At 40.4% G+C, this 121,896-nt stretch overlaps 1 protein-coding gene across 2 annotated transcripts; it reads right to left on the bottom strand.

Annotated features, from left to right (window-relative positions):
- Nucleotides 1–1,518: 1,518 nt before the first annotated feature.
- Nucleotides 1,519–115,622, bottom strand: LOC140736225 (casein kinase II subunit alpha). Of its 2 annotated transcripts, XM_073062142.1 has the most exons (14): nucleotides 115,325–115,622; nucleotides 113,782–113,899; nucleotides 74,892–75,120; nucleotides 35,204–35,315; nucleotides 32,782–32,883; nucleotides 24,678–24,728; nucleotides 20,249–20,308; nucleotides 18,233–18,316; nucleotides 15,203–15,313; nucleotides 9,999–10,100; nucleotides 7,564–7,664; nucleotides 7,264–7,412; nucleotides 6,562–6,651; nucleotides 1,519–6,450 (listed from the first exon to the last, which is right to left on the bottom strand). In XM_073062142.1, exons 3-14 carry the CDS (start codon nucleotides 74,990–74,992, stop codon nucleotides 6,335–6,337), a joined length of 1,179 nt encoding a protein of 392 aa, XP_072918243.1. In that variant the 5' UTR covers nucleotides 74,993–75,120; nucleotides 113,782–113,899; nucleotides 115,325–115,622; the 3' UTR covers nucleotides 1,519–6,334. The 2 variants fall into 2 exon arrangements, with proteins under 2 accessions (XP_072918243.1, XP_072918242.1); XM_073062141.1 differs by lacking the exon at nucleotides 113,782–113,899.
- Nucleotides 115,623–121,896: the final 6,274 nt, after the last annotated feature.

Raw genomic sequence — 121,896 nt, 5'->3', positions numbered from 1 at the left:
TTAAAACACACAATACTGTATCATAAATCCAATACAAACTGGATTAATCTCTTGAGCCAACTCTGATGAAAAACATCTCAACCAAAAACTTATCCGAAAATACTTCAAACATATGGCAGCAGGTCAATGTCCATTCTGAGATGTATATTAAAATCATTGGCACAAAAATATTTTAGTAGCTGGAAATGCTATGATGATTAACTAGTTACCCAAGATTCAATTGGCAATTGTTAATCACTCATTTGTATGACTGCAGGTTGGGGTACTTCTGAAGCTTGTTCCACAGGGGAATCGAATAGCTACAGCTACATTGTGACAATTGACATAATAATAGCCACTTTATAAAACATGATTGAAATAATCAATTATTAATAGTTCTTATTGCTTCTAAGTTTTATTATCTGGCATGTTCCTAATTTAACATTTAGAAATGTGATAACCATCTCTAGGTACAAGATTAGCCATGAAGGACATTAATGTTTTTAAGAATTTGGAAATAGGCTATTTTATCTAGGAATGTGATCAGAACCCTTGCAGGTGGTGAACAGGTGAAATGTCCACCCATAAAACCCAAATCACAAAGTGCATCAATAATGACATACACATCCTGAGAAAAATACCCCACTCAGTGCTTGGTGCTGGTGTTCTATGCCAGGCAATGGATGAACTTGCAAAGATTTATGGGGGAAACCTTCATGAAAGGAGCTGTCCTGCCAAGATCAGTAGAGACTATAAATAGTTGAGAACAAAAAAAAATGAAAATCATATGTTAAAATCCTTCTCTGAGCAAGACTTTGAATAGAAGGGCCCTAGAGAATGATAGGGCAGCATTCTCGGACAAATGTCCTAATATTAAAATATGGGAACCCTGAAAATGTTTAAGTTTCACCTTCAAGGAAAGCCAACTCCTTTTAATTCCTGTAATATCAATTAGACACTGCTGCAAAGGCATAGTGACGTGGTAGAATATTTATTTGGTACAGTAGCACCACTGCACAGCGAACACGCACCTGTATATTTATAATGGCATTGTACCATATTTTGACCCATTAACTAAATTGGAATAAGTGTGACTGACACAAGGTCAAGTAAAAATGAGCACTGGAACACTATGTGAACCACAATCATCTTATATACACACGCACACATACACACACACACACAATCCAGTCTATTTTAAAGTGTAATGTGAATGCAGTATTGAAGAGGTGCACTTTCCACATAGAACATCCTAAGCTTTGTTGAAGAGGACATTCTGATTTAAAATGCACTATTTTCCCCAAAGCGTTACAGTTGTAAATGTTAATTAAAATTAATCTAGACACCATCAAAATCTCTTCTCCCCTCTATTCAACTTTAGAAAAATACTGAAGGAAAGGGAAAGAGGTTTTGATGGATGAAGGTATTTCTGTCCCAGGCACCCATATGGCAGGCTAACTGTCAAGATTCTTGTATTCGCATTCATTCAACATTTGCAACGAAAGCAGAACAAAAAAAAACCCACGCTGTATGGCACAATTTTCATGTTTTCCCTCTAGCACATATTTATCAATTTCAGTTTAACAAGAATAAAACTACAACCTGTTTTCTTTAGATTCCCAACATTTAAAAACAGGTTACTTCTACGAGTGAATTTTCTTGCATTTTTAAACAGATTAGAATTCAGCAGCATTGTAAAATATTGGCTTTTAACCTTCAAAATCTAATTATGATGCAAGAAGTGCTGAAGCACAATTTTTTTCTGAACACAAAGGCAATTTACAGATGCAGTTAACATTGCAATCCTGCAACGAGTGGCAGAAGTCCAATCAAGATACACTGTTGCTGCAAACCAGTTTCCATCCGCTCAGTTGCTTGTTATGGGAAAGCGCACGTCAATCAGAAAGTACATCTTTAAGCAATATTTCTTTTGCTATCTACAGTGCTCAAACTATGTGTGTAAAAATAAATCTACAAAATAAAGTTAAACGTTATATCCAGGAACCAGATAAAACAACATTCAGTTAATTACAGATGTTTCTTTCCTCTCAAATACTGTAGCAAAGTTCCGATGACTTGATCTCCTCATGCAGCTTCTGTGGGCTTTACTCAAATGCGTTGATGGTTTATTCCAATAATCATGATTACATTCTATGTCCTTTTGTCAACCTGCAGATGCCCGATAGCCCAGGCACGTGGGAAACAATGCAGTGATGAAAAATCTGAAGTTTGTGATCCACTGAAAGTGCTTGCACACACCCCAGAGGGGAAAATACAAATCACAACTACTTGTATATAAACGCAACAGAGATTCAGAATTTTCAAAATAATTTCTGCTTTTTTTATCCAGTTACTTCTACTTGGAATTAATTGGTTACAAATCCTGACACAGTAATTTAACAACAAACAGTCCACCCGAACCCCAGGGCTGATATAGCACTTGCAAGACTGAGTTACAAGAGCCACAGCACTATATTGGCATTCATTGTCACAGTAAAGTGACACATTATTGCATTGTAAGATTTTGTGTGGTCAGTTTGTCATGAATGCTCAGTACACTGCAATCATTCAGAAATATTACAACAGATCCCACTCTGGTCAAGTTAAGAGCATGGAGAGTGAGGATGAGACGAGTGATAAAGGGAGGGACTTCGATCAGGCCATTGTGATATCTTCTCAAAAGGGTAACACTGATTAGGGCAAGATTATAGAGCTTCAATAGTGGTCATAATTGTAAAATGCTAATACCAAGCTCATTACCTTCCTTACCACCCCCAACTGCACTGAGAAACTCTGGAATACAACATATGATGCATCTGGAGTCAGAGGAGGGGCTGAAGAACTGTAATAATAATTATTACAGGTGATAAGCACCAGAGCAGATATCTCCAACCTGCAAAAGGTGCCTTATCACTCTGCTCAAAAAGTTAGAAGAAAAACACATCAACTCTGAACCTTATCAAATGACTGCAACAATTTTACTTAAAAATTCAATAATTTCATTGATTAAATTTTCAAAAACGTGTAGGTCACAAGTAATTTGGGATAGAAGATATCCAACAAAAAGTGGACAATTTTCTTTCACGCCTCCAAGGTTAAGTTTTCTATGTGCATTGATCTTGCCAAAAGATTTGATGATTCAATTCGATCACAATGAAACCAAGAGTTTAAGAGTTCAGGTGAAATTTTGTTAAACTGAGATTGTGTTTTACTCATTAATTTTTAAACAAAACAGAGACTTGCAACTTTAGCAATTTATTTTTTTTAACAGATTACCTATCAAGTCTAAATGCATTTCACAACTAAATTAGTTATTCCTAAGACTGCAAGATAACAATTAGCTCCATTTAATTATGTAAATATACATGGGCATAGGTTTGTTTTCAAAAAGAGAGGCATTGCCAGATTTGTATTGACATCTACAACCTTCTAACACATTTGGTTTTGGTCGGAAATTCAATAGATATGTTTTTTTATGATTTCTATTTTAATCATCAGGGCTGAAGTTATAGGACCAGTATTTCATACACACAAAGGTCTAGGTGGATCCATGAGCTTTAAGAGACACACGCCTCTGATTCTCTATGATCGGACATTGCCAGGAGGCTCAGCAATATCCAACAGAATCAGCAAAGTGCAGTACTGAATGGACTGGATATCCAAGTGTATTAAGGAGGCAGTAAATCAAACAGTAAAAAAACGTTTAAGACTGGATTGCAACTGGTGTAAATTTTAACCCTTTGAGCAAATTTTTTTGTTAGTTCCATCTTCAACCAATCAATGGTGTTGATATTTTGCTGCAAACATGTTGATAAAAGTCGACTTCTTACAGATGAATGTATATAAGAATGAGGTTGCTAAATGCAAACCAAGACAGACCAATGAAACTACAAGTCATATGACATGCAGTGTACCACAAAATATCCTTGGGGCATTTTACCACTTTTATTAAAAAGTCTTAAGTTTTGCACAGGTCCGAAATTCAGACAAGTTACTGCAGTTTGAAAAGCAGATCGTGGACCCAGTTAGTGGAGTTCTGATACTCCATGCCCAGAAATGCTATAAAATTATAAAGGGGTAGGAGAGGGGTTTCAAATATTTACTGCAAAACAGTAACATATACAATGCATTGCAGTATCATTGTGCTAATGAACCATCTGCAGCAATGGAATGTGAGTTTAGAAAGGAAAGCACGAGTGTTAACATCACACACACTTGTGGCACTCATTATGGGGGCAGGGGATTTCATTATAATTTGTTCAGAACAAACTAAATGAGCAATACTAAGAATATACCAAAATTAGGGCCAAATATCCAAAATGGCTGCTAACTTGCATTGCTAAAACATTTTAGTAATAATTTCAGTATATTAAGCCAAAATACTACTCAAATGATTACGTTAGATCATTCACACCCCACAAAAGTAAATTAAGATAACACAGTGCTTCCTATAACTTTCATTTTAGTTTTCTTTGAAATTGAAGTCCCGTAAGAAGAATTGGTGATGATCTTCGCTGCTTATTTACATGAGGTGTGTTTTAGAAGAGACAAGTATCTCAACAAAATTTGGTATATTGAGAGGAAGCTGTTTCTTGTTCCCATATTGAAACCAAATTGGATTATCCACAAATGCACACTGACCACCCCCAACCCATTCCCCAAACAAGGGATACACAAGAGCCACACAAAAAAAAACAAGTGACTGGAAATATCTTTTGTCTATTTTCACATATGTACCAATGATCACTGCTTTTAGAGTCTGACACCACTCCAAATTTGCATTTCCAAGCAGCTCACGAACAACCAGTTTAATGGGTGAATAAAACAAAATAATGCATACATACCTCCTAAAATGTTATTTCCTTGACTGGAATTGGTTTGGGGGTCACTGATGTTCACAAAGCAAACAGCACTGCTCTGCTTTTTACTAATATGTATATGGGTACCACCACTGTAATAGCATTGTAATGTATGGCCACTGCATTAAACACAAGTTTCTGCATATAAACATGCACAATGCAAATAAGCCCCAGAACTCACTGAGGTACAGAAAGTGCCTCATCACTCTAGCCTCCAGGTACATGAGTGAGCTTGCCCAATCATTCAGTCTGACCCAATGGATCTGAGAAGGCAGATGAAAACACCATGTGGTAAAATGCACAGTGGAAAGAACAAATAATGCACCTAATTGGATGATGAATGTGTAACCAGGGCCTGTTTAATAAAATGTAGTCAAACACAGTATTTACTCAACTGCCATCTCACTAATCACCAGCAGCAGCCTCGCTTCTAAACAATTTCCTTAAAACAAAAAAACACCCACAAATTTTCCTTCCCCACCCTACCAAAAAAGGCTGAACCCATTTGCTGATTCAATGGGTCCCCACTTCCCTTTAACTGCTTTAAATAAAAGGCAACTGGAAAAAAACAGTAGAATCAATGGGAAATGAGCATATAAAGTGGTCGATACGTGGCATTAATGATATTCGTGCTGCCTGTTGTTTTTGTGGAAGCATTCTCAAAGCTGTTAAAAACTTTTCAGTCCAAGAGTCTGAAACCGATTCAAACTCCAAAAACAGTTGCATTATCCAAAGTAACTTTATGGTGTGCTGTGCTTGGGACAAAGACAGGAGAGGAAAGCCCATGGTTCACTTGGTTTGTCCAAGCAAGAAATGTGTTTTAAAAAAAGTAAAGAGGAACAAATTAGCTTTCAAGATACTCTTAAATAACAGCAGTTTAACCAGAGTACTTTGAAAAGCACAGTATAAATTTAATGTTGTGCTTCCAGTATTTAATGTTTCCAATGAGTTTCAGGTCAGAGATGATCTCTCTTAGCATAGCCAATTCTGGCCACTTGGATTTTAGATGGCAAAGTTTCAAATCGCATTGCTGGTAAAAAGACTTGAATGGAAAAAAAACCTGATTATTTCAAAATAAATTATTTCCGAGTTACTAAGTTATGGCAGCAGACAATGCTTCGAGAATTTGACATCGTCTGCTCAAACTCCACTCAAAAACCTTTGGGGGAAGAAATGTGGTGACACTGAACAAGTGCTCTCGTGTAGGCAACAATTTTTGACAGAGGCATTACATATGGCCTAGGTAGGACTAAAAGAGGTATACTGTCTCTAAGTTTGTAACATACAAAACACAAAAGAAAAATTTCTCAAGTAAAAATCAGCCATTTTTTTTCCTTTTCAAAATGATTGAACTGAAGAGAATCCATAAGCAACTGCTCAGACGTGACAAGCTCAGCTGGTTCCCCGTGCTTCCAAGGAGGAGTGAGGTGGAAGGGAGGGGCAGAAAAGGGGTGACCAGGCTGTTGCCAGGGTTACAAGTAGTCAGGAGGGCGACATCAAGGCTGGGCCCCAGCAGTGGCAGGAACCGGCGTCCCGAGGGTATTGGTAGCAGAGATGACTGGCGAGCCAGCTAGGGGTCCCAGTGGTGAAGAGGTTGGCATTGCAGATATCCCTGTACAAGAAGCATATTGAATAAAATTAATCTCACAAAGGAACAGAAGCTTTTTGTGCAGATTTAAACTGAATGGATGTCACTCAAGTTGCTAATGGCACTGGAACTGACCTGACATCATACTGGCTGAGCTGATTGGAGTGCTGCCTGTTGGCATGTTACCACAGGAGCCCATTCGGGATTGGTCTTTCACAATTGGGTCTGTAGGATAGAGCAGAATCAAAACTTGGTATAAGCATTCAGAATTTTACTGAAAAGACATGATCAGCTTTGAAGATATGTCTAATTCAAAACTATTATAAAAGTCTTTTAAAAAAAAATCTATTCCTCGTTTCCAGTACAGAGGCAAAGAGAAAACTCGTATTCACTTATTTATCATAGTACATCGAAACATACAGTGAGATGCGCTGTTTGTGTTAACAGCCAACACAACCTAAGGATGTGCTAGGGGCAGCCCGTAAGTGTCACCACACATGGAATGTCCACAATGTTCACGGAACAACACAAGCAACAACAACAGAATAACAGCAACAAAACAATCTCCTTTCCCCCCCTCTCTCTCACCAACAACCCCCCCACCACACACACACACAACAGTCCTACTACCTCAGGACGGGCCACATCCGGGCCTCCAACCTCCACTGCTTTTACAAAACATGCATTAAGATCACTCCTATGTTCTCACTCATCCTCAGCAACAGAACTCACTTTCATCCTATGCCTCAGTGGCTTAAAGTCCAACAGAATAGTGGAAAGGTGTCCTTCCCACTAGAATTTGGAACAATCCCAGTAAGCAGAGTGAACAGGACTTACAAAAATATGGATGTTCCATAGCTTCCCTTGCTGTTAGGCGTGTTTGATGATCATATCGTAGCAGCTTATCCAAGAAATCCAGTGCTTCTGAACTGACAAGATGCTGATTCTCACTGTGGACAAAGCGTTCCCATCTTTTACGGGAATGTCTGAAACAAAAAGAATGGTGTATTCAATTTTTGTCTTACAATTCTGAAACAAATTTTGTCTGGATGTTCTTGTGAGGCACTACATAAATTTCTTTTTAGTGAATAATTAATTGTTTCATTTTAAACACAAACAAAAGGGATGTTTACTAACCTGCCCAGGATGTCATTAAACCGAGGGTCCAGCTCAATGTTGTACTTGTCAATGTAGTCATATAGGTCTTCTGTGCCTAGCACTTTAGCTATTCTGACCAACTTCAGCGACAGAGGAAAACAAATAGAAATAATTTGGAGGAAAGAAGATTATACAGTGAGTCAGATCACAAGTTTTAACTCTAATGGAATTATTTTCTTTATAAAAACAATGTTATCATTAAGAAACACACTGAAGGGATGCAATGATTTTGATATCAAATTAATATCTTTTCTGACCATGCAATCAGAGACATAAACCTATTTTCCATAATATATTACCAGTTGTGCTTTGTAACTTCAGTCATTGCTTCACTAGTTCTAACAGTGCACTCTTGCATACTCAGTGTAACACCATCCACTCATTGGTGTTAAAGCTGCAATCTTTTGAACGTGTTGCAATTTCTAAGGTGTGCCTGTATTCCAAGTATTAAGTCTTGAGGCAGTCCCAATGTGGGTTGAAATGTTGAACAGATTAAGCAAATCCACCATAACTATAGTTAATCATGGGTTTGTCAGTGAAGTCACATCCTGATTTAGTTTAATTGATTTTTCGATATAATATTAAACCAACGAGGACGATTTGAATTATAATGATTCATGAAATAGCAATTTTATGTATACAGGTTTCCCCCACTATCCGAAGGTAGAGCGTTCCTATGAAACTGTTTGGAAGCCGTATTGTCGTAAGGCAAAGAAGCAATTAATATTAACTTATATGGGAAAAATTTTTGAGCATTCCCAGACCCAAAAAAATAACCTACCAAATCATACCAAATAGCACATAAAACCAAAAATAACAAGAACATATAGTAAAAGCAGGAATGATATAAGTATACAGCCTATATAAGGTAGAAATATTGTATGTACGGTATAGTTTCACTTATCAGAATTGGGAAGACAGCGAGCCAAAATCGATTTGGAGAAAAAAAATCAACACATACATGCATGCGCACACAACTGCCCGCACAAGGCTTCACAGTCATGGTAGTCTTTCTCGGGGGTAAACACACATATAAAATGGGCGTCTTTTTATCATAAAAGCCACAATCCTCTTCGGTAAATGAAAACAGGTACTAATGTAGGTCTTTCGTGACAGCGAGCTGCCGTAAAGCGAACGTTCGAAAAACAGGGGCCACCTGTATATATAAACCCTTCCTACAGAATGGGAACATGTAAAATGGAGGATGCCCTGAAGTGACAATTTAGACAAGGGTAACCCCTCCCCCCATAATTTAAGAACCAACTAGATACTGCTGTTTATTTGGGAGGAAGAAGATGGAATTGGGGGTGAGGGGGAGAAGAGAGATAGTTACACTTCCTTTTAAACAGGTCAGCTACAATTGACAGATTGTCTTGTTCATCCATATCTATTTTCCAGCCCTTCCTCAGTAAAGGACTTTATGGACATCAGTCCAAAACACTTTTTCTCCACCTGCAGGTTAAGATGTTTTCTACACCCAACTTGGATTTTAAAATCTTCAATGTGTCGCATTCTTTTAGCGATGTTTTAGGGAGGTTAGACTAAAGTATCAAGGTAAAGGAAGATTTGGTTTCCAGTGATAGACAGAAGAGGCAGAGCTTGTGTCAGTGAACAAATGAACAATAGTTAAGAATGCCAGTGGGTATAAAAGGCAGCAAAAAATACTGTCTGTATTCTTTATGAACACTTGTAACTTACAAGACCCTAGTGACATATTTCATGGAACTATTTATATAATTTTTATATACAATGTATAACTAAACTCCAGAGTATATAATTTATGTTCACAACCTAATAACACACTATAATTATGTCAGATGTTACAATATCAGAATTCTGTACCTTATTAATCATAATGTCACACTAATCATTCCTCTGCACAGGAGTTTTAATTTTTAGTCTGAATATAACACCATGTACCGTAGAACAATCAAATTATCTCAAATTGAAAGCAAGGAAATTCCATTAAAGGAAATAGGCCCCTGATGTGGCCTCATGAACCACAGAGTGGGTAAATAAATATTAGGATATTGATCAACTAGTATTTTATTAAATTGTCTGTTGAGACCAAGATTAACCAATTTCAACACTACTTTCCTGGTTGGGGTAGGCTGCAGTGAATGAAATGATCTTTTGCAAAAGAGAAATAGATCACTCTGTGAACTTATATTAATACAAAGTGCACTGTCTTCTAACTAGGAGCTTGTGGTTAATTACCCCAACCTGACGGAGATCAACACTACAAGTTCTACCAACACTAATTTGGTAATCTTGATTATTTAACAAAGATGAATGCACATGAGCTGAATGTAAAGCCATTAATGGTCAGGTGTTAGACCCAATCAACAGCATATGGTAGTAGTCAGAAGACACATTTTTCAAAATAGGACCTTGTAAAAAGTGGATGTTCTTACCTGATCATAATTGTCATGGCCATGGAAAAATGGCTCTTTTCTGAATATCATGCTAGCAAGCATACAACCTAAACTCCACATGTCTAGACTGTAATCATACATCTGCAATAAACCAAGCAAAATAATTTTTACCGCAATGATAATTATAGAGTACTATTTGAAAAATTGAAACAAAAAACTTATTAACCCACTTCCAAAAGAATTTCAGGGTATGATCATTGTGCAAAATATATTGTCTTGAATTGAAAAGCGAACAATATTGTTCAGGATTTTTTCCTGAACAATAATTTGATTCATGCATTACGACAATTAGCCTGGGGTCAAGTGCTAAAATGCATCCTGGAGGAAAATGATTGCCAAAGTTCTGATGCACAGAGAATTCCAACTTAACAAATTTTCCATCCATCATTCAGCTACTATCTTTTAACATCTCCTTTTGGAGTCACTGCATTTTATTAGAGGCTGGTAGCATTGGATTTATTCTGGTATAACATTTAATTAAAGATCACTCTGAGTTACGAACACTCAACTTCTAGACACCCATATGAACTAACTTTTCACTGTTCCAGTCAGTCAGAATCAGGTTTAATATTGCTGATATGTTGTTCCTCTGCAGCAGCAGTAAAAAACACCGTACATTACAATAAGTATCATACAGTGGTGCTAGAAAGTTTGTGAACACTGTAGTATTTTCACTATTTCTGCTTAAATATGACCTAAAACATGATCAGATATTCACGTCAGTACTAAAAATAGACAAAGAGAACTTAACTAAATAAATGACAAAAAACAATGTTCATTTACTTATTGAGAAAAATGATCTAATATTACATGTACTTGTTGGAAAAAAATGTGTGAACCTTTGGTTTCAGTAATTGGTGTGACCACCTTGTACAGCAACAACTTTAATCAAACATTTCCTGTAACTGATCAGTCCTGTACATCAGCTTGGAGGAATTTTAGGCTATTCCTCCTTACAAAACTGCTTCAACTCTGGGATGTTGGTGGGCTTCGTTGCGTGAATTGCTTGCTTCAGGTCCTTCCACAACATTTCTATTGGATTAAGGTCAGGACTTTGACTCAGCCATTCCAAAACATACATTTTCTCCTTTTTAAACCATTCTGTTGTTAATTTACTTATATCTTTCAGATCATTGTCTTGTTGTATTATCCAACTTCTATTAAGCTTCAGGTGATGGACTGCTACCCTGACATTCTCCTGCAAAGTGTTTTGATACAGTTTTGAATTCTTTGCTCCCTCAATGATTGCAGCAAAGCAGTCCCAGACCATGATGCTCATTCCACCATGCCCCTTTTTCCTCCAAACATAGCATTGTGTGTTTCTGCCAAAAAGTTAATCTTTTCCTGAACAACAATTTGATTCAAGCATTACAATAATTAGCCTGGGTACAGAGATGTCAGGGGTAAGTACTTTTTTTTTTAAAACGCAGAGTGGTGAGTGTGTGGAATGGGCTGCCGGCAATGGTGGTGGAGGTGGATATGATAGGGTCTTTTAAAAGACTCCTGGTCAAGGTACATGGAGCTCAGAAAAATAGAGGGCTATGGGTAACCCCAGGTAATTTCTAAGATAAGGACATGTTTGGCGCAGCTTTGTGGGCCGAAGGACCTGAATCGTGCTGTAAGTTTTCTTTGTTTCTAATTCTATGTTTTGTCTTATCTGTTCACAGAACATGGTCGAAGAAGCGTTGTAGAACATCTAGGTGATTTGCAAAGTTGAGACATGCAGCAATTTTTTTTTGAGAGAGCAGTGGTTTCCTTGCATGACAACCATTCTTGTTCAATGTTTTTCTTAAAGTGGACACATGAACAAGTTCCAGAGATTTCTGCAGATCTTTTGCTGTTACCTTTGGGTTCTTTTTCACCTCCTTCAGCATTGCATGTTCTGCTCTTGCTGTGATCTTTGCAGGATGCCCACTCTTAGGGAGAGTAGCAATAGTACTGAGTTTCCTCCAGTTGGAGACAATTTCTCTTAGTGTGGACTGGTGAACACTTAGGTCTTTAGAAATGCTTTTGTAGCCTTTTCCAGCTTCATGCATTGCTACAATTCTTCTTCTAAGGTCCTCTAAAAGTTGTTTTGATTGAAGCATGGTGCACATAAACGGATCTTATTTGAGAAGAGCAGGCTCTGTCAGTAACCTGACTTTGTATGTCTTTTTAATACACCGTAAATTCTGTTGTATAAGCCGACCTGGAGTACTAGCCAACCCCCCATTTTCAAGGTTGAAAAAGTGACTTTTTCATGTTACCTTTGTATAAGCCGACCCCTTTTGTAGAGGTTTTTGATTTAGCCAGAAAAGATCACAAGATCTCAGTACTCAGCTTTGCCAGATCCTGGACCTGGAAATTTTGTAAACCAGTACCTGCTAATAGGTATACACATTGTAGGGCATTATAAGCGAATTCTTAATAAATAAATCAGGGAGTGAAGTTTTGGATTAGGTGCCCAATGGTAAAGAATCCTCTGAAATGTAACCCCCATGAAACCATTTAGCGCCCATCGTAATCTTGTTAAAGCATAACATAGGGTGGCAGGATCAGTACGTGTATGTACTCAGTATTGAGTTTGCGACCACCATGTACAGAAGATTAAAACGAATGAGATATGATGCTGGCTTCAAGCTGAATGTTGTAGATCTTGCTAAAGAAACAAATAATTCTGCAACTGCTAAGAAGTTTAGTGTAAATGAGAAACAAGTGAGAGAATGGAGAAAAGCGGAGGACACGCTGACGGAAATGCCAAAGATGAAATGTGCAAACCGCGGGAAAACATGCCAGTGTCCAGAACGCGAAGAAAAAGTTTTAGAGTGGGTGAAGCACCAGCGATCATCTGGATACACTGTTACCAGAGAAATGATTCGAGTTTAAGTGTTGGAATGGGCCGAGAAACACTGTGGGGTCAGCTTCACGAAGTTGGTGCACCCGATTTATGAATAGACACGATCTTGTGTTGAGACGAAAAAACAAAGATTGCTTAGAAAATTCCCGAAGGGTGTTGTTTACGTTCAAGAACGCGACTGGATGGACAAAGCGGGTTGCTTGAAGTGTGGCGTCGACGTCCAGAAGGTTTCAGGAAGGAAAAGTCACTACTTGTCTGGGACATATTCAAAGTGCACTTGTCAGGTGAGACAAAAGCAACATTGAAAGCTGAAAATACGGACACTGCAGTCATCCCCGGTGGTTTGATGTCCATGCTCCAGCCACTAGATGTGAGTTTAAACAAACCATTCAAAGAATTCATGCGTCGACAGTGGAATTAATTTGACTCAAAAACAGCCAATAAATATGACCTGTCTTCTGTGTATTCATTTTTCCAAAGATGACACCCTCTGTATAAGCCGACCCCCTAATTTTAGGACCAAAATCTCGGCTTATACACTGGAATTTACAGTATGGACAGGGCATCTCTACAATCCACACCTCCAATCTCACCTCATTGACTGGAACACTTGACCCCAAATAGCTTTTGTAGAAGGTATTACCGCAGAGGCTCACATACTTTTTCCAACAAATACATGTAATATTGGATCATTTTTCTCAATAAATGAATGAATATAATTTTTGTGTTATTTATTTAAATGAGTTCTCTTTATCTAGCTTTAGGACTTGCATTAAGATCTGATCACATTTTAGGTTATATTTAAGCAGAAATAGAGAGAATTCTACAGGGTTCACAAACTTTCTAATGCCACTGTATATACATACATACACACAAAAATTAAATAAGTAGTGCAAAAAGAGTATAAATAGTGGCATAGTATTCATGGGTTGATTCATTGCAGGCTCAGGTGGAGGGGAAGAAGCTGTTGCTAAACTGTTAAGTGTGCGTTTTCAGGCTTCTGTACCTTCTCTTTGATGGTAGTAATAAAAAGGGGGTATGTCCAAGGTGATGAGGGACCTGAAGGGATTTCTTGAGGCACCGTCTTTTAAAGGTGTCGTCAATGGTGGACAGGCTAGTGCCCACGATGAAGTTAGCAGACTTCGCAGCCCTCTGCAGCTTTTAAATGATCCTGTGTAGTGGCCCCTCCATACCAATGTTAAGATAATCATTATTATTCATTGTAAAATGCAGAAGCACATAAACCTCGTAGAATACTTAAAACTCTCAGAATACAGTCGGCCCTCCTTATCTGCGGGTTCCACATGCACGGATTCAACCAACCGCGGATCGGGAAAACCCAGAACTTCTCTCTCCAGCACTTGTTTGAGCATGTACAGACTTTTTTTCTTGTCATTATTCCTTAAACAATACAGTATAACAACTATTTAAATAGCAGTTACATTGTATTGAGTATTATAAGTAATCTAGAGATGATTTAAAGTATACTGGAGGACATGCATAGGTTACCACAGATCGGGAATAAAAAAAAAACCTGGAAGTTCTCTAAGTCAAAACAGGTACATCTGGTATTAATTAGCGTCAGTCAAATGTTTGTCTTAGCATACAGCATATATTTAACCTTTCTATGCATATAAAACACTTAAGAAACCTAAAGTCCACCGCACTGAGACAGGTTAAATAAGCTCCAGTGCTCCGCCAAGTCCTAAAGTCCACCGACTTGAGCACCCGGAACCAATCCCCCGCGGATAAGGAGGGCAGACTGTACTTTAAGTTTTAACTAGATAAATCAACTGTACAATCAGACTGTTTTAATCATCTATTTTAATCATCCCATGATCTTTATTTTCTACCACTGATGAAATCAGTGGCATGTGATATATCTAGTATGCGGAGATTACAGTGTTAAGTTTTCTGTTACAATCACACTAGCTCACATGATACTTGTGGAATAGAATGCAAGTTCACTCACAAGGTGGCCCAAGTTGAACTAAAACTTGAAGAATCTGACGATTTCTGCACTACATTTCACACCTACAGTTTACATATCAAAATTGTCATTTTAAACAAAAGCAAAATAAAGAAGCTACAAATATGACAAATAAAAGAAAATTGCTCTAAGAACTATGAAGGTCAGCAGCTGCAGTGTTTTGATGTCAGGTCATTGACCTGAATCTTAATTTTTGTTTCTCTTTTTGGATTGTCTGACAATTTTTATTTATTTCATACCAAAGTCATTTACTTATATACTAAAGAGTAAAATGGTTACAATCCAACAAAAATTATGGTCAGTGTAAATTAATTCAGGAGAGCAGTATTGACGTTTCAAAATGTTGTTTGTTCACACCTGATAATCTACAAGTAGTTCGGGTCCCTTGAAGTACCTGGAGGCCACTCGAACATTGTACTCCTGGCCAGGGTGGTAGAATTCTGCCAGACCCCAATCTATCAGCCGCAACTGGTCAAAGAAAAAACAAATCACAGATTGTTGCAGAAGGCATTTTCATCAGATTAGATGAGAGCAAATCATTGAAATAATTAGAATCAAGGGATTAACATACTCCACTAGACTCTATCGAACCTCAAAACCTTTGTTTAAACCTCATCTTTTGCACAGGCATTGCAGGAACAGAGTACTCTACCCTATCAGTTTTCAAATCCAAGCTTTTAAGTGCTTTCAATGCCAGCTTACATGCACAGCATTTGTAAACTGCTGGACCACAGGAGATAACATGGACTATTCAATCCTTTGCTCAAGTGACACCCACACAAATGCATCTGCCAGCAGGGATCAGTAGATGACAATCAAAAGCAAAACAAAACCTCCCACTTTTCTCTCCTGGCATTCCAAAGATCAACTACGGCATCCTTATTGATTCTCTCACCTGCAGTAACAGAGGTCTTACCTACAAAAATATACTGAAATAGAACATTACATCTATCAGAATTTAGTAAGCTCCAGCATTACCCGTGATCAGTGAGCTGTCTGACTATATTTATTAAATCTACAGCATGTTCACATCAATTATAACAATTCATCCAGAAGAATGGCTATAGTAGCACATCCACCCACTCTTAGATAGTTGAATTGGTCCTACTTCTCACTTCAACACAGGTACAGGCAACCAGCATAGAATTCAATGCCAAATTTCACAAGGACAGATGCATCCAACCAGTCACCTCTGCACATTCCTCATTTATTTCTGGAAACATGCCCAAATTGTGACATTTCAATACATCAATGAACATTCCAAACTCAGAATTCCCAGGTATATCTTCACATACAGAACAGTCCACCAGGAACAGAGTATTGGCAGCTGAACCAACTCTAGACTCATTACATCAGGTCACACAGATAAGGAAAACTCATGTTCATTCTCCATCCTCCTTCAACTGATGAACAACCTGGAAAAAACACTAAGTATAGCAGAGACTGAGCTAGGGATAACAGTGTGTTTTAGCATAAAGTTAACAAACCAAATCTGAATTGGAATGACAGAACTTGACATATAATTTGACCACAGCCTGTACATGCATCTGTTCCAAAGAGGGAAAGTCCTTGCCAGAGTTCTTACGTTGAGTCTTTTCATGAAAAGGACACCAGCTGTCATATATAGTACTCCTAAATCAAAATTCAGAGCAGACCTAGCCTCTAAAATCTAACCTACCTTGAAGTTAAAAGTACAAGGATCAGCAGCAGAACCATTTTCCACCATATCACTCAATTTTACCATTCACCCACACTTTAGGGATAATTTAAGGTGATCTGTTGATCTACCAATAGACTGGAGTGTGGGAGGAAACTGGAACCCTCCAAGCAAATCCACATGGTCACAGGGAAACGCACACAAACTGCACACAGTTGTGGAAGCTAATATTGAACCTGGGTCACCTGAGCTGAGAAAATAGCCATGCTGCCCTTATTTTTACTATCAAGCCAAAAGAACGACCATGATGAGTGTACAAAAACATGCCAGATACAATACCAGGCACTGCTTCAAAAAAAAAACTGTGCCAACCTTGTGAAACTGCAACGCAGAGGAGAAAGATGGGTGGGTGGGGTAGTGGGGAATGAAGTAAGCTAGGAGGGTGCAAGTGAAAGAGGTAAAGATCCGAAGAAGGAAGTCAACAGAAGACAGTGGGTATTTGGAAGGGGGAAGGAATAGGGAGGTGATGGGCAAGTGGAGAAGGCGTGAGAGGGGAAACAGAATGGAGAATATCAAAGAGGAGGAAGCGATGAGAAACTTTGCGGTCAGAGATGAGTCTTCAATTAATGGACTCCACAACAAGTGATTAATATTCTGATTAGATAAGCAGATTAGCATGTCACTATCTCTTGATTTCTCAAGCAAAGCTTTTCCAGAATCCACAAGCCAAAATAAAATCAGAAACACACTCTTCTTGATGAATGCAACTCTCATCAATACTCAAGAAGCTTGGCACCATGCAGGACTAAACAGCTCATTTGATCAGCAGCCCAACTCTAGCTTAATCAGTCATTTCCTCAGTCACATCACAGAATGCTGACTGGCAGCAACTCATTAAGGTTTCCAAAGTACTTTGTAAAACAATAAACTCCAGCCTTGCAGATAAGTGCAAGGGAACACTGCTTCCTTCAAGCCATACATCATCCCTAATTGATTAGCACCACCAAACACTTCCATGCCAAAACCCTGCAACTTCCCTAACCAACAATGTCATAACACCTTCATCTGCAATGCAGCTGTGCGAAGTGGAAGTGGCAGCTGACCATCATCAGCTTCTCAAGATGTCCAATCAATACTCCCGCCAGCAACAGGAACATTTTTGCATGAGAAAAATACAGCTCTGACAGAAATTTTGTATAACTACGTTTTATAGGTAATAGCAATTTTTGTTAGACTAAATGTAGATGAATAAATCTAGTTTAAAGTTGATTTAATGGGCACTAATAAGCCTTCCAATGAATTTTACACCAAAGAAACCATTAAAATTTATTCCTCATAGTCCATAATTCACTGTTTTCACAAAATTATTCCTGATCCCAATAAAGAGGCATCTCCAAAGCTATTTCATAACAAATTAAAGACAACAGGTTGTCCTTCCATGCATATTACTTAAAATGTTTCCTTGGCTGGTATATCAGTAAGAATTTTGATTTGTCCTAATTCCCAAACCTTTCACTCTGCCTAAAAACTCAATTCCTTCCCTAATGAAATTCCTTTACTAATCAATTAAAGTTTGAACTTGTACAAAAATTGGGACAGGAAGACACAGAATAAACATTTTGCCAATTTTCCCCATACAGATATATATACTCTTAATTACATCAACCATAGTTGGAACCTCATGATGTGCAAAATCAAACAAAGAAATAACACAGCAGCCTTTCTGTTACCTTTCTGTGCTCATGGTCGATCATAACGTTGTGTGGTTTCACATCTCTGTGCATGATTCCCATACTGTGACAATAATCCAGGGCCTGCAAACAGAGGTTGATTTTTAGATGAAAACAGGAGTCCCATTAAGATTTCAACCTATCAGTAACTAAATTTAGTGAATTCTTCTGGCACATCAAGTATCTTGAACCACCAATTTGGATGCGTTTCCCCATACAATTGAACCAAAAAGTCCTACCCTATGTCTGGAATTTAGAAAATTAAGACCAAACAGTCACCAAGAGATCATCGAAGATCATACCCACTTTATCATAGGCCAAGTGAGCACATCTCCAAAGAGAGCTAACACAGGAAAGCATCCATCATCCAGACCATGCTCTTTTATCACTGCTGCCATCAGGAAGTTACAGTTACAGGAACCACACCACCAGGTTCAGAAACAGTTATTACCCCTCAAACATCAGGCTCTTGAACCAGAAGGTTGTCGTGACTAATGAATACCCTGCCACAACTGAGGTCTGATCACTAGGGCAGCAAGCTGTTTGCTGCACTGTTGAGTGTTTACTGTTTATTTGTGCTGTGCAATACCTGCATTTTGAATTATACTTATTAACTTATTTGCAGTAATATTTTGTTTTATGTGCTGTGCGTGATGTATGTTTTGTGGGTGCACTGCGGTCCAAAGGAACATTGTTTTTTTTAAATTGCACATGTACAGTTAGATGACAATAAACTTGGAACTTGATTAAAGCAAAGAGGCATCAGAAGATGATTTCATTGAAGGCATTACCTTAAACGAAGGTTTGAATGTCTGCATGTAGATTAAAAAGAAAATGCAACTCATTCCCCAGAAAACTCTAGTGAACTTGCTATTTACTTGTAGAGCTGCATACTTCTGGTAATGAGTAAAGAATTTCAAATGAATATGGTAAAAACCATTTCTAGGAGACAATTATTCCTGAACATTACAATGTTGCAACAGAGAATGTATTTAGAGATGTGCCCTTAGAGATACTGCCCATCTGCAATTCACAATTTAAATGTTATTTCTAGAATGTCACCGATAAAGTAATTCAGCTTACAGCTGTGAAGTGCAGCAGAAGTGTGAGCCAAGACTGCAGATAGTTGGCTTCTTGTAATGTAGTTTGACAGGGGGAGAATTGCTCCAGAGATCATGCTCTTTTATCATATTTAAACAGCCTCACTTTTCAAGTGGTAGTTGAGCATTGGTATGCAATCTTTCAACTAGCAAGGAAGAACTTTGGCCTACTTCTTGAAAACTGTGACATCAAACTAATGTTTGTGCATGAAAATCAACTAAAATTCCCCATATTTCTGATCAAGAGTCTTCAACCTGAAAAATTCACCCAGATCCTCTTTCCACCTATGCTACCTGACATGTTGAGTGCTTAGCATTTTAAAAAAAATTGTCTTAGTGCACAACTTTGACACCCCTTGCCCTTCATCAAACCAATTCATTGCTGCATGTGCTTCATTCAGCATGTCAAGATCGTGAAAGCCTTTTTGTACTGAATGCTCAGGAAGGAATCTGAGTGGTTGACATCCATCATCTGAATCTGCAAATTACAATTTTGAAGAACTAGCTTGTTTAAAAGAAAGGCTGCAGTTCAGCTGATTAATTCAATGGTAAATCAATGTAATCATTCCTACTTAATATGTCCCTAAACTTTGCAGTGACATTATCTTTAGATCTTCAAAATCGGCTGTAGATCTGTCTTGGTAATCATTTATTGATTTCTTATCAGGCCAGCAGTGATGATATCTGAATCAAAAATTCTGGTACGGAAGGAACTCTAGTTTGAATCCATAACTGAGGCAAATACCTCAAATAATCCCCTTAATACTGTAGTCAGCTGAGCGTATGCCTTCAAGGAAATAATTTATTCCAGGAGATTGACCATCAGGAGTTACTAGTTTCTGTGGTGCAAGCACTCTAGTTTTCACCCTGCTTCAAATACCTTATCTTTAAAACAAAATAATATTTTCCAACATACCTTCAAAATCTCATACATGTAGAACCTTATATCATAATCTGTTAAGGTCTGGTACAGCTGCTGTAGGGAATACATCAAAAAAATTAACATTGTCAGTTCAGCTGGTAGTATTTGACTGCAAGATGCAACACAACTTGAGCACAGATCAATGATAAAACGAACAAGAGAAAATCTGCAGATGCTGGAAATCCAAAACAACACACACAAAATGCTGGAGAAACTCAGCAGGCCAGAAGCTATGGAAAAGAGAAAACTGTTGACATTTCGAGCTGAGACCCTTAATCAGGACTCGGGAAAGGATGGGACTACTCAAGGATAAAGGGAGGGAGCATTTGCTTGGATGTAAAGAATGTGAATGAAGTTCTTAATGATAACTTGGCTTCTGTATTTACTAAGGAAAAAGGATATGGAGGATCAGGAGGTTAGTGCTGAGTGTATACATACGTTAGGGCATTTAGAGGTCAAGTAGGAGAAAGTGTTGGGCCTCCTAATGAGTATAAAGGTGGTTAAGTCCCCAGGTCCTGATTGGATTTACCTCAGGTTATTAGAAGAGGCAAGAAATGAGATTGCTGGGCCCTTGACCAGCATCTTTGTGTCCTCTCTAGCTACAGGTGAGGTCCCAGAGGACTGGCGAGTGGCTAATGTTATACTTCTATTTAAAAAGGGAACAAGGGAAAATCCTGTGAATTACAGACTAGTGAGTCTCATGTTAGTTTTAAGGAAATTGCTGGAAAAAATCTTAGGACTATGACATATGAGCATTTGGAAACTCCTGGCTTAATTACGGAAAGCCAGCATGGCTTTGTGCACGGCAGGTCATGCCTCACCAACTTGTTTGAGATTTTGACAAGGTGGCAAGAGAGATTGATGAGCGTAGGACAGTGTTGAATAGTGTTGCTCAGCAGAAAGATCTTGGGATCCAAATTCATCTCTCCTTGAAATTGGCTACACAGGTCAGTAAGGTGGTTCAGAGATCCTCTGCTTCCACCTTATGTTTTCAGGGCCAATAGATCCTTCCCTTAGTCATCCTCAAGCAGGATCGTATTTGCCAGTATTTTTTCAATCCCTCTCATTGCTCGGCTAATTTCCCTTTTAATTTAAATCTTGCATACTCTTCCAGACTTTCTCCAGTGTTAATATTTTAACACACAAATGGAAAGGGGGGGGGGGGGTGTTGGGAAGAGAACATCCTGCAGCTCAAACTTTTCTTTGTGGGCCTATGTCCTAAAACTACTTAAATCTTTTTAATGTCCGCAATTGCTCTTAGATTGATCTACCTTCAAGTGGCATTTTGTAACTCAACTTTGATGTGTAGCTTTTTAGTCTAGCAATATTAGACTACAATCCTAGCTTCAGAAATATTCTCTAATTTATATACATTAAATTTTATTGAATAATCTAAATGCAGAATTTGTCCCTCCCCATTCATTACCAGCCTGTTTTGATGGACATGATACTAGTGGCTGACGAAAAAAGACCTTCCAGATGCAAGGCATCTGTCATTTGTGGCCCCAGCTAAAATCAGACCCTTTGAAATGTCAACCCTAGCTTCTCATAATGTTTGTGCACATCAGAAATTTGCACTGCTGTCTCTTTCAGAATAATGAGAGGTCTAAAGTGTCAATGTGCATTTTAAATTCCACCCAGATGGCTTAATTTGATGATCCATCTGACATATCACCTTTGTTAACAGAAATATTGACATTCCTCTTTTTATAAAAATTCTCTTGATTATAGCACAATTCTTAAACTTAAGGAGGAGGAAACCAAAGGTCCACGAACCAATCAGAGGATCAGAGTGGAGAGGGTCAACAACTTTAAATTCCTCTGTGTCATAATTTCAGGGGACCTGTCCTGGACTCAACACTCAAAATTGCGATAAAAGCTACTTCCCTGGGAGATTGCGAAGATTCGGCATGACATCTAAAACTTTGACAAAACTTTACAGATGTATGGTAGAGAGTATATTGACTGGCTGAATCACAAACTCGTATGGAAACACCAATGCCTTCAAATGGAAAATCCTACAAAAAGTAGTGAATACAGCTTAGCTCTTCACGGATAAAGCACTCCACTCCATTGAACATCTAAGTGGAGAATGCAGGAAAGCTACATCCATCTCGGGGTCCCCACCACCCAGGTCATGCTCTCCTCTCAGTGCTGCCATCAGGAAGGTGGTACAGGGGCTTCTAGATCCACATTACTAGGTTCAGGAACAATTATTATTTCTCAATCATGAGGTTCTTGAACAAAAAGGGATAACTTTGTTCAATTTCACTTGCCCCATCAATGAAATGCTCCTAAAATCTATGGACTCACTTTCAAGGACTCATCATCTCATCTTCTCAATACTTAATGCTTTTTTATTATCATTTCTTTCTTTCTGTACTTTCACACCCTAGTTGAATGCCCAAATTGGCTTGGTCTTTTTTTCCATTCTATTACCGTTATTATTCTATTGTGGACTTACTGACTATGCCCACAAGAAAATGAATCTCAGGGTGTATATGGTGACATATGTGTACTTTGATAATAAACTTTTACTTTGAACTTTTTTCTAATTTTCCACCTTTAGTCTGCTCTGATGGCCAAACATAAATCTTCTGTTTGTTTCCAGTTCAGAACTTTACCCTTCTGAATCTGTACACACCCTAGTACGTCCTTGACTAGTTATTTTAATACCTCCTCCACAGCACCAGCAAATCAGCTCTAAGGATATTGGTCCCAGCGCTCCATCACCGACAGGCTTAAGTCAGGATATCCCCAGAATCTAATGCTCTCCCTCCTGCACAATCTCACCATAAAACTTCTCTCTAGAAGTGCGCAGATGATACAAAAGATGGCCATACAGATGACACTGAGAACTTAAAAAATACAGGTTACACCATTGTGGGAAATCTTTTCCCTTAGTCGAAGCTACACAGAGCAATTTTTGCATTTTGTGGATTAATCCAAGATGAATTATCTTTCAAGAGTAGACAAGAAGGTGGAGTCAAATGTAAGATTCATTCGTTCATCATGTGCCATGTTGTATGACGCGGGCAATTATGGTCTTTGTATTACCGTGATAGTTCTTGGCAATTTTCTCCTGCAGAAATCGTTTGCCACTGCCTTCTGCTGGGCAGTGTCTCTACAACACAAGTGACTCCAGCTATTACTAATACTCTTCAGAGACTGTCTGCCTGGCGTCAGTGGTCACATAACCAGGACTTGTGATCTGCACCAGCTGCTCATATGACCATCTACCACCTGCTCCCGTGGCTTCACATGACCCTGATCAAGGCGGGGTGGTGGGAAGCAGCTAACTAGGTGCTACACTTTGCCCAAGGGCGACCTGAAGGCTAGAGGAGGGAAGGAATAACATACACCTCTTTGATAGAGTTGCATCTCCACCCCACCACTCAAATCAAAGACTAGTGCTACTGAATAGTAAGACAGGCTTGAGAAGGTCACATGGCCTTTTGCCACTCCTAATGCCAGGATTCTTTGGCAGATGAGAACTATTAACAGGCAGATCTTTCTACTAACACAATATTAAAAGCACGATCTACACAGGAAGAGAATAATAAACAGGAGAAAATCTCCATCTGCTGGAAATCTAACAATGCTGGGGGGAGCTCAGCAGGTCAGGCAGCAGCTCTGGAAAAGAGTACAGTTGACGTTTCATGTCAAGACCTTTCACTAGCCCTGATGAAGGGTCTTGGCCCAAAACATCAACTGTACTCTTTTTCATAGATGCTGCCTGTCTTGCTGAGCTCCTCTAGCATTGCATGTATTGACAGGAAGAGAATATTTGTGGTTAATGGGAAGATCTTTGCATACTAAAAATATAAGCTCCATCTATAAACATCCTTTTTATAATACATGCACAGAAAATTTATTGTGACACTTGAAACATCAAAGACTTTTGATTCAAACAGTCAGCAGACTTTTGACATATGAAATTCAGAATTATAGGGCATCATCAGATGAATTAAAATTCATTGATCTCTTACAGGCAAGTGTGGATGCAAAAACCATAAAGGCTGTGTTTATGAAATCTGTTTAAGATTCTGAGTTACAAGTGGTGAAAGAAATGAAAACCAGTGGACTAAGCAGAATGCTGCATGGATCAAACAATAGGCACAAAAGTAAGATTGTCAGAAAACAAGTACATATGGCAGTGTGGAAACATTTGCTACCACACACAAGGAAATGGAACTGGAGAGGCGACCGACGTCTGTGTACAGTACCAACAAATAAGAGGAAAACACTGCCACAAATCCCTCAGCCACAGTACAATAGTGAAAGATGAACATCATTGGATTTAATACTGCTGAATGTTTGGCCCCACTGCATCTAACCAAGCAAGAATTCTACTTTGGTGCAGCAGAAATAGTGACGAATACCATGATTATGCAGATAGTGTTTAAAAAAGCTCCAATCTTACCTTGAAATCTGTGTTGTTTACATGTTCAAAAACCAAAGCAGGTGTCCGTGACTAAAAGGGAAGAAAAAAAAAATATATATTTAAAAAAAACACACATTGCAACAGCACATACTTAGGATGTGACACTGATGCTGGCTCAAGTAACCAGAGAAAATAAAGACTATCAAAATGCGGGAGAAACTCAGCAGGTCAGGCAGTGTCTATGGAAAGGAAAAAACAGTTCTGATGAAGGGTCTCAGCCTGAAATGTTGATTGTTTATCCCTTTCCATAGATCTGCCTGACCTGCTGAGTTCCTCCAGCACTTTTTGTGTGCTGCTCTGGATTTCCAGCATCTTCACAATCTCTTGTGTTTAAGAATAAACCATGTTGTTTGACTTGTAATTTTTACAACAGGTAGCGAAACAGCTTTGGGTAGTCAAGTCTATTGACAAGAGACTGCACCTACTGTGGTCTCTTAGTAAGATTTTTTTTAAAAAAACACTGACCCACATACACCTTTCACATTTACTCCTAGTGTGCACTAAAAGAGGCAAGCCACTAGATTAAAGCAATGTCCAATCATGAGCTTTTGTAATTTAAACTACACCTTAAATAAGACATTGAAAAAAATCAAATGTACATCTAAACATCAGAATACATGAGATTAAATCAGAAAGCTTCTCACATACAACTACAAACTGCTAATGGAAATAATCACCCTGACCACCTTTATTTCACTAAAATTATTAATACAGCAAGTCACTTACATAAAATTCAATGCAAGCTGTCCATCAGATCATTAACACAAGAGATTCTAAAGATGCTAAAAACCCAGAGGAACACACACACAAAATGCTCAGCAAGTTTATTTCTATAGATGCTGCCTGATCTGCTGATACCTCCACCACATTGTGTGTGTAGTTCTTAAAACACAAGATGCAAGTGAAGCAGTTTAAATTTCAGAAAATGTCAGTACCAGGCAGAGGGGAAACTTCCCTGTGCAGAACACTGATAAAGACATGCACTGCTAAATGTGTCTGTGCAAAAAAAATAATCAATCAGATAGATTTTGACTCTACTAGTGATCTTCTACATAGGCCACCTGCCACCAACAGTCAGATGTTTGGAAAATGAGAGGTCAAATGAAGATCAAGATTGGTGGGGAGGGGAGAAATAAATAATCCAAAAATTCTGCATTTCATATAAATGATGATAATTTAGGTCTCAAACTCTAAGATCTAGGTAGTTCACTGTTCCAAGATACCGGCCTTTTCACCCCTGAGCCTTGGGTTTAACTCATTTAGATTGAACATATAGAACATAGAATAGTACAGCACATTACAGGCCCTTCAGCCCACAATGTTGTGCCAACCCTCAAACCCTGCCTCCCATATAACCCCCCACCTTAAATTCCTCCATATACTTGTCTAGTAGTCTCTTAAACTTCACTAGTGCATCTGCCTCCACCACTGACTCAGGCAGTGCATTCCACACACCAACCACTCTCTGAGTGAAAAACCTTCCTCCAATATCCCCATTGAACTTCCCTCCCCTTACCTTAAAGCCATGTCCTCTTGTACTGAGCAGTGGTGCCCTGGGAAAGAACGCTGGCTGTCCACTCTGTCTATTCCTCTTAATATCTTGTACACCTCTATCATGTCTCCTCTCATCCTCCTTCTCTTCAAAGAGTAAAGCCCTAGCTCCCTTAATCTCTGATCATAATCCATACTCTCTAAACCAGGCAGCATCCTGGTAAATCTCCTCTGTACCCTTTCCAATACTTCCACATCCTTCCTATAGTGAGACAACCAGAACTGGACACAGTACTCCACCTAACTAGAGTTTTATAGAGCTGCATCATTACATCGCGTCTCTTAATCTCTATCCCTCGACTTATGAAAGCTAACACCCCATAAGCTTTCTTAACTACCCTATCTACCTGTGAGGCAACTTTCAGGGATCTGTGGACATGTACCCCCAGATCCTTCTGCTCCTCCACACTACCAAGTATCCTGCCATTTACTTTGTACTCTGCCTTGGAGTTTGTCCTTCTAAAGTGTACCACCTCACACTTCTCCAGGTTGAACTCCATCTGCCACTTCTCAGCCCACTTCTGTATCCTATCAATGTCTCTCTGCAATCTTCGACAATCTTCTACACTATCTACAACACCACCAACCTTTGTGTCGTCTGCAAACTTGCCAACCCACCATTCTACCCCCACATCCAGGTTGTTAATAAAAATCACAAAAAGTAGAGGTCACAGAACAGATCCTTGTGAGACACCACTAGTCACAACCCTCTAATCTGAATGTACTTCCTCCACCACGACCCTCTGCTTTCTGCAGACAAGCCAATTCTGAATCCACCTGGCCAAACTTCCCTGGATCCTATGCCTTCTGACTTTCTGAATAAACCTACCGTGTGGAACCTTGTCAAATGCCTTACTAAAATCCATGTAGATCACATCCACTGCACTACCCTCATCTATATGCCTGGTCACCTCCTCAAAGAACTCTATCAGGCTTGTTAGGCACGATCTGCCCTTCACAAAGCCATGCTAACTGTCCCTGATCAGACCATGATTCTCTAAATGCCCATAGATCCTATCTCTAAGAATCTTTTCCAACAGCTTTCCCACCACAGACGTAAGGCTCACTGGTCTATAGTTACCTGGACTATCCCTACTACCTTTTTTGAACAAGGGGACAACATTCGTCTCCCTCCAATACCATTCCCGTGGACAATAAGGACATGAAGATCCTAGCCAGAGGTTCAGCAATCTCTTTCCTTGCCTCGTGGAGCAGCCTGGGGAATATTCCATCAGGCCCCGGGGACTTATCCATCCTAATGTATTTTAACACCTCCAACACCTCCTCTCCCTTAGTATCAACATGCTCCAGAACATCAACCTCACTCATATTGTCCTCACCGTCATCAAGTTCCCTCTCATTGGTGAATACCGAAGAGAAGTATTCATTGAGGACCTCGCTCACTTCCACAGCCTCCAAGCACACCTTCCCACTTTTATCTCTAATCGGTCCTACCTTCACTTCTGTCATCCTTTTGTTCTTCACATAACTGAAGAATGCCTAGGGGTATTCCTTTACTCTACTCGCCAAGGCCTTCTCATGCCCCCTTCTTGCTCTTCTCAGCCCCTTCTTAAGCTCCTTTCTTGCTACCCTATATTCCTCAATAGACCCATCTGATCCTTGCTTCCTAAATCTCATGTATGCTGCCTTCTTCCACCTGACTAGATTTTCCACTTCACTTGTCACCCATGGTTCCTTCACCCTACCATTCTTTATCTTCCTCATCGGGACAAATTTATCCCTAACATCCTGCAAGAGATCCTTAAAAATCGACCACATGTCCATAGTACATTTCCTTACAAAACCATCATCCCAATTCACACCCGCAAGTTCTAGCCTTATCGCCTCATAATTTGCCCTTCCCCAATTAAAAATTTTCCTGTCCTCTCTAATTCTATCCTTTTCCATGATAATGCTAAAGGTCAGGGAGCAGTGGTCACTGTCCCCCAGATGCTCACCCACTGACAGATCTGTGACCTGACCAGGTTCGTTACCTAATACTAGATCTAGTATGGCATTCCCCCTTGTCGGCCTGTCAACATACTGTGACAGGAATCCATCCTGGACACACTTAACAAACTCTGCCCCATCTAAACCCTTGGAACTAATCAAGTGCCAATCAATATTAGGGAAGTCAAAGTCACTCATGATAACAACCCTGTTATTTTTGCACTTTTCCAAAATCTGTCTCCCAATCTGCTCCTCGGTATCTCTGCTGCTACCAGGGGGCCTACAGAATACCCCCAGTAGAGTAACTGCTCTCTTCCTGTTCCTGACTTCTACCCATACTGACTCAAAAGAGGATCTTGCTACATTACCCACCCTTTCTGCAGCTGTAATAGTATCCCTGACCAGTAATGCCACCCCTCCTCCCCTCATCCCTTTTAAAGCACTGAAATCCAGGAATATTGAGAATCCATTCCTACCCTGGTGCCAGCCAAGTCTCCGTAATGGCCACTACATCATAATTCCATGTATGTATCCAAGCTCTCAATGATTGCAATTGGTGCAATGATTGCTATAAAATTGAATTCAAGCAATCTAAAGTGGCATTAAATATAAATTGTCCACATCACAAAGTTTACATTAAGATATATTATATATATATATATATATCTGAGATGGATATGCTCTATACTGGATGCAAAAAATAATGTTGGAATCAAGTTGACTAAGAGTGCTTAGTGATTTAAAAAAGTACGCAAAACAGAAAAAAACCAAAAAGACAAAACCTGTCAATGACATAATGATAAAAATAATCTATCATAAAATAATCAAAGCTTCATTCAAATAAACAAAAATCTCCACACTCAGACCAAAAATCATTCTCTTAATCCTTTAAAATGGGACTATATGCATTTCATCAGCCTGCTACATGAAAAAATAAAATCACCTCAGCTGGCATTGTGAACATGACGATGATTACCCTTGATGAGTTCAAAACAAACATGTTAGTTGAATAAATATGGGCTCAGTGTAAATCTCAGAAGACAAAGTACAAACTGCCTCCAACTTGAGCTCAATAGTCTGTTTACAGAACAGAAAACATCAAAAAAAAAATCAGAAGCAGGAGTAGGCCATCTGATCCCACTTGCCTGTTGACCATTCAATAAAAACACAAGTGATCTTCTACCTCAGCATCCTTCATATTCCATCATGTGCTTTATTCTTAACATTTCCCAACTCTCTCCTGAATACACTCAGCCAGAGTCTTCACAGACCTTTTGGGGACAGAATTCCAAAGATTTGCTATTCTCCAGCATAAATTGCTTCTTATCTCCGACTCCTTGATGTCTGATGACCCCCCCCCCACCAAATGAGGGAGAAACACTAAATCAGCAACAATCCTCCACGCTTAAGAATTCTGTGTACTTCACAAAATTTGAAGAATTTTTCAGGAACCAGAGGATGCCCCAACTATGTCATCTGCTCAACAGACAAGCTTCTGGTGCATCCAGCTAATCCAGAAATGTTTGAAAGACTATAGTCAGTCTCTTCTTTCTCACTTCTCTTACCATTTTAGAGACTAAGGCACTGCTTTCCCATTCTTCAGTTCAACTAAATTTCAGCCCTCTTTCTTCATCTCATCTAATCAATCCTCTCCTTGAAATTTTGGCAAAAAAATACACTGTTGGTCAACATGCATAAACTTGTCAAAAATAGACAGAAGTTTATATTTATGTACAGGCATAAATTGTCTGACTATGTAGGGGGTGGAAACAAAATAGATTAGATTTAAAATATAAATATTTAAAGAAGATTTTTTCCAAAGACTATACAAAGAGGGAGAATGAAATCAGTTGGTCTTTGAAAGCTGTTATATATGCACTGAGCTAAACTATTCCATGACACTCAATAAATACACACCCTCAAATTGCAGGGAACTTAACTCAGTCTGCTGCCAGCTTGCCGATTGCTATAAGCATTTTACTTTAATTTCACATTTTCGACATTTGCATGGCTTCCTTTTCATTCAGTTTGCTTTGCAAAGGTGATTACTATTATAAAAGTATTACATGCTTATTAGAACAAATTGTTGACCCCGAATAAGTGCCAAGTTATCCAGGTTCTTGGAAGTCAAATTGTTCCCAGTATTGTCTTATCCAGAAGGCCAGGGAAAGGGGCCGAGTAGGAGGGAAAAAAAGAGGATCAGTCATAATTCAATGGCAGAACAGTCTTGATGGGCCAAATGACCTGATTCTGCTCCTATGTTTTATGCCACCTTGCAACTTGGTGGTCAGCTAAATTCTTGGTGTTCCATTAATTTGGTAGAAGCCCAAAGACAGCGCATCTCTAGGTACGGGCCTGAAAGTCGAAGCCCCTAGGGTCAATTTATCCGCAGGTCAAAAGCCCATTGTTTGCAAGTCTGGGCCAGGGACTGGAGGGTAGAGATGCCCAATCCTGGGGTCGGAGGCCTGTCTGGGTGTATGAGTGGATGGGAAAGCGGCTTGCTTTGTTGACAAAATTCAATGAATGTGTGGTAACATTTGCAGGCTGTACCCAGCACATCCCTGTGTGCGCTGGTTGTTATGATGCGCTTTACTGTATGTTTCCATGTCCATATGATATTAGAAAATTTGAATCTAAATTTAAGGTCTTTGTGAAGCTATTGTAGTTCTGTCATAACTCTTTCTGAATTAAATGTTAAAACTAAATCTGCAGAAATTCAAGCATTTATTCAGCACGAGAAAGGTTCCTAATATATATTGTTCTCTCCAAATGTCAGCCAGTCACCATACACTACTAGATCAGCAATATATTCAACCCAATCAACATTTATGCATTCAGATTAAATGATACAGCACCTAAATCAGCCAATCAATTCATCATGTCTGTATTCTGTAACTTAATGGAAACAAATAATTCTATATTTAAAGGCAGAAAGAAAAATGTTTCACTAAATGCATTACAAGAAAAAACAGATTAACTGGGTGGAACACAGCACACCATGTTTTTAAAAAAATGTGCATTTATGCCCAAACTTCATGATCAAAACCTTATCACAACTGTATCTAGTTGAAGGAGACACCAAATATTGGATAACTTGCACATCATGTTATCTCACAGATCTTTTTTTTTGGAACAAACACTATCAAACACTTCAGTTAACTCCATAGGGACTTAAGGGAACATCTGATAAATATACAAACACGAGAAAGTCTGCAGATGCCAGAAATCCAAAACAACACACACAAAATGCTGAAGGAACTCAACAGCATCTATGGAAATGAATAGGTGGGGGAGAGGGTTAAGAGGATAGCTGGAAGGGAAGAAGAAAGGAACGCATGGGAAGTAATAGGCAGGTTAGAAGCAAAAGTTCTGAGTTGATGGGGGGGGGGGGGGTGGGATTTGTTATTTGGAAAGAGAGATTGATACTCTTGCCATCAGGTTGGAGGGTACCCAGACAGGATATAAGGTGTTGCACAAGAAGCAGCCACGGACCAACACGTGGGAATAAGAATCAGAATTAAAAGGTTTGACTATCCGAAAATCCTGCTTGCGGTGGATTGCGTGAGATGCTTGATGAAGCGGTTCCCCCAAATTATGAAGGATAGCACAGATGTGGAGGCCGCACATCAGGAGCACCAGACACAATAGATAAGCCCAGCAGATTCACAGGTGAAAAGTTGCCTCACTTGGAAGGTTGGAAGGACTGTTTAGGGCCCTAAACAGAAATGAGGGATGTGGTGTATGAGCAGGTGTAGCTTTTAGACCACTGCAGGGATAAGTGCTGGGAAGGAGATTAGTGGGGAGGGACAAATGGACAAGGGAATCGCCAAGAGAGCAATCCCTGCGGAAACTGGGTAGAGATGTTTAGTGGTAGAATCCCTTTGGAGATGGCGGAAGTTGCAGAGGATGTGTTAGATGCGGAGACTGATGGGGTGGTAGGTAAGGACAAGAGGAACTATCACCATAGAGGCATGGAAAGATGGGGAGTCAGCATGGATGCAGGAAATGGAGATGTGGGTGAGGGCAGCATCAATAGTAGAGGGAGGGAAACCTTGTTGCTTAAAGGAGGACATCTCTGATAAATATAGCCCAGTATGAGATACTATCCTTCGAACATCTTTCTTGATAGCCATCTGTTTATGATATAATCACTGAATAGGTTTGCAAAGAATTTATCTGCATTCAATTTATTACTGGGAACACTATAATGAGTAGAATAATAGTAAGTGCATCTGTATAACAATTCTTAACTAGAATAAAAATGGAATAAAATCAATTTGCTGTTCAAAAATCCAGAGGACAGAAATGGAGGAGGAGGTACAAGAGAGTCACAATTGGTGAACCCATAAGAAAATATGACATTAAGAAATACGGAATGTTAAGTATTTTTCTCATTTGTATTCTTATGATTCAGGACAGGTTCAATGGAGGTTCAATGACAGGACAATGAATATGTACAAAATGTCCAAAATTAGTTCCCCCAATATAATCTGCAATTTACAAATAAACTTTCACCAAGGTAATTGTCATCCATTAAGAAAGAGTGAAAGGAAGATAGGGAGCTACAGAAATCTTCACATACCACTGGATCCTTGACGATATCTATGAGAGTGATAATATTTGGACCGCCACGTAGATTCTCCAATATTTTAATTTCACGCTTTATTTTCTTCTTCTTTACAGGCTGCAGTAAAAATAAAGTTGTTTACAATTAAAAGACTTTAAAGTTAATTGGATTGATTTAGTTATCCTTTCGGTGGCCAAATTTCAGTGAGCATATATATATTACCTCATACAGCGCTTGCAAAAGTTGTGTATTCTCTAAATTTTACTTTGGGTGGAAAAGATGAGGAGATGGAGGACCTAAAATTAAGAAACAACCCAAACTTTTAGATGTATTGCAACACTAACAGAAGCTTGATAGTGAAGGTATTCCCTTTGTTAAATTCACAGACATGACAGAAAGGAATATGGCAAAAAGTAAAATTTAAAGGGATGCATGGATTTGCCAGTGATGCAGGTTCAATTCTGCTGCTGTCTGACCATGACCGTGTGGGTTTCCTATGTACTCGTTTCCTCCCACATTCCAAAGACTTATGTGTTAGAAGGTTAATTGGTCACATGGTTGTAATTGGTCAGTAAGGGCTCACTGGGCTGCAAGGGCTTGTTTATCCTGCTGTACTTATAAAATTATAACCATCTCATGACCCCTTGTAGTCTGCCTAATTGTCTTATTTTTATTGATTCTATACCATAGTGTGTCTCTCAATAAATAAATATTTTGCCCACTGTTGCTTGAAAACAGAATCAAGTCTCTGGCCACTGATAGTTTTGCAGCCTTCGAATGTAGAAAGGCAGCATCACAAGGGTTTATAAACGAAATTAAAGAATTACATTTGCTTCCCTGGTAGCTCAGCAAATTTGCACCTCAAGCTGATATGTTAACAAATCCAAATGCTGATGCAAATTTAATTAACAAATGTTAATCGAGCAAAGGAAGGATGCTGCCATGATCCTCAATGCCCATATTACACAAGAATCTGAGACATTAGGTAACACTTGAAGTCTGCAACGCCATTAAAACCAGAGCTGACCTGACCTTTGTCTTCTGTTCATTTTTCCAATTGGATATACACAGCCCTCGATTTCCCTTCAATCTAATAATCTGTCTTGACTTGATTATACTTAAAGAATGAGCATCCACAGCTCTCAGAAGCATTCCAAAGGTTTGTCATCTTCAGAAGAAATTGCTGTTTATTGCAGTTTTAAGACTATTCAGAGATCTATGCCCCTTGTTTTAGAACCTCTCCATTAAGGGAAACACCCTCAAAATATTGTCCTGTTAAGCCCCGGTCTCATATATTTCAATGAAGTCATCATTCTAGAGATGTTAGACATTTTGGGGTAATTTTCCCTCAAAACAACGCACATATCCCAGGAATCAATCCAGTGAACCTTTGTGCACCGTCTTGAAAGCCAGTTCTTGGATCAGGAGACCAAAACTATCGACAGTATTTCAACAATGCAAATAAAAATTAAAATTCTGCTACAGGTGATCAAAACAGGCATTTGTGGATAATCTTAATGATTATCAGACCCCCTGGATGACCAAATATGACGTGTTATTTTCTGTCAACACTTACAAGGAGAAGAAAATACACTTGGGGCAAAGTTCATAGGGCTATCGAATATACATAGTGCAGACTTTGGACAAAGAATCTGCAGAGTGGGGATAAATTTAATTCAGAAAGGGAAAAAAACAAATGCGTATCTCAATTAGCTTTTATATTGGAGCTAATGAATGTATTATTATGTGCCAGGGTGGAGATGTGTCTCTACCAAAGGAGGTATAAAGTGTCCCTTTTCCTGCACTAACCCGCGGATCACTAGCCCCTCGATCAGGGTCACGTGAAGCCGTGGGAGCATGTGGTAGATGATCATATCTCAAGTCCTGGTTATGCAAACACTGAACCCAGGCAGACAATCTCAAGAGAACTGATGACGGCTTGGGTCACTGTCTTGTAAAGACACTTCCCAGAAAGCAACAACGGCACACCACTTCTGTAGAAGAATCTCCCAGGAACAATCGCCTTCTCACAACAATACACATAATGATAATGCCGATGATGAATGAATCCATTGGGATCAAATATCACAAATAGAATCAAATTTTTATTCGCACCTCTTCATAATTTTCCTTTTTCTATCCAAGTCCAAATTAGTGCATGGAAAATAGTCCAAGAGTGTCTGTCAACAGGACAAGCATTGCTAGATGAGGTTTACCACTGCAAACTCAGTGATAAATCAAAATAAATGGCCTTCTGTTGCTCTGAAATTGATACAAATGCCATGTCCCAGTTACCAACTGAAAGGCTTTAATATTTTTATATTGTTATTCACATCTCTTGAGATGAAACTGGAAGGGGCCTTTTCTTATTTAGACAACATATGCAACAGACATGGGTTTTGAGAAAGTGCTATATTAATACTAAAGCATGGCTTACCTTAAGTATTTTAACAACTACTTTTTCATTGTTTGTGATGTTAATAGCTTCAAACACTTCACTGTATTTCCCCCGACCTAATTTACGAACTAACTGGTAGTCATCTTGATTTCTGCATGAAAAGAGAATATGAATAAGCAAGGTTTAAAGAAACCAATTCACTTCAAAGGACAAAACAAAATTCTCCCAAAAGCAGCCTTACTTGTTCAAAATTGAAGACAAAATGGATTCCAACTAAGACTCAATTTTAATTAAGCATAATAGTAAAATCTTGCATTTCAGCATCTGTTAATAATATTGTTTGCATGCTCTTAGCAGCAAAATAACATTTTAATGAGATGTATATTTTTAGCTTAAGTTGCACTTCAGTAACTAAAGATTCGTCAGGTAAGAAAGAACAGAATATGTACAAAATACTGATTTTGTGTAAAAGATGTGCATGATAATCAAGAGACACAAACGATAAATATCTTGCACAAATTGAAGATACAAGAATACTTGATTAATAAGATAACTAAATATTCTGATGCAAACATATAGTGCAAATTCATCCAATTCACTCACAAATACGATACTTAAAAAATGATTTAGTATCATGTGGTAAAATTCCTACACATTCATCAAATATTGAAATTGAAAGGTTAGCTAAAGATAATTTCTTGCCGTTCAATCTGCTGCCTGTTTCCTGCTCACAAATTTCACTACCACCTCCTTAGACCCAATTTTCCCAGCTGAATGAACTCTGCAGAGGAACAGCGGAATATTTCCAAAGAAAATCTAAAACATATCTGTGAAATGGAGATCTATACTCAACACTACTGTAGATCCACATTACCTTGTGCATTCATTAAAAATACACTCTGGCCACATTAGGTACAATAGAACCCAGTGCGATCTTCTACTGCTGTAGCCTGCCCACTTCAAGATTCAACATATTGTGCATTCAGAGATGCTCTGCTGCACACCACTGTTTTAACACATGGTTATTTGAGTTACTGCCATCATGAACCAGTCTGGCCATTCTCCACTGACCTCTCTCATTAACAATTCAATTTTGCCTATGGAAATGCCACTCACTAGATTTTTTTCTTTTGCACCATTCGCTGTAAACTCTAGAGATTATTGTGCATGAAAGTCCCAGGTGATCAGCAGTTTCTGATATACTCAAATCACCCCATCTGGCACCAACAATCATTCCATAGTCAAAGTCACTTAGATCACATTTCTTCCCAATTCTGATGTTTGGTGTGAACAACAAGTGAACCTCTTGACCAGGTCTGCATGCTTTAATGCCCTGAGTTGCTGCCACGTGATTGGCTGAATAGATACTTACATAAATGAGATGTACAGGTGTACCGAATAAAGTGACCATTGAGTACAGGAGTCGCCCGTTTTTCGAACGTTTGCTTTACGACACCTCGCTGTTACGAAAGACCTACATTAGTTACCCGTTTTTGCTAACAGAAGGTGTGTTCGCTGTTATGAAAAAAGGCAGCGCTAGCCTGCATTACTTAAACATGTGCCTGTGAGCATCTGTGCTTTATGTTGATTTATTTTGTGTATCCGTTAGCAAGATGAGTTCTACGGTAGGTAAGTCTTGTCTTGTTTTGTTTGTTTAGAGTAGAGAGAAAGCCAGGCAGGATGTTGGAATGCTCCTCTTGCAGGATGTGGGAAGTCTGGGAAATCTCCGGTGTCGCTAACAACGACACCTGCAAAAAGTACATCCAGCTGCGAACAAACTGCGTTAGGGAACTGGAGCAGGAGTTGGATGACCTTCGGATCATTCGGGAGAATGAGGTGTTTATAGAAAGTAGTTTCAGGGAGGCAGTTACGCCAAAGGAGCAGCACACAGGTAATTGGGTTACCATCAGGCGAGGGAAGGGGAAAGGGCAGGTAGAGCAGGGCTCCCCCATGGCCATTCCCCTTAACAAGTATACAGATTTGGATACTGTTGGGGGACAAGCTGCGGAAGCCGGTTCTCCAGCACTGAGTCTGGTTCTGCAGTGCAGAAGGGAGGGGGGGAAGAAGAGGACAGCAGTAGTGATAGGGGACTCAACAGTTAGAGGGACAGACAGAAGGTTCTGTGGTCGCAACAGAGACTCCCGGCTGGTTTGTTGCCTCCCAAGTGCCAGGAACATGGATGTCTCTGATCACGTGCTCAGCATTCTGAAATGGGAGGGTGAGCAGCCAGATGTCATGGTACACATCGGTACCAATGACGTAGGAAGAAAAAGTGAGGAGTTCCTGAAGAGTGAGTATAGACAGCTTGGTAGGAAGTTAAAAAAACAGGACCTCAAGGGTGGTAATCTCAGGATTGTTATCTGTGCCATGTGCCAGTGTGGATTAGAATAGGATGCTCTGGAGGATGAACACATGGCTGAGGAACTGGTGTAGGGGACAGGGTTTCAAATTTCAGGATCACTGGGACCTCTTCTGAGGCAGCTGGGACCTGTACAAGAGAGATGGGTTACACCTTAACTACAGGAGAACCAATATCCTTGCAAGGAGTTTTGTTAGTGCTATTGGGGGGGGGGTTTAAAACTAGATTTGCATGGGGATGGGAACCAGAGTGCCAGAGTAGATAGTGGAGCGGGGGTGCAAATAAATGATGTTAAAGTTTCATCCAAAGTCACAAATAGAAAGAAGGGTTGTGTGTGGTGGTAATAATTTTCCGCGGTGTGTCTATTTCAATGCGAAGAGTATTATGGGGAAGGCTGACGAGCTGAGGGTGTGGATTGACATGTGGAATTATGACATTGTAGCCATTAGTGAAACCTGGCTACAGGAGGGGCAGGACTGGCTGCTTAATGTTCTAGGGTTCCGATGTTTCAGACATGATAGAGGCAGAGGGATGAAGGGTGGAGGGGGGGTAGCATTGCTAGTCAGGGAAAATGTTACAGCAGTGCTCAGGCAGGACAGATTAGAGGGCTCGTCTCGTCCACTGAGGCCAAATGGGTGGAGCTGAGAAACAGGAAAGGTATGACCACATTAATGGGCTTGTATTGTAGACCACCCAATAGTCAGCATGCATTGGAGGGGCAAATCTGCAGAGAGATAGCAGACAACTGCAGGAAACATAAAGTTGTGATAGTAGGGGATTTTAATTTTCCACGTATTGATTGGGACTCCCATACTGTTAAAGGTCTAGACAGGTTAGTTTGTAAAATGCGTCCAGGAAAGTTTTCTAAATCAATATATAGAGGTACTGACGAGACAGGATGCAATATTAGATCTCTTATTAGGAAACGAATTAGGACAGATGATGGAAGTGTGTGTAGGGGAACACTTTGGTTCCAGTGAGCATAACACCATTAGTTTCAACTTGATCATGGATAAAGATAGATCTGGTCCTTGGGTTGAGGTTCTAAAACTGGAAAAAGGCCAAATTTGAAGAAATGAGAAAGGATCTAAAAAGCATGGATTGGGACAGGTTGTTCTCTAGCAAGGATGTCGTAGGTAAGTGGGAGGTCTTCAAAGGAGAAATTTTGAGAGTGCAGAGTTTGTATGTTCCTGTCAGGATTAAAGGCAAAGTGAATAAGAATAAGGAACCTTGGTTCTCTAGGGATATTGGAACTCTGATAAAGAAGAGAGAGATGTATGACATATATAGGAAACAGGGAGCAAATAAGGTGTTTGAGGAGTATAAAAAGTGCAAAAAAAACTTAAAGAAATCAGGAGGGTGAAAAGAAGACATGAGGTAGCTTTGGCAGTCATGGTGAAGGATAATCCAAAGAGCTTCTACAGGTATATTAAGAGCAAAAGGATAGTAAGGGATAAAATTGGTCCACTTGAAGATCAGAGTGGTCGGCTATGTATGGAACCAAAAGAAATAGGGGAGATCTTAAATGGGTTTTTTGCGTCTGTATTTACTAAGGAAACTGGCATGGAGTCAATGGAAATAAGGCAAACAAATACTGAGGTCATGGAGCCTGTACAGATTGAAGAGGAAGAGATACTTGCTATCTTGAGGCAAAACAGAGTAGATAAATCCCCAGGACCTAACAGGGTATTCCCTCAGACCTTGAAGGAGACTAGTTTTGAAATTGCAGGGGCCCTGGCAGATATATTTAAAATATTGTTATCTATGGGTGAGGTGCCGGAGGATTGGAGGACAGCTCATGTTGTTCCATTGTTTAAAAAAAAGGCTCTAAAAGTAATCTGGGAAATTGTAGGCCGTTAAGTTTGACGTCGGTAGTAGGTAAATTATTGGAAGGAGTACAAAAGAGATAGGATCTACAAGTATTTAGATAAACAGGGACATATTAGGGAGAATCAACACAGCTTTGTGTGTGGTAGGTCATGTTTAACAAATCTATTAGATTTTTTCAAGGAGGTTACAAGGAAAGTGGATGAAGGGAAGGCAGTGGATGTTGTCTACATGGACTTCAGTAAGGCATTTGACAAGGTCCCGCATGGGAGGTTAGTTAGGAAGATTCAGTCGCTAGGTATACATGGTAAAGTAGTAAATTGGATTAGACATTGGCTCAATGGGAGAAGTCAGAGAGTGGTAGTGGAGGATTGCTTCTCTAAGTGGAGGCCTGTGACTAGTGATGTGCCACAGGGATCAGTGCTGGGTCCATTGTTATTTGTCATCTATATCAATGATCTGGATGATTATGTGGTAAATTGAATCAGCAAATTTGCTAATGATACAAAGATTGGAGGTGTAGTGGACTGAGGAAGGTTTTCAAAGCTTGCAGAGGGATCTGGACCAGCTGAAAAAATGGGCTGAAAAATGGCAGATGGAGTTTAATACAGACAAGTGTGAGGTATTGCACTTTGGAAGGAAAAACCAAGGTAGAACATGCAAGGTAAATGGTAGGGCACTGAGGAGTGCAGTAGAACAGAGGGATCCAGGAATACAGATGGATGTTGCTGGGACTTGAGAAACTGAGTTACCGGGAAAGGTTGAATAGGTTAGGACTTCATTCCCTGGAGAGTAGAAGAATGAGGGGAGACTTGATAGAGGTATATAAAATTATGATGGGTATAGACAGAGTGAACGCAAGCAGGCTTTTTCCATTGAGGCTAGGGGAGAAAAAAAAAACAGAGAACATGGGTTAAGGATGAAGGGGGAAATGTTTAAAGGGAACATAATGGGGGGCTTGTTCACACAGAGAGTGGTGGGAGTGTGGAATGAGCTGTCAGATGAAGTGGTAGATGCGGGCTCACTTTTAACATTTAAGAAAAACTTGGGACAGGTACATGGATGAGAGGTGTATGGAGAGAAATGGGTCAGGTGCAGGTCAATGGGACTAGGCAGAAAAATGGATCAGCACAGCCAAGAAGGGCCAGAAGGCCTGTTTCATTGCTGTAATGTTCTATGGTTCTAAAAGCCTAAAAGTGCGCGTAAGGGTTTTACACTCAGCGTAAAACTAGACATAATACAGCGTTTCAATTGTGGTGAACGAAGGACATAGTGAGTTTGGCTGAGGGTTTGTGGAAGTTGACGAAGATGATGTTGAAGAGGTTTTGGCATCCCATGACCAAGAACTGACAGATGAAGAGCAGCTGAAGAGGAAAGGATAACAACTGAAGCCAAATGCAGTAGCGAACAGCCTGAAAGTGAAGTCGTCCAGGAACTGAACGTGAAGAAATTGCATGAGATTTTCGCTGCGATTGACAACGCTGCAATGATTGCAGAAAAGTATGACTTTAATTTAGAAAGGGTACGTAGGTTTTGGGCATATTTGCAGGATGGTTTGAGTGCTTATAAAGAACTGTATGATAGAAAAATGCGCGAGTCTAAGCAGTCAAGCATACTGTCGTTTTTCAAGCCTTCCACATCAGCCACAGCAGACAACGAAACTCGACCTTCGACACTGAGGCAGGGAGACATAGATGACCTGCCTGCCCTGATGTAAAGAGATGACAATGAGATGACACCCCAGTGTCCCACCACCCCAATCTCCGACGACTCACCATCATCAGTGTGCTTACTGTCTTCCCAATTTCAGTAAGTGAAACTACACTGTATATACATTATTTCTACTTTATATAGGCTGTGTATTTTTATGTGTTACATCGTATGATTTGGCAGCTTCATAGCTTAAAGGTTACTGGAAAGAGTGCTCCTGTCGAGAGCGCTTGTGCCGTGTGTTTCTGCCGAGAGCGCTTGCGCCGAGTGCTTTTGCCGCGAGCACTTCTGCCAAGTCTTTCTGCCGAGAGCACTTGCGTGAGATTTTCGCTACGATGGACAGTGCTGCAATAATTTCAGGAAAGTATTCCTACTTTATTTAGGCTGTGTATTTATCAGATCATTCCTGCTTTTACTATATGTTACTGTTATTTTAGGTTTTATGTGTTATTTGGCATGATTTGGTAGACTATTTTTTGGGTCTGCAAACACTCACAAATTTTTCCCATATAAATAAATTGTAATTGCTTCTTCACTTTACGACATTCCAGCTTATGAACCATTTTATATGAACGTTCTACCTTTGAATAGCGGGGGAACCCTGTATATACCTTCAGACAAATAAAAAGCACGTGACAGAAAGAAAATTTGTAACTTTTTGGGAAGAACTTAGGGACCACTAATTTACATTGATCGAAGCCAGCTGCAAAATGGTGGCGGAAACTTAAAGACATGAGATTCTGCAGTCAAAATTCAGAGCAACACACAAAATGCTGGAGGAACTCAGCAGGTCAGGCAGTATCTACGAAGAGGAATAAACTGTTGTGTTCCAGGTCAAGAACGTGGGAATAAAAAGGTGGGGTAAGGGGAAGGAGGATAGTTAGACGGTGATAGGTGAAGCCAAATGGGTGGGACAGATAAAGGCATAGAGAAAAAGGAATCTGATAGGAGGGGAGAAACTTACAACCTTTTCTGAAAAAATCTCAGTTACAAATTCTTATTCAACCACAATGAAACAAATTGCAAGAAATGGACTCATGGATTTACTGAGAGCACAAGGGTAAAACAATTTCATTAGAGGAATTAATCACTTCATGGTACAGAAACTGCACTGCTGCAGACAGGAAGGCTCGACAATGGGTAGTCAAAACTGCCCAACACTGGCATGGCTTTACCTAACTTTCGTTTATATTATCGGGCAGCTAATATACATTGTGCTACCTTTTGGTCTTTCTTCCACAGCCAACCCGAGTGCCCTAATTGGGTGGCAATGGAGCTGAGCTCCACTAAAGAATTATCTATCTCTGCACTTCTTGGCTCTGCACTCCCTAGTAGTCTGTCCAGATCAATAGCTAATCCTCTTGTTAGACACACTTTGCGTATATGGGCTCAGTTTAGGAAATGCTATGGTTTCCATGGGTTTTCCGTTTCCAGCCCTGTCACACATAATCACCTTTTTTTTTACCTACTACGTACGATTCAGCATTCCATGTTTGGTATAGGAAGGGCATTAGACATTTTGAAGATCTTTTCATTGATAATCACTTCGCTTCTTTTCAGCAGCTCTCTGTTAAGTTCAATCTGCCCAACGCTCATTTTTTTAGGTATCTCCAAATCAGACACTTTATTGCTCCTTTAATTCCTAACTTTCCTGAAATGCCTGCAAAAAATGCTATGGACCTATTTCTTTCCATTAATCCACTAGGTAAAGGTTTAATATCAATTATTTGAGATAAATTAGCAGCCTTACGACGGGCCCCTGTGGATAAAATTAAAATGGCCTGGGAGCAGGATTTAAATACCTCCTTATCCGATGAGAGCTGGGACTCAATTCTCAAATCAGTTAACTCAACCTCTCTTTGTGCTCGCCATTGCCTTTTACAGTTTAAGATTGTTCATAGAGCCCATATGTCTAAATCTAAACTATCTCGATTCTACCCTAACATTAGTCCGCTCTGTGATAAATGCAAGAGGGGCGTGGCCTCTCTCATCCATATGTACTGGTTCTGTCCTAGCTTGGAGAAATTTTGGAAAGATGTCTTCACTACGTTATCGTGTATTCTGAATCAGCACCTAGAACCAAACCCCTTAATTGCTCTGTTCGGTTTTTGGGGCGAGACAGATTTACGTCTGGGTCCGACCAAATGCCGAATATTATCCTTTGCCTCTCTCCTGGCTAGACGCTTGATCCTCCTTAGATGGAGAGATGTTGCCCCGCCCACTCATGCATAATGGCTTAACGACATTATGGCCTGCTTGGACCTCGAAAAAATTCATTACTCAGTTCTTAATTCGGATCTAAAGTTCCATAAGGTCTGGGGACCTTTTATCGAGTACTTTCATAACCTTCCTCTTGACTAGGGTTTTTTTTTCCCTGTCCCTTGCTTTCAGCTCCCTTTTTTCTGGTAGTAGGCATTATTATCCTCTGTTGCTAAGTGTATTCACAGTCTGGGAGTTTGACTGTCCTGATTTATACTCTCTATATTGTGTTGTGGTTGGTCTGGAGTTGTTGTTTTTTTATTGTGTTGTGGGGCTTGGGGAGGATACTAAGTTTACTTGTCTTCAATTTAGGTGCTTTTTTGTCAAATTCTCTTCCTTTGTAGCATATTGTCATTGTATGCTTAATTTTGCACTGTATTAATGTTCCTCATTGGGATTTGGGGTTTTTAATTTGTAAAATGTATAGAAAAACTAATAAAAAAAGAAAGAAAGAAAAAAAAGAAAACTGCCCAACACATCATCACACCAGCCTACCTGCCATCAAGGACACATATACAGAAAGATGAGGCAAACAGGGTCAGTAACATCATTAAGAATCCCACACACCCAGCTCATGAACTATTTGTCCCACTCACATCAGGAAGGAGGCTATGTAGCACCCACACTTGGACCATCATGCAGAAAAACAGTTGCTTTCCCCAACACCTCCACCCATTAATCTACAACTCCCACTACCACTACTTTATCATTTCCAGACACTCCTGTCCCTCGCGTCACTTTACAGACATACAAGAAATGTATATAAGCCACCTTCATATTTATATTTATTGTATTATTGTGTTCTGTATCATATTGTTTTTGGGCTGCATCAGATCCAGAGTAACAATTATTTCATTTTCCTTTACAGCTGTGTACTGAAAGTGACACTAAACAATCCTGAATCTTAACATTCCAAGAGCGGATGGCAACTTTCACGTCAGCAAACTTAGTATGTAAAAACATATTCAGGTATTGAATAAAGCATGACCCATAACTCCAAGCTATTCTATCAATATTTATAATGGAAGTATTTATAAACAAGCAGACTTCAGAATGATGTGGGAGATCTAATACATATGCACAATGCATCTTAGTCATACTCTGTACATATTCTGTTCCATCTTCCCCTACAAATTTTGAAGTTAACTTAAGTGCAACTTAAGCTAAAAAATGTACTATTAAAATGGCTTTATTCAAATCACTCAACAGTGCTATTATTTTCCTTGCCAAAAATATGTTAATGCAAGGTGAATACTCTGAGTATATCATTGAGTTCATGGCATAATCAGGGGCTCAATTGGAAGTGAAGGATTATCAATCCTCAGACAAGGATATAAATGGTTTTATCACTAACTTCACAAGGTTATTTTCAAAAACTGAAAAAAATGTAGAACGAAATAAAAGCATAGACTATTTTCTAAATGGAAAGAAAACTCAAAAATCTGGAAAATAAATCAAAAAAATTGGGGTCCTTGTGTAGGATTCCCTTATGGTTGAGTCTGTGGTGAGGAAAGGAAATGCAATGTTAGCACTCATTTCGAGAGGAGTAGAATATAAAAGCAAGGATGTAATGCTGAGGCTTAATAAAGCACTGGTGAGGCCTCACTTGGAGAATTGTGAGCACTATTGGGTCCATTATCTAAGAAAGGAAATACTGACATTGGAGAGTTCAAAGGAGCTTCACAAAAATAATTCCGGGATTGAAAGGCTGGTCATATGAAGAGCACTTGATGGCTCTGGGCTCTTTGCACTGGAATTCAGAAGAATGAGGGTGACCTCATTGAAACCATTCGAAAGTTGAAAGGCCACAATATGAGTGGACGTGGAGGGGATGTTTCCTATGGTGGAGGAGTCTAAGACCAGAGGACACAGCCTCAGAATAGATGGGCATCTTTTACAACAGAGATGAAGAAGAATTTCTTTAGCCAGAGAATGGTGAATCTGTGGAATTCATTGCCACAGCAGCTGTGGAGGCCAAGTCATTAGGTATATTTAAAGCAGAGTTTGATAGATATTTGATTAATCAGGGTATGAAGGGACATGCGGAAAAGGGAGGAGATTGGGGCTGAAGGGGGAAATGGATGACCCATTATGATATAGTGGAGCACACTTCATGGGCCAAAGGCCTAACTTTGCTCCAATATCTTGTTGTAATGTCTCTGATATGATAATAAAAAGCACCTTACAATTAGCAGTAAAATGGTAACCTAAGTGAAATGGTAGAAACTGAGTTGTGGAATATTTTAGAGCACTAATGACCCTGATCCCAGTGAGTGTACTGGCTTGAAACAGCTACACCCAGTATTATTGGAACACAGCTTTAAACAAGTTAATTATAATGAATGCATTAATGAAGAAACTACTTGGCGCACTTGGTAATTTTTTAAAAATCTAATTTGCAACTGATATTCTGAAAATTCTGCAGTCAGAGCCTATTATAGATCTATTTACACACACAAAACAGCTTTGAAGCTTTGACACCTTCCCATTTGCAATTGGTCAGACTAAAAATGTATTTTGAGGAAGCCTGTACAAAGAAAACACTTATGACTCATTAACAGGTACATTCAAATTGTACAAGGTAATGAAACTGTTTCAGTTTTTTCAATAAAATCTGTGGAAAAGTTAAATGAGCCAAATGTAAATGTATATAGAACTAATCAAAGCTAATTCTCCACACACAGGTCAGCAGCATCTCATTTCTGCAGCTAGAATGAAGAATAATCAATAGTAAGCTGGATATTTTGGCGTTGATTTTCACACAAAGGGTGAAAGATGTAAACACTTGATATATTAAAAAAAAATCACAGCCCAGCCCTCCTTATAACACTGAGTACATCTGATAGTTACTATATGTCGCTAATAAACACCTGCACTGAATATAATAAATTGACATTGGTTTTCCCAGTTTCTTCAATTAAGTCTTATTGTATAGCTTCTGATGATCACCTAGGCTTTGAAAAGAGCCATTCAATAAGAACTTCTGTAAAATCCCAAAAGTAACCACCCACACTAAAAGCCGAATCAAAGAAGACTCCAGTATTTTTGTCAGCCCATCTTGCATAGTATTGCACACAGTCAGCAACAACAAGCCAATCAGTGCATCTTCTGATTCATGCAAAATAATGGATTTTGTTAAAAGAAGCAAGCCAAGAAAATGGTGCAGTTAGCAGCAATCAACATGGAAACTGAAAGATAAAAATGCTCAATCCAAGTGAACTGGTATGAGCCTATTAGAACACCATTTAAAATGTAAATAACCTGAATTCAAAAACTGCTAAGTGTGTAAAATGGAAGAGACTGAACTTAAATCAACACAATCTGTTAATTTCAAATATACATGAAAGGTACTGGAATAAACCAGTAAGTGATTAAAACCTGCTAGAGCTTCTTTGGGAAGCAACTTGCAAGATCAGATGACCTTGAGATAATAAACATTGTATCTATTTTACAAACTGCTAATGCAAAGGTAAATTCTTGGCTTTTCTATTCTATCTACTAATCAGTAGAACAATAAATGCTGGAAGTGCAGAATGTGAGCCTCAGGCTTATCTTAGGCTACATCCACACTACACCGGATAAATCCATCAACGAAGCTTTTCAGAAATGCTTTCCAGGGTGGGTATTTTTGAAAACGCTGTTTGGGCAGTTCATTGTGGGTGGAATAACAGGAGACTTACGAAAACGCTGTCAGACGGCAGCGCACCATTTCATTGTTTTCTTGAACGCAACCTAACAATTTCAGAACAGACGGCAACGAGACTGAAGCCAGAAGAGTTAGAAATATACTCACCAAATACTTTGACCCATAACTTACTGAATAAATAAGTATACTGTACTCACTTTGCCCTGTTTTCTGTCCTTGCTCTTATGAAGGTGGTTTACCTATTTATGCAAGTACCTCTCTGACAATAGATGTGTAACAGCCTAATGTAACATTGTATAGAAATACAAGATAATACTGATGCAGGCTTGTTTTACACATTTAACAAGGTGCTTTATTAGTCAGTTTTTCAATGTTCGTCGTCAGCTGGGTCATACGGTCTGTGAACTCCCCGTCAGTTGCCTCCATACACTTCAGTATTTGTTTTTTTTTAAACTTTTAAATCTTCCTGCGTGAGAGCCAACAGCTGCCCGTCATTTAAGTTTTTCTAGTCTGTAATCTGTTGTCTTTTCTTTGGTATTCACTAAGGAGAAGGATATTGAATTGTGTAAGGTAAGGGAAACAAGTTATGGAAACTATGACGATTAAAGAGGAGGAAGTACTGGCGCTTTTAAGGAATGTAAAAGTGGATAAATCTCTGGGTCCTGACAGGATATTCCCTAGGACCTTGAGGGAAGTTAGTGTAGAAATAGCAGGGGTGCTGACAGAAATATTTCAAATGTCTTCAGAAATGGGGATAGTGCCAGAGGATTGGCGTATTGCTCATGTGGTTCCACTGTTTAAAAAGGGTTCTAAGCGTAAACCTAGCAATTATAGGCCTGTCAGTTTGACGTCAGTGGTGGGTAAATTAATGGAAAGTATTCTTAGAGATGGTATATATAATTATCTGGATAGACAGGGTCTGATTAGGAACAGTCAGCATGGATTTGTGCATGGAAGGTCATGTTTGACAAATCTTATTGAATTTTTTGAAGAGGTTACGAGGAAAGTTGGCAGGGTAAAGCAGTGGATGTTGTCTATATGGACTTCAGTAAGGCCTTTGACAAGGTTCCGCACAGAAGGTTAAATTGTTAGGTGTTAATATTGAAGTAGTAAAATGGATTCAACAGTGGCTGGATGGGAGATGCCAGAGAGTAGTGGTGGATAACTGTTTGTCAGGTTGGAGGCCGGTGACTAGTGGTGTGCCTCAGGGATCTGTACTGGGTCCAATGTTGTTTGTCTTATACATTAATGATCTGGATGATGGGGTGGTAAACTGGATTAGTAAGTATGCAGATGATACTAAGGTAGGTGGCATTGTGGATAATGAAGTATGTTTTCAAAGCTTGCAGAGAGATTTAGGCCAGTTAGAAGAGTGGGCTGAACGACGGCAGATGGAGTTTAATGCTGATAAGTGTGAGGTGCTACATTTTGGTAGGAATAATCCAAATAGGACATACATGGTAAATGGTAGGGCATTGAAGAATGCAGTAGAACAGAGTGATCTAGGAATAATGGTGCATAGTTCCCCGAAGGTGGAATCTCATGTGGATAGGGTGGTGAAGAAAGCTTTTGGTATGCTGGCCTTTATAAATCAGAGCATTGAGTACAGGTAGTCCCCGAGTTATGAACGTCCGACTTACGGACAACTTGTACATACGAACCGAAGAAGGAGAACGCCGTCTGCCATTTTAAGTCATATCGCGACGTCAAACGCCATTTTAAGTTGTTGCCATTGACACTGTGTTGAGTGTTTAACTTTGTATTTGGCTTAAATTTTTCTTAGTAAGATTCACCCTGAACCACCCCACCCCCCCCCCCCCCCCCCCGTTCCGGTCGGCTGGTGGCGCAGTGAGATTAGCGAGTTCGATCCAGTGACAGACCGCTCCCGTGCCAGGTTGATGTTGATCCAGTGACACCTGTACCATCTGTGCCAGGTTGATGTCGAGCTCGCAACTCGACCTTGTAAAAAAAAAACACTGCCACCTCCAGCACAGCCCCCATTTGTCCTATTTAACCTGTATCAATGCGGTGGTCCTTAGGACCCACCGCCAACAGTGTTTCTGTTCCATTGACAGGAAGCGAACGCGATTGAAAATAAAGTGGAAATAATAAAGCGTTTGGAAAGAGGTGAAATGCCATCGGTCATTGGAAAAGCATTAGGCTATAGTCGGTCAATGATCAGAACAATTTTAAGGGATAACGGATAAAGTGAGAGTAATGGAGCATGTGAAACGCCCTGCCCCAATGAAAGCTACAATTATTACTAAGCAACACAGTGGTTTAATTATTGGAATACATACGTCTCTTAAGTGTTTTATATGCATAGAAAGGTAAACTATATACTATATACTAAGACAAACGTTTGACGAACTGACGCTAAATAATACCGGATGTACTTGTTCCGACTTACGTACAAATCCGACTTAAAGACGGATTCAGGAATGGAACTCGTACATAACCTGGGGGCTGCCTGTATAGGAGTTGGGATGTAATGTTAAAATTGTACAAGTCATTGGTAAGGTCGAATTTGGAGTATTGCGTACAGTTCTGGTCACCGAATTATAGGAAAGATGTCAACAAAATAGAGAGAGTACAGAGGAGATTTACTGGAATGTTACCAGGGTTTCAGCACCTAAGTTACAGGGAGAGGTTGAACAAGTTAGGTCTTTATTCTTTGGAGCGTAGAAGATTTGAGGGGGGACTTGATAGAGGGATTTAAAATTATGAGGGGGATAGATGAGAGTTGACGTGGATATCCTTTTTCTATTGAGAGTAGGGGAGATTCAAACAAGAGGACATGAGTTGAGAGTTAGGGGGCAAAAGTTTAAAGGTAACACAAGGGGGAATTTCTTTACTCAGAGAGTGGTAGCTGTGTGGAACGAGCTTCCAGTAGAAGTGGTAGAGGCAGGTTCGGTATTGTCATTTAAAGTAAAATTGGATAGGTATATGGACAGGAAAGGAATAGAGGGTTATGGGCTGAGTGCGGGCCAGTGGGACTAGGTGAGAGTAAGCTTTCGGCACAGACTAGAAGGGCCGAGATGGCCTGCTTCTGTGCTGTAATTGTTATTTGGTTATATGGTAACTGAACAAACACACACTGTCTTTCACAGCAAGATTCAACACTAAACATGTCACTTGTCTTTGGTAGATGTGTCCTGCGCATGTGCAGTCGGAGCAGATTCGACAAAATCTCCATTTCAATATTTTTAAAAACACAGTGCGGGCGCCTATCGTTTTTACATGAAACCGGTGTTTTCAAAATTATCCGGTCTAGTGTGGATGTAGCCTAAGACAAGGAAGAGAGAGAGAGAGAGAGAGACTGTCTCTCACTTAATTTAATGGTGTGATTAGTGCAGGGGGGGAAATGTCATGAACTTCAGGGTCATTTAGATAGAGCCTGAAAGCTGATGAAGATCTGTGCCACCACCATTCTGTAGCTAGCAGTGCAGCATCTTATGCTTACAAATGGATACCTGCCGGCTCCATTGGTTACACAGCCCAGAGGAGGAGTCTGTATGGCTGGGGGTGGGGGAAGAAATCACTCCAAACTAAGAAAACAAATCAACAGAATAGAGAAACAGAAATTATGTAGAGAAAATTCTAAACCACGTTACTGTATTCAACTTAAATATATTCACTTGAAGCTTCCAACCCCGTTGCTGCTGCTACAAAGACATTCATTTACTTTATTAATCGAGAAACCGTTGCAGCAGGAAGAGGAGCAAAGGGCTCGTGAGAGCGCTGAATGCTGGGAAGCAGCTGAGGTGAGCAATGCTTTAAAAAGGCAGCGAAGTGGGTACTCGGGACAATGTGATCGAGAAACTGTTGCAGCAGGAAGAGGAGCGAAGGGCTCATGAGGTAATTGGCAGGGACAAATAAAAGGGCAGGTAACTGAAGAGGAGCGGCCAGTATGTGAGTGGCTTGGGGTAGGAGTGGAGTTTTGAGGCTTTGGCGAGCAGAGGCTGAGGATGAGCTTGCTCCAAGTGAGGTAAGGCCGGGTAAGTTCCTTTAATTAATTTAATTAACTTAGGAGTAGGTAATGGAGGCAGCAGTTAGGGCAGTCGAGTGCTCTATATGCAGGATGTGGCAAGTCAGGGACAGCACAATTGTCCCTGATGACTACACCTGTAAAAAGGTGCATCCAGCTGCAGCTCCTGACAAACCGAGTTAGGGAACTGGAGCTGGATGAACTTAGGATCATTCATGAGGTAGAGGCAGAAATAGACAGGAGTTTCAGGGAGACAGTCACCCCTAAAAGTCAGGAGGCATGTAGCTGGGTGACTGTTAGGAGAGGGAAGGGGAATAGACAGGAACAGCAGAGCACCCCTGTGGTCATTCCCATCAACAATAAGTATACCATTTTGGATACTGTTGGTGGGGACGACCTACCAGGGACAAGTTGTAGTGGTTGCGTCTCTGGCACTGAGTCTGGACCCTCAGCTCAGAAGGGAAGGAAGGAAAAGAGGAGAACAGTAGTGATAGGGGATTCGATAGTTAAGGGGACAGATAAGAGGTTCTGTGGGAGAGATTGAGAATCCGGATGGTCTGTTGCCTCCTTGGTGCCAGGGTCCACGATATCTCGGATCAAGTTCTCCGTATTCTCAGGACGGAGGGTGAGCAGCCAGATGTCATGGTCCATGTAGGGACCAATGACATGGATAGGAAGAAGGAAGAGGTCCTGCAAAGAGTTTAGGGAGTTAGGAGCAAAGTTGAAGGACAGGACCTCCAGGGTTGCAATCTCAGGATTGTTCCCCATGCTACATGCTAGTGAGGCTAGAAATAGGAAGATAATGCAGCTAAATACATGGTAGAGGAGATGGTGCAGGAGGGAGGGCTTCATGTTTCTGGACAATTGGGCTTTGTTCCAGGGGAGGTGGGACCTGTTCTGACCGGACAGTTTGCACCTGAACTGGAAGGGGACTAACATCCTTGCGCGTAGGTTAGTTAGTGCTGCTCCGGGGAGTTTAAACTAGATTTGCAGGGGGAGGGACACCAGAGTGTTAGAGCAGATGGTAAAGTGGAGGAGGATAAAGGTCATGCGAGGTGGTGATAGGCAGGTGATAGAGAAGGGATGCGATCAGACTGAAGGTTTGAGATGTATCTATTTTAACACAAGGAGTGTTGTGAACAAAGTGGATGAACTTAAGAGTGTGGATCAATACTTGGAGATATGATGTGGTGGCCATTACAGAGACTTGGATGGCTCAGGGACAGGAATGGTTACTTCAAGTGCCGGGTTTTAGATGTTTCAGAGTGGACAGGGAGGGAGGCGAAAAAGGTGGGGGCGTGGCATTGTTGATCAGAGGTAGTGTCACGGCTGCAGAAAAGGTGGACATCATGGACGGATTGTCTATGGAGTCTCTGTGGGTAGAGATTAAGAACAGGAAGGCGTCGATAACTTTACTAGGTGTTTTTTATAAGCCACCTAATAGTAACAGGGATATCGAGGAGCAGATAGGGAAACAGATCCTAGAAAGGTGTAATAATAAGAGTTGTCATGATGGGAGATTTTAATTTCCCAAATATCGACTGGCATCTCCCTAGAGCAAGGTGTTTAGATGGGGTGGAGTTTGTTAAGTGTGTTTAGGAAGGTTCCTTGACACAATATGCAGATAAGCCTACAAGAGGAGAGGCTGTATTTGATTTGGTATTGGGAAATAAACTGGTCAGGTGTCAGATCTCTCAGTGGGAGAGCATTCTGGAGATAGTGATCATAATTATATCTCCTTTACCATAGCATTGAAGAGAGATAGGAACAGACAAGTTAGAAAAGCGTTTAATTGGAATTATGAGGCTATCTGACAGGAAATTGGAAGCTTAAATTGGAAACAGATGTGCTCAAAGAGAAGTACAGAAGAAATGTGGCAAATGTTCAGGGAATATTTGTGTAAAGTTCTGCATAGGTACATTCTAATGAGACAGGGAAGTTATGGTAGGGTGCAGGAACCATGGTGTACCAAGGCTGTAATAAATCTGGTCAAGAAGAAAAGAAAAGCTTACAAAAGGTTCAGAGAGCTAAGTAATGTTAGAGATCTAGAAGATTATAAGGCTAACGGAAAGGAGTTTAAAAAGGAAATTAGGAAAGCCAGAAGGAGCCATGAGAATGCCTTGGTGGGCAGGATTAAGGAAACCCCAAGGCATTCTACAAGTATGTGAAGAGCAGGAGGAAAAGACGTGAAAGAATAGGACCTATCAAGTGTGACAGTGGGAAAGTGTGTATGGAACCGGAGGAAATAGCAGAGGTACTTAATGAATACCGTACTTTACTTCTATATTCACTATGGAAAAGGCTCTTGGAGATAATAGTGACGACTTGCAGCAGATTGAAAAGCATGTAGATATTAAGAAACAGGATGTGCTGGAGCTTTTGGAAAGCATCAAGTTGGATAAGTCACCAGGCCTGGATGAGATGTACCCCAGGCTACTGTGGGAGGCGAGGGAGGAGATTGCTGAGCCTCTGGCGATGATCTTTGCACCATCAATGGGGACGGGAGAGGTTCCAGAGGATTGGAGGGTTGCGAATGCTGTTCCTTTATTCAAGATAGGGAGTAGAAATAGACCAGGAAATTATAGACCAATGAGTCTTACCTCAGTGGTTGGTAAGTTGATGGAGAAGATCCTGAGAGGCAGGATTTATGAACACTTGGAAAGGTATAATATGATTAGGAATAGTCAGCACGGCTTTGTCAAGGGCAGGTCGTGCCTTACGAGCCTGATTGAATTTTTTGAGGATGTGACTAAACATATTGATGAAGGAAGAGCAGTAGATGCAGTGTATATGGATTTCAGCAAGGCATTTGATAAGGTACCCCATGCAAGGCTTAGTGAGAAAGTAAGGAGGCATGGGATCCAAGGGCACATTGATTTGTGGATCCAGAACTAGCCCACAGAAGGCAAAGAGTGGTTGTAGACGGGTCACATTCTGCATGGAGATCGGTCACCAATGGAGTGCCTCAGAGATCTGTTCAGGGACCCTTACTCTTTGTGATTTTTATAAATGACCTGGATGAGGAAGTAGAGGGATGGGTTAGCAAGTTTGCTGATGACACTAAGGTTGGAGGTGTTGTGGATAGTGTGGAGGGCTGTCAGAGGTCACAGTGGGACATCAGTAGGATGCAAAACTGGGCAGATGAACTTCAACCCAGATAAGAGTGAAGTGGTTCATTTTGATAGGTCAAATATGATGACAGAATATAGTATTAATGGTAAGACTCTTGGCAGTGTGGAGGATCAGAGGGATCTTGGGGTTCGAGTCCATAGGATGCTCAAAGCACAAGGATTGGTCCTGGGACCTCTACTTTTCATGATTTTTATTAATGACCTTGATATTGGGTTTAGTCAGAATCATGTGAAAAGGGGCTGAAATTTTAGTTTTTGGGCCAGTTTGGGTCCAATGGTTTATTTGTAACTTCAACCTCAATATATAAAGTTGCAGAAAGCCTCGAACTGACATCATACAATAACTAGAACATCACAGTTCAGAGGCAAGAGGTACAATTATCCCACAATTGTGCAGCTACTAAGTAAGGAAATCTTCAATTCATATGGACGGTGGTACGACCATAGCAGGAGTGTTGAGTACAGTTTTGTTCTCCTTATCTGGAAGAGTGTTCAGAGGAAGTGCAAAATTAAAGTGCTGCAGCCTGACTCTTGGACTGGGAGCTGCCCTGTGAACGGATTGATTAACACTGCATCCAGTGGAGGGCAGCCGTTGCAGAAGCCACCACTGAATGTAAAGAAGCCATTCTCTTCTCTCAAATGGATGCAAACTAATAGAATTCTCCTCTGCATTTTGCTCTAACATACTCATCAAATATATATCCAAGATGCAGCTCAACATACTTTTTGACCACTAAGTGAAATATGATAAATTGACAAGACCAGACAGTGAAATCAACAAGCTGTAGGCAAAACTGTAGGTGAAAAAGCACTAAATCACCCCACTGATTGGTGGCATCCAGAAGACTTATATAAAGAATCCAAAAGAGGATTTATGCCTACATATTTTATCACATTTTTGGTATAGTCAAAACCATCCTGATGGCGTGGTTTGAGTATCTCAGAAAGTGCTGATCTCCTGGGATTTCCATGCACAACAGTCTCTAGAATTTACAGAGACTGGTACAATAAACAAAACACAAAACATTCAGGAGTAGAAGTTCACTGGGCGGAAACACCCCGTTAATGAGAGAGGTCAGAGCAGAATGACCAGACTGGTTCAAAGTGACAGTTACTCAAATAACCATGTGTTACAACAGTGCTGTGCAGAACAGCATCTCTGAACAGATAACACATCTAGTCAAGTCAAGTCACTTTTATTATCATTTCGACCATAACTGCTGGTACAGTACATAGTAAAAATGAGACAATGCTTTTCAGGACCATGGTGTTACATGACACAGTACAAAAACTAGACTGAACTACGTAAAAAACAACACAGAGAAAGCTACACTAGACTACAGACCTACACAGGACTGCGTAAAGTGCACAAAAACAGTGCAGGAATTACAATAAATAATAAACAGGACAGTAGGGCAAGGTGTCAGTCCAGGCTTCGGGTATTGAGGAGTCTGATAGCTTGGGGGAAGAAACTGTTACATAGTCTGGTCGTGAGAGCCCGAATGCTTCGGAGCCTTTTCCCAGACGGCAGGAGGGAGATGAGATTGTATGAGGGATGCGTGGGGTCCTTCATAATGCTGTTTCCTTTGCTGATGCAGCGTGTAGTGTAAATGTCCGTGATGGCGGGAAGAGAGACCCCTATTATCTTCTCAGCTGACCTCACTATCCGCTGCAGGGGAAGTATAACCTTGAAGTGAATGAACTAGGGCAGCAGACGACCACACTGGGTTTCACTTCTGTACCAAATAAGGTGACCAGTAAGTGTACGTGAAACAGCTCTGATCATAAAATGCTGAAAAATCTCCAAGTGACTAAATGGACTATTCTTAGCTTTCTTAGCAAACACTCCAATGCAGCACAGAATGAGCACAATTTTATAAGAAATTCAACTTCAAATTTGCCTATAAGAAATGCACAAGAAATGTAAAAATAATGACAAACTTAAAGATGCTGGTAACAAATGAGATGAAATCTGCAAGCCATGCCGCATCTATGGAAAAGAGTAAACAGTCGACCTTTCAGGTCAGGACCCTTTCTCAAAACAGTAAATCTTTTGGAATTCCTCAACTTGACAAGTTCAGCATATTTAAGATAGATGGATAGATTTTTGACATATGAATGGAAAATGGTAGTGGGCCATTTCAGGAATGTGATGCTGAGGTAAAATAGTAGACGTGTCATTTGTGAATGAAGGGACAGGCACAAGGAATCAAGTCAAAGTCAGCCAGAATCATACATCACAGAAATAAGCCCTTCTGTCCACTATGTCCATGCTGATTAAGTACCCATCTACACTAATCTGAATTAACAGCATTTGGTACACATAGCCTGTTTTGCCAGAAATTCAATTCCTCATCCAAATACCTCTTATTAAAATGTTATGAGTGCATCTGCTTCTAGCATCTTTTTAAGCTGTGCATTCTATACTGTAACCATCCTCTGAATGAAAACAATATTTTTTCTCTCTATCCACCCTATGTCATCATCTTATAATTTTATACATCAGCACTATGTCTCCTCTCTGCCTTCTTTGCTCTGAGCAGAATTAACCCAGCATATGCAATCTCCTCATGACTGAGAAGTTCTATTTGAGGCAACATCCTGGTAAATCTCTCTGTACCTTCACATCCCTCCAATGGCATAGAGACCAAAATGGTACACAGTAACCCAGTGTGGCCTAATCAAAGTTCTATAAAGTTACACCATGACCTCTATGCCTGACTGAAGAACTAGAATCCTCTGGCTGAGCTAGACAGCATTTATCATTTATTCCAAGCATCATATCTCTGTAGCACCTTTAACTTGCAAACTAGCTGCCGTGTTTCAAAGTATTACAACATCATAACAATTAAATACATGTCAGATGTTATGCCTTTCATAAGAGTTATTTAACATATTGATGGCTAATAGCAAATTTCTATACCTTACAATACAGATCACTTGCACCTTTTTAATAATTTTATAGCTTACAATTTATGTAACAGTAAATTTACAAATAACATTAACTCTCCATTTTCTCCCCAAAACAAGATTTCATCATGGCAGACTCCCATTTGTCAATACGGAGTGCCAGGGAAAGCAGGTTTTTTTGTTGGGGGACTTATCACCAAAGACTCCAGCAAATGTCTACAGATGTATCGTTGAGAGTATTCTAACTGGTTGCCTCACTGCCTGGATCTGATGAGATTTTATAGCTGCCCATTTTGTACTTGAGGAAATAGTGGATTTAAAATTGATTTAATTTGGAGCAGGCTATTTCATGAAAAATGGCAGTGCGCACAATGAAAGTAACACTATTGAGTCTAAATTATAACAGGTACAGGTTTCCTCGGCTATCCGAAAGTTGAGCATTTCTATGAAACCTTTTGTAAGCTGAAATGGCGTAAAGCGAAGAAGCAATTACCACTAATTTATATAGGAAAAAATTTTGAGCGTTCCCACACCCAAAAACTAAGCTACCAAATCATACCAAACACACAAAACCTAAAATAACACTAACATATAGTAAAAGCAGGACTGATGCTGACTGAAAGAGACCACTTTGCTACTAGCAGAAGCAATAATATCGGCAGCTTTCAAGATTCTTTCTCTCTGCATGTAAACAGTACGAATAGTGGGCGCAGGCAAGTTCAATGCACGCACGATGTCTTTACTTCGTTCACCACGATCAAAACACTTAATTACGTCCAGTTTTATGCTAAGCGTAACATCCTTACAAGCTCTCTTAGGCTTTTCTGATACCTTAGGACATATCTTGCTAACGGATGCACAAAATAAATCGAGATAAAGCATAGATGCTCACAGACACAGTTCAAAGCTATGGCGGCTTGATGCTGAGTGTAGATCCCGGGGAAGGAGCTTGGCAGCACAACTCTCGCGGCTCGGGGTGTGCGCTGCCTCTATACAGTAACGGTTCACTGCAAAACAAATGCTGAACGCTATTTTCACTTTTCGCCTTTTTTCATAAAAGCGAAAATCCTCTTTGGATTTCTTTCAGTTAGTGAAAACCAGTACTAATGTAGGCCTTTCGTAAAAGCAAAGTGACTTAAAGTGAACTTTCAAAAAGTGGGGGATACCTGTAATGTGTGCAGATACAAGACATAACAATGGAAAAGAAGAATCTCAGAAAATTAAGAAATCAATCTGTTTGGGTGGCTCTAAGTAAAAGCAAAGATAGAATATATTTTTATTAGTTATAAACTAGTCAGCACACATTAATAGTATTGTTGAGCATAGTATAAATCAGAATAATGGAGGTCCATATATCAATACACTGCAATAATTATCAGAGAATTTAAGCTTTATAAGAACATAAGAAATAGAAGCAGGAGTAGGCCAACCGGCCCATCGAGCCTGCCCCGCCATTCAATAAGATCATGACTGATCTGCCCGTAAACTCAGCTCCATCTACCTGCCTTTACCTCATAACCCTTAATTCCCCTACTATGTAAAAAGTGGATGATCTTGTATTTACCAACATTGCATTCCATCTGCCAGACCTTGGCCCACTCACTTAACCTATCTATATCCCTCTGCAGACTCTCCACATCCTCTGCACAATTTGTTTTTCCACTCAAGTTTAGTGTCATCAGCAAATTTTGCTACACTACACTCAGTCCCCTCTTCCAAATCATCAATTTAAACGGTAAACAGCTGCGGGCTCAGCACCAACCCCTGCGGCACCCCACTCACCACTGACTGCCAACTGGAGAAACGCCCATTTATACCAACTCTCTGCCTTAACCAATCCACTATCCATGCCAATACACTTCCTCCAACTCCATGCATTCATATCTTTCTTATACACTTCAATTCCACAGACCACTCACACTCCGATATGTCTGTCCATGGCCTCCTCTACCGTCAAGATGAGGCCACACGCAGGTTGATGGAGCCTTATCTCCCGCCTAGATAGCCTCCTACTTGCTGGCATGAACATTCAACTCACAGACCTCCGTTGATACCCCTGCCCACCCCTTATGTCATCCCTATCTATAATTTTAGTCTGGTTCTCTTTCTCTCTCTTTTTCCCCCCTCACTATAATCTCCCCCCAGCCCTACCTTTCTTTCTCTTTTATTTCCCATAATTCTCCACCTTCCCCCTAGCCCATTTCCCTTCAGCCTATCACTTCCCAGCTCTCTACTTCATCCTTCCCCCCACTTCTTATCCCCCCTCGACCATCTCATGTTACTTCACTCCTGATGAAGGGTTTCGGCCCGAAATGTTGTCACTACCTCCTCCCATAGATACTATCTGGTCTGCTGAGTTCTGCCAGCATTTTGTGTTTTTATTTATTTCCAGCATCTGCAGATTCACTCGTGTTGCCTTTCTTATAAGTCTCTTGTGCGGCACCTTACCAAACGCCTTCTGATAATCCAAGTACAGTTGGCCCTCCTTATCCGCGGGTTCCACGTGTGCAGATTCAACCAACCGTGGATCAGGAAAACCCAGAAGTTCTCTCTCCAGCACTTGTTGTTTCAGCATGTACAGACTATTTTTGCTTGTCATTATTCCCTAAACAATACAGTATAACAACTATTTACATAGCATTTACATTGTATTGGGTATTATGAGTAATCTAGAGATGATTTTAAAGTACAAGCAGTCCCCGGGTTATGAACAAGTACTGTTCCTGAGTCCATCTTTAAGTTGGATTTGAAGTCGGAAGAGATACATCCAGTATTATTTAGTGTCAGTTAGTCAAATGTCTGTCTTAGTATATAGCATATATTTTACCTTTCTATGCATATAAAACACTTAAGAAACGTATGTATTTCAATAATTAAACCACTGTGTTGCTTAGTAATAATTGTAGCTTTCATTGGGGCAGGGCCTTTCACATGCTCCATTAAAATTGTTCCGATTGTTGACTAACTGTAGCCTAACGCTTTTTCAATGACTGATGGCGTTTCACCTCTTTCTGATCAATTGAAGAGCCTGTTAGGGAGGAGTGACCATGATTATGATGAATTTTACATAAGCATTTAAAATGATTTAACTTAAAACTGAAAGCAAGGTCTGATATCTAAATAAAACAAATGACAAAGGCACGATGATTTGCTTACAACAGGTTGGGAAACATGGTTATATAAAGCAGAAACTTAATTAATATGTAGATTACAAGTAATACATGCCCCTTCAAAGCAAACAAAACTATAAACTGGAAGTCTGGACAAAGATAAAAATAACTTTTGATTTAAGGAATAAAGGGGTTAGTGTAGGAGAATGGCAGAGTTTAAAGATCACATTTAATGGCAGAGCAGACATGAAGGGCCAAATGGTGGATTTTAGCTTTGTTCCTATAATGACTAGCTATTCTCATTGATATTCCAATTTTATTGATAGAGGTACTAACTTTTAGATAACATCAAAACCTATGAATTGATCGGCTGTCTCGGGCGAACTGAAAAACCCATTCAAGGATCATTTCAAAGATGGGTTCAGGAGCTCATCTGTTTTTTTTCAGTTCAGCCAAAACAAGAATATTCTAGCTATTCTAGCCGAGGAGTAGATTTAAAAGGTTTAAAAGTTGAGGGGAGGGGAGGGAAGAAAAAAAAGGTGATAGGCGAAACCTGAAGGGGAAGGATGAAGTAAAGAGCTGGGAAGTTGATTGGTGAAAGAGACAGAAGACCATGGAAGAAAGAAAAGGGGGGAGGAGCACCAGAGGGAGGCAATGGGTGGGCAAAGAGATAAGGTAAGAGAGGGGGCTGGAGGGCATTACCAGAAGTTTGAGAAATTAATGTTCATGCCATCAGGCTGGAGGCTACCCAATTGGAACATTCCTCCAACCTAAGTGTGGCCTCATCACAACAGCATGGATGGACATATCAGAATAGGAATACGAAGTAGAATTAAAATGTGTGGCTACTGGGAGGTCTCACTTTTCTGGCAGACAGGGTGTATAGATGCTCGGTAAATGGCCTTTTTCAAAGCAAGGGTCTTCCCTTCCTCCCCCATCAATGCTGCCCTCAACCTTATCTCTTCCATTTCACGCACATCTGCTCTTACTCCATCCTCCCATCACTTTAACAGAGAAGGATTCCTCTCCTCCTCACCTACCACCGCACCAGCCTCCGTGTTCAGCACTTAATTCTAAGAGACTTCCGCCATCTCCAATGGGATCCCACTACCAAGCACATACACCCCCAATCTCTGCTTTCTGCAGGGATCGCTCCCTACGTGACTCTCTTGTCCATTCGTCTCTCTCCACTAATCTCCCTCCTAGCACTTATCCTTGCAAGTGGAACAAGTGCTACACCTGCCCCTACACTTCCTCCCTTAATACCATTCAGGGCCCTAAACAGTCCTTCCAGGTGAGGTGACACTTCACCTGTGAGTCTGTTGGGGTCAGATACTATGTCTGGTGCTCCCAGTGTGGTCTCCTGTCCAGTCGGCCCTCCTCATTTGCGAGTTCCATATGCTCGAATTCAACCAACCGCAAATCGAGAAAACCCGGAAGTGCTCTTCGAGCATGTAGACTTTTTTTTCTTGTCATTATTCCCTAAACATTGCATTATAACAACTATAGCATTTACATTGTACTAGGTATTATAAGTAATCTAGAGATGATTTAAAGTATACGGGAGGATGTGCGTAGTTTATCGTGGATCGGGATCGAAAAAATCCAGAAGTTCTCTTACTAAGTAAGTCGGAACAGGTACATCAGTATTATTTAGCGTCAGTTAGTCAAATGTTTGTCTCAGTACATAGTATATATTTTACCTTTCTATGCATATAAAACACTTAAGAAACGTATGTATGTCAATAATTAAACCACTGCATTGCTTAGTAATAATTGTAGCTTACATCGGGGGAGGGCCTTTTTCACTTTATCCTTTAAAATTGTTCCAATCATTACCGACTGTAGCCTAACACTTTTCCAATGACCGATGGCGTTTCACCTCTTTCCGATCACTTTATTATTTCCACTTTATTTTCAATCGTGATCGTGATTATTTTCCTGAACAGAAACATTCAGAGCTCTGCCGCCGGGTCCTAATGTCCACCGCACTGAGACAGGTTAAATAAGGTCCGGGGTTCTGCTGGGTCCTTAAGTCCACCTCACTGACACAGGTTAAATAAAGGACTTGAGCATCTGTGCTTTTTGGTATCCGCGAGGAGTCCCAGAACCAATCCCTCACGTATAAGGAGGGCCGAATGCATATCGGTGAGTCCTGACGTAGATTGAGAGACTGCTTCTCCGAGCATCTATGCTCCATCCGCCAGAAAAAGTGGGATCTCCTAGGGCCACCAATTTTAACTCCACTTCCCATTCCATTATGTCTATCCATGGCCTCCTCCGCTGCCATGATGAAGCCACACTTAGGTTGGAGGAACAACACCTTATATTCCATTTGGGTAGCCTCCAGCCTAATGGCATAAACATTGACTTCTCAACTTCAAGTAATGCCTCCCCACTCCCCTCTCCTTCACTATTTCCCATCTCCTTTTCCCTCTCTTACTTTATCTCCTTGCCCATCCATCGCCTCCCTCTCATGCTCCTCCCCCTTTTCTTTCTTCCATGGTCTTCAGTCTCTTTTACCAATCAACTTGGCAACTCTTTACTTCATCCCTCCCCCTTCAGGTTTCACCTGTGTTTCACTCTCCTGTTCACCCCCCCCCCCCCCAGCTTTTAAATCTACTCCTTAGCTTTTCTTCTCCAGTCCAGCCGAAGGGTTTCTGCCCGAAATGTCAACTGTAGTCTTTTCCATAGATGTTGTCTGGCCTGCATTTTGTGTGTGTTGCTCAGTAAATTTCTACAGATGTGCCACTGAGAGTATTTTAACTGATTACATCACTGTCTGGTATGAAGGGATCACTGCACAGTATCAGAAAAAGCTGCAAAGTTGTAAACTCAGCCAGCTCCATCATGGGCTCTAGCAGTCCCAGCATTGAGGACATCTTCAACAACTAATGCCTCAAAAAGGATGCCCATCACTGAGGACCTGTACTCTTCTCACTGCTGCCATCCAGGTGGTGGTACAGGAGCCTGAAGACACATACTCAACATTTAAAGAACAGTTTTTTCTCCTTCACCATCAGATTTCTTCATGGACAATGAACCCATGTACACTACCTCACTATTTCTTTTGTTCTTTTTTGCACTATTTAATTTTAAATATATATTTCTTGTTGTAATTTATAATTTTTGAAATTATGTACTGCAATATATTGTTGCTGCAAAGTAACAAATTTCCTGCCATATGCCAGAGCTATTAAACCTGATTTTGAAATATTCAACTGGAACATTTCAGAGTACCTGTTATGGGCCCAGCACATGAGTGCAATTACAAAGAAAGAATGGAAGCGTCTCCACTTCATTAGCTTGCAAAGATTTTATCTAATACTTTGACTAACTTCTATAGAAGTGTGGTGGAGACTGTACTGACCATTGCATCAACGGCTGGATAGCCTCAAATGGAAAATCTGACAAAAAGTAGTTGATAAGGGCCAGTCCATCACCATTGAGCACATCTATACGGAGTGTTGTCACAGGAAAGCAGCATCCATCAAGGACCTCCACCCAGTCATGCATTCTTCTCACCACTGCATCAGGAAGGAGATACAGGAGCCTCAGAACTCATACCATCAGATTCAGGAAAAGTTATTACCCCTCAGCCATCAGGCCCTTAAACCAGAGGGGATACTTTACTCCATTTAACTCACCTAATACTGAACTGTTCCCACAACCTATGGACTCACTTTCAAGGACTCTTCATCTCATGTTCTGAATATCATATTTTTCATTTTTGTATTTGCACAGTTTATTCGCTTTTACACATTGGCTGTTTTTTTCCTGCTCTGTTGACTGCAGATTTTTTTATTGATTCTGATATAGTTCTTGGATTTACTGAGCATGCCTGCAAGAAAAACAAATCTCAGGGTTGTATATAGTGACATATATGTACTTTGATAATAAATTTACTTTGAGCTAGTCTGGCTGGGTTCTCTGTTTAACATTTCTTCTGAAAACACTTCTCCAATGTTGGCTTGAATTGTTAGGTCAATTGTCAGGAGTGGAAAAAACTCCCAACCACCTTGTCTTGCAGGAAGAATTTCAGGCTTAAAAATATATAATTTCATATCTCCTCCTAACAGAGGCCAAACACATTCTGAACAACTACTTTGCTTTACTTCTTCAGTTCCTGATAATTAAACAGTTGTTCTTGAATTCAACTCGTCTCCTCCTGCTGATTGTGAGATGCAAGCACTGTATTAAAAGGTTAATTTTTAACCTTTTAACAAACTAAAAATAAACTGTTCGTTCCTCAGATTTCTTGAGCCATTTGGAACCTGTTCTTCAGATCCTACGTAATGAACATTCAAAATACACCTCATTTCAAGCAATTCAAATTAGTACTGTTCTACCATCTGAAACCCCAAACATTACAGAATTTTTAATAATAATTTTTCTATGTGTGGAAGCTGCACTAAATCAGTGAAACAATCAGTCTTCCACTGTTGGATTAATTTGTAAATGAAAGAAGTTGTCTCACATTAATTAAAAGCTCCTCAGAATCACAAAGATGTGGATGTGCGGTTAACCACAGGTGTGTTTTTTTTAAACCAAATTTCTGGTCATTGTTCAGCATTGATGTTAAACCTAAGCTTAACCAGTGAAGAACTACCACACTTCATTGATTAGTTAATAACAAAGATACAAAATCTCCTTTTATTAATGCAAAATTCAGAGGAGCAACTGGACTTCTCACTCCCCTCTCTCCTGGGATTGTGAAGTTGTTTTACTACAAACACAATTTTGAACAATATTAGACAAACACCATTTTATTGACAGGACCTCAAGCCATCTTATGACAGATTTTTGTGTATAATATATGTCACTACATCAAAAATAAAGCAAAACTTGACCAAGTGAATCCTATCACTTGCTTAAAAGAAAAATGAGTCCATTAACTCTGGAATTTCTATTCCATTGCCAATTATGGACTTATGAGTAAAATGCAACTTGTTCAGAACCTGATTTAACTTGATTTAAGAAAACTCTACATTAACTCAATGCTTCTTTTATTTACCATCAAGGTTTACTAATCAGCAAAAGAAAGCCATCTGAGTATTCACTAGTTGGGAAAGGGGTATCAGTAATATTCCTCACAATCAATGTTTCTTCTGAACAAAAGTTATTGGGATTGGGCAATGAATTTTCTCTTAGTAAGAACCTATAACTAATGAGATATATAATCAGGTGTTTGAGAGCTTATTTTTGGCCAGACTATGAGGAGAACTTTTCTTTTAGACTGGATTTTTGTTCAAGGCTAATCAGCAGATAGTCATAATCTTAGTCTATGATCCAAGCACTCTGTCAGGATGGAACTGCAGAACCAACAAGTTTTATCAAGTCAGAGAGACAGCAGAGAAACAACCCTTTGGCCAACATGTCTATGCCAGCCAAGGTATCTTCCTTAGACGGTCCTATCTGCCTACATTTGGCAAATATTCCTTCCTTTAAACCTTCCCTATCCAGAAACTTGTCCAAGTGTCTTTTAAACATTGTAATTTGATAAAAATGTGCCCACTCCATCAACCAACACTTCCTCTGGCAGTCGTCATTGACACACCATCATCGAATGCTAAACTGGGGCACGGAATTGAGTGTGACAACAAAAGTACCAAGCTGTCATGTTCACAGCAAAAATGGATCTGTCCTTGCATCTATTTCACTTTCTGTTCACGCTACTTTCCCAATCAAATCCAAATAATCTAAGCTAGAACAGCAATTGATTAACCTACAAAACATCCAGTGGGTTCAGGACCAGCTGGTAAAATGGGCTGAAAAATGGCAGATGGAATTTAATACTGACAAGTGAGGTGTTACACTTTGGGGAGACCAACCAGGGCAGGTCTTACACAGTGACTGGTAAGGCACTGAGTACTTTAGAACAAAGGGATCTGGGAATACAGATCCATAATTCTTAGAAAGTGGTGTCATGGATAGATCGGGTCGTTAAGGAAGCTTTTCACAAACTGGCCTTCATAAATCAATGTACTGAGTACAGGAAATGGGACATTATATTGAAGTTGTTTAAGACTTTGATAAGGCCCAATTTGGAGTACTGTGTGCAGTTTTGGTCAACTACCTACAGGAAAGATGTAAATAAGATTGAAAGAGTACAGAGAACATTTACAAGGATATTGCTAGAAATGCAGCACCCGAGTTATAAGGAAAGATTGAATAGGTTAGAACTTTATTCCCTAGAATGGAGAAGAATGAGAGGAGATTTGATAGAGGTATGAAAAGTTATAAGGGCTATAGAAAGGGTAAATGCAAGCAGGCTTTTCCACTGAGATTGGGTGAGACTACAATTAGAGGCCATGGGTTAAGGGTGAAAGGTGTAATGTTAAGGGGAACATGAGGAGAAACTTCTTCACTCAGAAGGTCGTGAGAGCGTGGAATGAGTTGCCATCACGAGTAGGTGTGATTTCAATTTCAACATTCAAGAGAAGCTTGGATAGGTACATGGATGGGAGGGATATAGAGGGCTATGGTCAGGGTGCAGGTCAATGGGATTAGGCAGTTTACATGGTTGGCATAGAATGGATGGGCAAAGATCTTGATTCTGTACTGTAGCTTTCAATGACTGACATGCACAATAGTTTTAAAAACAGGAGCTGTACTCTAAAACCTCTACTCAGAAATATAACAAGTATTAAAACAAACTACATTCTAATTGGAAACATTTTTGCTTTGGACACAGATATTTCAATAGTTGTTCTTCCTGTACAGTACCTTCTGGAGCATCACACACAAAACACTGGAGGAACTCAGCAGTACAAGCAGCATCTATGGAAAACAATAAACAGGTGATGTTCATGCCTCTCCATAGATGCTGCCTGACATGCTGAGTTCCTCCAGTGTTTTGTGTGCGCTGCTCTGGATTTCCAGCATCTGCAGAATCTCTTGTATTTATATTTTCTAGAGGAATTTTATGTTGTTTTTAAATTATTTATGCAGACTCAGAACCTGTAGCTGGGTGACGCACTGACATGTCAAATGAAATTCTCCATGTGGGATTCTCTCTCGGCTGCAAATTAGTTAAGTGAAAGAGCACAGAAATGCATAAAATATTAACAATCAGGTGAATAGAGAACAAGAAGAGGGCAACATGAAAGAGACAGAATGGTTATATGGGAATACACACCATATATACACTCAGTGGCCACTTTATTAGGTACAAGAGTGGAAACTGGTGGGGCCTTCAGCTGTTGTAATCCTTCCACTTCAAGGTTTAATGTATTGTGTGCTTAGAGGTTTTCTTCTGCACACCACTGTTGTAACATGTGGTTATTTGAGTTACTGCCATCTTCCTGTCAGCTTGTACCAGTCTGGCCATTCTCATTAACAAGGCATTTTCACACACACAGAACTAGTGCTCTCTGGATTTTTTTTGTTTTTGCACCATTCTCTGTAAAGTCTAGGAGACTGTTATGTGTGAAAATCCCAGAAGATCGGCAGCTTCTGAGATACTCAAACCACCTGTCTGGCACCACAATCATTCCACAGTCACAGTTACTTTAATGAGTGGTCACTCATTGTATATATCTGAAATCTTTATTTCAGATTTCGGCAATTATCTACTAAAAGAAACAAATGGAAGGAAACTCATCATACAAACCAAACACTCTCATAGGACCAAGTTTAAGAAACAGTAGAATTTAACAACAATTTATTCCAAAGAAAAGCAAACTGGCTCCCAGATGAAAGCTAATAGTGCTCAACATACTTTTAGAGATCTCTGGTTGATAACAGGAGTAACATGTTGTTTGAGAAACCAGAAGTAATTAGGATACATCTCACTGCCAAGAAATACAGAATTTAATAGCCTGGCTCCTAGAAATACTTTCAACACTATACAGGAATCAACTCAAGGCAAACATTGATCAGATGAGTTTGTCACATGCACATGGAAACATGCAATCATTTGAGTCAAATCAAATGGACCTGGTCCAAGAGAAATTAGCATGTATGAGAGGGCTCCAGGTCACTAATGCACCATATTCTATTACTGCCAGCCTAGGTAAATTACTAGGAAATCTTTGTGGCATCAATTCAGAATTAGCTTGCCTGTAGAAGGCAGGCGTTACTAGTAGATGGAGTGTATTCCGCCTGGCGGTTGGTGACCGGTGGTGTTTCACATGCATCTGTTCTGTGACTCCTACTCTTTGAGATTTTTATAATTAACTTGGATGAAGTGAGTTAGTTAATTTGTAGATGAACGTAGATTGGTGGTTGCGTGGATAGTAAAAGGTTGTCATATGTTATCATGGGTTACTGATATGATGCATGCTAGGGTCCTAAAACTGGTCTAGTGTTTTGGGCTCTCTGATGCTCCAGGTTACATGCTGATAGTAATTGGGCAGAGATTTCTTCAAACAAGCCAGAATGAAATCCCTGACTATGACTTGAAATGTGTCAGGGTGGACTGTTTGTTGTTTAGTGACAACATCATGCAGAATCTCAAGTGCCTGACTAAATCAGCCAATGGTGGTATGCAGAGTCCCCTAAACTGTACATCATTGACTTGAAAATACAAAATATATTGCCTGAACTTCAACTTCACTAGAATTCTGCAACTTCACATCCACAGTCAGACCACCATCACCTGTGGCTATTCAAATCAAAAAATGCATCACCATCACCCTCAAGAGCAATTAGGAAAAGGTCTCCACATTGATATCCAGATCCAAAAACTGAAAAGGAAAATGCTAGAATTGTGCAGTTCACATGAATTTATATACACATTTGACATATTGTAAGATTTTGATTAAACTATCGTTAAAATGGATAAGGGCAAACTAGTTGACCATGAAACCACTAGTTGACTTCCAGAAAGTCTTCAGTGTTGCACCACTAAAGTGAACAGTAAATAAAATTAGTGCACATATTGGGAGAAGTAAATTAGTGTGGCTTGAGATTTGGATAACAAACAAAATCCAGAAACAAAACTATCATTTTCTCACAGGGATGTTGCGACAGTGGAGTCCAACTTCAAACATTCCATCAAGAGCAAAGATCACTAGATAGATTTCTGCATACTTGGTTATACAAGGACAGATTTAACAAACTATCAAGTGTACTGTGGAGACTAAGTCACTGTGTATATTCAAGGTACAGATCAATAGATTTTCAGTCATCAAGGGATTATGCAATTGGTTCAGGAAACTGGTGTTGAAGTAAAAGATCAATAAAATTATCTTATTGAATGCTGCAGCCTGAAGGGCCAAATGTTTTTACACCATTTCTAGTTTTTATATTCTCATGAAGAGTGATCAAATCCAATCCTGACTTTATATTGGAAGGTCAGTCAGTTACAAAGTAATTGAAGATGTTTGACGATTAAGGAAATCACTTTGTATTACACAAGCTTCACTTAAGATGCACTCCCAGGAACATATTAATGGAATCAGCACTAAATTGGACTGCACCCAATCAGTGAGCGAGAGCATGAGAAGGTACATTTTCACTTAGGTTCGCGGCTGAAGATGAAAAAGGCAGCGCCTTGCAGCAGTTTTTTGGAGTTGAACTGCGCCCAGTCAGTGAACAGGATTCATTAGAAAGGGAGAATAAAAATAAAGCAAGGGCAAGTGGAGTGGCTTTGGCAAGCTAAGTATCTGGTAAGTTTATTCATCTTTAATTTTCATTCCCCATCTGTTTGGGCACAGTTAGTGCAATGAGAATGGCTCCAGGGGCAGTGCTTTGTGTGTAGGAATTTTGGGAGACTTCCAGTCTCCTGTATAACCACATTTGCACCATCTGCAGTTCCTCAAAGAACATATTAAGTAATCAGAGCTGCAGCTCGATGACCTTTGGCTCATATGGGAGACTGAGGAAATGCCATATAGGAGCTACAGAGACATTCACCCCAGGTTGCAGGAGGCAGGTAAATGGGTAGCCAATGGCGAGTATCATGTGGCCATTCTCTTAACAATAAGTATGCCACTTTGGATAATGTTGAGGTGGGGGGGGGGGGAGAAACCCATCAAGTGGAGCAGCACCTGGGTCTCTGGTGCTGTGGCTTAGAACAGAAGAGAGGTGAAGACTGCAGAGGTGATAGGAGATTCCATAGTCAGAGGAATGGAGACAAAATTCTGTAGGTGCAACAGAGAAACCTGGATGGTATGTTGCCTCCCAGGCGCCAGGGTCAGAGGTGTCTCAGATTGGGTGCAAGGTATTCTAAAGAGAGAGAGTGACCAGCCAGAATTCTTGGTACAACTGGCACCGAAAACAAAGGCTGGAAAGGTGAGAATGTCCTGAAGAGAAATTTTAGAGAGCTAGGTAGGAAAGCTGAAAAGTAAGACCTCCAGGGTCCTGATCTCTAGATTGCTGCCCGTGCCACTGAGGGCAAGCATAGGATGATTTGGCAGATGAATGCATGGCTAAGGAACTGGAGCATAGGGCAGTGGTTCAGATTTCTGAATCATTGGGATCTCTTCTGAGGCAATAATGACCTGTACAAAAGGGACGGGTTCCACCTGAACCCGAGGAGGACCAATATTCTTGTGGGCCAGGTTTGCTAGAGCTGTTTGGGAGGGTTTAAGCTAATTTGGTGGGGGTGGGAACTGGAGTGATGGGCTGAGGATAGAGAAGTTCACTTACAAACAGAGGCAGTGTGTAATAAGATGGCTAGCAAGGAGAAGCTGATGATAGGGCAAAATTGCAGTCAACAGGATGAGCTGCAAAGTAAAAGGGGGACAAAATCAAAAAAGGTGATGAATACAGGACTGAAGTGTTATATTTAAATACACACGGTATACTGAATAAGGTAAATGAACATAGCAATTACAGATTGCCACATATGATGTTGTGGGCATCACTGAATCGTAGCCTAAAGATTATAGCAGTCTCTAGAAAGAAGTGACATAGGATTGGAAGGTGGATAATTGTTGTGGGTAGAACTAAGAAACTGCAAGGGTAAAAAGACCTTGATGGGAGTTACTTACAGACCTCCAAACAATGGTAAAGATGTGGTTTACAAATTAAAACAAGAGTTAGAAAACACATGTCAAAAAGGCAATGGTACAATAGACATGGGGGATTTAAATATGCAGGCAGATTGGGTATATCAAGATGGTGCTGGATCCCAAGAGGGGCAATTTATAGAATGCCTTCGAGATGACTTTTTAGAGCAGCTCACATTTGAGCCCACTAGGAGATCAATTATTCTAGATTGGCTGTTGTGCAATGAACCAAAATTAGAGAGCTTAAGGTAAAGGAACCCTTAGGAGCCAGAGATCATAATATGATAGAATTCACCCTGCAATTTGAGAAGGAGAAGCTAAAGTCAGAAGTATTACAGTGGAGTAAAGAGAACTACAAAGGTATGAAGCACACCCAAAATACTGGAGGGATTCAGCAGGCTAGGCAGCATCTACGGAAAAGAGTACAGTCAACATTTCAAGCTGAGTGAAAATGTTTGGGAAACTGAAAGGTCTGAATGTAGGTTAAGTTACCTGGATCAGATTGTCTACACTCTACGGTTCTGAAAGAAGTGGCTGAAGAGATTGCAGAGGCTTTAGCAATAATCTTTCAAGAATCAATTGATTCTGACATGCTTCCAGAAGACTGTAAAACTGCAAATGTCATTCCACTCTTCAAGGGAGAGAGGCAGAAGAAAGGAAATTGTAGGCCAGTTAGTCTGACCTCAGTCGCTGAGAAGATGTTGGAATGAATTGTTAAGGATATGGTTTTAGGATACTAGGAAGCACATGACAAAATAGGCCAAATGTCAGCATGGTTTCCTTAAGGGAAAATCTTGCCCGACAAATCTGTTGGAATTATTTGAAGAAATAACAAACAGGACCAAGAAGAATTGGTAGATGTTGCATACTTGGATTTTCAGAAGGCCTTTGACAAGGTGCTAATCAAGGCTGTTTAACAACTTTAAAGAGTCTATGATATTACAGGAAAGATACAAGCACAGATAGAACATTGGCTGATTGGTAGGAGGGAAAGAGTAGAAATAAAGGGAACCTTTTCTGGTTGGTTGCCGGTGACTAGTGAAGTTCCAAAGAGGTCTGCGTTGGGACCGTTTCATTTTACATTATATGTCAAAGAGTTGGATGAAGGAATTGATGGCTTTCTGGTCAGGTTTGCAGAGGTAGTGGAGCAGCAGGTAGTGTTGAGGAAGTAGAGACGCTACAGAAAGACAAACAGATTAGGAGAATTTGGCAAAGAAGATGAAATACAGTATCAGGAAGCATATGGTCATGCTTTTTGGTAGAAGAAAAGATTCATTATTTTCTAAATGGAAATGCTGGTGAGGCCTCACTTGGAGTACTGTGAGCAGTTTCAAACCCCTCATCTAAGAAAGTATGGGCCGGCACTGGAGATGGTTCAAAGGAGGCTCATGAGAATGATTCTGAGATTGAAAGGTTTATCATATGAGGAGCGTTTGATGGCTCCGGGCCTGTACTCACTGGAATTCAGAAGGATGAGACAGGATCTCATTGAAACCTATTGAATGCTAAAAGTAGACATGGAGAGGATGTTTCCTACGGTGAGGAACACTAAGAACAGAGGACACAGCCTTAGAATAGAGGAACATCTATTTCAAATGGAAATGAGGAGGAATTTCTTTAGCCAGAATGGCGAATCTGTGGAATTTGTTGCCACAGGCAGCTGTGGAGGTCAAGTCATTGGGTATATTTAAAGCAGAGGCCGATAGATTCTTGAATAGTCTGGGTGTGAACGGATACAGGGAGAAGGCAGGAGATTGGGGCTGACAGGGAAACAGATCAGCCATGATGAAATGGTGCAGCAAGCTCACTGGGCCAAATGGCCTAATTCTACTCCTATATCTTATGGTCCTAAAAGTTGGTATTAAAGCATTATATAGAGAATGCATTATTGAATCTGGAGCTCGATTGGTCTAGCTAAGGTTAAGAGTGCAGCTGCTTAGCACAGAGATATTACACCAAGGCCTGTACCCTGACTAACAAGGTGAAGATGGTCCAATATTGTGGACTGGCAGCAGTTGTTTCATGCATGGAGACTGATCCTATGGTCTCTTCTCATGCTGGATGTAATGCAAGCTGCTGTTTTCCTTTGGCAGCGCAGCTGTCCTCAACCCAGAGAATTCTCTATGGCAACAAGCTCAATAGCCAACAAATGTCATTGTGCTTGTTGCAACAGAGAAGCCTCTGGCCTACACAGAGCTGTACAGCCAAACAAAAGGAGATGCTGCTGATTCCCAGCAATGAACTATGCTCAATGTACTGATTTGGGTGCTACCCTCAGCTCAGCACTCAGAAACTGCAGTTCTCATCTAAACAACCCAACCCGAGTCCGCACAGGTCACCTGTCCATGACAAGCCATGGGGCAATTCATTCTAGGGCAGATTTTCATTACAGTAGCATACAGCAGTAGGGAGGGCAAAAATTTGCCCAGATCCACAGCAGACCAGTGGGAAGGGCTGTGGTTCACCCAGGCACCAGCACTTCCGTGAAAGTACCAGTGCACATCTTTGCTGTAGCACAATGAAGACGGAAAAAAACATGTCAAGTTAGAAAAGAAAATACGCATAATTAAAATCAAGGTGACACACTGAGACTGTAGATGATAGAACCTGAAACAACATGCAAACTGTTGGAGGAATTCAGTGGATCGAGCGGAACCTGTGGAGGTGGGGGTGGAATTGTTGAAATTTTGGGTTGAAACCCTGCATCAGGACTGAGTGGAGAGGGGAGATAGCCATCACAAAGAGGACAGAGGAAGTGATGGCTGGTACAGAAACAGGAAGTAGTGATTGAAGTCATCGCCTAATCACAGGAAATAGAAAGTTCTGCATTAAATTTAGACTCTATATGGATAGTTTGTTACATTTCTAACAAAAAGCCTACAAGTCAAGTTTACTACCAACATTCATTTTTGAATACAATCTACAAAGTATATTCCATGCCTTTTTTGGCAGCACTTCCCAAACCTGAGACTTCTAGCAGGCACTACAACTCCTTGCACCCTTCCAAATTACACATCATCCCCAACTTGGACATATACCTTCATCTTTACTTAATGGAAGTTCTAGAGCACATTACTTAAAAAGTGTGGAACTAAGTAATATACACAAATTGCTGGAGGAACTCAGCATCGAGGCAGCATCTACAGTGCCTTTAAAAAGTATTCGGCCTCCACAAACAGTTTCACATTCTACTGTCTCATTTCTAAATTACAAGTATACTGAAGTAGGATTTTTGGAGCAAATCTACAAAGCACTGTGCATCATGTCAAATCCAAAGAAAAATTCCAGAACCTGACAACAATTTACTAAAAATTAAAAACTAAAATCGTGAGGTTGAAAAAGTATTCACCCGTTTGCAATTACTATGCTAACTTTCCTCAAGTGCAAAACTGTATATTATCTTACCAACTTATTCAATTTGTCACTGTTAAACAAAGGATATATTTTCTCAAAGACCAACTCTCTCACGTTTGAGTCATAATATGGTAACTGCAATAGAATTCTCTAGGACTGAAACAAAGCTTCTGTGTAGCACATCACCTGAATTGCTACATTTCAATTGGATACATTGCCTATTCAAATAGGTGAGATATCACCCATCATATTTAAGCAGTTCTTACACTGACCAACACTACCAATTCATACATAGAACACTCAAAACAGTTTTGTAAGACCATATATTGTGCAAATAGTTTGGGCTTTTGTTTGTAGAGTAAAAATCACATTGCATCAATTGGTAGTTTTTCTTAGGTTGCAAATGACAATATTAAAAGGAATTCTACCTGACGTTTGTTATGGAAAATTCAAAACAATCTGATTTAAAAAGACTTACCCCCATTCCACCACATGAGATTCATAATCCCAGTATTCTCTTGGTTTGTGTGTATTCACATCAGTGTAAACTCTGGCCCTGCTTGGCACAGGTCCTGCCATGTCTTATTGGAGGAGACTGGAGGCAGTTCAGAAGCAGATATCGAGTGGTTCTAACAGCTGAGGGCAAGCAATTACTTTCGGTGTTAGCAATCAGAGTGGGAAGGGTCTCTCTTCAATCACACTTTTCACTGTTAAGGAGAGCACAAATGTGATAATTAACATTGGATGTCTTTTCAGTTTAGGCAAAAGAAAATAAAAACTCTTTACTTTTTGTATCTATTTATTGTAACTCTCCCATGATCCACAGAAAAATCAAACAAGAAGTTTCAAACTCAGCAAAATAAAAGAAACAGAAATGTCACCAGGAAACAACTAGATACAGGCATTTATCAGACAGCACTGGCTATGGTACACTTTATGCCTGTGGCTGTTCAGTATTATTACACTGGGAAGATTCCTACGCTGAGCAACTTACTGACAATTTTCAACGCTAATGGAGAAATTTACCATAATTTTACAAAACTTAAATAATGTAACAGCCTTAAAGCTGTATCTGGAAGGGCTCTGAATGCAACATTACTCAGGTTCCACTTAACTGCTCTAATCCTAGATTATATCAGAATACAAGTTTAAAAAAAGCTTCCATATACCGTAGATTCCGGATTTTAAGCCGCTACTTTTTTCCCACATTTTGAACAGCTTTGAACTTTGCGGCCTTTAATACGGAGCGGCTAATACATGATTTTTTTCATGCCGCCTCGTAAACATTTTGCCTCATAACAGTAGACCAATAAAATTGATGAGTTGTTCACAGAGGTCCAATGAAATTGTACGATAAATCAAGCGCACTTTCACAATTAAATTATTGTAAATCAGTCATTTGTACTCACCCTCATCAACATGGAAAACACTCGAAGCATTGTGCTGCCTTATGGCAGTTATTTAGTTTATAATATTTTCACTTAGTAATTCATTTTCTAGTTAAAGTTAGAAGAGTTTTAACTATATTTGTTTTCTGTACTACATCGCGGGATGCTATGACATCATACCCGGTTTCGCGGTGTCTTGTGGGAAAAATGCCGTTTGCGATAAACGGAAAGGAGGGGGTCGAGCGGCGGAGCGGCATTAGACCCGAGCGAAACGCTGCTTTTAAGTTAAAGGCGATCAATAACTTTTCCTGGTAGGCTGCAGTATATATATTTTTTTACCAGTCGTTAGGAGATATTGGAATGTTGTTCAGTAAAGAAGTACACGCAACGTATATTTAAAAGTAGCCGCGTTACGGGCACGGTTCGAAAAAAAGCATTTGCAATATGTATTTGTTTTTGTTACCATATGGATTTAATTAAAAGTTAAAAAATCCTCACGTGTAATATCTTTCTGTGTAAATATCTCATATTACAACGTGGGACACCTGCGGCCGAAAATCCGGTGCGGCCTTTACAATTAAAAAATTGATTTTATTTCTAAAATTAGAGCCAGCGGCTTTTAATCAGGTGCGCTCTGTAGTCCGGAATCTACGGTAATAATAATCTTTACCTTGATGCTTCTTATAAATGGAATTTCACAACATATATAGTACTGTACAATTCAAGCCAGCATCGTGAAAGACCGCAACTACAGACTGGACTGTACATTGCTAATCTTTAGCAAGTATAACGTTACACGTAAACTTGAAATGAATATTCTACCAATAATTTTATCAAAACCAATTCAACTATAGTTTAAAGCTAGCAACACCAAGTGAATCTGCCATGGCCTGAGAAAATAGAACCAAGTAATAGAAATATTGAATCAGAGTAAAATAGAGTGGATACAGGCCCTTCAGCCCACCTCGACCATGTCAACCACGATGCCCATCTAAGCTAGTTCCATTTGTCCATGTTTGGCCCATATTCCACTAAAATTACCTATACATATTTAAATCTATTGGGCCTACCTCAACCACTTCCTCAGGCAATCCACTTAACGGGAAAACTGTTCCATCAAAACCTTTCATTATTTTGAATAAAATGTGGACTATTTTCTTGCTCAAGGAGCAATATCAATCTCACTGCTGGTAATATTCTGTAAACCTCTGCATCCTCCTCACTAAAGTAGCGTAGTGGTTAGAACACACCTTTACAGTATAGGTGACCCAGGTTCAATTCCCGCCACTGCCTGTAAAGTTTGTGTATGTTCTCCCCATGACTGCACGAGTTCCCGCCGGGTGCTTCAGTTTCCTCCCACAGTCCAAAGACATACCAGTTAATAGGGTAACTGGTCACTGTAAATTGTCCCATGATTATGCTAGGATTAATTCGGGCGATTACTGGGCAGTGCAGCCTGAAAGGCTAGAAAGGCCTATTCCAATAGGTCGATGGCAAATAGATAAACAGAAATATAGTTCCCACAACTAGAATCTAGAATCTATTCCAGATAAGTAACTATGGCTCAAAGATTTAATATAACCTAGCTATTGCACTCTATGCCTGCATAAAGACAAAAGTCTATTTACCCTGCAAGTCTCATCACCTGCCTACTTTTCTTACCCAAATCACAGTCAGTAGGTTCCCATATCTATCCCACATAAGATTACTTACCTGAAGCTTAATTTTAGGCTTTCAATGTTCTATCCAAATTCACTGGAACCTACTGTATGTTGGTTAATTAGCTGACTTGAAATGGAGACCATGTAACAGCATGTTATTTTGCCACAGTTTAAGAAAACCATTTTAGACATTTCTCTGCAAATAACAGGAGACCAAATGCTGGCATTTCTAAAGTAGTGATACAGAAATATTATACACCAGAAACTTGTATTTTACAGGCTAAACTTTTTGAACAGAGAAGACCTTTGCAACATTTGAAATGTTCAGACTTCTTTGTGTCTTCATCATGTTGTTCCCCCAGGAATGGATGTGTTTACATGCGAGGAGCATTTGATGTTTGAGTCTGTACGATTTTAGACGATTGGGGGGGACGGGAGCAATCTCATTGAAACTTAGATACAGTGGACATGGAGAGGATGTTTTTGATAATGGAAGAATCTAGGATTAAAAGGCACAGCCACAGATTACAAGGATGTTCCTACAGGAGGAATAAAGGGGAATTTCTTTAGCCAGAGGGCAGTGAATCTGTGGAATTCGATGCCACAGACAGCTGTGAAGGTCAGGATATTGGGTATATTTAAAGCAAAGGTTGATAGGATTGCAGAGAGACGGCAGAAGAATGGGATTGAGTGGGATAACAGATCAGCCATCATAAAATGGCGGGGCAGATTCAACAGATCGAATAGCCTAATTCTGTTCCTATATCTTATGCGCTTTAGTACCATGCAAATACGTTCAACTACTCCAAGTCAAGTCGTCACTTTTATTGTCCATTTTGACCATAACTGTTGGTACAGTACATAGTAAAAATGAGACGGCATTTTTCAGGATCATGGCGTGACATGACACAGTACAAAAACTAGACCGAACTACATAAAAAAACAACACAGAGAAAGCTACGCTAGAATACAGACCTACCCAGGACTGCACAAAGTGCACAAAAACAGTGCAGGCATTACAATAAATAATAAACAGGACAGTAGGGCAAGGTGTCAGTCCAGGCTCTGGGTATTGAGGAGTCTGATAGCTTGGGGGAAGAAACTGTTACATAGTCTGGTCGTGAGAGCCCGAATGCTTCTGAGCCTTTTCCCAGACGGCAGGAGGGAGGGGTGCATGGGGTCCTTCATAATGCTGTTTCCTTTGCGGATGCAGTGTGCATTGTAAATGTCCGTGATGGCGGGAAGAGAGACCCCAATGATCTTCTCAGCTGACCTCACTATCCACTGCAGGGTCTTGCGATCCAAAATGGTGCAATTTCCGAACCAGGCAGTGATGCAGCTGCTCAGGATGCTCTCAATACAATCCCTGTAGAATGTGATGAGGATGGGGGGTGGGAGATGGACTTTCCTTAGCCTTCGCAGAAAGTAGAGTCGCTGCTGGGCTTTCTTTGCTATGGAGCTGGTGTTGAGGGACCAGGTGAGCTTCTCCATTAGGTGAACACCAAGAAATTTGGTGCTCTTTACTATCTCTACGGAGGAGCTGTCGATGTTCAGCAGGGAGTGGTCGCTCCGTGCCCTCCTGAAGTCAACAACCAGCTCTTTTGTTTTGTTCACATTCAAAGACAGGTTGTTGGCTCTGCACCAGTCCATTAGCCGCTGCACCTCCTCTCTGTAAGCTGACTCGTCGTTCTTGCTGATGAGACCCACCATGGTCGTGTCATTGGTGAACTTGATGATATGGTTCGAGCTGTGTGTTGCAGCACAGTCGTGGGTCAGCAGAGTGAACAGCAGTGGACTGAGCACCCAGCCCTGGGGAACCCCCGTGCTCAGTGTGATGGTGTTGGAGATGCTGCTCCTGATCCAGACTGACTGAGGTCTCCCAGTCAGGAAGACCAGTAAACTGAGGACCATCTTTTTAAGATACCAAAAATCCTCTCACTGCAAAATATCACTATGCAGAAAGTATCAAGTGCCTCCTTACAAAATACAGAGTTATTCATTAAGCCCATTGTACCACAGATATGCAGTACCAGACACCAGCAGCCAAGATGCTCCCTTTATATCAAATTTAACTATCAAGACTGAAAAACTGCCTCAGAATGAAATTATACTATTGGGATTATGCTCAAGAATTTTTCCAAAAAGGAGAGTATGCTTGAGTGTAATTAAAAGTAAATTACATTGAATGTGCAATTACACTATGACCAATATGAGCTAGATTCAACACTCAACTCCTTTAGTTTCCAGTAACTAATACACAACCAGAGCAATATTAAAACCATAAAATTAAAGATATATGCTTGTTCTTATTACCAATAAGTACCAATAATTTCATAATTAACAGAATTTGGATAATGCCATAAGACAATGGCCCAAAAGACAAAGAGTAAACCTACAACAAAATGGTTTAAAAAGAAGAAAATTTGTGTCTTGAAATAGCCAAGTCAAAATTCTGACCTTAATCCAATAGAACTGTTGTGAAAAGACCCGAAGCAAGTAGTTCATGCAAGGAGGAATGGAAGAAATTTCTCTAAGCCGATGTGCAGGACTGATCAATAGTTAACAGAAACATTTGGTTGAAGTTATTGCCGTACAAGGGGGTCACACCAGTTACTGAAAGCAAAGGTTCACATAGTTTTTCCAACAAATACATGCAATATTAGATTATTTTTCTCAATAAATAAATAAATAGTGTAATGTTTTGTATTATTATTTAATTGGGTTATCTATCTAGTTTTAGAATTTACATGAAGATCTGATCACATTTCAGTCATATTTATGCAGAATAGAAAAAATTCTACAGGATTCACAAACTTTCTAGCATCACTGTATGTTCTCCGGAAAGTCATCGCACAGATGGACTAGACTGGAATCAATGAAGGATGCTCGACAGCTGTGGGAGAGTTTGAATGCCATAACCTCCCACAAAGTTAAATCTCGTGACACAGAGGACAAAAGAGCTTTTCTTCCAGTTGAGTACAATGCCTTCTGTGCTCACTTTCATCATCAGAACATGGAGCAACCATCGTGAACCCCCATGTCTCCTGACAATCTTTGGGTCTCAGTACCTGAAGATCACATGCAGGCTACCTTCAAGAGAGTGAATCCAGGGAAAGCATTCGGTTGGATGGAGTACCTGGCCAAGTACTGAAGACCCGTGCTTACCAACTGGCTAATGTATTCAGATAACTCAACCGCTTACTCCAGCAGTATGTGGTACCCACCTGCTTCAACCAAGAAGAGCATGGTAACCCGTCTGAATGACTATCACACAGTGGCAGTTACATTGACAGTGATGAAGTTTACTGAGAGACTGGTGTTGAAGCACATCAGCTCTCGTCTGAGAGGCAACTTGGATCCGCTCCAATTCACCTACCAAAGTCTACAGCTGATGCCATCTCACTGGCTGGAACTTTTGGACAACAAAGATGCAAATATCAGAATGCTCTTTATCGATTACAGTTCAGAATTTTATACCATCATCCCCTCAAAACTAGTCAGGAAGTTTCAAGACCTGGGCCTCAATACCTCCTTATGCAATTGGATCCTGGATCTCCTCACTTGTAGACCTCAGTCAGTTCAGATTGGTAAAAACATGTCCTCCACAATCTCCATCACTATAAGAGCACCGCAGGGATATGCCAGTAGCCCCCGGCTCTACTCACTTTACACCGATAACTGTGTGGCTAAGTACAGCTCAAACACCATATACAAGTTTGCTGATGATACCAGTGATGTAGGCTGTATCAAAGGTGGTGAAGAATCAGCATACAGGAGGGAGACTGAAAATTTGGCTGAGTGCTGTAATAACAACAACATCTCACTCAATGTCAATAAGACCAAGGAACTGATTGTAGACTTCAGGAGAGGGAAACCAGAGGTAGAGAGGGTCAGTAACTTTAAACTCCTGAGTACCACCAACTCAGAGGACCTTGTTCTTGAGCCATCATATAAATATAATTGCAAAGAAAGCACGACAACACCTTTACTTCCTCAGGAGTCTATGGAGATTCAGGATGTCATCAAAAACCTTGGCAAACTTGCCTGGTGGAAAGTGTGCTGACTGGCTGCATTACGGCCTGGTATGGGAACACCAATGCCTTTGAGCAGAAAATCCTACAAAAGATAGTGGATTCAGCCCAGTCCATCACAGGTAAAACCCTCCCAACCATTGAGCACATCTGCATGAAACTTGCCACAGAAAAACAGCATCCAAAGATCCTCACTACCTAGGCCATGCTCTTTTCTCACTGGTGCCATCAGGTAGAAGGCAGAAGTGCCTCAGAATGTGCATCACCAGGTTCAAGAACAGTTACTGCCACTCAACCATCAGGCTCTTGAACAAAAGGGGATAACTACATTTTATTTCTGGTGTTCCCACAACTGATGGTCTCACTTTACGAACTCTTTATCTTGTAATTTCATGCTCATTAGTTATTGCTATTTATTTATATCTGCGTTTGCAGTTGTGTCCATTGATCCTGTATATAGTTTCTGTTCTATAGACCTGCTAAGTATGCCCACAGAAAAAGAATCTCAGGGTTATATGTGATGACATGTATGTACTCAGATAATAAATTTTACTTTGAACTTCGAACAATAGATAATACATAATATAATTTTCATTAAAAAATTGCATTTGACAAAACATCCAAAAAACTGCAAATGCCAGAAATCCAAGCACACACAAAATGCTGCAAGAACTCAGGTCAGGCAACATCTATGAAAATGAATAAACAATGACGTTTCAGACTGAGACCCTTCCTCAGGACTGAGAAGGAAGGGGGACTATACCAGAATAAAAATGGAAATTTGACAGCTTCTATACTATTGACTCTTCTGGCAATTCAAAGCCCCACTCAGAAGAATAACTTCACCACCGTGCTACTGAACTGTCTGAGCCTGAGTCATTAAATGGTCATGATATAGTGAATTTGTTACCACAGGCAGCTATGGAGGCCAGGTCGTTGGGTGTTTTTAAGGCAAAGTTTAATAGGTCCTTGACTGGACACAGCGTCAAAGGTTACGGAGAGAAGGCCGAAGAGTGGGGCTGAAGACAGGAAAAAAGTTCAGGCATAGTTAAATGGCGATGCAGACTCGATGGGCCAAACAGCTTGATTCTTCTCCTATGTCTTATGATCTTATGATTAGAATCACTATTTCCTGCTTTCCTGCATAAACATCTAGGAAGTTCAGAATTGCATTCACAAACTTTAAAAGAAATCTGAATTCTAATCCTGCTAAGAAACAAACTACAGAAAGTGCACCAACACGTTACATATCTGGAGTACGGTTTTATTCCATTCCCGTCAGATCAGCAACACCCCATGTGTTTTATTTGTAATACTGTACTGTCTAATGAAACCATCAAGATTGCAGGAACACTTTTATAAAAGACACCCTAAAAAGTCTACTTATGGTATTGCTCAATTCCAGAGGATGAAAGTATTTAAAAGGCATTGCACATATGGGTCATTTACCAAGAAAGCTAAAAATCACCTTTATAGTGGTCTCACTGCTTCTTATTTTCCAAAATGATAATAAAGTGCGGAAAATCTCATACAATTGATTAAGGATTAATAATGCTTGCTGCATCATAAGTACTCACCAGTGTTCTCTTAGTATAATTCCTGAGTAATAACACTGGAGATCATCATCTTGATAAAACGAGTGAAGACATTGAGTATCAACTATGCACAGAGCTACAAAAAACTGAATTTTGGATACAAACAGATGAGTCAACTCTGTGAGACAAGTCACTGATAATGGCATAAGTATAGTTTATCAAAAATGGAAAGTTTATGAAAAGATTCTCTTTTGTAAAAAGTTAAAAACATATCACTGGAGAATCAACCTATAATGAGCTCAAAATGTATACTTGAGAATAAAAGTATTCTGATTAGGAACATGATTTCTTCGGCAACAGATGGAGCACCATACATGACAGGTCGCCATTCTGGTTTAGTGGCATTTATGAAAAAAGAAATTCCAAGTGAGCTTGCAATCCATTGCAGAATTCATCAATATCTCACAGCCAAAGACCTCAGCAAGGGAATTTTTTCAAGCATGACTCTTGTAATATCTACTCTCAACAAAATTAAAGCACATCCATTATAAGCAGAATATTTTGCCAGTTATGCAAAAATAATGATGAAGAATTTGAATGCTCACTTCTACACACTGGCTGTCAAAAGGTTACTGCTTAAAACTTACTTTGACACTGAGGCTGAATTTTTGCCCAAAGTCAACAAGAGTTTGGGAAACAAGATTGAACTATGTGGAGATGTGACATGCCTAGCCAATCTGTGAAACAAAATGAACATTCTAAATATGAAACAGCAGGGTGAGTATTTCAATGTAATCTAGGCAAAAAGTGAGGTGTCCACTTTCATCGGAAAATTGGAAATACGTAAGCAAAACATTGGAAGAAGAATATTCTCACAGTTCCCCTGCATGGGAAGTATGGCACTCTCTTTCACAGATGGTGATTTGCAAGATTGCCTCTGACACCCGCAGTCACTGAAGGATTTTCAGAACTGATTCAAGGATTTGAATGATCTGTAAATTCCAGACTGGATAATTAACCCATTTCTTTGTAAGGTGGACAAACAGGAAGAGAGGTTGGAAAAAACTTATCAAAATTCAGAATGATGAAGCAAAAATGCTTTTCAAAAAATGTCAGCTTTTGTGGTATGTGGCTACATTGTCATATGAAATTTCCTGCTCTTTGGAGAAAACTCAAACTAACCTTCATTGCATTTCCATCCTCCCACCTTGTTGAAAGAGACTTCAGTGCTGTGAACGACATACTCACAAAAAAACAAACATTGGACATTGTTATGCGTGGGGACTTAAGGGTTTTAGGCTACATCCACACTAGACCGGATAATTTTAAAAACGCCAGTTTCGTGTAAAAACGATAGGCGTCCACACTATGCATTTTTGAAAATATCTCTATCCAGACTGAAACGGAGATTTCGGCAAATCTCCTCCTCCTGTGCATGCACAGGACACATCTACCGAAAACATGCGACATGATAGGTGTCGAATCTCACCATAAAAGTGCACGTTTGTGTAGCTACAGACTAGAAAAACTTAAAACGACGGACAGCTGTTGGCTCTCGCGCGGGAGAACTTAAAACTAAAAAAAACAAATACTGGAGCGTACGGCAGCAACCGACAGAGTTCACGGACAGATTGACCCGGCTGACGACGATCATTGAAAAACTGACTATGTTGCATTAATAAAGCACCTTGTTAAATGTATAAAACATGTCTGCATCAGTGTTATCTTGTATTTCCATACGATGTTACATTAGGCTGTTACACATCTATTGTCAGAGAAGTACTTGCATAAATAGGTAAACCACCTTCATACAAGCAAGAACAGAAAACGCCAGAGTCCAGAATACTTATTTATTCAGTAAGTTATGGGGCAAAGTATTTGGTGAATACATTTCTAACTCTTCTGGCTTCAGTCTCGTTGCCGTCTGTTCTGAAATTGTTAGGTTGCGTTCAAGAAAACAATGAAATGGCGCACTGCCGTCTGACAGCGTTTTCAAAAGTCTCCGGTTATTCCGTCCACACTGATCTGCCCGAGCAGAGTTTTCAAAAATATCCAGCTTGGAAAGAATTTCTGAAAAGCTCCAGTTTCAGGGGGCGAAAATGCTGTTTTAGTGTGGACAGAGGGTAAAAACGAAGAGAAAAAGCTTTGGTTACGGATTTATCCGGCATAGTGTAGATGTAGCCTTACTGTCACAACTTGAACCAGATATTTCACACCTTGCTAAAAAACCACCAAGCTCAAAGATCAGAATGATTATCAACAATTTTGGTTCTAATGAAAAGCCATTGACTCAAATTCTCTCCCTCTCTCTGTCCAACTGCCCAACTTGGTAAAAAAACATAAGCTGGACCACTTTTAAAATCATAACCATTACCAACTCATTCCATTGCTTTGTTGCAATCAGTTATGAAGAGGGCTAGCTACTAAATTAACTGCTTACTGCAGGGTACACACATTTTAATCAATTCTCTAACTGGGCCACAAAGTCCAAGTACATAACAACTATTAAAATGTTGCCTATAATTTGTGCAGAAAATGGCCTGCCTGAAAAGGCGGTTTGTCATGCTTTCTCAGTCAACACAGAGTCGTAACTAGAAGCCCCAAGCAGGAACATGACAAGGCAGGAAAATTAGGAGAGATAAAATATCTGAATTTTGAGGGAAGAGAAAAGAGTAGCAAAGATAAAAGGTAGCAAAGTGGTTCTCCTTGAAACAATGTTGCACATTTTCAGACTAAAGAGAAAATCCAGAGCACAGGATAAAATGTGATGACGACAGCCTAGAGGCCAGCAGAGGGGACAAGCTGCAGCTCCAAATTCAAAGAAATGAAAAATCCAATTTCAGCCATGTGGGCTGGAGATGACACCCAAATTAATAGGTGTGCGCATTGGAAGCACTGCTGGATGGGTCAGTAAGGGCTCAGGATGAATTTAAGCTCTTGGACTACACTACTTGCCCTCCAAAACCGGCTGCACTCACAATGAAATTGCTCCAGAGAGACTTAACACTGGTATCAACTTGACTGTGAGGAAAAACTACCCAGTTATCTTTAATGCACAGAAAGCATGTAAAGTTAATTCAGCTAATTACTTCCCAATTCATTTCTCATCAGAATGATGGAAGCTTTGACAACAGCAAATGTAGAAAAGCAGACTATTTTAACTCCATGTGCACATTTCTACCACTTTATAGAACACTACAGCACAGTACAGGCCCTAAGGCCCACAATGCTGTGTTGACCTTTTAATTTACTCCAAGATCAATTTAACCCTTCCCCTTCTATATAGCCCTCCATGTTCCTTTCAAATGTGTGCCCAAGTTTCTTAAATGGCCCTAATGTACCTTTGTCTACCACCCCCACCCCCGGCAGGCCATTATATGCACCCACCACTAAAATTAAAGCTAACTCTGACACCCCCCCCCATACTTTCTTCCAATCACCTTATTATGTATGAGCCATAAAGGCACATGTTGCCCACTCCAAGTCTCTAAACATCTTTTCTCCTCTATCAAGTTGTCTCTCATCCTCCTTCACTCCAAACAGGGAAACCCTAGCTCACTCAACCAATCCTCATAAGATATACTCTCTAATCCAAGTTGCATTCTGGTAAATCACCTCTACATCTATAAAGTTTTCACATCCTTCCAATAATGGGGCGACTATAACTGAACACAATATTCCTAATGTAGTCTAACCATTTCCCTTTTTTTAAATGAAACTACATTACCTACCTGCTCTTGAACTCAATCCCCCAACTAATGAAGGCCCACATACCATACATCGCCTTAACCACTTGTGAAGCCATTTTGAGGGATCTATGGTCATGGACCCCATGATCCCCACCATTAATCCTGAAAGCTGCCTTCAAATTCAACCTTCCAAAGTGAATCACCTCATAACGCACATGTTCATTCCTACAAATGGCAAATTAGTTTCCCTTTCTCCACTTTTTTGTAATTGTCCTTCATCAATCTTACATAGTTTTGATGTCATTCATTACAATACTGTGGAGGAATGGTAAACTTAATGCCATTTTGATGTTTTTTTCCAATTTAAGGCCAAAACAGACTAAAGAGCATCTATAAAAACAAATCTTGCTAGTTACTCAGGGGTTGTCTGTATTCAGCTGGAGTACTGCAACAGCTCCTCCCAAATCTTCAATATCTACCTCCAAGAAGAAAGACACCACTTACAAGTTCGCCTCCAAGTTACTGACTGGAAAATGCATATTTGCTCCTTCGCCACTGTTGGGTCTAAATTGTGGAACTCCTTACGGATAATACTGTAGATCTTCTCTAGATGGACAGCAGCAATTCAAGAAGATGGCTCACCACCACATGCATAAAAAGAGTTAAGGGGTGGCAATAAATGTTAAGCTTGCTAGTGACACCCACCTCCTGAAATTCTAAACAAATTAATCTGTGCAGCCATTAGACTTCCCAAGCTGAACTACAATTAACATTAGTATTAACCACGGTCAACTCAGATGCATTTGATGAAGATTTACTCACCAGTTGGGGGAAAAAGATAGCCCTAGTTTGATTAATGCAAAAACAGCCAATATTAAATCCTCTACATTCAACAATTTACCTATCAGTTAATGATTCTTCATTCTGTTCACATAACACCATGCACCCCTCAACTTGGAAAAATATTCTCTGGTGTTGCAGAGGTGCATTAAACAAAACTGACAGCAATAGAAAGCAAAAATTAAGAGGTTAAAAAAGGCTATTTCAAACATCTTAAGAGTCTTAGCAGACAGTGACATGTTAAAAGGTTCAATAATATTGGAAGTCATAGTCGACCAGCAATGGCATGAGTGATGTGAAAGCAGAACAGGGCAGAATTTTTTAAATACAAGGTTAAATTTACAGAGGATTGGGAACAGCTGAATAGCATTAAAAGAAGTCAGCCTTTTTTCTCATTCACTGACATGATGTGGACTTCACTGGCAATGCTGGTTATTTATTGTGCGCTCCAACTCCCTGGGCCTGTACTCGTTGGAGTTTAGTAGAATGACGGTGGGGAATCTCAGTGAAACCTATCCAATATTGAAGGGCCTAGATAGAGTGGATGTGGAGAAGATGATTCCTACAGTGGGAACCAGAAGCCACAGCTTTAAGAGGGTCATCCATTTAGAACAAAGACAGAGGAAATTTTTTTTTAAGAAAAATGTTACTGAACCTGTGGAATTCATTGCACAAACCTGTGCAAGCCAGGTCACTGGGTATACTTAAGGGGGAGGTTGATAGGTTCTTGATTAATCAATGTGTCAAAGGTTATGGGGAGATGGTAGGAGAATGTGGTTGACAGGGATAATGAATCAGCCATGATGGAACGATGGGGAAGACTTGAAGGACTGAATGGCCTAATTCTGTTCCTACATCTTATGATCTAATTGTTATTGAACTAAGGAAACGAGAATCAGCCACATTAGTGGATCTAGATGGCAAAGAGGCCAGATGGAGTAATGGCGAGAGACATTCTCCTTAAAGGACAGCAGAGAAACCTATACAGTTTAACCAGAATCTGGTAGCTTTGTAGCTACCAGTGTTTTTTTTAAATGAAAACTTCCAGTTTAAGTTTAATCACTTGAATTAAATGGGGTTGGGGTGGGGGGGTTCAAATGTTCCAGAACTTTGGTTAACCTCTCATCTCTTTACTATTTGTGATGAAAACAAACAGAATATGATGACATCTCTCTTATTTACTAATTTTCTTTCACTTTAAAAGCAATGAAATAGATTGGTGCACAATTCCATACAAGCAACTCTCAAATACATCACTCTGGCAGTTGCACCCATCCCAAATCTGAGGAGGGGCAACAGGGTCTGATAGCTGTTTGGATCAGGGATCACCAATAAACGGCTGTGATTTTCTAATAGTCATTTTGTATCACTGCACATTCAGAATTAAACAGAGGTCTCCTTTGCGCACCGGGTTGATGTAGTACCTTCCTGACTACGTACTAATAAATATGGTATGTTCTTTATACAGAGTGGTGAGTGCATGGAACAAGGGTGGTGGTAGAGGGAGATATATTAGGGCCATTTAAGAAAAATGGGGGTTATGTGATGGAAAGGGTTAGATTGATCAGAGTACATTAAGGGATGAGCACATATCGTGGCTGAAGTGCCATACTGTAATGCTCCATGCTACTTGGGGCTACTGAACTGCGTCTCAAATTGGAAGTCATTCCTGCCACTGTGTGGAAGGAGTTTCTACGTTCTCCGTGACCACATGGGTTTCTCTGGGTGCTCCAGTTTCCACCCATTGTCTGAAGACGTACTGGTTGGTAGGTTAGTCATTGTAAATTATCCAGTGATTAGGCTAGGATGAAATTGGTGCATTGCTGTGCGGCGCAGTTCCAAAGGCCAGAAGGGCCTATTCCATGCCGTACCTCAAAAAAAATCCTGCCATTTTCACTCAGGCCATGAATAAACGTGTCAATTCCTAACATTGCTGTAGGTTCACAAATATTTTCAAAGGTAAATCAGATTGTGACTGTCATCTCAGACTTCAGTTCAGATTTGGGAAGAGGTTTGCAAATACTTGTCAACTTGGGTCACAGGACTACAAGGCAATGATGGATCGATGTTTGCTAAGTATCAGCACATGGGGAAGCCATCTGTTGCCACAAACTCTCATTCACACTTTATTGTTGGAAGCTATTGAAAACAATCTGCAAAACCCTAGATGATCCTCGCTCCAGCAATCATCACCTTCTATTAGCGTAGCTCCCGGTCAAAAAAACATTTAAATCTTACCCCAGCTGAAACTAAAATCTCTTAAAACACCTTTCTAGTTGAGCAGTAGCAAGAAGATAAATCACAAAGCTGGGGGAAAACAAAATCACTCCTTTTATCCCATCCTACATTGAATTATCATGTAGATGTTATGTAGATGCAGAAATCTGAATTTGGCTTACATCACAAAAACGATAAAATGCTTATGCCCATCTGCAAACAATTGAGGAATGAGGAAAATGAGGAAAGAAAAAGCCTTTTTGACGATATATACTGAGCTTGTGTATCTCTGTAGTAAATATACAGTATCTTACAAAAATGAGATCAAATATACATCTAAGAATATCTATGAATCAAGAATACAATTTGGGAAGCATGCCATTAAACAAATTTGTCCAGAGCTAAACTTGCAAAAATATGGGTTAATTCATCCATCCAGCCTATTTCACTATAAGACCATCAACTCGATCACAGCTCAGTTAGTGCCAGAACAGTGCATACATGAATTCTAATCACCTATTATTTATTACATTAATAAAATTCCCCAATTCAAGCCATCTAAATGGATTTAGAAATCAGTTTCATGTTGACATTGTTGCCAGCTGGTGCACAAGGCCCTGCAGCTAATTTCCACTTTTGTGTCCTTGAAATATTTGATCCCAGTTTTTTTTACTGATGACCATGTTAAATACAAGTGAGTACTAAAGATGTTCCTAAGAACAGATCAAGTACAAGTATAATTTTAAAAAGCTACACTTGAAAGTCAGAGATTACCAATTAAATACTTAAAATAAATCCCGGTGAAGTGTCCTGGAACTTCATATCACTGTTGTATGGGAGAGTGAGGGCTCATCGATTGGAGTTACAAGGAAGCAGTCTCCACTAAGTTGCAGGAGGCAGGTAGCTGGATGAATATCCAAAGGAATGGGAAGGTGAATAGGCAGTTAGCACAGAACACCCGTGGCTATTCCAGTCAATAATAAGTATAATGTTATTGGGGGTGACCTCCCAGGGGAATGCCACGGAGAGCAGGTTATTGGCAGTGAGCATGGGTCCGTGACGCAAAAGGGAAAGAGGAAGAAGAGGGAAGTGGCGGTGATAAATGTGGATAAATGTGAGGTTATCCAATTTGGTGGCAAGAACAGGAAAACAGATTATTATCTGAATGGTGGCCGATTAGGAAAAGGGGAGGTGCAATGAGACCTGGGTGTCATTGTACACCAGTCACTGAAAGTGGGCATGTAGGTACAGCAGGCAGTGAAAAAGGCAAATGGTATGTTGGCATTCATAGCAAGAGGATTCGAGTACAGGAGCAGGGAGGTTCTACTGCAGTTGTACAAGGCCTTGGTGAGACCACACCTGGAGTATTGTGTGCAGATTTGGTCCCGTAATCTGAGGAAAGACATTCTTGCCATAGAGGGAGTACAAAGAAGGTTCACCAGATTGATTCCTGGGATGGCAGGACTTTCATATGAAGAAAGACTGGATCGACTGGGCTTATACTCGCTGGAATTTAGAAGATTGAGGGGGGATCTTATTGAAACATATAAAATTCTAAAGGGATTAGACAGGCTAGATGCAGGAAGATTGTTCCTGATGTTGGGGAAGTCCAGAACGAGGGATCACAGTTTAAGGATAAAGGGGAAGCCTTTTAGGACCGAGATGAGGAGAAACTTCTTCACACAGAGAGTGGTGAATCTGTGGAATTCTCTGCCACAGGAAACAGTTGAGGCCAGTTCATTGGCTATATTTAAGAGGGAGTTAGATATGGCCCTTGTGGCTAAAGGGATCGGGGGTATGGAGAGAAGGCAGGTGAAGGGTTCTGAGTTGGATGATCAGCCATGATCATACTGAATGGCGGTGTAGGCTCGAAGGGCCGAATGGCCGACTCCTGCACCTATTTTCTATGTTTCTATGATAGGGGACTCAGTTGGAGTCAATTTTTAATATTATACCAATAGCTTTTTTAGTTATATAAAGAACAAAGGGAGGTGAGAATTGGACCACTGGAAAATGATGCTGGTGAGGTAGTAATGGGGGACAGAGAAATGGCAGATTAACTTAATGGGTACTTTGCATCCATCTTCACTGTGGAAGACACTAGCAGTGTGCCAGAGGCCCATGAGTGCCAGGGAGCAGGCTTGAGTGCCATTGCTCTTACAAAGGAAAAAAAGAGCTAAGCAAACTCAAAACTCTTAAGGTGGATAAGTCAACTGGGCCAGATGGACTACATCGCAGAGTCCTGAGAGAGGTTGCTGAAGAGATAACAAATGCATAGGTCATGATCTTTCAAGAATCACTTGATTCTGGCATGGTCCTGGATGACTGGAAGATTACAAATGTCACTCCACTCTTCAAGGAGGGTCAAGTGACATTTAGCAGAACCTCATTGGTTGGGAAAGTGTTGGAGTCTATTATCAAGGACAAGGTTTCGAGGTATTTGGAGATTAATGATAAAATAAGTCAAAGTCAGCATGGCTTCTGTAAAGAGAAATCTTGCCTGACAATCTGTTAGAGTTCTTCAAGTAACAAACATGGTAGATAAAGGAAAGGTAATGGATGTCAATTACTTGGATTTTCAGAAGGCATTTGATAAGGTGCCACACGAGACTGCTTAACAAGATAAAATCCTATGGCGTTACAGGAAAGACACTGGCACGGATAGTGAAATGGTTGACAGGCAAGAGGCAGAAACTGAGAATAAAAGGGACCTTTCTGGTTGGTTGCCGGTGACTAGTGGTGTTCCTCAGGGGTCAGTACTGGGACCACCTGTTCGTCAGTAATTTAGATAATGGAATTGATGGCTTTGTGGCAGAGTTTGCGGATGTTAAGAAGACAGGTGGAGGGGTAGGTAGTGCTGAGGAGGCAATGCAATTGCAGCAGGACAAACAAATTGGAAGAATGGGCAAAAAGTGGCTTATGGAATATAGTGTTAGGAAGTGTATGGTAATGCATTTTGGTAAAGGAACAAAACTGCAGACTATTATCTAAATGGAGAGAAGGTTCAAACATCAGAGGGACTTAGTAGTCCTCATGCAAGACTCCCAATAGGTTAATTTGCAGGTTGTGTCTGTGGTAAAGGCGGCTAATATAATGTTGGTATTTATTTCAAAGGGAAGAGAATATAAAAGCAAGGAGATAATGCTGAACCTTTATAAGACACTAGTCAGGCCACACTTAGAATATTGTCAACAGTTTTCAGCCCCATATCTCAGAAAGGATCATTGGAGAGAGTCCAGAGGAGGTTCACGAGGATGATTGCGGAAATGAAGGGATTAACATTTGAGGAGGTTTTGACAGCTTTGAGCCTGTACTCACCGGAATTTAGAAGAATGCAAGGGGATCTCACTGAAACCTACTGAATGTTGAAAGGAATAGATGGAGGATGCAGATAAGATGTTTCCTGTGGTGGGGGTATCCAGAACTAGAGGGCACAGCCTCAAAACAATCTGACGTACTTTTGTTCGCACACCATGTGGCAAATATATCCATAAAACAATGGAGACCCCAGCAACTGCAGATGCTAGAATCTGGCGCAACAAGTAACCTGGAGTTCCTTGCTATGCAAAGATCAACATACCATTTGCCTTTTTTAAAAAAAATGGTTGCTGTCCATGCATCTTTGATTTCAGTGACTAACTGCAACCAGACTTGTTTGTACATTAACATTCCCTAATTTGTGACAATCTAAATAATATTTTCCTTAGTATTTTCTCTTCCAGATCTGATAACTTCAGATATTGCTACATTTAGTGCATTTGCCATGTATTTTCTCCTCAACCTCCATCAAATTAGCTTGAAGCCTCTTTGCATTTGACTCAGAACCCCAGTTTCATGTTGCTTCATTATACTGATCCCTGCAAACCTCACTCATCACCAACTGGCAACCCAAAAAGTTCCACTTATTCTCACCGTTTCTTGTCCATCAACCAATCTTCAATCCAAGCCAGTATATTAGCCCAATTGCATTTACATATATTACGTTGATACTACAAGTCCAAACACATCACACCTACCAAGTGAACATTATCTATTCTATCAGTTGCAGTGCCTTGTAAGTTATTCAGTTGCCAACCCTTTGTTCACGTAAATTTGTATTATAACCAGTGATTTTGATCAATTTGACTGTGAATTTGTATTTGTGAATTACATGCTCATTTATTTTCCATAGTAGTGCCCAAAAAACAGAAAATTGTAAAGCATGAAAAACTAAGAATTCAAAAACTGAAATGTCAACTGTTCAAAAGTCTTCATCCCCTTTGCTCAGTACTCGTTGAACCACCTCTCGCAGCTATTACAACCAGTAGTCTTTTTGGATAAGTCTCTATTAGTTTTGTATAATGCGATGGAGCAAGGATATGCTTCCCTTTTTTTAAAAAAAGCCAAAGCTCCTTTCTTCCCATTCTTCCTTTTTGTGCAAGGCCTTAGAGATTGTGGAGTCATGAATTTCATCTCCAGTTGCAGCCACTGACGTCTACACTCACTCAGTGACTGCTGGAGTTACGGTAATCTCTCTTACAACCGCCATTCTTCTCCAGCGGTTATGTTTAGAGTAGTGGTCGCCAACCCGTCAATCTCGATCGACTGGTCGATCTTTGAGACTCTCCCAGTAGATCCCGAAAAAAAAGGTGAAAAATAAATACACAAATACTGTTGAGAGATTGTTTCCGGGTTGCGGGGTTTTCGTTCCGTTCTTTCTGCCCAGTGCACATGCGCATAGCTCCCCCACACTACACAGTGTACTTCAGTGGTCCCCAACCACCGCGCCACGAGGAAACAATATGAGTCAGTTGCACCTTTCCTCATTCCCTGTCACAGCCACTGTTGAACTTGAACCCATGCAAGGTCATCAGTTGCCTAAACGCGCGGCCGGCGGGAAGACCCGATGCTACTGGCCCGGAGCGCGGCCGGTGGGAACCGCCAATGCTACTGGCCTGGAGCACGGCTGGCGGGAAGTGCCTATGCTACTGTCCCGGAGCACGGCCAGCGGGAAATGCCAATGCTGCTATCCCGGAGCGCGGCCGGTGGGAAGTGCCGATGCTACAGGGCCGGAGCGCGGATAGATGGGCGCCGCCTCTGAACCTGTTTAGCACACCGAATGTTTGTGGGGAATCCGGTGCTAAAATATTCGCAGACGACGTAATTCGGGCTCAAGTTTTCGTAAGTATCAGAGCAGCTACCTCGCTGCGATATGCTGAAACAAACTTTTGTCGGTCAATAGATCCTACGAGGGGGGCAGGCGCGGGCCTCTCGCTCTCCTCACTTGGTTGGTTGCTCTATCCTGACTGCAACTGTCGCGGCCCTGACCTTGTCCTCTCACCCCACCCATGACCAGCCGCACCTGGCCAGGGCGTCTGGCGGGCAGAGGATGGAGTTCGGGCCTGGAGGCTGTCTAATGCAGCAATGAAGCCCTCAAAACTGCTTTGGTACCCTGAGTCCAAGCACCCTGCACTTAAAAGACGAACCCGTTGAGTTTTTTTCCGCGGAAAAAACGTGAGCAGGGCGGGACAGCAGCTAAGTGCTGAGAGCCGCGAAGGTTGTGTTTAACACACCCCCACCTCCCCACAGTCAGCTGGTCCGCAAGAATATTGTCAATATTAAACTGGTCCACGGTGCCAAAAAGGGTGGGTACCCCTGGTGCTTATGCATTATTTCTACTTCCGGGTTGTGGGGTTTTATTTCCGGTCTTTTCTGCCCCAGTGTGCATGCACGTGACTAATCAATTTGGAGTCGATCTCGCCTTTCTCTAAAGCTGAGTTAGTGGATCTTGGGCTTAAAAAGGTTGGTGACCACTAGTTTAGAGGGTAGTCTGACCTAGGCGGTGTGGCTGTAGTTTCTTACTTTTAAATCACTTTTTCACAATGGACTGCACAGAGCTCCAAGGTAGGTTCAGCATCTTTGAGAGGGTCGTGTACCCTACCCAAGATTTGTACTTCTCTATTATAATTTCCTTGACTTGTCCCGAATGCTCTTTTGTCTTCATTTTGGTTTGGTCTGTTGAAAATCTACGATACTTTTGGCCCTTACAGAGAGATAGGAGGTATTTATTCTTATAAATTCATTGAAAATGGGTATCCTCCAATCTTTTAACATCAACAAATTGAGTAAATTGGTACAGTAGTAAACAATAATGCACCTGAGGAAAGTTAGCTTAGTAATTACAAAGGGGATGAATGCTTTTTCAGCCTCACAAATTTGGTTTTTTAAAAAATTTTCAGTGAATTGTTGGCAGTGTTTACAATGTTTCTTTTGATTTGACACGATGCACAATGTTATGTAGATTTACCTAAAAAGAAATCCTATTTCAAAATACTTTATAAAGTTACAAAATGAGACAGTAGAATGTGAAAATAGTTGTGGGGGTTGAATACTTTTCAAGGCATTGTACATCCTTAAAAAAAAATAGGTTTGTGAAAAAATTGATTTCCCTTTGATAAATTAAGGAATCTGGAGCAAAAATAAATACTACTGGAAGAACTCAGCAGGTTATCCAGCATCCATAGAGGGAAAGGACTGGTTTTTAAGTGTCCCATTATCATAATTTGTATATGGAATTCAACATTTTTCATACCATGATGTTAGGTTATCTTGTCAGTAGTTTCCAGCTCCTTGTTACATATTTAGTGGGATTATATTTGCCATCCTGCAAGTGCCATTCCATAATCTATAGAATTCTGGAAGGTGACAAACAATGCATGCACTATTACTACAGCTATTTCTTTAGGGGGTACAGGCTATTGGATCCTTGGGATTTTGTGGCTTTCTCCAACTCTGTATCGACTGCTAATTTCCTTTAGTTCTCCTTTTTCTTTAGATTCTTGGTTCCCCAGCATTTCTGAAAGATGTCTATATCCTCTTCTGCAAAAAGAGAACCAAACTGAATGAAGTAAGCCATAGCTGAATTAGACAGCCTCAGCCCCATCAGCAGCCAATTATCTGGTCTTTCCCACTATACCAGTAGTGCGAAACCACTGATTATCAAATGAACAACTCGTAACAAACTACCAGGAGAGCTGGGCCTCATGGCACATTATCCAATTCTATTAGTATTCCCTTGAAACTAAAAGAATATTACCAGCAATGCTGGCATTTATTGCCTTCCCAACATTTCTCTAAACTGAGACAAATAATAACCAATGACATTTGTGGGTCTCAAGTCAATCAGGCAAGGATAGCAGGACATTAGTGAACCCCATGAACCATTACAACTACCCAATAGTTTTGTGCATACCATGAGAGCAATAAGCTTCTTTCTTTTAATTCTCTTGATTAATTTAGTTACTTGAAATTAAACATGGATTCATGAAATTCATGTTTCTGGATAAATAGTTTAGCTCTGGCTGCATGTCTATCAATTTACCACTATACAAGTCGCTTTTTATTGTCATTTCGACCCTAACTGCTGGTACGGTACACAGTAAAAATGAGACTTTTTCAGGACCATGGTGCTACATGAAACAGTACAAAAACTAGACTGAACTACGTGAAAACAGCACAGAAAAAAAAAACACTACACTAGACTACAGGCCTACCCAGGACTGCATAAAGTGCACAAAACAGTGCAGGCATTATAATAAATAATAAATAAGACAATAGGCACAGTAGAGGGCAGTAAGTTGCTATCAGTCCAGGCTCTAGGTATTGAGGAGTCTGATAGCTTGGGGAAAGAAACTGTTACATAGTCTGGTCATGAGAGCCCGAATGCTCCAGTGCCTTTTCTCAGATGGCAGGAGGGAGAAGAGTTTGTATGAGGGGTGCATGGGGTCCTTCATAATGCTGTTTGCTTTGCAGATGCAGTGTGTAGTGTAAATGTCCGTGATGGCGGGAAGAGAGACCCCAATGATCTTCTCAGCTGACCTCACTATCCGCTGCAGGGTCCTGCGATCTGAGATGGTGCAATTTCCAAACCAGGCAGTGATGCAGCTGCTCAGGATGCTCTCAATACAATCCCTGTAGAATGTGATGAGGATGGGGGGTGGGAGATGGACTTTCCTCAGCCTTCGCAGAAAGTAGAGATGCTGCTGGGCTTTCTTTGCTATGGAGCTGGTGTTGAGGGACCAGGTGAGATTCTCCGCCAGGTGAACACCAAGAAATTTGGTGCTCTTAACGATCTCTACCGAGGAGCCGTCGATGTTCAGTGGGGAGTTGTCGCTCCATGCCCTCCTGAAGTCAACAACCATCTCTTTTGTTTTGTTCACATTCAGAGACAGGTTGTTGGCTTTGCACCACTCTGTTAGCCGCTGCACCTCCTCTCTGTATGCTGATTTATCGTTCTTGCTGATGAGACCCACCATGGTCCTGTCATCGGCGAAACTGATGATGTGGTTCGAGCTGTGTGTTGCAGCACAGTCATGGGTCAGCAAAGCGAACAGCACTGGACTGAGCACACAGCCCTGGGGGGCCCTTGTGCTCAGTATGATGGTGTTGGAGATGCTGCCTCCAATCTGGACTGACTGTCCAGAAGTCTAGTATCCAGTTGCAGAAGGTGGTGTTCAGGCCCAGTAGGCTCAGCTTTCTAATCAGTTTCTGATGGATGATTGTGTTGAAAGCTGAACTGAAGTCTATGAACAGCATTCGAACGTACATGTCTTTTTTGTCCAGGCGGTTTAAGGCCAAGTGGAGGGTGATGGCAATGGCGTCACCTGTTGAGCGGTTGGAACGGTACGCAACTGCAGGGGGTCCAGTGAGGGGGGGCAGCAGGGTCTTGATGTGCCTCTCGAAACACTTCATGATGATGGATGTGAGTGCGAGGGGACGGTAGTCATTGAGGCAGGACACTGAAGACTTCTTCAGCACGGGGACGATGGTGGTGGCCTTGAAGCACGTTGGAACGGTGGTGCTGCTCATGGAGATGTTGAAGATGTCAGTGAGAACATCTGCTAGCTGGTCTGCACATCCTCTAAGCACTCTACAAGGAATATTGTCTGGTCCAGCAGCCTTCCTTGGGTTGACCCTGCAAAGGGTTCTTCTCACATCGGCCACGGTGAGACATAGCACCTGGTCATTTGGAGGAGTGGACTTCCTTGCCGCCACGTCATTTTCCGCCTCAAAACGAGTGTAGAAGTTATTCAGCGCATCTGGGAGGGAGGCATCACCCGCACAGTCAGGTGATGTTGTCCTGTAGTTGGCGGTGTCCTGAATGCCCTTCCACATGCGCCGCATGTCGCCGCTGTCCTGGAAGTGGCTGTGGATTCACTGGACGTGTGCATGCTTTGCCTCTCTGATGGCCCAGGACAGTTTGGCCCTTGCTATTGTTAGGCCTGCCTTGTCACCTGCTCTGAAGACGGAGTCACGGGTCCTCAACAGCGCACGCACCTCCGCTGTCATCCATGGCTGCTGGTTAGCGTGTGTAGTGATGGTATACTACCATATACCAATCACAATTACAGCAACACACTAATAGTTAATAATACTAACAGAGAAATTAACTACCTTTTTGTGAGAGGGGTAATGCTGAAAAGTGCAGGTTTCTCCCGTTTCCATCATTTCTTTGGGAATGTCAGTAATTTGAAAAGCAAAATGGGCAAAGTATTTTTGAAAGACATTTGGCCAGCGATCTCCTGATGCATCTTAGAAACCTGTGGTGTGAACATTCACAGTTCAGCGTCCTCAAGTGGGAGTGACATCTAATATCAGGTTCAAACTCAAGAGTATAGTGTCAGACTCCTGAATATGATGCTGATCTGAATAAAAGTGTCTGAAAATTCTAAATGTGAAACATAAACCACTAGCACATCTCATCTGGAACTATAAATTAGGATTCTGCAAAATTCTTCTCACACCCATGAGATGGTAAAAACAGTAGCATTAGTAAGACCATAAGACACAGGAGCAGAGGTCGGCTGTTCGACCCATTGAGTCTGCTCCACCATTCAATTATGGGCTGATCCAATTCTTCCAGTTATCCCCACTCCCCTGCCATCTCCCCATACCCTTTGATGCCCTGGCTAATCAAGAACCTATCTGTCTCTGCCTTAAAAAGACCCAATGACTTGGCCTCCACAGCCACTCGTGGAATATATTCCACGATTTACCACCTCTGACTCAAGTAATTTCTCCACATCTCTGTTCTAAATAGACGTCCTTCAATCCTGAAGTCGTGCCCTCTTGTCCTAGATTCCCCTACCATGAGAAATGGATGAAGTTGTTCTCAGCATTTTTCAAATACATTACATTAACATTTCATTTGGCTATCTATACACATAGATGCAGTAAATTACAAGATTAACAATAAATCAACAATACACCTTTAATAGTAAAGTTTCCCTAGCAACAGCCATTTTCCATCAAAACTAGAAAATTTGAACACATGAAAATCTAACTGTGGACCAGAACTAATCCCATTTATGCTGTGTACAATAGCTATAAACATTTTCAATACATATTATTTGTGCTAAACACAAGATGGTAAAGCTTTAATGCAAACAGTAAATGTTCTACATACAAGGGTGGCGTGCATGCTCAAGATGGCACACACTAAAGATTTCTTGGCCAAAGCTTCAAGGAAATAGTTGAAGTATAAAAAGGCAAACTACTGTTTAACTGAGTACCAAATTATGTATTTAAATGAAATATAGAACAAATTAGAACACTACCAATATTACTACAGTACTATAAAACTAATATTTCCTAACAGTTATCAATGGAGGAATTCATCCAGTTTACTCGTTCTTTTGATTGACTGTCAATGAACAAAATTAGTGCAGATATCTAGTGTAGGTAATGGACTGCCTTCAAACAAATGCTATCAACGATTGCATCCTCCAAATCTTCATTTTCATTGGAACATTCAAGATGATTATCGTTATCTTCAAATTCATGTTAGTTCCTAACTTGAAGTAATGAAGTAGTTTATTACCATGGGCATGTGTCATGAAATTTGTTAACTTAGCAGCAGCAGTCCAATGCAATACATAATATAGAAAAATAATAAGAAATAAAAACAATTACAGTATATGTATATTGACTAGATTAAAAATTGTGCAAAAAACCAGAAATAATATTTATTGAAAATGTGAGTTAGTGTTCACGTGTTCAATGTCAAAATTCAGATAGGAAAACTGATGAGCCCACACATCGTGTGGGTCCTGAAATTAGTGAATGCTTGACGGAGTATGCCCCTCTTGTTTCTTAATTTATGTTATGATAAAGAAACTTACACATATACATGATGATTCCATTAGTTAATACTGCTGGGTAAAAGCCAGTTTACTGCAACTGGTTTCATTTTTTAAAATTACACTATTTCTCGCCCTATCACTATTGTGTCACATATCACTAAACACAAGCTACCCAATACAAAATTAAAACAGGAAGTACGCATTACTACAACATTCAAAAACATCAGCTTGAAGTCAATTTTCAGAAGCAACATGTATCAATGAAAAACAAACATTAATGTAATAACCTTTTCTGTACAGCCCTCAAACTGAAACCAAAGGGTTAAATTCTAAAATTGAATCCATAACCATTGAACTCATAAACGAGAAACAGTCAGTGTTATCAGTCTTGACAGCACTGTGTCAGACTAAAAGAGCTATCAATAAATTTCAAGTTGGATCAACAGTTTGATACCTACACATCTCCTACGCACCTCAGGATGTCCTCAACTTTGGGTTGGGGAGGGGGTATGAAAATCATACCAAAAGTCAATGACAGAGTCAATGGCAATTACAATCACTTCTCTCTCAAGATTGATTGCTTAGAAAGTTGCATCTTCCCAGCAATAAATCTTGAAAATACTGAGGGAAGTGTTATTTTGACTGGAGGTCTACATTCCTCAGGGATTAGTGTTCTGACCTCTGTTGTTCGCGATCTATATAAATGAATTGGATAAAAATGTAGGTGGGCTGATTACAAAGTTTACAGAAGACACAAAAATTGGCAGTTACTTAGGAAGGTTGCCAAAGGATATAGTGGGACAAAGATCAGTTGAAAATCTGTACAGAGAAATGGCAAATGGAGTTTAATCCATACAAGTGTGAAGTGCTGAACTTTGGAAGGTCAAATGTTAGAGGACAGTGTATAATAAATGGTAGAACCTTGTGGAACTTGTCAAGGTGTTGAGTATAAAAGCTGGCAAGTCATGTTGCTCATTACGGAGTCATTACCTCACTATCACATCCATGAAATTCTAGCTCAGGGGCTCCCAAATTGGAGCTTTTTTAGAGGACACAAAAGAGGTTCACCAGGGACCCTGATCTCTCATGAATATCCAGCTTGCCATGAATTTAAGGTGAATTTTTGGATTAAAGAGAATTAGCTATATGGCCAAAATTGAACCATTTTCTCTGGAGCTTTGGAGACTGAGGAGCAAGCTGATAGAAGTACATAAAATAAACAGGAGGCAATCAGTCTTTTACCCAGGGTGGAAATTTTAAATATTAGGCAGCATAGTTTTAAGGTGAGAAGGAAAAAGTTTGAAAGATTTACCGGGCAACTTGTGTTTTTATAGTGGGATATAGCAGGACAAAGATCAGTTGAAAATCTGTACAGTAAATTGGCAAATGTAGTTTAATACATAAAAGTGTGAAGTGTTGAACATATATGGCTAGTAGCTGAAACACAGTGTAGGTGGTAGTGAAAGCAGATATGAAAGCAAAGTTTAATAAGCATTTAGGCAGACACAGGAACATGCATGGAATGTAGGAACACAGACCAGGTGAGGCATATCTGATTAATTTGGATTGGCACTGTGGTCAGCATAGATATTGTGGGTTGAAGGACCTCTTCTGATCCTGTATGTTCTTCAAAAATAAATGAACAATTCCGTATACTGTTGGACTATTTTATTCATTCTGGTCTGCCAAGTTATAGGAAGGACATTGCCAAAGGTTGCAGAAAAGATTCACAAGAATCCTAAGTGAACAGGAGGGATTGAGTTATAAGGAGAAACTGGATAGGCGGGAGCATTTTTTCCCCTGGAGTATAAGAGGCTGAGGAGAACCATAGAGGTATAGAAAATCATGAGGGGAGCATAGGTACAGTGAATGGTCAGCTTCCCCCCCCCCCCCCCCCCCCAAGGTAAGGGAGTCTAGAGCTAGAGGGCATACACTTAAAAGTGAAAGGGGAAAGATTTAAGGGGTATTTGGGGTAAAACTATTCCCACAGGGACTCATGGGTCTGTGGAACAAACTACCAGAGGAAGTGCTAGAGACTGGTACAATTATAATTAAAAAGGAATTTAGATAGTGGCATGGGTAGGAAAGATTTAGACCAGAGGTTCCCAACCTGTAGCCCACACACTCTTTGCTTAATATTATTGGTCCATGCAATAAAAAAAGGTTGGGAACCTCTGGTTTAGAGGGATATGGGCCAAATGGGACTTGCCCTGGTGGTTAACAGGATAAGATGGGCCAAAGGGTCTGTTCCATACTATGACATGAATTTAATGAATTAAATTTCCTTGCTCAGAGAGTGAAACTAAATATTGCCTTCTATAACTTACAAATCCGTTATACAGTTACAACATACTAGATAAAGTCCATGCTCTATTATGAAGTATTATGGAAGATCTACAGATGTCTAGCACAATTGTGACAATGAGCTAAATTGCCTGAACACATTGCCGGCAGGTTCTGCCCATCTGCAATGTCAGTGGCCAGGGGGTCTCCTGCAGTGCACTACTAAGACCCCAATTGTTTGTCAGGAAGCAAACTGGTGGCGGGGGGAGAGAGTAGAAATGGGAGATTTTGTAGAGCTTTATCTCCTGTCAATAGGAATATTTTAGATCTTTTGAAATGTCTGTCCTCCAGACACAATCAAAACCTATTAAAATCACCCTCTAGTAATTTATTAAAAGATTAAAAATTAAAACTAAAATACATTAAATAATCAAAAAGCATTAAGTAAAGGAAAACAGGTTTTAAAAAAAAGTCAAGCCTTCTTCCTAGTATGTCCAAAAACATCTCTCAGAAAGAATGAGGTCCCTGAGCCAGGCCTGACTAGTGCAAGACAAGAGAGATGGACCCTTTAGAAAGATGCTGAGGAATCTGATCATCAGCCTCTGAACTCCACAAAGAGAGAGAGTCAAGGTAATTTGACTTGATACTTTTCAAATGTAGACTCAGTGATGTACAGCATCGAAACAGGCCCCTGAGCTCACCTTATCTCTGCCAAACATCATGCCTGGCTGTATTAAACCCATCCACCTGCATTAATTCCATATCTTCCCCCCCACACATCTCCCTCATTCAAGCACCTATCCAGATGCTTCAAATATTGTTCCAATTCCTGTCTCCACTACCTCCTTTGGCAGCTCATTTCAGATACTAACAAATTTGAGAACTTGGAATTACAATCAGAATCAGGCTTAATATCATGGGCAAATGTCATGAAATTTGTTGTTATGCGGCAGCAGTACATTGCAATACATGATAATAAAATATATTAAAAAAGTTAAAATTAAATAGTGCAAAAAGAGAAAAAATGTAGTAAGTAGTGAGGTAGGGTTCAATGTCCATTCAGAACTCTAATGGCAGAGAGCAAGAAGCAGTTCCTGAATCACTGATTGTGTGCCTTCAGGCTCCTATACCCCCTCCCTGATGGTAGCACCGAGAACAGGGCATGTCCTGAATGATAGGGTTTCATAATGATGGATGCCGCCTTATGAAGCCACCAGTCTCCAGGCATCCCAAAGCACCTTGTAACAAATTAAATACTTCTCAAAAAAATGATCAAAGTAAGACTTTTGGTAGGAATTGGACCCCAGTACAACACTTCAACAGGAAGACTAAACCAGGTGAGGGTAGCCAGGAACCTCCAACCCCGGTGAGATAGGGATATACCTACCCCAGCATGTGAAGCCAGTTCTGGCAGACTGGGTGGACAAGATCATTTACAAGATTCAAAGGCCAAGAAGGCGGAGCTGCAATGTTTCATGGAGAGTGAAGGACAATGACAAGGCACAGGAGGCATGGCTATCCACTCCAGCCAAGGAAATCTTCAGTCATGACAATTTCTCGTACTACTGGACCAAGATTTTTGAGGCAAAGAGAATGGAACTGCTCTAGTGCAATGGCCTTTTCACTACAAATCTCCTCTAGCACAGGTTACGGGACCAAAATATTGGTAAGATTACTGGAACTGTCTTGCTTGCTTTCCAATGATGGGATTTTTAGGTCCATTTGAGAATAATGTGGCCTACGATATACTGCCTTTATGATAAAATGTTAACAGTGCAGCATCCACTATGTAGTTCACTAAAATGTCTGCATTACAGTGGGTCTTGACTCAGGGCAGCTATCCACCCAACCAAGGTTGATGCCATTATTTCAATTTCAGGTCATTCACAAAATGGAAACTCGAACAAGAGACCATTTGGATGGCCTTATATCTTCATCTGTTTAATCAACATTTTAACAAAATGAATTCTCTGTTTTCTGAGCCTATTGTCCAAAGCTTAAGAACGGCTCCAGGATGAAAAGTAACATGGTTAAAATACTGTTGGTGATACGCAGACAACTTTTTAATGGTGACACAATTTCTTCTCCAGAGACACCCAAAAACTCAAAGGTCATTTATGCAAACATCCCAAACTTCTGAAAGGTGCACCCCTAATGCCATTTGAACTGCTCCTATGTCTGGTGGTGATGAAACTGATAGCCTTCAGGTAATTTACATTTTTGTTTGCAAAGAGTTAATTTTGAAGTATTCATAATAAACTACCTACCTATTTAGAAATTTTGATGGTTCGACATCTGGATCACAAAATGTTTCCTGTGCCACTTTGAAAATCAGCAGAGCTCTGGTCCAGCACACCATTAAATTCACCATTACCCTAGTTCCTGCACACCCTTTCAACTGAAGTCAAGAGAGTTGAGAGATTTTAAATTCCCAAAAGTGAATGCCACCAATAGCCGGTTGAAGTGATGGCTAGGAAAGCTTACCAGCCCCAGCACCTCTACTTCCTCAGGAGATTAAAGAAATCTAGCACATTCCTTTTGACCCACACCAATTTCTACAGATGTACCATGGAAAGCATCCTAACCGGATGCATTATTGCTTGGTAAGGCAATTGCGCTGCCCGCGACTGCAAGAAATTGGATTCCAGATTCTTTGAACTCCTCTCCTGCCTCAGTAAAGCAGCCAGCCACCCCAAAATTCCTCCTCCTTCCCTTCCATCAGACAGAAGATACAAATGCAAAAAAGTACATACCACCAAGCTTAAGGACAGCTTCTATCCGGCTGTTATAAGACTATTAAATGGTTCCCTATTATGATATAGATTCAACCTCAATCTCATTATAACCTTGTGTTTTACTGTCTACCTACACTATTTTCTCTGTAACTGTAACACTTTATCCTGCACTGTTATTGTTTTACCTGATAGTAATGAACTGATCTGAATGAACGGTCTGCAAGACAAGTTTTTCTACTGAATATGTGACAATAAACTAATTTAGTCCACTGAAAAATGTATAATATTAATAGGCAATAGAAATCTATTTGTCTAGCACCACAAATCTTGAGCATGCCTGATTATTGAACTTTTAGAGGATTTGTTAATTTAATATGCATTTAATTGCTTATATATTGAAGTATACTTTAGATTAACTTTGAATACTTTGGATATTTAACATTTGTGAATATTAACATACACAACTATTCCAACATTTTGACAGTTGGTACTTTTAAGACTGAGGCTTAACAGGCTTCAAACCATTTTTAGGAGGAAGGGACTTGCTAGTTGGTGAGAAGGCCTTACATTTCTCAAACCCTCAATCAGGAGCAGCCTTTTGGGACATAAGTTGGTATTGCAAATTAAGTAGAGGCAAAATAACTAAGAGCACAAACAGTTCACTTTCACTGAGGTAGGCCATATGCAGCCCATAGGTTACATGTTATGCACCATCGCATAAAAACTGAAGCAACATTATTTGGAAAGTAGTGGACACTGGCCAAGAAACGTTCCTTAAGCTACTAACCAAGCGATTTCTTTCATTTGATGACACCTTACAGGACGCAGCTTAGCTCTTGCTTACACCAATGCAAGCAACTACATTTTAGAAGTAATCAGAAAAAGACCAGAAAGAAAGAATATGGATTCATATAGAACATTGCTCAAATTATTGTCCTTTACATCGAATGCATGACTCTATGGTAAATTCATCACTGTAACACAAGTTCCCAACTAAATAAATGTTCTCAAATTCTTGACTGAACCTCAAACATCACGCTTGTTTCTCAACTCTCTTCTCAATGGACTATAGAGCCATCTTGCTAGGCACTTAATATATTTACTGATGACAAAATTCCGGATAGAGAATTCTAATAATTCACAACCCTCAGAAGAAATATCTCATTTTTATTCAAAAGCTTTTTGCACCAATTTGAAGGCCTCTCCACAAAGGGAAGTATCCTCTTAGCAAAGAGGATATCAAGTCCCACCAGAATATTGTATATTTCCATAAGATCACCTCCTCAATTTCCTAAACTGTAATGATAATGGGTCCAGCCTTCACAACCTATATTAATAAGCAACGTCCTCCATTCTAGGAATCAACCTAGTTAACCTTATCTGAATTACTGTCAATATTCCATCTCATATAAGGAGCACTCTTGGTATAATTTTACAATCCTTTGTAGAATTGAAGAAAAACTTGCTCCCTTGTTCAAGTCATTCCTTTTTTGTCAAAAAAGCCAACATCCCACTCGTCTTTCTAAGTACTTGCTGCACTTCCATGCCAACTTTTGTTGTTTCATGGACAAGAACTAAAGATCCTTCTCCACAGCAGTCTTCGGTAGTCTCACTTCACTTAAACAATACTGTTTCCTTATCCGTCCTCTCAAAGTGATTACCTTGCATGATATTCCTCCACCCACCAAATTCTTCCCTTAATCTATACATACACAAATTCACTTAATCTACACACAATTTACTAGATTGAAAATAACTCTTTTAATCTAATTTATTTCTTTTTGCTAGTTAGGCTTTCAAGCAAATTTTTTGAGGTGATGAACTCTAACTGGAATGTTCACAGCAGCACACACAAAATGCTGGAGGAACTCAGCAGTTCAAGCAGCATTTATTGAAATCATGGAAAGTCAACACTTCAGGCTAAGACCCTTCTTCAGCATTAGAAAGGAAGGGGAAGATGCCAGAATAACAATGTGGGGGGAGGGGAAGGAAGCTAGCTAGGTGGTAGTTGAAGCCAGGTGGGTAGGAAAGGCAAAGTGCTGGAGAGGAAGAAATCCGATAATTTCATCTGCACATAAGCATTCATGTAAACAGAGATATTGACACTTTCCCTGAAGTAGCCAAACCTTTTCCCAAACTGTTACCCACAATTCCATGAAATCTTATCTTAAAGAGTAACCATTTAAATGGCACCTGATCATTTTTTTTTGGAAATCTAAATACATTACATCCACCAGCCCCGCTTTTTCCACGCTTTTTTTTACATCTTCAAGGAATTCTAATATGTCACACACAATGTCAATTTAGCACTGCTTCATTTGTAAAGGCTCTGCTGCTGAGTAAATATTCCAAAATTTTCCCAATAATCTATTATGTTAACTAACCTACAGATTCTTGTTTTGTCTCCTTCCTTTCTAAAGTATGAGATTAGATTTGCAGTTTTCCAATAGGACAATTCCAAAATCTATGGAACATTGAAAAACACACACACTTTACTTAAGACCCAAGGATGCAGGACATCAGCCCAAAAGAACAGTCGACCTTCATTCCCTTTAGTTTTTTCTATTCACCCTAAAAATTAACCATTTTTTTCACATTGTAAATTTAAGGACGTGTGTATTAACAGATCATTTGGTGTTTAGAATATATCACTGCTAGTTCAAAAAACATCACTTTGCTGGAAAACAATCAAGTGCACAATTTTCCTCTTCTTGCAGTTTCAACTACACAGTTTTAGCACTGTCATGTGGTCTACAATGAAGCCGTTTAAATGGCTTAGAACCAGTCTACATAGTACACCTTTCTACAACCGGTGAATGACTTCTTCACTTTTATGTAGCCAAAAAGCTAACATTCCATTTAGTGGCATTAGAATGATGTATACATTATTCACAAAGATTTTAGAATGATTTTTCTATCTTTTGAATCTATAATTGCAACTTTACTTCTGAAATGGAAATTGGCAAGTAACATGTCTCTAAACTCTTACCAAAACCAGAATTTTGTAACCAAATTTAAACTTTGTCATTAAAAGACAAGAGGTTGCCTTCCATGAAACACCACTTCAACAGCAACAATTATTATTGTTCAACTAGTCTAAGTACAAGAACATCTGCCAGTTATTCTTGTAGTCTCAATCTTCTAGAGACTTGTGCGCACTCACAAGATGTATCATACACTCTCCCCAACAGGAGTAGTACAGTGGCTAGAAATCTCAACCAGTTATCCAGGTGCCTGAATGAACGAACCAGAGATCTGACTTTAAATCCCACCACAGCATCTAAGGAATTTAAATTCAGTTAATAATTGAGATTTTTACAAGTCTTAGTAATAAGAATTCACTCTTTACTGGATTATTGAAAAACCCACCTGGTTCACTAATGTAGTTCAGGAGAAAATCTGTCATGCTTGCCTGGCCCATGTGTGATTCCAAATTCATAGCTCGTGACCACTACATTCAAAGACATCTGGCCTGTAGCTCTTCAAGGTGGCTCACCACCACTTTCAGAATGGCAATTAGCAATGTGCTAGCAAAGTCCAGATTCCAAAATTAATTAATAAATTTCAAAACCATTTACAAAGAATGACTTATGCTTTCTAATGGCGACATGACTACATGCTAACAATTAATACACCAGATTGCTTTGTACAGAGTTCCAGTGGTTACTCAAGTGGCAAGGTACACTTCAAGTGGGATCCTTTGTCATGCCACAGGGAACTTAATCTCTTAGCCTGTACATTGCACGTAACCTCCACTTTCAGCTATCCAGGATTCACCAAGACATTTTTAGGCAAGGAGCCTGTGACTGAGTGAGACCACAGAAAGGCAGAAGGCTGCTGGCTCAATCCAGCTGGGGGCAGGAAAGGAAGAGTGTTGAGCATTTGTCTGGGTTCGCATGATTTTGGTGCATTTTAGGAATAGAAAAAAGCCAGCTGCAAAATTAGCATCTTTTAGATAGAGTTTTTATTACCATGTACTGCTGCCACAAAAAATCAAATTTCACGACATATGCCAGTGATATTAAACCTGATTCCAATTCTTACCCATTTTAAAAATTCATGTCACATTGGTGACATTTCTCTGCTGTGGTGTCGGGATGGGAGAATCCTTCCAACTCCAAAACATACTCAACTGAGAAACACCTTCAAGGGTTTTTCTATCTATCACCTGGGAAGATCAGCCATCATATGCCATCAGCACACATAGGGGTTGGTCATACAGCCTTGTCAATCCATAACTGGTGTAGACTTCAATCCAAAATCTAATCTGTAAATCTATTTGGAGTTCAGAATGTTCAATGGTAAATTACAAGGGATACACTTGCATGATCACACCTAGTTAACCACACCTATCAAATTGAATAGAACACACCTGAAGTAAACAGCCACAGTTCAGAACATCAAATGATTTAATTCATTTGCAGTTACAAATACAGTGGATTTTGGTTAATTGGGCCATCAGTTAATCGGGACAGCCCTTACCTGGGGCAAATCTGAAAGAACAAAAACTAATCAAAATAGTCAGGACTCCCTTTGTTTATTTGGAGCACGCTTAATTGGAACAGTGCAGTTTTGCTGCGGTTTCAAGCATTCAGGCTCAGAGATGCCAGAAACAGCTGGGAGTAAAAATAAAGCAATTTCACTACTTCAAATTAGAAACTACAATGAATTGAAGGCATCAACAATTATCTTGAATGTTACAATAAAAACAAAGATTTGGAGGGCAGTTCATTATTTGCACTAGATATCTAGGTTGATTTTGTTCATTTACAGACAATCAAAAGAACAGTAGCATACACTGGATGAATTCCTCAGTCGATAACTATTAGGAACTACAGTTTTATAGTATTGTGATGTATCAGCAGTGTTCCAATTTGTTCTGAATTTCATAAAATACATAAATATATGTTCTTAACTATTTCCATGAAACTTTGGCTAATTGGGGTAGCTGCTTAAGTGGGTCAAAATATACTGGTCCTGATGTATCCCAATTAACCAGAATCTACAATATTGCAATAATCCATTCAGCCTAAATTTGCAACACCCAAACCATCTCAATAATCTCACTGCAATATCTGCATGAATTCTAAATGGAAACATGTGATTAATGATTACCAACACAACTTTGATATGATTATTTCAGAAAAGGATTAGAATCATAGCCATAAATTTTCTAATAAATTCTAACAAGGGAATACAAAGATAACTTTAAAGTTCTGATTTCCCAGACTTGTAATCCCCAAAGCTTTTTACAGTTTGAGTTTGAAGCACAACTGAGACTGTTACAAAATTTTTGAAGTATATCCAATGATTCAGCAAGAAGACCTTGAACTCATCACCCCTCCAGTGGCCCACTGGTAAAAATAGTCTAATGACTTTTTTTCACAGCACATTCCCCCTCTGTTCCCCTTTTGAAAACCAGCTTTGTATTCCCACACCTTGCAGTCCCCATATCATAAATTACAATAGCTCAGCAAAAACATTTTTCCACAAGACCATAAGACATAGGTGCAGATTTAGGCCATTCAGCCCAGTAAGTCTGCTCCACCATTTCATCATGGCTGATCCATGAAAAAAAATTCATGGCTCTTCCAGTTAATTTGCCAATTACCTTCAATCCCTGAACTCCAATTATGGAACATCTGCCATCAAAATTTATTCATGTACGAACAACGCCTCTAATTTCCACAAACTTCTCTGCTTTCAGTATAATTCTATGTAACTGATCCCCTACGTGCAAAAGCACGAAGGGACTCTATATCCATGCTAATGTGTGGAGGCCAAAAGTGGCTACGATACCAAATGAGTATACTGATGTTTTAATGGTTGATTATAACTTATTTGTAGTATCCTTCCATTTATGAAGCTAAAGATTCCAAAAGCTTTATTATTAAAAAAAAAACATTTATTCCATTCGTGGGGCCTGCCTTCAAAGCTCTCAGATCAAATTGAAAATTGTAGCACTTCTATTGGTACACCTCATTCTTCCCAGAAAGAGTCACTCCATATTTCTCTGCATTCAATTTCACCCATTTCATCCTTGGTCTAGATTCTGAGATCTCCTTAACACACACAACACTCACACCATCAGCACAGCTACACCATTTCCTCCAACCCTGCTCATGTCTATGAAGCATGTCTTCATCAAATTGTCTTTCAAAGACTTGAGGGAAAGGGAAACAACTAGGATAACTGGAATGCTCTTGCAGTTGGGTAGCACAGATTCAATGAAGTCAAATGCCACAAACTCATATGCTGCAACTTTTCTGTGCTTCTGAGAAATTTACATACAGAATATCACTTCATTTCTCTCTATTATTTCTTATGAATTCCCCCCACCTTAATTTGGGAATTAATTGACAACTGAAATTACACATCAGGGAAGCAGAGTCCAAACATTCAAGGGAATCAAACAAATGCATCACCATCAGAAAACAGGCACACATTTCAGATAATCACTTATCTCCTCCTTTTGTGCACAGACAAGATACTGTGCAATCTCATCTTGTACTTCTTTATTTCTATTCAACATAACTCTTGAATGTCAAAATTAAAACGTCTCTTTATAAATCTGATTTTGTATTATAAAAGGTAGTCTTCAGAATTATTCAACAGTAACCATTTTTTGAACATCCAACTTAGCTACTATGGGAACTTAAAATTAAAGTACGCCGTTTATACAAAGAATAAACTGATTCATCCCCTCTCCCAACTGAATAACTAGTCTCAGCTACCTGCAAAATCATACAATTCACCTTGTTTCTTTCTCGCAAAGAAACACCTTATGAAAGCTGTTAGTCATAAATTTTGCAGCAAAATAATTAGAATAATTTTTCATTAAAATGATTTGGACTATAGATTTGAATTAAGCAACATGGGTTCAGCAGACAACACAGAATTATCTTCCTCAGCACCTTCCCTGATCTAAATAACCGGAAGAATAGACCTGGGCAAAGGAGAGCTACATTGGAATATCTTTTATGAAATATATCTTTTATCTCTAGAGGCATCTATTTATAAGTTACTTTAAAATAGAACACCCTGAAACCTCAGTGAAATTAAAAATATACCGATCTAAACTACAACCTATTGTATGCCACTCAAGTGAAAACAGAGATCCGCATTTGAGACCAGATTTCTGATAATCATTTTTTCTCCAGGCTCAATCAGTCAATTCATATATAGCTGCCATCCTAATAGTACAAAGAATTCCATACCAAATTGTCCTAAATACTTCAGCTTCCCAAAGTCTAATGGTCATTTGATTCCCAACTGATAGTTTATAGATCACAAAGATTTGGAAACATATTTTTGACAGTCTACTGCATTAGAAAACCATTCCTGCATTAAAGTTCAAACCTTCAACATTTGATATCACAAATTCAGCTAGCACATCTTTCCACTTTAATGCCCATACATTTCTTTCCCAGTTCTATTGTCCCTAAATGAATGACTGAGATTAGACCTCCAATAATTTACTTACATTGACAATGTAATGAACAGAACTGCCATTGACAGCTTGACTGTATCTTGACTATGTGTTTGTACCTGAACTGATTGGGGTGCGGGGAGGAGGAGAGTAAAGGAAGGAGTGGAAGTTGAGGAGAAAATAGGGAGGGGGAACAGAGAGGTCAACTCCATAAAAGCAATGCCAGATCTCTTTCCTTCAAGGACAATTATGAACCAAACACAGGGTCTTGAACAAGCCTGGTAGTTTTATGGTCACCATTAAACAGTTTTTATTCCAAATTTAATTACTTGATTATAAATTCCCCAACCATCATGGTAGCATTCAAAAATCACACCTCTGAACCAATGGTCCAGGCCACTGGATATAAATCCAAGAAGGTAATGGACCATGCCACCTACCATATCATGGGGTATTATTGCAGATCAGAGGGAAAGGTCTGTGAAAAGTCAAGACAACTAAGGCTACGCTTGAAGACATGTTGCTTTATAGCACACGATACTCCATCCTCATAAGAAGCTTGAAGACAAAGGAAAAAAGGAAAGAGGTCCTTTCAAAGAAATGTAAAGTCATTGACCTGATGTACAAATTGTTTCTCTCATTATTGCTTGAACCAAGTGTTTCTAGCATTTTCTTCAGATTTCCTGCATCCATTTTTTTTGCTTTTATGCAAATTCATGTCCCTTTGTCCAATCTAATTATTGAAAAGGAAACACTGTCCGGAAAGGATAGAAAATGCTGGAAACAACCAGCATTTGTAGAAAGAGAGTGTTTCAGGTCAACGACCCTCCGCCCAGATGAAGGGATTAAATTCTGTTTCTCTTTCCACAGATGCTGACTGACATGATTATTTCAAGCATTCCCTGTTAGGGAATGAAATCTCACATAAAAAAAAGAGTACTATTAATGTCTTGTATCTTAATCATTAAGATGGGCCAACCATTTCGGTCAATGGAGCCAGCATCCTTCAACAGCTGCCTGGCAAAAAGATGACAATCACTGCTACAACATTGGGAGAGGGATCAAGATAAAAGAAAGACTATCCAAGTAACCCACAAAAGGCACAATATCAAACCCCTCCTCAACCTGTCCTCTCCTGAAATCCCCCTGAAACTTGCTTTTCCCACAATGCCATCTTCCATCTCCTCAAAGGAATAAAGAAAACCCCTACACACACCTACCACCACACTCCATATATTTTAGCCCCATCCTGGGCCACCCAACACACATAAGAGAGAACTACAGGCCTCCATCTAAACACCCCCACTGCTACAAGGTAGCATTACAAAGCACTGTCCCAACATCCAGTGTATTACCCTTCCCAACACCTCATAGTAAAATGCACTCCTCCATTTTAGTCCCTCCCTCTAGCCAATATTATAAACCCTCCCTCATATTATAAGCCACCCCTGTATTACAAATCTTCCCTACATTACAGACCCCCTTAAATGGGCACCACCTCCAAATATGTTACAGAAACCACCTCGTACTATATTACAGACTCCCTTCTACCCGGTATCAAACCCCCTCCACGTGCATTACACACCCGCTTTGCACACATTATAGACCCCGCCTGTCCCCGTATTAGATACCCCTACATATTACAGACCATGTAGTACAGCACACCTCTGCGATATTAGACCACCTCCCCACGTATTACAGACCCTCCCTGCATTACAGACCTATCACCCCGTACTACACACCCCCTCCACTCCGAATTAGACCCCCCCAGACCCGAATTACAGATCCCCTCCTCTTCCCCCCATATTACAAAATCCCTCGTATTACAACCACCACCACCCCCCACAATACCAGGAGGGGACATCAGAGCCCCCACCACCACCACACCCCGCCCCAGCACCACCGCCGCCATAGGCCGTCCGATCCCACCTCCCCACCAACAGACTCCCCTCACCCATCACAGCTATCCCACCGTCCGCTCACCTGCCAGCACCAATTTATTTTTCTCTCGCTTTCTCTTCAGGTGGAATTGATTTGGGGGGGGTGGTAGGGGCTTTTTTTGCAATTTTTTGTACGTGCGTGTATGTGTATATAATTCGGTTCTTCCTCCTCTCTTCTCCGGTTATGCCTTTTTCTCCTCTTTCTCTCCCCCACCCAGTAAGCACAACCGGCCTCAGCCTCCCCTTTAACTCCGAACCGCCCGGCTCGGCGCCGAAAACACCGACTGCCCGCAATATGGCGGCGCCGCGCTTCCCCCGCCAGCCCCACGCCACAACGAGGCTGCGCCGGCCTGTGCCCTGCCCAACACCGTCCGCCGCACACACCTCAGCTCACCAGCCCGGCAGGGGGAACACAAAACCTGTTGCACAAATCCCTCCTCCTCCTCCTCCTCCTCCCCACCCCCCCGATCTTTCTCTTGTTCGTTTCTGCTCCAAGGCAGAGATAGTAGTGATTTTTTTGTTCAAATTGTTTTCTATCTAGTTAAATTTACGTTTTTTTTTCTTGTAAATGCTGCTATACGTTCATGTACTTGTCCATATCCATATGACAAAGATTTTAACTTTGACTAGGATTGCGGAATTTGGTTCAAGAATAGCTACTTCCCTTCATGCAGCTTATCTGATGCTTTTTGCCTGTACATTTTACATTGAATCTGTGCATACATGTATCTCTGCATATGACAATAAACTTGCCACTATTTCATTTCGCTGTATTCTTGAGTGTTCGTGTGCGGTTGAATGACAATTAAACTTGAACATTGATTTTGACTTTAATTTTGATTAGGGGGCTGCTTCAAGAATATCTTGTATTGGAATTGATTTTAAATTATCACGTGAATCAAAATTCAGTGAAAAGCTTGCCTCGTATCTTGTTGATACAGATCAGATCATTACACAGTGCATTGAGGTAGAATAACTAGAACAATGAGAATGCAGAATAACGTGTAACAGCTACAGAGAATATGACAAAGTTTAAAGTAAATTGTATTATCGAAGTACGCGTATCACCATACATAACCCTGAGATTCATTTTCCTGCGGGCATACTCAGCAAATCTATAGAATAGTAACTATAACAGGATCAGTGAAAGATCAACCAGAGTGCAGAAGAGAACGAATTGTCTAAATGAAATATATACCGTAAATAAATAACAATAAATAATGAGAACATGAGATAACAAGATAAAGGGTCCTTAAAGTGAGCTCATTGGTCGTGGGAACATCTCAATAGATGGGCGAGTGAGTGGAGTCAAGATCCTGATTGTTGAGAGGTAATAAGTGCCTTGAACCTGGTGGTGCGAGTCCGAGGGCTCTTGTACCTTCTAGCTGATGGCAGCAGCAAAAATAAACCTTGGTGGTGGGGAACTCTGATAAAGGATGCTGCTTTTCCACTACAGTGTTTCACGTGGATGTGCTTGGGAGGGCTTTACCAGCGATATAATGGGCTGAATCCATTACCTTTTATAGTTCCCACTCTAAGGCATTGGTGTTTTTATTCCGGGCCATGATGCAGACAATAAACTCAATTTTGATCCGGATTTTGCAGGCTGGTTCAAGGACAGCTACTTCCCTTCTTGCTGCTTAACTGGTGCTATGTGCCTGCAGTGTTGCTGCAAGAAAGCTTTTCCTTGCAACTGTGCACTTGCACACACGACAATAAACTCAGCAATGACTTTGGTTGGAGTGGTGCAGGCTGGTTCAAGAACAACCGATTCCCCTTTATGCTGCTTATCAGATACAGTATGCCTGCAATATTTATCACTGCCATTACATTGATAAAATGAATTGGTTTATTATTGGCATATGTACTGAGATAGTGAAAAACGTTGTTTTGTATGCCATCCATACTTATCCATTTCATCACATCAGTGCATTGATCTAATGCAATGGAAAAAGGGCTACAGTTACAGAGAGAGCATAGGGCAGCCAGATAATAAGGTGCAAGGGCCATGATGAGGCATGCTGTGAGGTTAGGACTCTGTCCTATCATAAAGGAGAACCATTTAATAGACTTATGTCAATCTAATAGAAGCTGTTCTTAAGCCTGATATTATTTGTCTATCTTTTTTAAATTGCGAATTAATCTTTGGGCCATTCTGCCCAGCAATCCCCCAGTTTAATCCTAGCCCAATCACAGCACAATTTACAGTGATCAAGTAACGCACCAACCGGTACGTTCTTGGATTGTAGGAGGAAACTGGAGCATCCGGAGGAGACCCATGCAGTCATGGGAGGAACATCCAAACTCCTTACAGGCACTGATGGGAACTGAACCCCGGTCACCGGCACTTGAAAGTGTTGTGCTAGCCACTACACCACCATGCCACCCTTACGTGCTTTCGGACTTTGTATCATACGTGTACTTGTGCAAATGACAATAAACTTGACCGTGAACTTGGAGGCATGAGAAATCGAGTGCTAGAAATCGAGAGCAAAACGCAAAGGCGCGGGAGGACTTCAGTCAGGCAGCATCTACGGGGGAAATGGACAGTCAACATTTCAGATTGGAGTTCAGATCCAAAACATTGACTGTCCATTTACCCCTATGAATGAGCCTGACCTATTAAGTTCCTCTAGCTCAACTGTTTTCATGACATGGACCAATACCATTAAGCAAGTGGTCCATCAACCCTAGGTTAGGAACCCTTGCTCTGGACCCTCTGGTTTCCTTTCAACCATTTGGTTTTTGAACCAACCTGTGCAATCCAAATCACCACCTTAATACAGCAAAACTGAGACCACTCTGCACTACAATGATTTTTTTTTGGTTCTAGCTGTACTTTCTTGTAAAAATTGTGCATATGTTTGCTCCCCCCCCCCCCACCCCCGTGTATCCTTCTTATTAGATACTACGTGCATCCAATGCCAAAGTAAATATGTTTTTATTGCACCTATGCACTAATATTCTTGTACATATGACATACAAAGTGTACCTAGGCAGGAAAGATTTAGAGCTGGTTGATCCCAACATGGAGTCCAGAGACCCCTTGGTTAATGGTATTGGTCCAAGGCATAAAAAGGGTTGGGAACCCCCTGGTTTAGAGGGATATGGGCCAAATGCAGGCAAATGGGAATCTTGGTTGCCATGAACCAGAAGGGCAGAAGGGCACATTTCCATGTATCATGCCTCTGACTATGACAACAAATTTTGTATTAATAGGAGTTCAATTTGAATTATTCTTATTGAACTCTCAGATTACTGCATCCTTTTTAATACAATAAAGGTCATCATCAGGCCCCTGCAAATCTGTAGCAATATGAATGCTTAAAAACACCTCCCAAACTGTCAAAACACCTCCCATACTGTTAAATATCCTCTCATCCTACCTTATTTCCCTTTATGTAAAATAAAATGCATCTCTGTACCCACCACAAATGATTAAACCTATACTGACCACTTTTTTGTAGACATCAAAATTATTAAAGCTCTTTATATAACATAGTATATTCCATGCAGCAACGTCTGTGTTTATGTAATAAAATTAACCCTTAAGTCACCAAATTGTTAAACCTCTCTTAAATAAAGTAACCTTCACAAATCCATAAAGTTATTTAATATAATAAATGTTATGTTACTGTGTTGGTTCCTTAAGGTTGTTATAGCCAGGGGTGGTAATGGGGACAAGCTCCCACTACCTATTAAATGCTCCCAATGTCATGCATCTCAAATAGCCTCTGACAATAAAGTCCAGCTCCTGGCCTTCACATTTGGCTTAGCTACTAAGCTAAGTGGAACCGTTTCTACTGACAGGAGAAGGAGGAAAGACAGGCTATTGGTGCCTTAAAGCCAGTCGGTTCGAACAGGTACGGCTCGTCAGCCGTGGTTGGCCACTCATCTAGAAGGAAGACTCTGACCTTGAACCTCTGCTGCTTTGCGGCTATACCCACTCATGGGGAAGGCTTAGGGAGTAAACACCGAGGAAACATCCAGAACTGGAGTTCCTAAGGTAGTCCTATGTTGAGTTCAATGCTGACTGGCAACTTCAGCGATGCCATCAGTGCCAAACTGTACCGGTCTCTCCTGTTCCTTTGGATTCATCGGCTACGTGGAGAAGGAGGTCCTGCCACATGGGCTTGCTCTCCCTATCACGCTGCCCTGTCTTGCGTATCACAGAGACAGCTGGGATGCAACATCCATAGTCAACCTCGACTAACGAGGGACTCGTTAAACCTGAAATATCAACTGATAGTTTTCTTTGTAGATGCGGCCTGACCCATTGAGATCCTCCAGCTTGTTGATCCAGAATTTCAGCATCTACAGCCCCTCTGGTGTCGAGGAACAGCACCTCATATTTCCCCTGGGTACCCAACGTCAAATTCTGGTAAACTGCTTTCCTTTACTCTCTCCTGCTGATCTACTTACTTCTTCCTACTCTCACCCCATCCACCCATTACCCACACACTTCTCCCACCGGTTCCCCTCTCCCACCTGCCCTCCCTCCCTCACTTGATTCCACACTCTACCTCCCTCTCCTATCAGGATGCCATCATTTGCAGACCTTTGTCACCTCCTACGTCTGTCAGTAATTCCACTCTCCCTTCTTCCATCCAGCAACTCTCCTCAACAATCACTTCCCTACCAGACTGCACTGTTCCCTCTAATCTGCACAGGTGCATGGCCTCGCAGTAACTGAAATGCTCCCTTGCACATAGCTTTTGTTGCCACACAGCTGGATCTAGACGCAACTAGAAATAGTTCACGAAACATGAAAGATTTTCTGTTGTACAGTACTTCATTGTACCCTTCAATTATTAAATAAAATCAAAAGAACGTGATTTTTCTATTTTCATTCTAAATGTTCATAGCATACACCTAATAAAAGAAAAAAGACATTTAAGATGCCACACAGTTTTCAGGCTGTGTAAAAATTTCCTGCTCAGTGCAATGCATAGCTGTAAAAAAAAGAGGGAATATTAACAGATTGATAGATCCATACAGGGTGGTTTACACTGTATATCTTTAGAAATTTGCAAGAGCCTTTGGTGGCATACCAATGTTCGAAGTACATTTATTATCAAAGTATGTATACAGAATGTAACTCTGAGATTTGTCTTCTCGCAGGCAGCCATGAAACAGAGACACACCACGGAACCTGATCAAGAAAAAAAAAACAAATTACACAAATGGTAAAAACTGAACGAACAACACACAGGATATCAAAGATCAAACCAGTGTTATTCAGTTTAGTTCAGTTCAGCGCAGTGCTGCTAGCCAGTGCAGGCCACATGGGTATCCTTCGCTGAAACGCCCTAATCTGTATCAATCGCTCCGATCAAGCCACTCAAAAACAGCTGAGTCACCAGAATCCAAGGAACACATGCAACAAGAACCACAAACTCCCCCAGAATGAGTCCACAACCTCTCCAATCAATCCTTGCAGCTTGGAAGACAAGATTCCTGCACTTTACCCTGACAGCAGCCAGCGAGAGGGAGAGGGAGACCAGTCAAACACAGATATATGGCATCAAACACTTACCTGTCCTCCACTCTCATTCTCATCAACCTCGCTTGGCCTCTCAATCAGAGAGAAGCAATGGAGTCGATCGTGGGCTCACCCCCTCGACACCTCAATCAGAGGGAAGCAATGGAGTCGATCATGGTCTCACCCCCTCGACACCTCAATCAGAGGGAAGCAATAGAGACAATCATGGCTCACACCCTCAACACCTCAATCAGAGGGAAGCAATAGAGACAATCATGGGCTCACACCCTCGACACCTCAATCAGAGGGAAGCAATAGAGACAATCATGGGCTCACACCCTCGACACCTCAATCAGAGGGAAGCAATGGAGACAATCATGGGCTCACACCCTCGACACCTCAATCAGAGGGAAGCAATGGAGACAATCATGGGCTCACACCCTCGACACCTCAATCAGAGAGAAGCAATAGAGACAATCATGGGCTCACACCCACGACACCTCAATCAGAGGGAAGCAATGGAGTCGATCGTGGGCTCACACCCTCGACTCCTCAATCAGAGGGAAGCAATGGAGTCGATCATGGCTCACCCCCTCGACACCTCAATCAGAGGGAAGCAATGGAGTCGATCGTGGGCTCACACCCTCGACACCTCAATCAGAGGGAAGCAATGGAGTCGATCATGGCTCACCCCCTCGACACCTCAATCAGAGGGAAGCAATGGAGTCGATCACGGGCTCACACCCTCGACACCTCAATCAGAGGGAAGCAATGGAGTCGATCATGGCTCACACCCTTGACACCTCAATCAGAGGGAAGCAATAGAGACAATCATGGGCTCACACCCTCGACACCTCAATCAGAGGGAAGCAATAGAGACAATCATGGCTCACACCCTCGACTCCTCAATCAGAGGGAAGCAATGGAGTTGATCACGGGCTCACACCCTCGACTCCTCAATCAGAGGGAAGCAATAGAGACAATCATGGCTCACACCCTCGACTCCTCAATCAGAGGGAAGCAATGGAGTTGATCATGGGCTCACCCCCTCGACACCTCAATCAGAGGGAAGCAATGGAGTCGATCACGGGCTCACACCCTTGACTCCTCAATCAGAGGGAAGCAATGGAATC

The sequence above is a fragment of the Hemitrygon akajei genome, chromosome 11 (assembly GCF_048418815.1).
Source record: "Hemitrygon akajei chromosome 11, sHemAka1.3, whole genome shotgun sequence".
Classification (NCBI taxonomy): domain Eukaryota; kingdom Metazoa; phylum Chordata; class Chondrichthyes; order Myliobatiformes; family Dasyatidae; genus Hemitrygon; species Hemitrygon akajei.
The sequence above is the reverse complement of the archived record's forward strand: the minus strand, read 5'-3'. Positions and strand labels throughout refer to the sequence as shown.

Excerpts from the sequence above, each read along its gene's own strand:
- LOC140736225 (XM_073062142.1), bottom strand. The coding sequence starts at position 74,992 with ATGGCAGGACCTGTGCCAAGCAGGGCCAGAGTTTACACTGATGTGAAT. Across the intron at positions 10,101-15,202 it reads AACTACTTGTAGATTATCAG|ATGTATGATTACAGTCTAGA; the intron begins GTGTGAACAAAC and ends GGTTTATTGCAG. Across the intron at positions 7,413-7,563 it reads TTTAATGACATCCTGGGCAG|ACATTCCCGTAAAAGATGGG; the intron begins GTTAGTAAACAT and ends TTTTTGTTTCAG.